The following is a 120,927-nucleotide window of genomic DNA, read 5'->3' as shown; positions in this document are numbered from 1 at the left end:
GTCTCTTTTGCCACTCACTAAGTCACACCCAGTAGGGATGGCAATCTGCTTAGAGGGTAGATGGTCTCATCCAGTTCACATTTGAATCTAGGTTAGCTGATCTCTAAAGTAGAGCCAGACTAGTTTTAAACAAGACGGATCACCAATAATGTTGTGTCAAATGTTTACTTTAAACTTTAAGTCACCATGAACAGAAACTCTGATGAAATGTTGTTTGGCCATGTATTGGAAACTTAAAAAGCATTTTACCAAGATGGGAAGACAAGTTAACTCCTACTTTCAAATTTCTTCTTTAAATAAAGCTTGTGAAATCCAACAAAGTTTCTGTGTGTATCGTTTGGTATCATATGCTGTTTATATAGAAAGCATCCCACAGCTTGTTTGAAACCTGTACCTAAAACCAAAATAGCTCATAATACAGCCTCTAAGTCATCATTTATTGATTTATAGAGCACCCATCACATGATTAAGGTGCTTTACAATACAGTAAACATCACAACAAAACTCACATAGTTAAATACAGTCAACAAATTACAGAACTAAAAAAAATTAAAAAAAAAACTGGAATGAAGCAACATTATGTCAAACTTCAAAAATGTTGAGAAGTGGCAGTACAAAAATAAGGTAATTCCACCAACTAGAGACCAAACAAAGATACACAGGTATCAAGACCCAAAGTGGGCAAGTGTGTAGAGAGTGAATGACCATATAAATAAAACTTCACAACTAGGAACAAAGGCCATTAAATGATTGATACTATAACTCCCAGGTGATCACAGAAATCACAGAACTCATAGAAAAACAAAAAATTTCAGTGTTACCTTCTAATGACAAAGAAATCACTGTGTGAATTTTAAAATCATAAGGCCATAAAGCCATCAATAACCTAGCATTACACATCAGACTGAAATTTGCAAGCCTCTACATGAACTTGAAATAAATTAACAACTAACAGTTCTATAATCTAAAGGACTTTGTAGGTGTAGCTGATGGCTGGCATAGGTGACAGGGGTCTGGCATGGGTAGTGATGAGACTTTTTCTAAGACATAATTGCCTCACACTAATGATGATGCATTAGTGAAACAAAAGCCACCTGAGTGTGGGTTTAAAATCAAATGTAGAGGCATTTAAATCCACATTGTCAGATGAACACTAGGAAAGGCACAGATGACATCTCTCATAGGAAAGTAAGTCCTAACATTTAGGCTTCTGTTTCATGTGTAGAACATGGTCAGGGCACCAAGGGGAAAGAGCTTCAGGAAAAAGGCAGTCACTCTTAGCTCTCCAGTAGTTCTTGATCTAGCACAAAGAACCACACAGTTATCCCAAAGTAAATACATTACCATGGCATATGTAAGTTCAGAAATAGCTGTCCCTGAGTTACTAGGTCATTTACTACTTGCTGAGCAGTCAAACCCTGGATTTTAATTCAATGGACGGCTAGAATCACAGAATAGACCAAAAATCCCACATTTGCCAAAGCAACCACTGAGAGGACAATTTCTGAATGGAAAGTGAAGAGGATTGCATTCCCAGGCCCTTGTAAAACAGTAGCGCTATAGAATAACTTCTGGTCTGGGGGGAAGAGGGGTATCTATAAGTTCTTAAAGAGAATTGGGCTCCAATGAAATCAAATCAGTGTTCACAGTTGCTACACATTTATGGGTTTTGATAATATGAGATTTTCTAATGCCACCAAGAAAACTGTAATTAAAAAATGGTGCTGTATCATAACTACATCGTCATCCATTTCCTCTCTACTTAAAGAAGGACATAAGAGGTTGAAAGGTCTGACTTTGACAGGAAAACTTTTATTCCCTCTTCTGCCAAAATATTTATCCAATCCCCATGGGCTAAAGCTCCACCTATTCTCATAAGCATAACACCATCAAGTAACAGGTACTGTCTTATGCTCTAGCTCTTATATGCCAAACACTATTTCCCATTCTAAGCTAAAACCCAGGCTTAGACCTGTCTTTAACACTGAACGTACTACTGTTACCTATCACTGAAGTTGTTTTTAGAAAACTGTCTAGGAAACATACTCATGCTCAAACAAAAATCAAATCTAAATGCATTGTGTCAGTGACAAAATCTGTATGTCAGTTAGCAAAGGACTTACCCCTATAATGCTTTTAGATTCAGATAAAGAATCTAGACAGAACCCAATACTTACACTGCCATGGCCATGAGATTTTCAAGTATTAAGTTTGTTTGCATAAGGAATCAACCTGAGATTTTTCTAAACTGCACTTCTCTGGTATTCAGTACTATAACCTTCATTTAAAACAATAAAAGCCAACAACTAGCAATTATTGGAAAAAATTATATTTTGGAAGAACTCACTACATAAGGTGACAAAATTCCAAAATCAAATTACATGAAAATATACATCGCAATTTCTTTGTACAATAGGTGAGGAAAATCTGCACTAAAGAAGAAACAAAGAAATATGAAGGACTAAGGAGAAGGGTAAGAGGACAAATAGCATTTTTAATACCAATCCCAGATGTAGAAAGCCTGTAGCTGTGCATGCTTTATTCATCCAACCTTAATATTAGGCAACTTACGGGGAAAAATAAAACCAAATCTGGATTTTTGTATTGTTTGGAATAAAATTCACTAAGTTGAAGTTAGAACAGACTTGACTTTTTTTTTTTCTTTTTCTTTTAAAGTTCTCAGGAGATAATGACTAGGATCAAGAGCTCTCAACAGCCAGAAAATGTTATTGCTACATCCAATCCAAGAGATGGGTGAATCTCAGTACAAAAGGACAAAGCACCTAGTGATGACCCCATCTCTGAAGTCATCGTGGAAAAATCAAGTAATTTACTAGTATTTCAGTATTTTAACTAAATGATTTGAGAACTTTCTGGCAGATAGAAGAGATAAGAGGAAAAAAGGGAAGTGTGTCAAAACAAATACAAAAGATTAGTAAGTATAAAGAGTGTAATGAAGACTCAATGGTTTAAAGGAAATTATATGGAAACTTTTAATCCTTATTGGTTTTCACCTGACATGCTTTAAGGAATCTTTTTGAACTGATAAGAAACGATGAATGGGAAAAGAAAACCTGCTAAAGTCTTTTAGAATTTACACGATTCTTATTCTACTACAAGAAAGCATTATTTGGTACAAGGTGTGTTTGTGGATGTACATGAACAGTATATATATTATCCGGATCATGTTGTGCTATGTACAGGTCTTTACAATTCTTCCTGAAGGTTAAAACAGTTCATTAGAATTCAAAATGCGTAATCATCTGTAAGTTGGCACTTGTTAGGCTCTTGTCAGCATTAATGACTGGCATGTTTTATTGCAGCCCAGTTCCAGCCAGAGTTTGCCAACTTGTTACAACAGAAGTCCAGCAATAGGTGGGTAGAGTGCAGGAAAAACAGTGCCATGTTTCTCAATTGGAGACCTACAACAAAAACAAACGGCATTATGTAATAAATTTATAAACTACATATAAATAATTGAATAGAAGTATTACTGATAATTTCATTTGAAGTTCACTTATGTGTTTATCATATAGTAGCTACTAACCACACATAGCTATATACTTTTACATTTAAATTATGAAACTTTTGAAATAAATTAGAGGATTAGGAAGGTGATAACCATCTCTAATCCCTGCAATCAGGAAGTTAAGACCCCCAAAACCATGAATTTGAGGCCAGCCAGGGCTACATAGCAAGACCTTGTTTTTAAAAAACATAAATCTTCATGGGCTAGAGTAACAGCTCAGCAGTTAAGAACATTTGTTACTCTTCCAGACAATCTGAGCTAAACTCCTAGTACTTGTATAGAACCTCACAACCATTTGTTTCAGGGGATCTGACACCTTCTAACACACTTATAAACATGCAGGAAATACCTATATATAGATAAAATACCTAAATAAATTTTCGAGTTCAGATCCTTGAACATGCTAGCCTAATGTGGCTAGTGGCAGGAACACTCAGCAACATAGGTATTTATTAATCAGCTACATTTTACAGCAGTACTTCAGATTTTTCAATACTCCAAATTTTTTTTCAAACTACATCACATCCAGAAATTACAGGCAGATTATTTAAAAGTAATATGGGATTAGAGAGATGATTCAGCAGTAAACAGCAATCTGCTCTTAGAGAGGACCTGAGTTAGGCTCCCAGCACCCAAGCTTGTTATTCCAGGTCCATGGGATGTAAATAAAATCTTGGGCCTTTGTGGGCACCTGCACTTATGTATATATATATACACTCTCACGCACGCTCGCACACACACAAAATTTAAAAGTAATGAAAGTAAAATGATTTGGAAATTTATAAATATTTATGTGTAGAAAAACAATTTAAGGATCTGGAGGATTGTCTCAGAAGTTGAAAGCACTGAGTGTATTTCCGGATATACCTAGGTTCAATTCCCAGCACCTACATGGGAACTCACAGCTGTCTGTAACTCCAGTTCCAGGAGACCTGATACCATCACCCAGACATACATAAAAGCAAAACACCAATGCACATAAAATAAAAAATTTAAAAACAAAAAAGAAAAACAATTTAAGACTACTATATTTTCCAATTTGCTTAATTTTAGCCAACTGTTTGCATTCAAACCCATTTTCCCATGGAACCTCCCACAAATGATAGCCTCAAATCCAAGAGACTGTAAATCAAGAACACATCTAGGGGTTAGAGAAATGATTCAGCAGTTAAGAACACTGACTACTCTTCCCAGAGGACCTGGTTCAGTTCCCAGCACCCACATGTAGACTAACAACCGTAACTCCAGTTCCAGGGGTAACTGGTGTCCTCTTCTGGTCTCCATTGGCAGTGCACAAATACGGTGCACTGTTCAAGCCAAACAATCAAATACATGAAATAAAAACAAATGTAAAGAAAAAAAATTTTAAGGAGCACATTTAAAAAAAAATAAAAAACCTACCACTATCAAATACTTATGATGTGCCAAGTGTTTTGCAAACCTGGATAAATAAAATCATTACATGACACCCCCCTTGCAGAGAAAAAAGAGATATATGATCACAAGCAAACAATGATAGTTTCTAGTCAGAAAAACACAAGGTTCAAGTTTTTTAAATCCTGTTTGAGTGGCTACTTGCAGAGCCTTTATTCTATTAATGTGCACTTTGAGTGTGGGACAGGGGCAGAACACAGAGACCTCCCATTACCACTCCATTTTTAGACCATGTGTCTTAGCTGCTTTTATATTGCTATGATAAGACACCATGACCAAGGCAACTTATAGATGAAAGAGTTTATTTGTGGCTTACAGTTTCAGAGGGTGAGTCCATGACCATCATTGCAGGGAGCATGGCAGCAGGCAGGCAGGCATGGCGCTGAGGCAGTAGCTGAGAGCTTACATCCTGATCCATAAGTAGGAGGTAGAGAAAGAGAGCTAACTGGGGATTCTTGGGCTTTTGAAACCTCAAAACCCTCCCCCAGTGACACATCTCTTCCAACAAGGTCAAAATTCCTAATCATTCCCAAATAGTTCCACCAGTGAAGACCAAGCATTTAATCCTCTTGGGTGGGAGGGGTAATTCTCATTTAAACAGCCACAACACATGTTCCCAGAAACCCACATCTAATGCCAAGCACAGTTTTGGGTAAATGCAAGCAGAAGACCTCTAGGGATTCAAGTAATAAAATTTAAGTAGAAAAGCCGACTCACACAAGACATTAAGTTTTTAGTCAATCTTATAAAGCCAAGAGTAAAATTTATCTCACAATCACCCCAACATTAAAGCTCTACTGAGCCAGATGGTAGCAGCCCAGCCCACATCCTTAATTCCAGCACTTGGGAGGCAGAGGCAAGCGAGTTCCAGGACAGCCAGGGGTACGCAGACCCCCCCCCAAAAAAAAGCCTGAAAAAGCGCTACTGGAGAAGAACAGCGTGAGAGAAATCTATAGTGATATATGTGCCTGATTCACAATTTAAAAGCACCCAGGAATGAGTCTAAAACATACAACTACTGCTAAATTTCTTTGCAATAGAGTTGTACTAACCAGTTGTCCACCCTTCCTCAAGGTTACAGTCCACTATTTGTAATTCATACATGTATGAGCAAATATATCTATTAATAGAAAATATAAAGACATATACTAAAACTCAAAAGACAATGTTACACAACAGAAGTGTAGCTTTGTGGTAATGTCACTGGATGTTTTTCCAAAATTAACACTTGGCTAACAAATCTCCCAGGTCTGAAAGATAAATAGGTACAGAGCATGACATTACATAATCATTCCCCTATGATATAAACAATGAGAAATTTCAGGACCAAGAAACTGTTTTCAAAGAAATGTTTTTAAAAAAAATAAAAATAAAGAGATGCATGACTGGGCTGGAGAGATGGCTCAGAGGCTAAGAGCACTGACTGCTCTTCCAGAGGTCCTGAGTTTAATTCCCAGCAACCACATGGTGGCTCACAACCATCTGTAATGAGATCTGTTGCCCTCTTCTGATAAGCAAGCAGAACACTGAATATGTAATAAATAAAATAAATCTTTAAAAAAAAGAGAGAGAGAGATGCGTGACTGCAAAGCTACTCAACACCTAGGGTAACTTGGCCTTTTAGTATCAAAGAGCATTATGTTGTTCAGTCAATTAGGATAAACTAGTCATATTCCTTTCAGTTAAATTATGTCCAAAGAAAAGTTTCACGCCTAAAGTCTTTAATTTTTTTCTAGAAAAGATAATGTGAAAATTTAATTACCCATATCATTTCAAGTAATGGTGTTGACCTGAAAGCCATGTAAACATGTCCTACTTATAACTTCTAGTGTCATGATTAAACAGTCCATACTTTCATTCTTCATTCTCCAGCTCCCATTTTTAAAAACATTAATTGCTGTGTGTGTTTGTTTATGTAGAGGAATGTGTGCATGTGAAGGTCAGGGAAGTAGGATCTTGCAGAAGTAGCATCTCTCCTTAAACCATGTTGGTTATGGGAACTGAACTCAGATAGTCAGGCTTAGCAAGCAAGCTCCTTATCCCCTCATGATACCAGTTTCTCCACTTTTTTTTTTTTTTTTTTGGATACAGGATATCTCACAGAACCTGGAACTGATCAACTTCACTAGACAGGTTAGCCAATGACTTACATGATCTGCTTTTTTCTATCTCCTCAACACTGGAATTACAGGTGGATGAGAGCTGCCATACTTGGATGCTAGGGATCAGAACACAGGTCTTCATGCTTACACATCTCCCAGTTCCTACTCTTTTTTCTTAGTCTACAAATCTAGAGATATTAATCTTCAAGAGATAGTTCAGGTAGCTTCTCACTCAATGGAACTGTTCCACTAAATTTTGCCATTTAAGTAAAAACAATTGGAGGAAATAACTACTGCCCACCTCTTTGGAGAGGGGTTTGAGACAGGGTTTCTCTGTGTAGCCCTAGCTATCCTGGAACTTGATTTGTAGGCTAATATGGATCTCGAACTCAGAGATCCACCCAGCCCCCCATGTGTTGGGATTAAAGGCATGTACACCACCATATTACTCTTTGATAGATTTACTTTCTGTATTTATACCATATTTTTAAATTTAGGGAAGACAGTTTAAAGTTTAAATTATATTTTATTCATTCTGTGTGCCCTGGTACACAGGTGAAAGTCAAAGGACAACTTGGTGGAGTCAGTTCTCTCCTTCTACCATGTGGGTCCTGGAGACAGAACGCAGATCACCAGGCTTTGGACAAGCTATTTTACCATTGAACCAACTCAATAGAGTCAGGACTCTTTTTTTTTTTTTTTTTTTTGGTTTTTCAAGACAGGGTTTCTCTGTGGCTTTGGAGGCTGTCCTGGAACTCGCTTGGTAGTCCAGGCTGGTCTCGAACTCACAGAGATCCGCCTGCCTCTGCCTCCCGAGTGCTGGGATTAAAGGCGTGCGCCACCAACGTCCGGCTCAGTCAGGACTCTTGATCTTAAACAAATATAGAACTGAATCTTTAAATGATCTAAATATAGGATTAACTACTTGACAATACATTCTCAAATAGGAAATAGACTATGACTGCTTGGGATGGACAGAGGCGGACAGACACAGATACAAACACACGCATATTTGTAAGAAATTGGTCTCAGTATTCAGAAACCAAAATTTCAACTAGACAAACTTCTTTTTCTGTTTTTGGTTTCTGGAGACAGGGTTTCTCTGTGTATCCCTAGCTGTCTTGAATTCCTTTTGCAGGCCAGGCTGGCCTCAAACTCACAGAGATCTACCTGCATCACCTGCACCTATCTTTTTTTCTTAATTATTTTTTTTTTACTTACATGTCTATGTGTTTACACAGGTGATACTAGAGGTGTCAGATACTACAGAGGTGGAGTCACAGGCAATTATGAACTGCCTGATATGGGAACTGAGAACAGAACTCACATTCTCTGGTAGAGCAGTAAGTGTTCTTGCTGTGCGTGAGTCTCACAGACCTTTCTAGTTGCAGTTCATGGCACTTAAATTTACTCGTGTGAGGTTTACAAAGAAGTGCTCTCAAAGATCAAAATGAATCAGGTGTGGGGGAACACAACTTTTGATTTTACAACTTGGGAGGTAGAGGAAGGCAAAGTTCTATGAGTTCCATGACAGCCTGTGCTATGTAGAGAGTCTCTGTTTTTAAAAAACAAACAACAAAAAACTCAAAAGTAAGGTGAGCCAGTTTAGGAATAAAAAAATGTTGAGGTATTAGAGGGGCTTGCTGAATCTAAGGTAGACCTCACATTTCAATGGCCCTTTAGAAAACTGCAATTCATCATGTGCAAACTACCACCAAGAAGTGGGGGACAACTGGGGTGACATGAAGGCAAAGTTCCCAGAGAGGAATTCAGCTATGTTTTATCTGTAGGCTACATTTCCATCAGCTTGGGATATACTGTGTTCTAGGAGACAGTGGTATCTACCATACTTAGTTCCGAATCCACTCTTATCTTCTTCCTGCTCTTTCTGATGAAACACCTGTCATGAGCTGATTTCTAGTGACACCATGTGACAAGAATCAAAGAAAAAGATAAGAGAGACAGCTCAGAAGTTAAGATCCCTTTGTGGACTTCCAGAGGATCAATTGTCCACACAGTAATTCGTACTGTTTGGCAACTATAGTCTCAGAAGATCTGGAAACCCTGTTCTTGTCTCCTTGGGTAGGCAAAATATACAAAGTATAATTTTTTGATTAAAAATTAAATTTAAAACATGTATTTAAAAAAGAGCCAAAGGAAGACCCCAGCCAACATCCAAAGACAAATATATCCTGCACACAGCTATTTAAATGAGCACTGATGTAGATCACCCCATCTGAGCTTTAAAGTATCTGGACTTCACAGTTCAACCAACATTAGGACTTAACTAAGCCTACAAGTAGGGGATTTGGTGACCCTAAGAAGTAAGAGATAACAAATGTTGCTTGAGATCACTAAATCTGGAACATTTACAAAGCAATAAAGAATATAGTCCATTTACCCTTGATGCAAAACAAAAGAAACCATGATGTTTAGTGGCATACAAATTGGCATGGTGTTGATCTGTATGTAGATCAACAGATCTTTGCTTCTCTTTCATCTCCCTTCTTAGGATCCCAATTGTTGGGGAAGTCCTGTGTATATGTCAATAAATTACTGCTGGCCAATAGGAATCTAGATAGGTGGGGCTAGGAGTCCAGGAGGATTCTGGGAAGGAGAAGCACAAGAGAGTTCGAGATGTAACCGCATGGGGTAGGAAGCCGGGAACTATTCTCCGGTAAGAGACATACTTAGATTAACAATTATGGGGTAATTACTTAAATCAGAGCTAGCCAGTAAGAGACAAGCAAGGCCAACAGCTTCATAATTAATAGAGCGTCTTGTGTGTTTATTTGGGGACTGCAATGCGGCAGAGCTCAGGCGGCTGGCGGGGGATAAACCAAAGCGGCTAGCAAAGAAAAAGCTTCTCTTAACACCAATCTCAATCAAAAGACTAGACTTAAGAAAAGATAGGGCAGAGACACTAACAAAAAGTGAAATAGTCTGGCGGTGGTAGCTTTAGTCCTAGCACTCAGAAGGCAGAGGTAGGCGGATCTCTGTGAGTTCAAGGTCAGCCAGCCTGGTCTATAAGAGTGAGTTCCAGGACAGCTGGGGCTGTTACACAGAGAAACCTATCAAAAAAAAAAAAAAAAAAAAAAAGAACTAAAGTCTAGGTCAAGTAACAGAAATGTTTCAGAAAGCATTACAATATTACAATGACAAATTTCAAGAACTTTTAAGTGAATATTAAGAAAAAAAATTAAGGCTAGGTTAGGCAATAAGAACAAGGCACCTTACAAGTGTGCTAACTTCTAGCTCCAAAAATTCTATAAAATTTGGGGTGGGGATGTGTGACTCAAGTGTTAGAATGCTTGCCTAGAATGGATAAGACCTGGGGTTCCATTCCCAGAACCACAAAAATATACATGAGCCAGCTGTGTTGGCACATGTGTTTAATCCCAGCACTCAAGTGGCAGAGGAGGAAGGATCTGAGTCCAATGCTAACCTGATCAACAGTAAAATCCATATCAGCCAGGACTACAAAGCAAGATCCTGTCTCAGAAAAACAAATGAAACAAATTCACATATACACACATACACACACACACACACACATACATACATACATACATAAATACAAACAAATATGGTATAGTGTCTTAAAGCTAGTGGTAGGTACAGGTAGATACATGAATTATGATTTGCTGATTGTTACAATGACAGCCCAAAAACCACAATTCAATCCCTGGGATCCATGTGGTTTAAAAGAACAAGTTCCCATTAAGTTGTCCTCTGATCTCTACCTTTGAGCCATGGCATATATGCCTGCCCATGCCATTAGAATTTGCATATACAGGCACATAAACACATTAAATGTTTTAATGTTTCTCTCATTACCTTTTGTTTTTGTTTTTGTTTTTCATTCAGGAAATTAACTATGTAGCCCACACTGGCCAGGAACCCAAAATATTCCAGCTTTAGTATCTCAAGGGTGGGGGTTACAGGCATATATCACCGCCACACCTACCTAGCAGACATTTCATAGTCTTAAACATTTCAATATTTAATTCAAATAAAAAATGTAACCAACTCATCTATCTACATAATGTCCTTTTCTATGTGAGATGGGGTCTTCATCTTTGACTCCCTACTAGATATACGATACTTGTGACTAGATATATAGAGAAACTGTACTCCACAGACCCTATTAAGATATAAAGGAACAGCCGGGCATTAGTGGCGCACGCCTTTAATCCCAGCACTCGGGAGGCAGAGGCAGGCGGATCTCTGTGAGTTCGAAACCAGCCTGGACTACCAAGCGAGTTCCAGGACAGCCTCCAAAGCCACAGAGAAACCCTGTCTCGAAAAACCAAAAAAAAGAAAAGATATAAAGGAACAACTAAAGGAAAAAAAGAGAGCTGTTCAATGGTATTAACAATATAATATGAAATAAGGTCTTTCTTTTGATGTTTTTGAGATCGTGTCTCATGTATTCCCTGCTGATCTTGAATCTGCTACATAGCCAAAGGTGACCTTGAACTTCTGGTCCTCTTGCCTTCCACTTTTCCAGTGTACAACACCTGGTTTTATGTGGAGCTGGGGATCTGTGACAGCTCCTGTTAGCTTGTCATATACTAGAGCAGAAGTTCTCAACCTAAGGGTAGTGACCCTTCCACAGGGATACCCTACAATCAGAAAATACAGATATTTACATTCATAACAGGAATAAAATTATACTTATGAAGTAGCAATAAAAATAGTTTTACCAGAAATGAGAAAACAGTATTAAAAGGTCGAGGCATGGTTAAAGACCACTGAACTAGAGTCACCTGGAAAGATGGAACATCAATTAAGGAATTGCCTTCATCAGACTAACCTGTGACCATGTCGGTGAGGCATTTCCTGATTAATGATTGATGAGGGAGGGCCCACTCCAACGTGGATGAAATGTGGTACTGAGTTGGTTGTTTAAGAAAGCAGGCTGTGCCAACTGTGGTATAAGCAAGCCAGAACTGGTATCCCTAATTGTTTCTGCCTCCACATTCCCGCCCCAGCTTCCTTCCATGATACATTATAAACTCAAATAAACCCTTTGTATCTGCCCTGGTGTTTCTGTTGTTTTTTTGTCAACAGAAGCTATAGTTATTTGGTAAGAGAAACCTCAATCGAGAAATGCTTCCATTAGACTGCATGTAGAACATTTTCTTGATTAACGGTTGATGTAGGTGAGTGGGGGAGGAAGGTGGTACCACCCCTGGACATGTGGCCTCCAGATGTATAAATAAGAAAGCAAGTTGAGCAAGTCATGAGGAGCTAGCTAGTCACTGAGAAATTTCTCCTTGGCTTCTGCTTCAATTCTTGCTTTCAAGTCACTACACTGAATTCCTACCCTGACTACCCTCAGTGATCGATTGTGACCTTAAGAATTGTGAGAAAGAATTAAGCCCTTTCCATTCCAAAGTTGGTTTTGGTCATGGTGCTTTATCAAAGCAATAAAAACCCTATTTTAAGACACCCACCAAATTAGTATTTTATCAGAGTAACAAAAAAGTTAACTAAGCAGGATTGAACTCCAGATTCATTAATATTAGGCAAACATTCTAACAACTCGGCTCATTTCTAGTTCTAGGATCTTTCTCCCTTTCTTTTATTACCAAAAAAGAAAAAGTTAGCCTTTATCAAATATACTATTCAGTATAAGAGAATGCAAGATACTTCAGTGCCCAGGAGTGAGTAAGAAGGTAAGGGCAGGGTAAAATGGAAGAAACCAAACTAACATCTTCATTACTAGAATTTTTACAACCATTAGGGGCTACCAATTTACTATTGATAGGGGCTATAAATTTTACTACCAATAGAATTTTAGTTCGGTGATGGGGTACCTCCTGTCAAAAAGTACAAGGTCCTGGATTTCAATGCCAGCACAATAAAAAAAATTTTTTTAATCTTCAAAAACTATTACCGTAAAACTATTTTAAGACAGAACAGCTAGGGAAAAGCACTTGAGTAGCCAGGCACTGGTGGTGCACACCTTTAATCCCAGCACTCGGGAGGCAGAGGCAGGTAGATCTCTGTGAGTTTCAGGACAGCCTGATCTACAGAGTGAGTTCCAAGACAGCTTCCAAAACAATACAGAGAAACCCTGTCTCGAAAAAAACAAAAAACAAACAAACAAACAAACCCTTGAGTGCCCCAAAAGAGAAAGAAAAAAATAAAAAGTGGTTATGCTATACCTCTGAGAAACAGCAAACTAGAGTAAAATAGAACTGGAGGAATAAAATGAGGCCAATAAATACAAGTCAAATAGCTAAATCAAACGATCTGCAAAAATCAGTATAGCATTTGACCAAAAAGGACAGAAGAGTTATATGGTTTTTAAATGAACTTACCCTGAAATAATTGAAGTTACTAGCTATTGAATAAACATCACTCAAAAGCAGTTTCTTGGCTTTTTCTTACACAGCGGGCAACTTTCCTTTTAAATTCTCCATTTCTGTCTTCCCTCCACTCTTTCTGTGAATACAACAAATAAAACCAAATTACTTATATAAACTCTATTTTAGGTTTTTGGGTTTTGTTTTTTTGTTTTGTTTTGTTTTGTTTTTGGCTTGTTTTTGAGACATGGTTTCTCCGTGTAACCCTGGCTATCCTGGGACTCAATCTATACACCAGGCTGGCCTTGAACTCACAGAGACCCACCTGCCACTGCCTCCCAAATGCTGGGATTAAAGGTGTACACCACCACACCAGGCTTCCTGTTTTAGGTTTTTTTTTTAAGATTTATTTATTTATTATGAATACAACATCCTGATTCCCGTGTATGTATGCATGTCAGAAGAAGGCACCAGATCTCACTATGGATGGTTGTGAACCACCATGTGGTTGCTGGGAACTGAACTCAGAACCTCTGGAAGATCTGAGCCATTTCTCCAGGCCCTCTATTTTAGTTTTAAATGTTAATCTTTTGTAATTTTAGATCCTAAAATGTAGGACTGTAGTTTAGGATACTTGCCTAGTTTGTGCAAGGACCTGGGTTTAAATCAATCCCAAACACTCCAACGTTTTTTTTTTTTAAGCATAGTATTTTCATCTAGAAATATAGCTCAGGCACTGAGCATTTGTCTAGCATGTATAGAAATCATTCAACAATACCATTCCACCCAAAAAAGTTGGTGAGGTAGAAAAGCAAGCTTTTGTAAGGGACTAGGCTGGGAACTACAAATAGAAAGCTTTTCTGCTAATTACAGCTACTAGAAAATTTCTCTTTAAAAAAAAAAGGGAGGCACAGCAAAATGGCTTAGTGGTTAAAGGGTTGATGATCTGAGTTGGGGATCAGAGATGCACATGCTAGGAATGAGAATCTACTCCACAAGTTGTCCTTTGCTCTCCAAAGAAGCAGGACAAGTATGTGACTAAACCCAAACAAGCAAAAATCAAAAAATAGATCACACAGAAACACACTTAAGTGAAAGACCTTGGAAAAGTGGCACTTTTCAGATTATAATTTACAAATAAAACATAATTTAACTAAAAATTACCTACTCCTGATATTAGAAACAATTAGAAAACAGTCAACATGAAGGCTGTCTCCTATCTGAGTAACTCAACTGAGGTGCATCACATGCCAAGTACCATAGGGGAAAAGTAGGAGCAATGGTAGTTACATCACCTTCCTTGTATGGTACCAGTGCCAACATGAGCACCAACATATTTCAATTACATAAAAAACAATTTTTACCAAACATGGATACCAGAAAATGCTCACAAAAATAGCTGATCTGAAACAAAACAAACAAAAACAAAACAAAAGCCAGGCATTGGTGGTGCATGCCTTTAGTCCCAGCACTCGGAAGGCAGAGGCAGGTGGATCTCTGTAAGTTTTAGGCCAGCCTGGTCTACAGAGTGAGTTCCAGGACAGACTCCAAAGCAATACAAAGAAAAACCCTGTCTTGAAAAACCAAAAACAACCCTCCCCCAAAAAGCTGATCTTTCTCTTTCTTATAATAATACCCATTTTAAAAAAAAAAGAGACAATAGCAATTTTTAATCCTTATTCTTTGGAAGAAAAAAGCCCTCAAAACAAGATAAACTACAGCAAGATATAATTATATATGCATATGATGTCATAATGAAAGTATACTAACAAAAATGGAGTAGATTTTAATTGTACTCACTGCAAAAACTAGTGAGGTAATTCATATCAAGGAGTTCAAATTAGCTATTCCACAATATTTACACATTTCAAAATAATAAATTATACATGATAATTTTTATTTGTATGAAAATAAAGACATAAAAAGAATATTGTCTGTATATACATATACATACTAAATTTTAAGTTCATTTTCATTAAGAGAAAGAATGAAAGAGTAAAGGGCAGAAGCAGCAATTGTCAGGCAAACAAATACCTTACCGCAGCATCTACATTTGCAGGTGAATCTCCATTAGGGTCTGCCAGCATAGAAATGACGCTAATCATGATGGTTTCCACAGTATGGATAGGCAACCAACGTTCCTCTGGCTTCTCATAACCATATTTATCTTCCCCAGGCTCATGAAGAATAGAAATGCAAACATCACCATTTTTATCAACTGTAAAATTATAGAAGAATTGTTTAAATTTGGTTATACATAATCTATTACAAATGTGATAGTTATCTATGCAGTACATATATAAAACATTACTTACATGTAGATTTCCCAAATGTAATCTACTAACTTTTTGAGAATGCTACAGATTTTACCAAATGCACAGGAGCCATCTCAAAACCCAAATAGGAATATAAGATATACTTAACTATATTTTACATTCTTTAAAATTACAGCTGATTCAGACATCCACTGCTGTCCCTAACTCAAAACACATTTTTCTACTTCTCCATCTCTCTATTCCCAGCATTTACAGCTGTCATGTCCTATTGATTTCCTCTCAAATTCTAGTAAGATGGTCCTCAAGGTTCAATAAATGAAAATTTTAAATGGGTGCTACTAACTGGAGGGATGTCTCAGTGGTTAAGAGTACTCCTTTAATTCCAACACTCAGGAGGCAGAGGTAGGTGAACCCCTGTGAGTTTGAGGCCAGCCTGGTCTACAGAGTGAGTTCCAGGACAGCTAGAGAAACACAAAGAAACCCTGTCTCAAAAGACAAAACAAAACAAAATACTTGTTGCTCTTTGAGAAGACCCAGATTTAATTCCTACCACCCACATGATAGTTCACAACCATCTCTAACTACAGACCCAGAGAATCTGACACCCTCTCTGGCCTCCATGGGCACCAGGCAAGCATGTGGTACACAGGCATACATGTAGGGAAAACATCCATATACTAAAAATATTAAAATAGGAGCTTGAGAGATGACTCAGTAATTAAGAACACTGGTTGCTCTTACAGAGGACCTAAATTAATTCCTAACCCACATGCAATTCACAACCATCTGTAACTCCAGTTCCAGCGGACCCAACACCTTCTGACTTCCATGGGCATATGATACACATACATAAACACAGGCAGAACAATCATAACATAAAATAAATCATTAGAGAGCTACCTAAAAACATAATACAAAAGCATTAAAATAAAGGCTGCTTTTCCATAAATTCATTTTAAACTCAAGTTACTAATAGTAACAGTCATTGGAGTAATTGGAGTAGAAATACAAAATATTCTTAATTTTATAGGGAATAAATAATGACACAACTGTATCTTACCTCTGCACTATTTTATCAAAAAGTAAACGCTGTCAAAACCCAGTGTTAATTCATAAACATGTCCAAACAATCAAAACACCCTATTAATAAAAGTAACGCAGTAAATTTCTTCTTACACAAACAGACACACTATTGTTTCTTGAGAAAGTTTAGAAAACAAGTAAGATTAAATAAACTTTCTTAGTACAATTTTTTTCCACCAGTAAATGACTTGTATATGCTTGCTTGTTTATTTGTTGTTTTTGAAAAGGGCCTGGGGGTTGGAGAGATGGTTCATCGGTTAAGAGCACTGGCTGCTCTTTCAGAGGTACTGAGTTCAATTCCCAGCAACCACATGGTGGCTCACAGCCATCTGTCAAGATCTGGTGCCTTTTTCTGGCCTGCAGGCATAGTTGCAAGCAGAACACTGCATAAATAACAAGAAAAGAAAAAGGCTAACTCTGCAGCTGTCCCTGAACTGTTAGCAATCCTCTACCCCATCTCAGAGTCAAAGTACATGAGAGAGGGGGAGGGGAAGGAAGGAGAGGGGAGGGAAAGGGAGGGGAAGGGAGGGGAGGGAAAGGGAGGGGAGAAATGCAAGCATTCTTCTACAAGCTCTAATGTAAAGCAAAATTACTCCTGACATAATCAAAATGACAGACAAGACCCATTCATGTCTTTGATGATTTATACAAACACTTTCCTGTAACTGGGATTCCTCTTCCTAACCCATTCCTATGGCTATGTGAAATCCAATAAAATGGAAATTATTATTTTGTTCTCCATACTTATTACAAAATATGAAGTTTACAAAAAGGATTAAATATGAAGAAAGCTATTTAAGACCAAGATTTGGAGGGGGAATTGAAGGGTTTATATATATATATATATATATATATAGCTCAGCAAGCAAACAGAGTCCTGACTCCACACCCAGCATCCCGTAAATCAGTTTATAAGCCTAGCAGTCACGAAGTGGAAGTAGGAAGGTTAACAAGATTGAGGCCAGCCTGGTATATATGAGACCCTGTACGCCCCCCCACAAAAAAAATCATTAATCGGGCTAGAGCGATTACTCAAATTGTTAACAGCACTAGCTGCTCTTCCAGAGAACGTAACTGTAGTCCTAGGGTATACAATGCCCACTTCTGGCCCCTGCCAGTACCAGGTGCACAGGACCTATCTACAGGCAAGAAAAACACCCATACAAATAGAATAAATTAATAGTAATAACAAAGTGTAGTAATTCGTGCCTTTAACTCTAGCAAGTCAAGAGACAAAAGCAAGGGGATCTCTGTAAGTTCCAAAGCCAGCCAAGGCTAGAAGACTTTGTCTATGAATGAATGAATGAATGAATGAATGAATGAATGAATGAATGGATGAATGAATGAGTGAGTGAGTGAATGAGCAGACCCTACAACAATAATAATGATAACGAGGGTTTTTAAAGAAAATGGCTCTTAAAACAGGTGGTGGCGGCACACACCTTTACTCCCAACACTCTGGAGGCAAAGACAGGCAAAGAACCAGTGCCAGGACAGTCAAAGCTTAAAAAAAGCCCTGACTCAGAGCCCTCCCCCAATGGCTTATAAAAAATAACTATTAGTCTAGACTATTAAAACATTTTAGATGTAAATCTTTAGAGTCTTAGGTCTTTTATTTTCTTGTATCACTTCAAAAATGAGAACAAATTTAAGACATATCTATTATGAAACACTGGTTGACATGAATTTTATTTTTATTGTAATATATACAAAAGATGAAATTACAATTTCTATCATTTCTAGGCTAAGATTAAACTTTCATTTTCCCCAACTCTTCAGTATCCAGAAACACCCTTGTTCTCCCTATTTCAATTACTGAAGTATCTTATAGAAGCAAAATCACACGATCACACATTTTTGTTCTTTTCAGTTTGTCATATTTCAATTAGCATAGCTTCATCAAGGTTCATTCATTCCAGGTAGAAATCATGTTTCTATGACCAAAATTAGAATCATGCCAAATAACACACAGATACCCTACCTCAAACCTCTGTATAACAACCCCTGGTTGTCCTGGAACTCACTCTGTAGACCAGGTTGGCCTTGAACTCACAGAGATCAGGCCTGCCTCTGACTCCCCAATACTGGGATTCAAGGCATGTACCACCACTGCCAAGTTCAACCACCACTGCCAAGTTCAAATTGTACTTTTTTCCCCCCTGTGGCTTTGGAGGCTGTCTTGGAGCCAGCTCTTGTAGACCAGGCTGGTCTCTAACTCACAGAAATCCACCTGCCTCTGCCTCCCAAGTGCTGGGATGAAAGGTCAAATTACACTTTTAAAGAAGTTTGTCATGTATATAGTCATCAGAAATACGCAGATATGATTCCATCACTGCCTTACTTAGGAGTAAAGTTCTTCGATACTGATACTGTTTAAATTCTAATGATCTCTGACTTAATTAACTTTTCCAAAGACATGTTGGGAGACAACTATGCTCTCTATGAAATAACTATTGTAACTCTTTAGTTAGCTACACACTTAATATTTACACTGATTTTGCCAAAATGCTTGTTTTCCTGTATATAATGTTTGGTCTGCTTGTTGCTTTTTCCCTTTCATCTCAATGTTCTTTAGAACTGGCTTTATTCCTCTTCATTCTAAATCCACTGGAAAATACTTTGACAGCTGGGTATGGTGGTACACACCTTTAATCTCGGGCCTTTCTGAATTTCAGGCCTGCCTGGTCTACATAGCTAACTTCAGACTAGCTGAGGCTACACAGTGATAACCTGTCTCAAAAACAAACAAGCAAATAAGCAAATCAAACATTCCAAACTGGAATACATCTAAGCTACACGAATTATTATTTGCAATATAGTATTTTTTGAAATTTATTATTATTATTGAGTATATGTGTGCGCATGTGTGCTATAGCTCAAGTGTAGAGGCCAAAGGATAGCTCAGAGACCTCAACCTCAACATGGGATCCAGCTTTACATGGCATGAACTTTTGCTTACTGAACAATCTTACCAGGTATCCCCATAAAAACCTTAAAACGCATCATGCTATACAACTATTTGAAGCATACAGTCTAATTGCTTCTATATAATACACTTACTGAGTCATACAACAAATCACTTTCATCATCTCCAGAAGAAACCTTGTACAATTAATACTGACCCTTTTCCTCCCCTCTAAAATCTCTAGCAATCTAAAACAACTATTAATATGCTAAGTCTTCAGAGTTGCATGTTATAGAAATTTCATATCAGTGGAATTATTAAATGATCCTTCCCATTTCTTCATTTCTTTGAAAAACTTATTTGCTTTCCATGTATGCATATGCCTCTGTGTGTGACTGTACATGTGAGGACAGATGTCAAAGGCATTGGATCCTCTACATGTGGTTTTATGAGACAGCCAATGAATTCTTCAAATTCATCTTTGGTCATGAAAGAACATTATATACTTATCTGCTAAGCAATCTTTCCAGTCCCCACAAAACTTCCCTTTTTTGTTACCAAATCATGTTGCATTATATGTATCTGCAACATTTGGTTTTTATTTTCAATGATAGGCATTGGTATTATTGCTACGTTTGGATAATATGAATAATGCTATTTAATAAGATTATGAGAAATACCTCTACAATGTTCTTTGCTATGTAGCTAGAAGATTACAAGTTTGCATCACCATAACCATTTTATGAAAAGTTGGATAACAATTGCAAGGTTTTCTGCATGCTAAGTAAGTACTCCACCAACTGAACTGTATTCCCAACCCTGAAACCGTGTCCTAAAAAGGTATTTTTTCTAATGGTAGTGGCTCTTGCCTGTAATCCAAGCACTTGGCAGCCCAAGGCAAAAGATTATCAAAAGTTCAAGGCCAGCCTGAGATATATAGTGAGGTCTGGGTTGACTTGGAACTCAAATTTGTCACACCTCATTTCCAAAAGAGCAGAAAACCAAGTAAAGAAACAAAAAAAATCTTCATATTTATCTCTAGAGTACAGTACACAATCACATGCACAAAAACATGAAATCCCAGAGCAATCTCACTGAGATTGCTATGAAATCATTAATTACAAATCATCTTATTTGCAAATGTGAAAGTAAAACTAGAAAACTTACCATTTGGGTGCCAAATCTCTGTAATGAATTTCATTTTAGGAGGCCGGAGGGGGTAATCTTTTGGGAAAGTGAGATGAGCCTTAAAAACACCACCTTCACTGGAAAAAAGAAAAGAAAAACAAGTTCATAACTTTAAGTTATTCCTTATAAATACAGTCAATCACACAAAATACAAGAAATAAACCAACAAAATGAAAGACAAAAATAATTATGGTCCCCTGCAAACACATAGTTTAACAAACCATGATAAATACAATTTAACAAGCTAGTGTTTATGATGGTTTGTAAAAGGAACCACTGGAAATATGTGTCCAAATCAGATCACACTAGTGTTATGCTACAAGTCTTTTCAGTGCATGTCCTCAAATGAAATTCAGGGAGTTTAATCTTGTCTGTATGATTCATGTTGTTGAATTTTCTATATTGGTTCCAATATAGAATCCCCATCAACCTCTTTCTCATCTCAAAGTTTAAGCACATTTTGTGGTTCCCTATCTGGGAGTAGACTGACACTTCTATTTATCTACTTGTTTATTCATTCCATCATATTATAAAACTTCATTTGGTACTCATATGCCCATTAGGAAAAAAATAATAAACACAAACATCTTCCAAGGAGGTTTTATACTACTGACTTTCCAGAGTGGTAACCTCTGCATTATTGATAAATATTTTCTGTCTGTACTGTTCAATATACTACCCACTATCAAAATGAAATGTGGAATGTCTCCTGTTTAGTTTTTATTATCCACTTGACCCTAGAACCACCTAGGAGGAAAAACTTCTATTAAGAATTTCATGAGCTGGGCATGGTGGTGCTCACCTTTAATCCCAACACTGGGAAGCAGAGACACTAACAAGCAATTTTTAAAAACACGGGAATAGATGTTTGCATACTGACACAAAAACAGGAACACAACATTACATATAACCATGATTAAATGTAGGATGTAAGATACAGGATCCTTTACTTTGTGCTTTGAACATTTTAGTACAGGTTGAATTTTTAATTATAAATTCCACTGCCTTTTCTTTCTGAACAAAATAAAATTTTAAGTTTGATAAAGAGAAATAAGTCAGCAGGAACACTGTATATGTAAAGGCACTAGTCACATAGAGACCTAAGCAAAGGCAGAGAGAGAAAAATGACTCACCACCATACTGGCAGTATAGTGCAAGCATATACAAACAACTTTTTTTTTTTTTTTAAAGAGAGAAGGGGGTGGAGAGATGGCTCAGCAACGGAAGAGCACTGGCTAATAATTCCAGGACTGGGTTTCAATCCCCGGCACACACATGGAGACTAACAGTCTGTAACTCTAGTTACAGAGTTATCAGACACCCTACCCTCTTTTGGTCTTCATAGGCACTACATGCACACAATGTATAAATATACATTCAGGCAAAATAACCATATACATACATATTAATTGGGGATGCTCTTAATATCAAATATTTAACTGGGGGCTCAGAGCTTTAAAAAAAGCATCAAACTTGATAAAGCAATAAGAAAAACCTCCATAAAAGATTAAATAGAAGGATGGTAAAGTACAAGAACAATAAACAAAACTATCTGAAAGAGAAAATTAACATTTAAAGATGGAGAGGCTGGGTGTGGTTGTGCATGCCTGTCAATATCAAACTTGGTAAGCTACAAGAAAGGTAACTCCTGAGAGTTTAAGGCAAACCTAAGCCACACAGTAAGTACCAGACCAGCCTGAGAAACACAGTAAGATCTGGGCTTTTTTTTTTCCTTTCTTCTATTTGGGGGAGGTATTAGGAGGGGGCTAGATATAATACAAATTAAGGGCTTTAAAAAGGGGAGAAACCCAACTTGTTTTCAAAGTCATGAAATGAAAGGGCACTAGCAGAAATACAATTAGGAATAATAGGTCCTCCTCCAATAATTAGGAAGTTGTTAAAGGACAGCCTGAGATACATGAGAGCCTGTCTCCAAATATTAAGTCAATAGAAATTACTTAGAAGTGGGGGGGGGGGCAGTAAAGATAGTAAAACACCTAAGCATGAAAAAGGAATGACATAGGGCTGGAGAAGTGACACAGAAGTTAAGAGCACTTACTGCTCTTGCAAAGGTTCAGTTCTCAGTATCCACTTGAGGGAACTCACAACTGCCTGTTCCTCCAATTTCATGGGCTTCAATGCCCTCTTCTAGCCTGTAGGGACACCTGCACCCACATGATGTATATATAACTCATTCAGAGAAATGAACATATACATATTTTTAAAAATCTTTTTTTAAGGCTGCCCTTTCTGTATCATAAAGTATAGCACACACATCAACATTTTCAAATGGTACATGCAGAAGAAAACTTTTTAATTTGAGGAGGGGGGTTTAATCAAGACAAGGTTCTGACTGTCCTGGAATTTTCTCTACAGACCAGAATAACTTCAAACTCAAAAGTTTGCCTGTGTTTTCCCTCCCAAGTGCTGGTATTAAAGGCATGTACCACCATGCCTGGCTAAGAAAAATCTAAACAGCACTAGAAAATTTAGTACTGGATACAAGAGTAATAAAAATTTATGCTAGGTGAAGATGGGTAAAAGGACTAAATAATAAACTATCAGTCTTAAAAGTAACACTTGGGATGTACTAGCCAGTGATTACATAGACTGTAAATAGTGAAGTGCCCTCTAGTGGCTAAATTAAGGTTAGTGATCCCATCACAAAATAGCTCACAAGACATTTTTTAATTGATTTTATTTTTAAATTTAAATTAGAAACAAGGTTGCTTCACATGTCAATCCCAGGACCCTCACTCTCTCCCTCCCCTCCTTCCGTGCCCTCCCGCCAACACCCCATCTTCCTTCCCCCAATCCCCATTCCTTTCCCCAGGGCGGGTGAGGCCCTCCACGGGGGGGTATCCATAGTCTGTCATTTCATGCAGGGCAGGGCCAAGGCACTCCCCAAGAGTCCAGTCTGAGAGAACATCTCTCATTGTGGGACGGGCACCCAAAGTCCATTTGTATGCCAGGAATAAATACTGATCTACTTACTACCCAAAGCCCCATAGATTGTCTAGGCCTCCTCAATGACACCCACATTCAGGGGGTCTGGATCAGTCCCATGCTGAATTCCCAGTCATCAGTCTGGGGTTCAAGAGCTCCCCCTTGTTCAGGTCAGCTGTTTCCGTGGGTTAAACAAGCCCAGTCTTGACCCCTATGCTCTTGGAAAAAAGAAAGCATCTTCAACAAATGGTGCTGGCATAAATGGATGCTGACATATAGAAGAAAGCAGATAGATCCATGTCGATCACCATGCACAAAACTTAAGTCCAAATGGATCAAAGACCTCAACATAAATCCAGCCACACTGAACCTCTCAGAAGAGAAAGTGGGAGGTACCCTTGAACGAACTGGTACAGGAGACCGCTTCTTGTACATAACTCCAGTAGCACAGACACTGAGGTCAACAATTAATGCATGGGACCTCCTGAAAACATGGGACCTTCTGTAAGGTAAAGGACAAAGTCAACAAGACAAAAAGGCAGCCCACAGAATGGGAAAAGATATTCACTAGCCCCACATCTGACAGAGGGCTGATCTCTAAAATTTACAAAGAACTCAAGAAGCAAGTCTCCAAAACACCAAAGGGTCCAGTTAAAAAGTGGGCTACAGAACTAAATAGAGAATTCTCAACAGAGTAGTCTAAAATGGCTGAGAGACACCTAAGAAAGTGTTCAATATCCCTAGCCATCAGGGAAATGCAAAACAAAGCAAAACAACTCTGAATTACCATCTTACTCCTGTCAGAATGGCTAAAATCAAAAACACCAATGACGGTTTATACTGCAGGGGATGTGGTGAAAGGGGAACACTTCTCCACTGCTGGTGGGAGTGCCAACTTGTATAGCCACTTTGGAAATCAGTATGGAGATTCCTCAGGAAAATAGAAATCAGCCTACCACAAGACCCAGCAATTCCACTCTCAGGCACATACCCAAAAGATGCACATTCACACAACAAGGACGTTTGTTCAACTATGTTCACAACAGCATTATTTGTAATAGCCAAAACCTGGAAGCAACCTAGATGCCCCTCAACTGAAGAGTAGGTAGAGAAAATGTGGTACATTTACACAATGGAGTACTATTCAGTGGGGGGGGGGGGGGGGAAGCAATCTTGAAATTTGCAGGCAAATGGATGGCACTAGAAGAAACCATCCTGAGTGAGGTAACCCAGTCACAAAAAGACAAACATGGTATGTAATCACTCATATATGGATTTTAGACATGGATCAGGGAAGTGTCAGCCTACAATCCTACTGCCAGAGAGTTTGGGAAACAGAACCTTCAACCAATGATTGATAGAAGCAGAGGCAGACACCCACAGCTAAAACACTAAGTTGAACTCAAGGAACCCAGTGACAGAGAGGGAGGACAGAGGAGCATAGGACTCACCACATTTGTACAGAATTTTGCGACAGTGTTTTTTCTGATCTAAGGCCTCAAGCCATTGTATGGTGGTGAACTGCTGGCGGAGTTAAGTATTACTCAAATCCACACTAACTTATTTCCAACCCCTCTATCCACTTCACACTACTAAAACCACAAGATGACCTCCTTGTAGAATCAAATTCACTTAAACAAAACTGCAAAACTGATGAATGCAAATATTGCTAATAGCTATAACAAATTATGAACTACCTTTTCTCAAATATAAAACATGAACTACCACTTTTTTTTCCTCTTTTCCACCTTGTTTTTGAGGCAGCTTCTCTCTTGTTTCTGTCACAATGTCTGCTACTACTCCAAGCTAACTGGGTGATTCTTCTGATTCTACCTCCCATCTATCAATAGGAGTGCTGGAATTATAAACACAGGCCACTACATTAAGTTTTTGACATTGGTTCTGGGGATTGTCATCAGACTTCTATGGCAAACATTTTTACCAACCTAATCTTCACCAAACCGTCATTGTTTTTTGGATACTTTTTTTTTTAAAACAACTGAAGTGGAAAACAACTGCTTGAGGGATAGATGTTGATACATTCAAATCATCGCCTTTTTTACACCAACCTAAGAAGTGCAGCTCCCAAGAACTACAGATCTAGATCTGTCCTTATTGCTGCTTGGCTATATCTTTGAGAATGTCACCTCATTTCCCTCATGGTTCAACAACTGGCAGTCAGAAATAAGTTATTTTTTTATGTACTAATACTAAATCTTATTAACTAGAGAAAAGTGATCATTAGTTTATACTAGGGTCAGACCACCTTTTTTTCCTGGATGTATTTTGTGGAGACAAGGTTACAAAATTACTAAAATAGACCTTAAAAGTTCCATTCAGTCTTCTTAAGATACAGATATACAGAATACGTCAGATGTAAAAAACATTTTGGGGTTAGAGATGGCTCAGCAGCTGAGAGCAGTTAAGAGCACAAGCTTTTCTTCCAGAAGCCCTATGTTCAATTCTCAGCAACCACATATTGGGCAGGTCACAGTCATCTGTAACTCTATAGGTTCCATGCTATCTTCTGGCCTCCCGAGGTAGTAGGCACACACAAGGTACACAGACATACATGCACGCAAAAACAGTACACACATACAAAACAATTAATTGATGGATTAATTAAACAAAAAAGAACAACTCTTAAAAAACAAAACAAACAAACAAAAACCTTCCAGAAATCTGCAGTCTTGTTCTTTAATAATATGATAAAGTGGGCTGGAGAGATGGGTCAGTGGTTAAGAGCACTGTCTGCTCTTCCTGAGTTCAAGTCCCAGCAACCACATGGTAGCTTACAACCATCTGTAATGAGATCTGGTGCCCTCTTCTGGCCTGCAGGGTTACATGCAGACAGAAAATTGTGTACATAATAAATAAATCTTTAAAAAATATGATAAGGCTTATTAAGAACAGTACAACAAACCAGGTAGTGATGATGTGTGCCTTTAATCCCAGCACTCAGGAGGCAGAGGCAAGCAGATCTCTGTAAATTCGAGGCCAGCCTGGTCTACAAAGCAAGTTCCACAACAGCCAAAACTGTTATACAGAGAAACCACATCTCCAAAAAAAAAAGAAAGAAAAGGCTTTTTTACAAAAAATTAATTCCAGCAGCAAGAGTACCTAAATTCTGAAGTTCTATTTTAAAAACTTAAAGAGTTTCAAGCATAACAAAGGCTCAAAACATGATCAAATTAAAGACAAATGACATTAGATACAACCATTTTGGCTTGCTCCTTTAAAAAAATCAATTTTCAAAATTTAAGTTTTAATAATTTTAGTTAAAAGAGTAACTACCTGAAGATGTCAGTTCCAGTCAGTATACTTACTAAAGTGTATCTGGAGGACCAATAATAAGTACTTCCCATCGGTAGAGATCATTGTCGTCTATTAAACCTGCTGAGAAGCCTTCTACTGGATTTTTGTTGAGTTCTGCAGAAAAAGAAAATTTCAATTAAAACAGTTTTTCTCTAACAGGTAAATTACAGAACTTGAGCAAATATAAGTCATAATAAAAATGCTGCCTCATGACCACAACATTTCCATACTACAAGCCACAGGTACAGCAAACTATCCAACAAAGGTCTTAGCAGTCTAGGTAGGTTTTAACAGAGCCTGTGAAAATGGTAATAACTAAGGTCAATTCTCCACAGAAATTTTAGTTCAAAGAAAACCAAAAGTCAAATCAAATCAAAAATATCAAGTTTTTGCTATAGACTTTATAATTCCTTTATAAAAGGACCAAAAGCACCTTTGTACTGGGACTGCTACATTTACCAACTCTTACTTACACTAACTATCTATTTGTCATGATACCTCTTACACACATTTCTGGATTAAATTCCTATGTGGACCGTAAGTCTCTGAGCACAGAGAAGAGGCTCCATCTCTTCTGCTTATGTGTGTTGATCCCTCTAGAGTCTGCCACAGTTTTCAACAGGAAAAGCTCTCTAAGAATAGCGGGTGCCTACAGAAACAGCAAAGGCATGAGGTTTTTCTCTTCTAAACAGTGCTTTGGCATGGAGTGTGGATGATGACAAAAAAGAGTAAAACAAGGAATTAGCAAGATAAGGAAACAAAAAAAAAACAATGAAGGGCCTTTAATCCCAGCACTCGGGAGGCAGAGGCAGGCGGATCTCTGTGAGTTCGAGGCCAGCCTGGTCTACAAGAGCTAGTTCCAGGACAGCCTCTAAAGCCACAGAGAAACCCTGTCTCGAAAAACTAAAAAAAAAACTAAAAAAAAAAAAAAAAAAAATGAAGGATCATCAAAGAGCAGATAAGGAAAAGTAAAAGGTCTTAAGAGTTCACAGAGACAGGGCTCACTAAAATAATGATTTATTGGTAATGGGCACATTACATGAGTTTTTCAAATAGTTTTAAGAAAATATAACTGGGGGATGAAGAAATGGCTTGGCAGTTGAAGAGCACATTGCCTGCTCTTTCCAGAGGTCCTGAGTTCAATTCTGAGCAACCACATGGTGGCTCACAACCATCAGTAATGAGATCTGGTGCCCTCTTCTGGCCTGCAGACAGACATGCAGACAGAATACTAAATATATAATAGACAAAATCTTAAAAAATAAAAAACAAAAAGAAAGTATAACTGGCCAGGTGATAGTGGCGAATGCCTAAATCCCAGCATTCGGGAGACAGAGGCAGGTAGGTGATCTTTGTGAGTTAACACCAACCTGATCTACAGAGCAAATTCAAGGACAGCCAAAGCTACAGAGACGATCTCTCAAAACAGCCCCCGCTCCCCCAAAAAAGCACAGCTGACATTAGATAAACTGTATCTATACTGTATCTATGTAAACTACTTTGATCCCACTGATTATTTTCAGATAGGACATTTGGGAAAGTCTGAGTTTCACTGCACAACAGGAAATTTGGGTCAGAATTTAAGATGTTATGTGTAGTGTGTGGTATTATGTAAGTCAGGTCTCCTTAGCCTTGTCAAATAAGTCATTCCTTTTTTCTTTAGTTTCTTTAGTTTTATTTTTCTTATCCATAAAGTAGGATAAAACCCATAGTAGTGTGACAAAACAGAAAGAGATGTGAGTGTGTATGCCCAAGTACTTGAGTCTGGGAGCCAAAAGGTCAATAACTGGAGATTTCAACTGTTCATCATTTTATTTTTTGAAACAGACTCTCTCACTGAACGTGCAGCTCACTGACTTAGGCTAGCCACTGAGCTCCACAGCTCCAGCTGGTTCCACCCCTGCAGCACAGGCTTTAAAAACATGTATTCAGACTTTAAGTACCTTCAGGGAATCCAAACTGGGTTTCTCTCATGCTCATGTAACAAGCAATTTATTGTCACAGTCGTTTCCTTATCACAGAAAGCTAACACTGTAGTGCAAAATACTGTCCCATCTTAGGGAATAGTAAATGTTAGTTATCTACTGTCTTCCTATAGTCAAAGAAATACAATGTTCTTTATAATCTCAAGAACAAACCTATAGCTCCCCCACCCTCTTTGAAAAAAATACAAAGCGGCTCCAAATATCATCCAAACTATCTTTTTTTAAATTCATCTTTTAAAAAAAATAAAAAGCATGCATGGGTCTTTTGCCTGAATATATATCTGTGTGAGGGTGTTAAATCCACTAGTACTGGAGTTACAGACAGTTGTGAGCTGCCGTGGGTGCTGGGAACTGAACCCAGGTCATCTAGAAGAGAAGTCAGCACTCTTAAAATACTGAGCCATCTCTCCAGCCCCAAAACTATTGTTTCTCATGAGAATTGCTACAAGCCTCCCCCTCCCCCCACTCCCTGAGTCTCAGCCCATGAGGAAAATGTTCCATTAAAGACTAGTTGCCAAAAAAAAAAATCACAGCTGAAAGCTCCAGGGTAATGTGCACATAAGAAAACGAAGCCCCTGCCAGGCAGTGGTGGCACACACCTTTAATCCCAGCACTGGGTAGGCAGAGGCAGGTAGATCTCTATGAATTGGAGGCCAACCTGATCTATTGAGAGTTCCAGGGCAGGCTCCAAAGCTACAGAGAAAAGTCTTTCTTAAAAAAAAAAAAAAAGAAATATACATATAATCTAGATAGTCAAAGATACAACTTACTCAACATTAATGACACTGTTTAACTTATATGCTAATTATTATAAAATAAAATTCTACTCTTGTTTATTTTTAAAGATTCATGTTGGGAGCTAGAGAGATGGCTCAGTGCTTAAGAGCACTGACTGTTCTTCCAAATGACCTGAGTTGGACTCCCAGCACACACAAGAGTCTGTAATTCCGGTTTTGGCGATCCGGTTGATGTCCTCATTTCACCTCCAGGGGCACATATGTGGTATACAGGCATATATTCAAGTAAAACACTCTTACACATAAATGTGAGTAATTTTTTTCTTATTTTTCTACATTTTATTCATGTATTAACTTTTAGTAGTTGATTCTCTTCTTCTACCAGGTAGGTCCTAGAATTAGAACTTTAAGTTCTCAAGCAGTAAGATGCCTGAGGCAAATCTCACCAGCCCTCACCCCTCCTGTGTATAACAGGGAGAAAGAACACACTGAGTTTTGAAGACATGGTTCTCTCCTCACACCATGTAGCTTTTGAGAATTAACACTCAGGACCTCAGGTTTGGTAACAAGTGCCTTTACCTGATAAGCCATCTCCCTGACTCAATCAGTTCATTTCTAACTCAACTGATTCTCAAGACTTTTAATTTTTTCGCTTTATTTGCATGAGTGTTTTGCCTCAAGTATGTATGTGAATCATGTGAGTATTTACAGTCCTTAGAGGACAGAAAAATGCAACAGATCCCCTAAAAGTGGAGTTACAGATAACTGGGAGCCGCTATGTGGGTACTGGGAAGTGGACCCTAGGTTCTCCCCAAAAGCAGAAATGTTAATCACTGAGTCATCTCTCTAGCTTCCATTCCAAATGTTTGTTTTCAACGAGGACGTACATGTACCACAGCACATAAATGGAGTTTAAAAGAAAACTTGTAGAAGTCAAGGTTCTCTCCTTCCACCATGTGGTCATATCAGGACTTGACTGTCAACCTTGATGATGAATATCTTTATTAGTTGTACTAATTGTTATCACCTACCCATTCTCCAGAATTTTAAATGTTTATTGGTTTGGTTTCCTAGGCTAGAATGCCACAAAAAATTATGTTAGGCATATCGCACATAGACCAAACTACCTATGTTGCCCAGGCTAGCCTGCAAATTATTTAAGGCCTCAAATAGTCAAGACATAATTGTGCAGCATCACAACCAGCTTAATAAAAAACCTCTGATATTTTATCCACAACTATTTATCTCTCTTTTTTAATATTTATGTGTATGAGCGTCTTGCCTGAAAGTATGTATGTGCAGCATGTGTGTGCCTGGTGTCAGCAGAGATCAGAAAAGGGTCTCAGATCATCTGAAACTGGAGTTAAGAATAATTGTAAGCCACTATGTGGGTGTTAGAAACCAACCTCTGGTTCTATGAAAGAACAAGAAGTGTCCTTAACTGATGAGCCATCTCTTGAGCTATCATTTGTATGTTCTTTTATGCATCAATACAGAACTAGTACTAATGATGTATCTCCTGAATGTTCCTGGCTAGAATTACACTGGTTAATTCTACAAAGATTGTATTGAAAATACTGATAGAAATACTGGGATTGGTTCAGAGCATTTCCGCCATCTATTATGTTTTGACTTTTCAAAGGAAAACAGGAAATTTACAATTTTTATAACAGAATAATTAAAAATTAAGTACCAGAATAATCAGATATCAATTACATGTTAAACAAATAACAGTGTCTGTGAACTATAGAATTTTCCGCTAGGAAGGAATGGAATGAATCCAAACCTTAGTATGCCACTATTTCTTCTAATGGGACTTGGAATGCTCAGTGGTAGAAACAGCACTTGTCTGGGATTCATGAAGCCCTAAATTGAATCTTTGTAATTACACATTAATTGACTCACTGATTAATTACTAAGATGTTGATTTTATTTAAAAAGTAAATTGATAAGCACCAAAAATAATTTGACTCAGTTTTATGTTGAGATGACATGAAAAATCATGTAAGACGCCGGGCGGTGGTGGCACACGCCTTTAATCCCAGCACTCAGGAGGCAGAGGCAGGCGGATCTCTATGAGTTCGAGGTTGGGCTGGACCGATAGCCTCCAAAACAATACAGAGAAACCAAAAAAAAAAAAAGCCGGGCGTTGGTGGCGCACGCCTTTAATCCCAGCACTCGGAAGGCAGAGGCAGGCGGATCTCTGTGAGTTCGAGGCCAGCCTGGTCTACAGAGCGAGTTCCAGGACAGCCTCCAAAACAATACAGAGAAACCTGGTCTCGAAAAACCAAAAAAAAAAAAAACAAAACAAAAAAAAAAAAAAAATCATGTACAACAGACTGACAGTCACCTACACAGAAATATAACAAAACTTGAATAAGGTAAAAATACTTATATGACTAAGTAGTAATCTATTTTCATGCAATTGTAGAATAAATATTCATAAGAATATAGCAAATACTAGTGCAAAAAATACAAATACATGCATTTTAAAGCACTGTTGTTGAGGGGATCAGAGCAATGACTCAGTGCTGTAGAATAACCCTGCACATTGTGAAAACATGTTGCTTTCATTGTTAATAAACTGACTGGCCAGTAGCTAGGCAGAATTTTGGGGGCAGAGAATACTGGGAAATAGGGCTAAGGCTGAGGGAGTCTAAAGCAAGGTGTGGAAGCAACATGGGAAGTTCATAGATGACCTAAGCAAGCCTTGAGGCAGCACATAGGCTATTAGAAATGGGTTAATTTAAATTGTAAGAACTAGCTAAAGACAAGTCTAAGCTATCAGTTGAGCATTTACAATTAATAATGAGTTTCTTTGTGGTTATTTGGGAGCTACTGCAGGACACACACAGATAAACTCCACCTACAACTTAGCAGACAAAACACTCATACATCAATTTAAGGTAACTCTTTTCTTAAAAAGAGAGAGAAAGCCAGGCAATGATGATGCACACCTTTAATCCCAGCACTCGGGAGGCAGAGACAGGTGTATCTCTGAGTTTGAGGTCAGCCTGGTCTACAGAGTGAGCTCCAGAACAGCCGGGGGGGATGGTTGTTTCTTTGCAAGAGAAAAAGTAAAAATGATCTGTAAAGGTCCCACAGACTTATAGCCACAATCAACAGGAACACTGCTGAGCACTGTGCATGAAGCAATAGTTATCCAGTATCTTTATAGTTACAGGGGAGATAAAATAAAACACAAGTTGCAAAGAAAACAATGAATTATTTAAGAAGCTTAAAAACAACACCTGGCCAGGTAGTGGTGGCTCACGCCTTTAATCCCAATACTCGAGAGGCACAGGCAGGCGAATCTCTGTGAGTTCGAGACCAGCCTGATCTACAAGAGCTAGTTCCAAGGACAGCCTCCAAAGTCACAGAGAAACCTTGTCTCGAAAAAACAAAAACCAAAACAAAATACCTGGAGGCTAAGAGGATGATTCAGCCAGTAAAGCACTTGACTTGTAAGTACCAGAACTTGAATTTTATCCCCCAAAAGCCACATAAAACTGCTAGGATTAACTTTATAATCCCAGCTTGAAAAAGCCAAAACCAGAGATCCCTGTGGCTCACTGATCACCTAGTCTCAAAGGAAATACAGTATCCTGAGGATAATATGAGGTTGTCCTCTGCTCTCACATGCATGTGCTCGTGTACACGCACACATGTGCTGCGAGCCACACTTTTTGCCACACTTTTGTTTCTTTTCCTGAAACAGGGTCTCACTATATAGCCCTGACTGGCCTTGAACTCAAGAGATCCACAGCCTCTGCCTCCCAAATGCTGAGAGTAGACCATCATTCCCAGCCTTATTTATAAATATTTTTAAATTAATAAGTAAGAGAGACTGGATGGCACAGTGGTTTCTGTTGCTCTTGCATAGTATCCAGCATCTACATGGAAACTCACAACCATCTGTAACTCCAATATCAGGGGACCCAATCAATGCCCTTTCTAGCTTCCTTAGACACTAGGTCCACACATGGTACACATACAAACATACATACATACATACATATGTGCAGGCAAACACTCATAAAGAAAAGTTTATTTAGCTAGCAATACTATTTTTCCAGCTAACTACAGAAAACAGTTATTAACATGGAAAAATTAAAAAGGTGAATTTGAGGTGGTGGGGTGGCTCAGTGGGATCCCAAGCCTGATATCTAAGTTCAATTCCTAAAATCATGGTACAGAGTACCAACTTCTACAAGTTGTCCTCTAACCTCTACAAAAGCACATACATGTACTCAATGAATACACTGTAGTGGTTTAAACTAAAATGTCACCCACAAACTTGAGTATTTGAGCACTTAGTCACCAGTTGATGTTACTGTTTGAGGGATGTTATAAGAACTTTGTGAGACATGATCTTATTGGAAGAAGCCCATCACTAAGGGGTGAATTTTTGATATTATGTAACCTGGTCTCACATTTGCTCCTGTTCTCTCTGCTTCCTGCTTTTGAATAAAACTGTGATGTCTTGCCTTCCTATTTTGGCTTTTGTGCTGCCATGTTCCACACTCCCACAATCTTGACATTATACACACTTTCTGGAACCACAGTGAAGATAAATTCTTCCTTCTCTAAGTTGCTTCTGACAAAGGTATTCTATCACAGCAACAGAAAACTAACACACAAATAAATATAACAAAAATATTAAAAATGTACAATCTCAATAAACATGGAATGTAGGGAAAAGGACCAGCCAAAGAAACACACCCTGAGCAGAGCCCAAGAAACACACTTTGGCCCTGTAACCAGAACCAAAGAAATGTACCCTGACCCTGAAACCAGTGCCAAAGAAACACACTTTGTCCCTGGAATCAGTCAATGAAAGAAATACACCCTGGCCCTAAAATTGAAGCCAAAAGGCTAAAGAAGACCAGAGAAAGAAACACACTTTGGCCCTCAAACCAGAGCCGAATCTGACCCTAACCCTGGAAAACTAACCAATCCTTGAGTAGGAGCTCTAGCCAATGTGAGCTCAGCATTGAAAACTGACCAGTCCCTACCCTGGAAAAACTTCCCCTGTCCCCAAGAATCCCTATATAAACCCTGTGTACGTTCAGCTTGGCCAGTCCAGCTGCTTTGACCAGCTTTGAGTGAAGATCTTCTGCAGTGGAACAGAGGGCGACCCTGGGCAGAGCAAGCAGGGTCGTAATACTTCTCCCAGGGAAACCTTCCCTTGGCAAAGCCGAGTTGTTACTCTCCACTCTCCCGGGAGAAGAGCAGAGCTAAACTGTAGCAACTTTGCCCGGTAAACCTCCCGCTGGAGCAAAACTGCTACATTGGGGGAAAAAATCCGTATCTGGAAGACCCTCTCCTGCCAGAGCAGAGCTGATACACTTGGGAAGCCATTCCCTCAGGGCTGTAAGTAGCTAAACTTACTGCAACCTGTGATTGTCAGGGGCTCTCAAGCTCCAGGATACCTTTCCATCTGAGCTGTGTAACACTCAGTATTCTGTGACTCCCGAGTGCCAGAATACCTGCCCCACCTGATCCATCCAAATCACTTACATGGACCTTTAAAGTCTAATGTGTTAATATACACCTATACTCTTGATACCTACTGAGAGGCAGAGGCAGGTGGATCCCTTCGAGTTTTACTGTTCTCGAAACATAGCCTGAGCAGTCCTGAAACTCACTATGTAGATCAGGCTGGCTACCTCTGCCTCCCAAATCCTGGGATTAAAGCTGTGCACCACTGTGCCAAACTTCAAATTTAAAAAATTTGTGGTAGCACATAACTTTAATCCCAGCACTTGGGAGGAAGAGGCAGGCAGATCTCAGTGAGTTAAGGCCAACCTGGTCTACAAAGGGAGTTCCAGGATAGCCAGGAAGAAAACCTTCTCTCTGAGGGGAAAAAAAAAGATAATAAAAATTTTTCCAGTCGGGCAGTGGTCTACAAGAGCTAGTTCCAGGACAGCCTCCAAAGCCACAGAGAAACCCTGTCTCAAAAAAACAAAATAAATAGGTGAGTGAATGAATGAACGAATAAATGAATGAATAAATAAGTGAATGAATGAATAAATAAGTGAATGAATGAATAAAATATTTCCTTTGGTTCTTGTCTCTAATTTATGACAACTTATTTGAATTTACCTATTCATAACTACTTTGGTTGTATATCAGGAATATGACAAGAAGTCTATATTCTCAAGCACCTTTCATTTTAGTGAGAGAATAAAATTAACAAAAAGTTTTTTTAATGAAAGTACAAAGAAAAGGATATGGGGCTAGGGAGTAAATTTACAAAATCTTTAGTGAGAAAACATGTGAAAATAAATATATTCCAAAAACCTATATAGGCCACCATAAACTAAGAGTAAAAAAGGAAAAACTAGTCCAACAACTCAAAAAAAGAAAAAATAACAACAACAAACACTTTGAGCAATTTTTGAGAGCAGGATTTGAGACAGGGTCTCGCTTGTAGTCCTCTCCACCTGGAAGTCACTGCAGACCAGACTGGCCTCAAAACTCAAGAGATCTACCTGCCTTTGCCTCCCAAGTGCTGGTATTAAAGGTATGTACCACCATGCCTGCCAAGCTAAGAAACTTTTTTTTTAAGGAGTTAGGGTCTCCTGTAGCTCAAGTCATTGTGTAGCATAGTATGGCCTTGAGCTTCTGATCCTCCAGCTGGGTTAGTACCCAAGCCTGGGTTATATAGTGCCGGATATCAGATTACCCTAAGCTATAAGCACTGGCTCCTTAACGTTTTCATCAAATTTTCTGTATTAAATAGTCTTTCTAGATGGTAGTGACAGTTGTCATACTTGATGAACATACCTGATGCCACCTAACTATATACTTCAAAACAATAGAATGAATATGCTATGAATATTTTACTACAACTTTTAAAAAAGAAAGGGCCTTTCTGAGCCTGTTTTCTCATGGGCGTAACCAAATTTCTTTGACAGGACAAATTCTTTCTCCAATTTATATTTTTAACATCTCAATCCTGTTTATCCTCTACGGATCTGGACTCCTGATATTCTTGAGTTAACAGCTTCCTCCTACATTAAAATGTTCCAAATTGAAGGAAAACTCTTTTAAGACATGGGATATATAAAAGGTGAAACAGGATATTTTAGTACGTTTATAGGGAAGTGAAACATTGCACACAGCGGAGAAGTTCCATAAGCTCTAGGAGTAAACCAAAAGCACCTTCAGGAAGTCCCTGAAACTGACTAGATTCACTAAAGACTGCTTCAAGTTACTCTCACACCTGCTGAGTAACCTAGAGGCAGAAACCAGCTAAACTGCACAGAACAAACTAAAAGGGCACTCTCCAACCTGCTGAGCTGTCAGCAGGTTGTACAATGAGCTCTAGGTTTACAGCTTTCATCAATTGTCACTCATGCTGAGTGGGCTTTGGTGATAAAGCATTTTCTGAGTCATATATGCTCCTGTAAATAAGCCCTCACCCACATTCCTGTGACATCAAGTTGGACTTTGTTGGTATCTGTACTTTGATCTGTCATTAGTCTCTTCCTATCTGGGTTAAGTAGACGTGTTAATGCCTCCCCAGTAATAAGTGTCATGTAACACCTGAATATGTTCTGGGAATTTCACCCAACCACCCCATTTACTCCTCATCCAGAACTTGAAACTCTTTCATTCCTGAGATTTCTCACTTAATACTACTTCTGAATGTTAAAAGGCTCAGGTAAAGGTGCTTTTACTGCCAAGTCTGATTATTTGACATTTGAGTTTAATCCCTGGAATTCATATGGCAGAAAAGACATTACTCCTACAAGTTGTCCTCTAGCCTCTTCATATGCATACACATACACAAACAATAAATTAAAATCTGGGGCTAAAGAGATACCTCAGTGGTTATGTGCAATTGTTGGCCTGGAACTAGCACTGAACTCAGATACGCCTGTCTCTGCTTCTACCTCCCAGGAGGCTAGGATTAAAAGTATATGCCACCTGGCTTGGCCATCAACTACAAATACAAAAATGATTTTTAAAAGCTAGGTGTGGTGGTCCATGCCTGTAATCCCAGCACTGAGGAGAATAAAACAGAAAGGTCTCCTAAGATTCAGGCCAGTCTGAGCAAAACTTTTTTTAGTTATGTGGATATAATCTATGCAAGTTCTTCCTGTGGCTTCTGTGGAGCTTCTTCTACATGAAAGCTCCATTTTAGTCTCACTGTTAAAAGACATAGCAAGCAGAAATAACTTCAAATGGATCCAAAGTATTAAATTCCCCTAACTTGCAAACCATTCTTTTACAGAGTGAGGAACTCAAAACCTCCATTAGAATAATGATGGCTACTCTGGCTGCCCTGCTGAGACCTAGGGCATGACAATATGCTAAACAAACTTAGAAAAAATGTTTCACAAATTAATTTTTTAAGTAAATGTACAAGCTGAAATTATAGGATACTCTCCTAACACATTGGAGTATCTATAAAAGCACGTTAATGCCTTTTGTGAACTTTTAAAGCGCATGAGATGAATGGTTCAATTAACATAAAAATAAATGTCCAATGAACTAACAACTATTAACTAACAAGAAATACAGCCATGTCTGAGGAAACAAAAGCAAAGGAAGCTGTGCTGCTTCTATTATCAATAATCTTGTAATTGATGGGAGGGGGTCCAGTCCATTGTGGGTAGGACCACCCCTTGGCTGGTGGTCCTGAGTTCTATAGGATAGCAGGCTGAGAAGTATTAAGATTATAGGTGTGCATTACCACATCTGGCTTTGGGTACATGGGGGAGGGGTTGCTTTAAAACAGCCTAAAATAGCCGGGCGTTGGTGGTGCACGCCTTTAATCCCAGCACTCGGGAGGCAGAGGCAGGTGGATCTCTGTGAGTTCGAGGCCAGCCTGGTCTACAGAGTGAGTTCCAGGACAGCCTCCAAAGCCACAGAGAAACCCTGTCTCGAAAAACCAAAAAAAAAAACAAAAACAAAAACAAAAACAAAAAAAAAACCAGCCTAAAATGAGCCATGCCTTTAATCCCAACACTCGGGAAGCAGGAGCAGGAAGATCTCAGTGAGTTCAAGGCCAACCTGCTTTACATAGGAAGTTCCAGGACATTCAGGACTACATAACAGAAACTGTCTCCAAAAAAGAAAGGATGGGAGGAAGAGAATGAAAAGGAAAAAAGAAACAGCCTGAATGTCAGGATGATAAAACCAAGGTTAATCTTTTCCCCAAAGGAATTATATTACCCAGTAAAGTCCTAGTGGGGCTATGCCCAATAGTAACTCATACAGTCCTCAATGGGAGAACTAGGCCAGTAAGATTACTCTACTATCTACAAAATTTTATCAATTATAAAATACTCTTTGAAAAAAATATTCTTTGGCAGTATCTACTGATTTAGCACATTCTATTACACAAGACAAGTTTATATTTGTGGAGAGCAATAATCCAAAACCTAAAGCATTATAACATATTTTTAACAAGTCAAATGCCAACTGGTCCCTAAAGTAATTGTCGCCAAGTCTTTTCCATAAACTTAAAAGTTCCCTCTCCAAAGTAATGCTACCTTTAAAGTGTTGTTTTGCCTAATTTGAAGAATGAAGAACATGTAAGTGTTAAAGAAAAAAAAAGGACAACCTAACTGGTTTGTTGGCTGAAAATAAAATTTTCATGTAAATACCCATAAAAAATGAAAAGGCAGAGACTGGAGAGCTCACTAGTAAAGTACTTACTTGCTTAACCCGTGGTATTATCGCCAAGTTAAAAGAAGGAAAGACCTGGACAGGGTGGTAAAATCTTTAATCCCAGCCCTCAAGAGACAGAGAAAGATGGAGCTCTGAGATGGAGGTCAGCCTAGTCTCCATGGGAGAGTTCCAAACCAACCAAGGCTACACTTTGTCTCAAAAATAAAGAAAGAAAATGAGGGGAGAGGGTTGTATATAACAAAGGAGAAATTATTGTTTTTATAAATTCTTGAGGAACATACTCTCAAAACTGCCAAGTATTTCTTTTCCTTGTGACTTGTCAAAACAAAAATCTTTAACCTGACAAGATTAAATATTTTTAAGCATTTCTTATGGCCATAAGAACATAGTAAAAGTTTTATTTTCACATGCAAAAGTGGCTGGAGTACAGATTGATAAAAGTGCTGATTGTTAGCAAAGCCTTTCTAGAAAGCAACCCAAACTTTTGCTTTTGTTTTTTGGGACAAGGTTTCTCTGTGTAGCTCTGGAGTCTGTCCTAGATCTCTCTCTATAGACCAGACTGGCCTTGAACTAACAGACATCTGCCTGCCTCTGCCTCCTCAGTGCTGGGATTAAAGGTGTGTGCCACCACAACCCAGTGTAATCAAAACTTTTAAAGCCTATTTTATTGACTTAGCTATGGCTATTCCTAGAAGTTTACAACCAAAAGAAATAACCAAAGATTATATGAAAATATGTCTTCACTGGACTACTTCAAATACAACTAATTCAAATAATTTTAATTACAACTGTAAAAAATCAAAATCAAAGTATTATAGTACCAGGATACGAAAGAATATTATTTACCTGTTTAGTATAATCTGAAAAGAGTAGATGATATGAGAAATTTTAGTTGTTTAAAGGCAAAATACTGTGCTGTAAATATATCTACACGAAGTGGAGGCTGCAGAGATGGCTCAGTTGATAAGATCACTTGTTGCTCTTGCAAAGAACCTGGATTCAGTTCTCAGCATTGATACAGTGACTCCAGTTCTAGATAATCTGATACCCTTTTCTGCCTCCCATGAGTACCAGGTACACAAGAAGTGTACAAACACACACACACACACACACACACAAATAAAAAAATGTATAAAGACCAAAACAAAACCTTTGGTCTAATATTCTAGTCTATCTTTGAAGAGTTTCAAAGTGACAATATGAACCTAAGGTAATAAAAATTGTTAATTTTTTTTCAAAGACTACACAGCTCGCCCATGGTTCTAAAGGATAGAGACAGAGGGAAGAACATGAAATGGTCAGCAAAATGGAGGGAGCAAAATACTCAGAGGAGCTGAGACAAAGGAAGAAGGCTAATCTTCTGGCAGAACTCCAGAGAGGTGCCAAGTCAGTGAGCAAAGAATGAGCAAGATCAGTAGTGAGAATGGTACTGAAAACATCTGCCACAGCAAGAAGTCAAGAGAGAAAGAATGTCTAAAGTTGATAATTGAGAAAAACTAAACAGTGTAAACACATTATTTAGAAGCATAAAGTTAAACCCCCAGGAAATCCGAACCAAAAAGGTTTTATGAAAGCAGTTGTCCCCTAGAGAGCAGCACTCTTTAGTAGCAGACATTTTTAATTATAGGTATTTGGTTATTGTTTTTAAACTAATATACATAATAGTGATTTTTAAACTTTTATTCTTTGTATTTTACATTTTGCTCATTTTGCTTGCATGCACAACCCTAATTTTACATCCTAAGTCAGGAATGTAACTTACTTGACAGTGTTATTCACCTATAAGTGTGCAATCAAACAATCTACTGTGATTTGATCAGAATTTTTTTCCTAACATAAAACAAAAATAAAATAACAGTATTGTTGGTAAGTTTCATTCCAGTTATAAACATTTGCTGAGGTGCTAGGCAAAAATACTTATTACTGTTTCTATGATCACTCTAGCAACAAAAGAAAACCCTATAAACCCAAATCATGCTGCTACTCATAGGGTGGCCTGACCTCACTTGGTAAGGACCTAACAAGGTCCTTCAGAATTTACCAGTATCCCACTCTAACCTTCTGTTTCTCTCTGGGTTCAGCTATTGTTTCTCATTTTCCTGTAATACTTAAACCTATTCCCCCTTGCAGATGCTGTGCTTGTGGTACCCTTTACATATTCACCGCTCAATGAGCATTTTTCAATCAAATATCACCCTAATTTTAATAAAAATTCTCATACTCTTAGGAAACTTTATATTCACTTCTCTTTTTCTTTCCATTTAGTATTCTACTACTTTTTTTTTGCAGGGGGGGGTTCAAGACAGAGTTTCTCTGCGGCTTTGGAGGCTGTCCTGGAACTAGCTCTTGTAGACCAGGCTGGTCTCAAACTCACAGAGATCCGCCTGCCTCTGCCTCCTGAGTGCTGGCATTAAAAGCCTGTACCACTACCGCCCAGCTCTACTATTTTCTAATAATTATGTTAACTACCTTATTCCACCTAGAATGCTAGCTCTAAAGGAATATGAACTTTTGTTTGCTGAAGCCCCAGGACCTATTATCTCTGACAATAAATTTTTAATGAACTAATGATTAGTTTACAAAAAAAAAAAAAAAAGCTAACATCACAGAAAGAAACCAAATTATTCTGCCGGGCATTGGTGGTGCACACCTTAATCCCAGCACGAGAGGCAGAAGCAGGCGGATCTCTGTGAGTTTGAGGCCAACCAGGTCTACAGAGCGAATTCCAGGACAGCCTCCAAAACAATACAGAGAAATCCTGTCTTAAAAAACAGAGAGAGAGACAGAGAGAGACAGAGAGAGGGAGGGAGGGAGGGAGGGAGAGAGGGAGGGGGAGGGGGAGGGGAGGAGGGGGGAGAGGGGAGAGAGAGGGAGGGGAGAGAGAGAGACAGAGACACTATGGAATTCTTAAGAAAGTCTGACAAGTGTAATTGATAGAGATGAGCTAGAATTTATACTCTGAAACTCTAAATTCCAGCTATTGAGTAATTTGTTGAAATAATCTCCATATGCAAAACTCTGGCATAATCCCTGCTAACATCATCAGTAACAAAAAAAAAAATGTTTGCGCCTCAGAAGGAAAGAGACAAGAAACAGAGAGAGAATGAACACCGACTTGCTTATAGGACCTGCTCCATCAACGGGTGAGATGGCCTTTTTTATTTAAAGTCACAGTAATAATCTAACACATTAACCACAACTTGCAACAGTCCCAATGTTCACCGTTGTAGGGAGAGATCTACGTACCTGTGAACACACCCAAATGGGGAAGAGACTCTTTCCCTACACACCATTGCCTTCAACTCTGAATAAAGATCAGGAGCACATCTTCACCATCTACATTCCACCCCTCCACCACCACCACCCCAACCCCACCCCCAGAATAGCACAAGGAGCAAAGTAACATTCAGGAGAAATTCTTTTTTTATTGTTATCTTTTTTGTTTTGGGGGGACAGGGTTTCTCTGTGTAGCCCTGGCTGTCCTGGAACTCACAGAAATCTGCCTGTGTCTGCCTCCCAAGTGCTGGGATTAAAGACACATGCCACCACTGCCCAGTTCAGGAGAAATCTTACAGAAGATCTTTTCATTGTGGTACACATGGATAGCAAAGAATAGGTCAGTCATATATAACTTCAAAAAATTTCTTCTACTATACATGGTAAGTTGCTAAATAAAGAATAACCTTTATGGACTGTCGATGATTAATTGTAAACAAAAAGTAATTAAGTACTCCTTCTTGATACACAAAAACATACTTGGCAAAAAGAATTCTACTATGTGCAAAAAAGCAGCTTATACATCTTCAGGAAAAATTATCATGTCATTAACGAAACAGAGTATCTCACACAGACTTGATCAAAACCATTTATTTTGTGTTCTTGAAGAACAGATTTTGACATAGCTATTCTGCAACTGTTCTGAACCCATCTTCTCAAAAACATAGCTTTACCTTTTTTGTTTGTTTTTGTTTTTTTGAGATGGAGTTTCTCTGTGAAACAGTCCTGGCTGTCCTGGAACTCATTTTATAAACCATGCTGGCCTCGAAATCTAGCTGCCTCTGCCTCCTGAGTGCTGGGATTAAAGGTGTGTACCACCACTGCCTGGCTATAGATTTACCTTTTTTCACAAGTAGTAATTAAAAGTAAGGTTAAAAAAAAAAAAAACCTGCTCATAGACATAAATAAAAAAATTTGAATGAAGTAGTGAAGCCACTGGCAAAATGAAAAGCAAAACAAAAAAAACACAATTATAAATAGTAAGTAGCAGGCTGAGCAGAACAAAGGAAGCATTTAAAAATAATGAAATGGGGGGCTGGAGAGATGGCTTAGTGGTTAAGAGTCCTGGTTGTTCTTTTAGAGGTCCTGAGTTCAATTCCCAGCAACCACATGATGACTCACAGCCATCTATAATGAGATCTGGTGTTCTCTTCTGGCCTGCAGGAAGAACACTGTATACATAATAAATAAATAAGCCTTAAAAAATATGACAAGATAAAAAACAGGAAATGAGGGGCTGGAGAGATGGTTCAGAGGTTAACAGCACTGACTGCTCTTCCAAAGGTCTTGAGTTCAATTCCCAGCAACCACATGGTGGCTCACAACCATCTACAATTCAATCTGGTGTATATGTAATAAATAAATAAATCTTTTAAAAAAACAGGAAATGAAGATGAGCAATTATAAAATTGATGCTTAAGTATATTAAAAGATATCTAAGAAATTTTCCTGAACCAACTGAAATGGCTTACCATTAACAGGAAAATGTAATAGAGACTCACACCAAGACAGAGATACATTTCTGAGGAAGTTACTGAACTTCAAGGATAAAGAAAGAAATTTGCCAATACCCAGGCAGAAGTAGGTCACCTACAAAGGGAAAAGAACAGTCGGGCTTCTCTATAGTAACCCGATATGCCAAAAGATAGGGGAACAGCCTGTTAAGTATTAAGGGAAGGAAAAATATCTCCAAATTCTATAACCAGACAAAACATCCTTTTACTTTGAAAGTCATGAACAGTATTTTCAACATAAGAATGCTGAAAATACAATATTCAAACAACCATTTTCAGAAAATCTAGTTAATAAATATAATAGACTAAAGCATATTGAGGCTTCAGCTTTATAGTAATAACCATAGATCTATAAACTACCAAGTTCATAAGCTCTAAAATGTACCGTTTCCACATTTTAGTTTATCTGAAATCAGCATGCATATTACAACTGACATGTCATGGTTTAATAGCATTTAACCATGTTAATTATGTTAGTTTTATTACAAAACAATAAAATATTCAAAAATTAATGGTATCCTAAACAAAATAAAATAAAGTATGTTTGTAAAATGAGAAGAATGAGAACAAATAAACAAATAGTTTTAAAAGGGTGGTTTAATCCCAGTCTCGGGAGCAGAGGCAGGTGGGTCTCTGTGAGTTAGAGGCCAGCCTGGTCTACAAAGCTATAGAGAAACCCTGTCTTGAAAAACAAAACAAAAAGATGATGAAAACCAAGCAGAATCACAGGTAACAACAACAACAAAAAGACTAACATTACCCACATACATATGTGAATGAATAAAAGCATCTTAAGTTGAGTCCAAAAAAAAGACTAACCTTAATCCAACTATATATAGTCTACATGAGACAAACTTTGGGAAGTCAAAAGTAAAAGGTTAGACAAAAGTTTATCAAGTGGATATAAACACTTTTAAAACTCACTGAAATTCAAAATGAAACAAAAGAGTCAAAAGACAGTCACTTTTTATAGTGATCAAAATTACAATCAAGCCAGACATAAAGAACTAAAAATCAGATTAAATGAATTTTTTAAATGCCTTCAGAATTCTAACAACTGGGAGCTGAGGCCAGTGAGACAGTTCAGCAGGTAAGAGTGCTTGTTGTTGTTAAACCTTAGGGCCTGAATTCAAAATCAAGAACCCACATGATAAAACTGATTTCCACGGGTGTTCTCTGACCTCTACACATGTGTCCATGGCACATCATACTCACAGAGACCTACACAAAAAACAGTAAAAATGTGGTGGTGTGGTGGTGCTAGTAGTGGTGGTGGTCCTGATGGAGCTGGAGAAATGGTTCAGCAATTAAGAGCACTGGTTTCTCTTCCAGAGGACCTGGGTTTGGTTCTCAGCACCAGATGGCAGCTCATGACTGTTTGTTGATCCAGTTTTAGGGGATCTGACACCCTTAAACAGACATACATGCAGGCAAAACACCAATACACAGGAAATAAAAAACAAAAATAAATTAAAAAAAAAAAGCCAGGTGGTGCACACTTAATCCCAGCACTTGGGGGACAGATACAAGCAGATCTCTGTGAGCTCCAGGACAACCAAGGCTGCACAGAGAAACCTTATCTCCGGGAACTCTAGCATTCATCTCTCTGTGTTCTGTTTCTTGACTCTGGTGTACACCATATGACCAGCTGCCTCAGATTCTTGCCACTGTGACTTCACCTGAATGGACTATATCTCTTCAAACCATGGGAATCAAAGCAAATACTTCCTTCAATTAAAAAAAAAATGCAGTATCATAAGTGGAGCCAAAGGAGTCAAAAGTTTTAAAATAAACCGGGCAGTGGTGACACACGCCTTTAATCCCAGCACTTGTGAGGCAAAGGCAGGCGGATCTCACAAAACTACACAGAGAAACCCTGTCGGGGGGGGAGTTTTAAAAGTAAATGAACACAAGGACCAAATAAATAGCAGAGTGAACAATGGACACAGGCATGAAGAAGTTGTGTTTTTTTGTTTTGGGGGGTTTTTTTTGGACAGGTTCTCACTATGTAGCCCTGGTTTAGCTGAAACTTTCTGTGCATACCATGTTGGCCTAGAACTTAAAAGATATCTGCCTGCCTCTACTGTGCTGAAATTAAAAGTGTGGTGTGCTGCTCTGCCCAACAAGGTTACAGTTTTGGCTATGCTGTTCAGCAAGTTTGTTCTTGGGATCTGTCTCCACTCCACAGACACATTCAGGTTTTAGGTACACTTAGTCACTGCCTGGCTTCTATGTTGGTGCTAGGGTCTTAAACTCAAGTTCTCATGTTCGCACAACAGGTTTCCACATTCTCCTCATGAAAAAAAGAGATAGGGTTTCTCTATGTAATAGCCCTTGCTGTCCTGGAACTCACTTATGTAGATCTGCCTGCCTCTGCATTGCCACCGCCACTACCACCCCATCCCTGCTAACCATAAACTTTTCTGACAGGGTCTAACTGTGCATCATCCCTGGCTAACATGGAACTTGAAATGTAGACCAGGTTGGCCTCAAACTAAGAGATCCACCTGCTTCTGCCTCTCAAGTGCTAGTTAACCCACAAACTTCTTAAGAGCTCACTGGGTGACTGAGGAATATAAACTGTGCTTTCAGAAATGTATTTGTATTTCATTTTAACTTGAACTTTTACATACGTACAGACAGATATTACTTTCTACCTAAAAGAGCATGCTATTACCTGAAATATCTTCTGCGGATGTAGTCTCATTAATACAGTATCATAATTTTCTTTTTTCTTATAGCCCTTCCCTTATTTTAATGTCTTTGTAAACTAAAGGGTCCCTTTAACTCATTTGTAATAAATAGTTCAAATGCTGAACATTTCATTAACAAATGAAATATTTGGAAGACAAATTATTAAAATAAATTTAGTTCCAGTTATACTTAAAATGCTATCTTTTATTAAAGACTGCTTAAATTATATATATATTTTTTAATATTTTATTTATTTATTATGTATACAATCTTCAGCATGCCAGTAGAGGGCACCAGATCTCATTCAAGGTGGTTGTGAGCCACCATGTGGTTGCTGGGAATTGAACTCAGGACCTCTGGAAGAACAGTCAGTGCTCTTAACCGCTGAGCCATCTCTCCAGCCCAATTATATATATTTTTTTAACTTGTGTATCTGTGTATACACATGTGAACATGCCACCTTTGAGTATGTGGAGGTCAAAAAGTTAGTTCTCTCCCTCCACCATAAGGATTCCAAGCCATGGTTCAAACTCTGTGTTTGGGATTAATGGCATGTGTTATCACCATCGAACAACCTTCCCCTCTTTAGTTTCCAACTTCTCCACATCCTACAATGACTCATAAAAGGGTTTGTGACCCTAGATATTCTTAACAAATCTACCTTAGATCCATCACTACTTTCCCAACAGCTCAGGAAAAACCTCACTAAGATCTGATTCTTCATCAACCCCTCTCTGTCTAAAAGATGTTCTGGGCTCATACATTTAACTGACACTGAGTTTAATTTCCTGCATTTTTTAAAAGACATTTCAAATCTTTATTTATGTGTATTTTGTCTACATACCACATCCATGTCTGGTGCCAGAAGAGACCAGAAGAGGGTGTCAGATTCCCCTGGGACTGGAGTTACAAATGGTTGTGAGTTTACCTGTAGGTGGTACTGGGAATGAGGCTGGGTCCTCTGGAAGAACAACCAGTGCTCATAACAACTGAGCCATCTCTCAATTCCCCTAAAAACATTTTCATAATATTTAATTATGGGAATCGGGGACATGTGAGTCCAAGTACCCAGAGAATCCAGAAGAAGGTGTAAAATCCACTGGATCTATACTTATAGGCTGTTGTGATCCATTCCATGTGGGTGCTGGTAACTGAATTTCAGTCCTCTTGAAAGAACAGTAAGTACTCATAATTACTGAGCCAAGTCTTCAGTCCCTACTTTTCTGTATCTTATTTCAAAATAGGAATGAAATACATACTCAAAAGTCAGTGAGCATCTGAACAGACTTCCCAAGTACTATTTTCTGGTTCCAACTTTCTACAAAATTCATATGACCTGCCCCAACCAGTCCTACAGCTATAATGACCTCACTTACATGTAATTTCTCTAAACTTCTACTTAATATTTATAGGAATTCAACTTTCTATTACACAGTTACAATTTCACTTAGAAAAACCTTTACCTGGATATTAAAGAAAACTAAACACCTTAGAGACCTTAATAATTACCTTGTTTCAAATTAAAACTATGAAACTCTTTGTCTATCTGGGATATGCTACGGATATGGCATCTATGGTGGCCAGCATCTGTTGGCAAAGAGAAGATGACTTACCTAGAAGTTCTGGACTCATTCACCTGACTCTGATAAAAAGCCAGTATTACTCACAAGGATGAGTAAAATAAACTAGCTATAGGAATCACATTGTCAGTTCACAAGCAATACAAACTTTCACAATTTCAAACACAAATCTCACAGTTCTCTTCCAGGCCAGCCTGGTCTACAGCACAAGTTCTAGGACAACCTCCAAAAACAATACAGAGAAACCCTGTCTCAAAAAAAAAAAAAAAAAAAAAAAGAAACCTTACAGTTCTGTCTTACAGTGATAGCTGTGGTGATATTTTATGATCTAACAAATAAACCTTGCCTGATATCAGAGTACAGAACTAAGCCACTAGTTAACCACACACCTACCTAAGAGTTAAGTCACTAAGTTAGTCGCACACATAAGCCACTAGTTAGCCATAAAGGACAGTCAGTGGTGGCACACCTTTGCAGAAGAATCTCTGTAAATTCAAGGCTACCCTGAGCTACATGAGAGTGAAACAGTCTAAAAGACAAACAAAACTCACACCTTTAATCCCAGCACTAGAGAGAATATAAGGCAGGAACTCAGTGCAATAATCTGAGAGAGCAGTCTGAGTCGCTGGTGGAAAGTACTGCAGTTTGCAAACACTCTGAGGACAGGATTGCCCCCTTGAGACTGAAGTAAATATAAGAGCTGGTGGCTGGCTGATTCATTTTTCTGATTTCAGCTTGAACCCCATCCGTTGTCTCTGGATTTCTATTATTAATACCAACTAGAATTTGTGCTACAGATAGCTGTAGTGACTAAGGGATCACTAAGTAGTTAATGTGTACTAAGTACTTGTATTCAATAATAATGATTTAACAAATATTGATTAACAGAGAGGAAAAATGGCTCAGCCATAAAGAACAACAAGTGCCTTCTTCTGATCCCTATGACTGACTGACTGACTGACTGACTGACTGACTGACTCTCTCTCACACACACACACACACAAAATAATATTATATATGAGCAAGCCATGTGTATGCAATGATTCAAGAAGGAGAGAAAAGGGTGCCAGATCTCCTGGAGATGGAGTTACAGGACCATTGCTGGGGACACAACTCAGGTTCTTTGCAAGAACAGCAAGTTCTTTTAACCACTAAGCCATCTCCCTAGTCACATAAAAACAAATCTTGGAGGAAAAACAAATATTAACTAAAGCTCATGAAAAGCCTCTATTCGTGTCTGAAACTGTTTCTACATTTTACATATTCAACCTTCCTGACTCTCTACCCATATTCTAACTACCCTACCATCTCCTTTGTTGGTCTTGATGAACTGGATCATGCTTTTAGCTAAATAAATCTTCCAAAATAGGCAGTGATTAGATCCCCATCTTATTTTCTCAAAGACACTTCTCCAAAACTTCCAATTCCCAGGCTGGAGAGATGGCACTGAGGTTAAGAGCACTGACTGCTCTTCCAGGGGTCCTGATCCTGAGTTCAATTCCCAGCAACCACATGGTGGCTCACAACCATCTGTAATGAGATCTGGTGCCCTCTTCTGGCCTTCAGGTATACATGCAGACTGAACACTGTATACATAAAAAAAGAGTTCCAAAAAAAAAAAAAACTTCCAATTCCCTCTCTACTAGCATCAATCTCAATATTAAATATATTAACAATTCTGCAACTTTACCAAAACAAGAATGAAGCAACCTAACCTCAAGTACTTCTTTGTGTCCTTTAAGGTATGATGTAAAGAGTTGTTTCATTTTCTATACTGGGGGGGGGGGGATGGATATGTTGTTAACAATGTCCCAGTTTATATCTCCAAACCAAACCTGGATTTCATTGAAACCCAGACCAAACCAACTTACTCCTTTTAAACTCTAATTGACAATTCAAACTTGACATATTAAGTCACTGATAATTTCCCCTTGTTCTTTTCCATGTTAAATAATGTCACTTCAATCCTTCATTTGCTGAAGTCAAAAACCTTAAAGTAAGAGCCAGAGAGATGGCTTAGTGGTTAAAAACACACACTACTATTGCAGAAGACCTGACTTGAGCTTGATTTCCAGCACTCACATCAAGTGGTTTACAATTGCCTCTAACAACAGCTACAGGGGCTCTAAATCCTTTCTCTAGCTTCTTAGGCATGTGCACACACCTGCAGAAATCCAAACATAAGCCAGGAGTTGGTGGTACACGCCTTTAGTCCCAGCACTTCGGAGGCAGAGGCAGGCAGATCTCTCTGAGTTGCAGGCCAGCCTGGTCTACAGAGCTAGTTCCAGGACAGAAGAGGGAGGGAGGGAGGGATGCACACCTGTAATTTAAAAATAAAAACTCTAAAACCCAAAATCTTTTTTTTTTTTTTTTTTTTTTTTTGGTTTTTCGAGACAGGGTTTCTCTGAGGCTTTGGAGGCTTTCCTGGAACTAGCTCTTGTAGATCAGGCTGGTTTCTGAACTCATATATCCGCCTGCCTCTGCCTCCCGAGTGCTGGGATTAAAGGCGTGCGCCACCAACGCCCAGCTTCCAAAATCATTCTTAATGCATTCTCCCATTCCACCTTCCACAACAAATCTTTGCCAACAAATTCTGACAACTAAATTTAGAAAATATAATTAAGAATGCATTCACTTTTCAACTGATGTATTGTTCAAATCTCTTGAGCAATCTTTTCTATTTCTGCCATTGCACTGCCCTGCTGCCGTTTATATTTAGCACAGTAAATCAAAGAATGAACCTGTGAAAATGTCACTCCTATGTGTCCCTTCTATATGGAAACACCTCTAATGCTACCTCAAAGTAAAAGCCAGGGGGCTGGAAAGATGGCTCAAAGGTTAAGAGTGCTGCCTCTTCTTCCAGAGGTCCTGAGTTCAATTCCCAGCAACCACAGGGTGGCTCACAACCACATAGTGGTTCACAACCATCTGTAATGAGATCTGTTGCCCTCTTCTGGCCTGCAGGCATACAGGCAGCAGAACACTGCATACATAATAAATCTTTTTTTTTTTTTAAAGTAAAAGTCAGTATTTTCACCCACTAACAACCAAGACTCTTTCCTTCACATTCATCTGCCCCGGGCAGGGTAAGACCTGCCCACTTCAGGGCCTCTGTGCTTGTTACTATCTCTATCTAGAAAACTATTCCCTTAGACAATCAACATGTCACCCCTAACCCATCCATATTCACAACTTTATTTTCCTGAAGGGCACTTATCAGTAACAGATTAGATATTTTAAATTGTCTAGCTTATATCTTATACTACCAAGAACTGTGTGCACAGTCCATTAAAATATTGCTATTTTTTAAGTATGCACTCAAATATTTGTTAAATTTAGAATTAAATCTAAAGGTTTCATTTACTTATCAGTACTTGAGTTCTAGCAGGTCTAAGTTTTACATGATCTGGTACAAGACTATAACAAGGTCAAGCTTTCTTGGCCTATGATGTATGAAAGCAGGAGACAGAGAGACAGGCAGACAAAGGCTGAGATCTCTGAGTTCCAGGCCAGTCAGCCAGGAATATATAGTTAGACCCTGTTTAAACAAGAAAAAGAAAAAAGGAAAAAAAAAAATTAAGTCCTAACCCCAATAGTATTTAGCGTCCATTATTTTTTTTCCTTTTAAATTGTACAGGAGTTTACTGAATTATGCAGACTTTATGTCTGGCTAATTTTATTGTGTAACTTTTTATTTATTTGCAAGATTCTTACAATAATGTTCATAAAATTAAAAAATAATTGGGAGTATCATTAGACCTACCCCATATTTAGTAACAATAACCTTTAAAATAAAGAATCAACATTTTCAATCTATACCTTGATCAGAGTCTAATGGCCTGAGAAATTTAAGTGTTGCTCAATTTGGATTTTAATTCTATTCAGCTGTCATTATATAATAAAAATGGAGATACAGTGGAGTTTTCTGCTTTGTTTTGGCTTTTGAAACAGGGTCTCTTTATATAGTCCTGGCTGTTCTGGAACTCCCTATATAAATCAGACTGGCATCGAACTCACAGAGATCCTCCTGAAATTAAAGGTGTATCTCTTAAAAAGAACTTTAAAAAATTAAGTAGGCAGAACTGAGAATACAGTTTAGTAACAAAGCACTTGCCTAGGAAGCGCTAGATCCTGATCACCAACACTACACAATAAATAAAGATCATGTTTAATAATTGTGTGTCAAGTGAACAGCCAGCAACTGTATTTATTATTGAGGTTTCTTCAGTCATAGCACCAATAAACATATGGCATTACATTACTGTTGCTGAAAAAAAAATTTTCCTGATTTACTAAGACTTGTTTACGCCTCTACTGGTCACCTATTACACAAGTCTCATCTTACAAGGAGTATTTCTTGTTGATCTCTCAAAAGCATGAAATCAGAGATGGTTTCAGTATGTAAACAAAGTAAAAATAGAACAGATTTCAGAGACTCGAAACAAGGCAAGGGAAGATCATAACAAAAGCCTGAAATGGAAAAGATTTTTCACATAATTTGCATTAAAAGTGCTGAATAACTCTTTTGAACAAGTTTTACTAAGTGTTCTGTTACTGGTAACTCAACAATATCATATTCAGAATTGTTAGTCAATAAAACCCTTTTAGTTTTAGGTATAAATTGAAAATAAAAAAATAATAAAGCCAGGCGGTGGTGGCACACGCCTTTAATCCCAGCACTCGGGAGGCAGAGGCAGGCGGATCTCTGTGAGTTTGAGGCCGGGCTGGACCGATAGCCCCCGAAACAATACAGAGAAACCCTGTCTCGTAAAACCAAAAAAATAAATTAATAAAATAAAATAATAAAATAAAAGGCCAGGTGAGGGGGCACATGTCCTCCAGTACTATGGAGACATGATCTATATAGCTAACCTGGGCTACATAATAAGGCCTTGTCTCAGAAAAAAAGAGAAGAGAGCTAGGCAGTGGTGGCATGTGCCTTTAATCCCAGCACTCAGGAGGCAGAGATCTGTGAGTTCAAGGCAAGCCTGGGATATAGAACAAGTTCCAGGACAGCCAGGGCTATATAGAGGAAACTCTAGTCTCAAAAAAACAAAACCAGAGGGGAAAAGGGGAGAATAGAGGGGGGAAGCATTATCATATAGTCCCAAAAGCTTACAATTTCACCTCTCAACTAAAAAGTACTTTAATTTTAAATAACTATTCAGTACATTCGAGATTTCTGGCAACAGGGCTGGAAAGATGGCTCAGTGGTTAAGAGCACTGGCTGCTCTTCCAGAGGTCCTGAGTTCAATTCCCAGCAACCATATGGTAGTTCACAATCATCTGTAATGAGATCTGGTGCCTCTTCTGTCATGCAGGCACAACACTGTATATATAATAAATAAATCGTTTTTAAAAAATGGAAGTTGAAGGGTGGTCCCTCTTTTAAAAAAAAAAGATTTCTAGCAGCTGATATATAATCTAATCACACAGCTGCTATCAACACTCTAAAAATAATACTATTTTTCTGATAAAGATGATTCTTTATGGTGCTACAAGATATACCTAAAGGTCACTTCTATGAATTGGAAATTTGGCTCAGTTAAGAGAACTTGCTAGCCGGGCGGTGGTGGCGCAGGCCTTTAATCCCAGCACTCGGGAGGCAGAGGCAGGTGGATCACTGTGAGTTCGAGGCCGGGCTGGACCGATAGCCTCCAAAACAATACAGAGAAACCCTGGAGAGGGGGGAGGGAGAGAGGGAGAGAGAGGGGGGGAGAGGGGGAGAGAGAGGGAGGGAGAGAGGGAGAGAGGGAGAGAGAGGGAGAGGGAGAGAGGGAGAGAGGGAGAGAGAGGGAGAGGGAGAGAGAGAGAGAGAGAGAGAGAGAGAGAGAGAGAGAGAGAGAGAGAGAGAGAGAGAGAGAGAGAGAGAGAGAGAGAGAGAGAGAGAGAGAGAGAGAGAGAGAGAGAACTTGCTGCTCTTGCAGAGGACCCAGCTTCTTTTCCTAGAACCCAAATGGGTTGCTTACAACCACAGTTTCAGGTTATCTAATAATCTTCTGACCTCCTCAGGTTCCAGACCATGCAAGTCGTACACACAGATTCATGCAGACAAGACACTTATATATGTAAGTAAATCTTTTTTTTTTTTTCTTTCTTTTTTTTTAAGAGTCCTGGAGCTGGAGTTTAAAGTCCTGGAGCTGGAGCTCAGCAGTTAAAATAACTGACTGCTCCTCCTAAGGACCCAGATTTTATTACCAGTGCCCCACACTGGAGCTCACAACCACCTGTAATTTCAATTCCAGAAAATCTGATGCCTTCTTCAAGGTCTCTGTGGCACCAGACATGGCAAAACACTCATACACATAAAATAAAAATAAAAGAATTTAAAAGGTCCCTTTTAAAAGGAAACTACAGGACTGGGGGTGTGGTTCAGTGCAAGAGGGGTTGCTCCTATTTCTGAGAGCCTGGGTCAATCTACAACATATCAGAGAAATGTAAAACTTAAAAACGACATTTTCACAATATCCAAAATGAGCTTGAAAGGGCTGCTGCCTATAGCTATCTCTATAGGGAGAGGTTACACAGTGACAACACACACCAGACCACAATTTAGTACAGGTACCTGTTTTTGTTTGTTTTTTATTTTTTCCAAGACAGGGTTAGTCTGTATAGCCCTGACTTGTCCTGAAACTTAAAACAGGCTGGCCTTTATTTCAGAGATCCTCCTGCCTCTCCAACGCTAGGATTAAAGAGGCTCGCCACCACCACCATCCAGCTTCTACAGGCACCTTATGGCAAGTTAGGTGCACAGCTCTCTGTCTACTGGGGAAGAATTGAAGAGAATCCAAAACAAAACTGTTGCCAGAAGAGAGAAGTAACAGGAAAGCAATAGGCAAGTGGTTTTTCAAAATACAGAGTGTTTAAAGCATCCTTCTGTCTCTACCAAAAGCACATGGACAGTGACTGTTTCAACAGCACAAGTACTAAAATTAGAGTGATAAAAATTCATGAAGCTTTCCATAATTTTATAAATTTTTATTGAGCTGTAAAGAAAAATGAAATTATGGAAAATAGAGGAAATGAAAATATATTAAGTGAGGTGACCCAGGTTCAGAAAAACAAATACCGCATGTTCCCTCTCATATGCAGATTCTAGCTTCTAATAGTTAAATACATGTGTTTAAGTGAAAGTAAGGCAATAGGATACATAAGATATAAACGTGGAAGGGGCACTACTGGAAGCACTAATGGGGTAGAATCAGCCAAAACTAAACATGTATAAAAACGCCATAAGGAAAAAACTCTATCATAGATTGTACTGGTGCCAATGGAGGCCAGAAGAGGGCACTCCTTTTTCTTTTTCCTCTTTTTTTTTTTTTTTTTTTTTTTTTTTTGGTTTTCGAGACAGGGTTTCTCTGTATTGTTTTGGAGGCTGTCCTGGAACCCACTCTGTAGACCAGGCTGTCCTGGAACTCACAGAGATCCGCCTGCCTCTGCCTCCCGAGTGCTAGAATTAAAGGCGTGCACCACCATCGCCTAGCTCTCCCATTCTTTTTAAGTAATATTTTTAAAGAACACATGGACAATATTAATGAAAATAAGAGATTTCCTTACCCAAACATTTCCAAAAAAATTCTAGATCCACTAGAATGGATTAATTAAAGTCTTTGGCAATTAGAGGGAGGGAGGGAGGGGGGAAGGAGGGAGGGAAAAAAAACAAAGCTTATCTTGGCAAAGCTGAATATTGCAGCAAGAAATCTCAAACTGTATTCACTGCCAAGTAAGTATCCATAGAGCAGTTATATATAATCTAAGTGACCTACTTAAAGAAGCACAGGGTAAACATCTTCTTGAGGACCCTAATGAAGTCTTAGGACTAAGAATGGGTACTTAAAACAGCTTAGTGTCCGATCTATCCCCACCTCTCAATTTGCTGGACCACTTTAAAGTTTGATACTCTCAGCTATCACATTTTACCCAACTCCCTAAACAATACTATTTTATAGCAATTACAAAGTTTGACTGTCTTATGTACTAAACAAACAAACAAACAAAAACATTTTTACCAGTGTATCCAAAACCCAATAATGTTTAAAGACAGAATTCAAATAATGAAACTACTTTAATGAGGAACAAATTCTTAGGAATTTTCTATTTGTTATTCTAGTAATAAAGGACAGATGGGAAAATAACAATCAATATAACATGGTTAAGGTAGTTAATTTAGAAAACTCTCAAGTTAGTTATATTTTAGTGAAAAGAAGGCTCAGTGGTTAAAACCACATACTGCTCTTCCAGGACCTGAGTTCAGTTCCCAGTACCCTTATAAAGCATCTTACAACCACCTGTAATTTCTAATGACAATCAAGTACCTTCTTCTGGCCACTTCAGACAAGCAGACACACACACATAAATAAAAAAAAATGGCCAGGCAGTGGTGGCACACACCTTGAATCCCAGCACTTGAGAGGCAAAGGCAGGCAGATCTCTATAATTAAGGCCTGTCTGATCTACAGAGCAAGTTCCAGGATAGTCAAAGCTTCACAGAGAAAACTGTCTCAAAAAACAAAACAAAACAAACAAAAACAGGCAAAATAAATGAAGGGATTGGTGGGAGGGCGTGGGAGAGGAAGCTGGGATTGGCATGTGAAGTAACCTTGTTTCTAATTTAAATAAAAAAAGACAAAATTTTTTCGACAATTGAAAAAAATAAATGAAAACATTTTAATAAAAATACATTTAAAAAAACATTTACCTAGCCGGGCGGTGGTGGCACACGCCTTTAATCCCAGCACTCGGGAGGTAGAAGCAGGCGAATCGCTGTGAGTTCGAGGCCGGGCTGGACCGACAGCCTCCAAAACAATACAGAGAAACCCTGTCTCGTAAAAAAAAAATCATTTACCTAGAACATTTAGAAGTAATAAGGTTTCACAGAATATTTCAGTTTGGGCATTGTTTATTCTCCGAGTTAAACTATAAAATTTGCACCTAGAGACTGAAAACATTTTATTAAATTACAGGGTCAATGTTATCTATTCAAACCACTCTTTAGTATAACAACATCTTCAGAATATCATCTTACCATTGCTATAGAAGAAAAATACTCTAATTCATTTTAAAATAGGTAATCATGAAAGAATCATTATAAAGGAAACCAGCCAAAATACTTCATTTTTTACTTCAATGTTGCTTATTATTTATTTGACCCATAAAGAAACAGTCTCCAAGGAACCCTTGAAATGATTCACATTAAGTGAAAGTATTCTAGTTAGGGGAGGACTAACAAAAAGAGGGAGTATACTAACCAAGATGGGGTGGAAGTGGGGCAAATACTTCAGGTGTTGTTTTGGCTTTTGGTTCCCATCCCCCTCTATTTTTTTCAGACAGGGTTTCTCTATGTAGCCCTGCTAGCCAGTATGCCACACAAGCCTGGCAACCACAGTAGAAGTGAACACACGTATATATACAGGCTTCCCCGACACACACATACACACTCTCTCCCTCTCTCTCCTCTCTTTCTCTAATTTTTTAAAGAAATTAGAAATGAGAATTAGAGACTGCACAGTATGTAAAATTGTTTTTTCTGCCAAACACAAGGAATTAAGTGTGAAAAGGAAGGAAGGAAGGGAGGGAGGGAGGGAGGGAGGGAGGGAGGGAGGGAGGGAGGGAGGGAGGGAGGAAGGAAGGAAGGAAGGAAGGAAGGAAGGAAGGAAGGAAGGAAGGAAGGAAGGAAAAAGCTGTGCATGGTCATATATGCCTGCAACCCACACGTGGAGAAGAGGAAAAGGAGACAAGCAGATACTGGGAGCTTAGGTGAAATCTCAAGCTTCAGGTTTAGTGAGAAGAAACTGTCTCATAAGTCAGGCAGCAATAGAAAAAATGTCTAATGATAGTCTCCTCTGCTACATGGGCCTATGCATCCACCCACACATTACATATGCACACAAATGAAGGGTGAGAAGAAGCAAAGACAAAGAGGGAGGGAAAGAGAGAAAAAGGAGGAAGAGAGGAGAAACAAAAGGGGGCAGGGTAGTGGTGGCCCACGCCTTTAATACCAGCACTTGGGAGGTAGAGGCAAGTGGATCTCTGTGAGTTCAAGGCCAACCTAGTCTACAAAAGCTGAGTTCCAGGACAGACTCCAAAGCTACCAGAGAAATCCTATCTCAAAAAATAAAAATAAAAAAAAAAGGGGGGAAGAAAAGAAATTGAAATTATTGACAAAATGAAAACTTAAATCACTCTAAACAACAAAATAGGCATAGATGAAAACGAAATTACAAATCTGGAAAATAAGGTGCAAGGAGTCTACGCAATATAATGAGAAAGACAGTCAGATGAAGGTTAATATGGATAAAAAGAGCAAGATTTAAAATTTGCCAACCCTCCAAAGTCATGTGACCCAACTTTTCCAATCCCTGGAAAAGTCTGCATACAGAGTTTATCCCAAAGTATTTAAAATAAAATACACAAACCCATACTGTATAACTAAATAAACAACTAAGTGGAAAAAAGAAATCTTATAAAAGAATAATTCTGGGTTTTAGTAGATATCTCTCTTACAAGGTAGACATCCTCTCTACTATGTGAGTAAAGATAAACCTGGGGGGGGGGGGGACACGCAACATGTATCTGTAGTCTCAGCATTTGGGTGGTTAGGACTGAAGGATCACAAGTTTGAAGGCAACATGGGATACAAACAAGCCCCAGATCAGGCTAGACTATATAGCCAGAACAAAAATCAAAGGGAGCCATGCAGCAGTGGCAAATGGCTTTAATCACAGTACTCTGGAGGCAGAGGCAAGCAGATCTCTGTAAGCTCAAGGCCAACAGTCTAGAGCTAGTTCCAGGAAACCCTCTCAAAAACAAAAACAAAAAAAAAATTTAAATAAAATTTTTAAAAAAGCCCTAAGTAACAAAAAATAAAAACAAAAATTCAAACTTTCAAAGTTCAGTTTCTTTAAAATATCCAAAGTCTCTCTAAAACTTCAAAATATCTTAACTGCAGGCTCCTATAAAAATAAAAAAAATAAGTTACATACTTTCTTACTCCAGGAGGTCAGAACGAGGGCAGTTACAATCAAATCAAAAAGTAAAACAAAAGTCTAACAGTATAGAGTCAGTGCTTAATGTCTGGGACCACTCAGGATCCTCTTGAACTTCAAAGTTCCTTGGCAGCAGCAGTTATTCATCATCCACAGCACACTCAGCTATTCTTGTAGGCTGACTGCCTTCACTCCATAGCTGCTGCTTTCCTGGTCATCTTCCAGTATGGCATCTCCAAAGCATTGGCATGTCCACTGCAACCGTGCTACACCAATACCCTCTTCTAGGTTCTCATCAGGGACTAGCCCTGTCACACAGTGTCAAGTCTCAACTTCTCTCAATGACCCCTTCAATCCTGGGTATCCTACTGCAACTTAAGCTGCAACTAGCTCCAGCTATGACTGAGTGCCAGACTTGCCAGCAGAAGAGACCAACACTAAGCCTGATATGACACTATTGCCCTAGGTGACCAGCCAGCAACCAAGTGGCAGGCTGACTACATTGTACCACTTCTATTGTGAAAAGGACAATGCTTAGCCCTTACTGGAATACTTATTCTGGTTTTAGATTTGCCTTTCCTGCATACAATGCATCTGCCAAAACTACCATACCAAAGCTACTATCCATGTACTTACAGATGTTTTACTACACTCATGGTATTCTACATAACACTGCTTCTAAGAAGCTCACCTCAGGGGCTGGAGAGATGGCTCAGCAGTTTAGAGCACAGCTTGCACCAGGCGGTGGTGGCACAGGCCTTTAATCCCAGCACTCGGGAGGCAGAGACAGGCAGATCTCTGTGAGTTCGAGACCAGCCTGTACAGAGCTAGTTCCAGGACAGCCTCCAAAGCCACAGAGAAACCCTGTCTCCAAAAAAACCAAAAACCAAAAAAAAAAAAAAAAAAAAAAAAAAAAGCTCACCTCAAGTCAGAGAAGTTTGACAGTAGCCCATGCTTGTGCTCATTGCTTCTTACCCTGTTTGTCACAATACAGAACAGCTGGCCTGGTAAAAAAAAGTGGAATGCCCTTGTTTTTTTTTCCAGACGGGGTTTCTCTGTGTTATAGTACTGACTATCCTGAAACTCATTCTGTAATCAGGTTGGCCTTGTCACAGAGACCCACCTGCCTTTGCCTCGTGAGTGCGGGATTAAAGGTGTCACCACTGCCCGGCTTGTAATGGCCCCTTAAAAAACACACTGTAAAGCCAGGGCTCTCCTGAAGGCATTATATGCTTCGAACCAGCATCTAACATATAATATTTTTCTCAAAGTCAGCATTCATACGTCTAGGAATCAAAGGGTGGATCTGTGATGGCTAATCTTGGATATCAACTTAATTACATCTGAAATCAACTAAAACACAAGCAGCTGATCAGGCCTAGGAGAGTTTTTCTTGGTTTGATCGTTTTTAGTGGGAAAATTCATCATTAATCTGCAGCACACCTTCTTGTGGCAGTCCACATAAAAGGGACACAGAAGTTTTTGTTTTTTTGTCTTGAAAGAAAAAGATTTTGCTTTTTGCCTACTTGTTCTGTCATTCCAACTTCAGCTATACTATTTTAAAAGCATTCCTTCATTGGCATTAAAAACCTATTCTTCAGGAATCCAACACAGACTCAAGACCAACAGCTATCTAGGAATCCTGGACTCTAGAACAGACTGAAAACAGTCACTGTTGAACTACTTGAACCACCTCCTGTAAGCCACTCAATAACAAGTGTTACATTCTTCTGGTAGATGATACAGATCACAGAAGAACCTGTTTATTCCTGGGAAAGGAAGTATGTGAAATAGTATCTACTGCTCAACTTTACTGCAAACTTACATTTTCAAAAAAATAAATAAAACTAAAATTTTAAAAGGACTAATTAATGTAGTGCATCTTTTTAATCCCAGCACTTAAGAGGCAGACAGGTATACATGGTGAGTCCCAGGCCAGCTAAGGCTATATAGTGAGGTCCTCCCATTCCCCCCCCAAAAAATAATAATAATAAAACAAAACAGAACCATATTTGTGGGTACAGATCTAAAAGAAATAGAGGCAAGAGTCTGGAAATATTTGCATAAACAGATTCTCAACTGCACTAAACACAAGAGCAGGAAGTGGAAACAAGCCAGGGCACAGTAGCTCATGCCTTTAATACCAGGAGGCAGAGGCAGACAGATCTCTGAGTTAGAGGCTAACCTGGTCTACAGAGTGAGTTCCAGGACAGCCAGGGCTACATAGAGAAACCAACAACAAAAAAGTCTGCCAAAAAAAAAAAAAGGTGGAAATAACCCATCAACCACAGGTGAATAGATAATCAAAATGATAGCTATATAACAGATTATTCAACCTTGAAAAGAAATCATGTGAGCCAGGTGGTGGTGATGCTCTCTTGATCCCAGCGCTTGGGAGGCAGAGGAATGCAAATCTCTGAGTTCAAGAGACCATCCTGGTCCACAAAATGAGTTCCAGGACAGCCAGGAGTACAGAGAAACCCTGTCTCAAAAAGACAAATTAAAAAATCATATTATATGGTACAACATGGATAAACCCTATTATACTAAGTGATAAAAAGGCAAATATAGTATTTTCTATTTACCCAGGAAGTAACTCAAGTATCAGATTCGTAGAAACCAAGCAAAATAATGGGTAAGGAGTATATTCTAGATGTGTTTCACTAAAATGAATTGACTTTAAACTATCAAACTGCATACTTTAAAATGTTTGGAATGTGGCCGGGCGTTGGTGGCGCACATCTTTAATCCCAGTACTCGGGAGGCAGAGGCAGGCGGATCTCTTTGAGTTCGAGGCTGAGCTGGACCAACAGCCTCCAAAACAATACAGAGAAACCTTGTCTCATAAAAACCAAAAATTAAAAAAAAAATGTTTGGAATGTGGTGAAAAGACAGCAAAGGGTGGGGGTGAAAATAAAATAAAAATTAGACTAGGAGCCAGGCATTGGTGGCACACTCCTTTAATCCCAGTACTCGGGAGGAAGAGGCAGGCAGATCTCTGTGAGTTTGAGGCCAGCCTGGTCTATAGAGCCAGAGTTCCAGGACAGCCTCCAAAACAATACAGAGAAACTCTGTCTCAAAAACCCAAAAACAAAAAAATTAGACTAGGTGCCAGCAGGATGGCTCAATGGGTCTCAGTTTGATCCCAGAGACCTGCATGGTAGGAGAAAAGAGACTCCCACAAGTTGTCTCTCTGACCTTTATAAGCATACCTTGGCACATGTTCCCAAACATATACAAACAAAACAAATGTAACTTAAAGCTTTAAAATAGTTTTAAGGGGCCAGGCAGTGGTGGTGCACACCTTTGATTCCAGAACTTGGGAGGCAGGTGGATCTTTGTAAGTTGGATGCCATTCTGGTATACAGATTGGGTTCCAGGATAGCTAGGGCTGTTACAAAGAGAAGCCATGTTGAGAAAACCACACGAAAACAAAACAAAAATGGCTACAAAGGTAAATGTTTTGCCAATCAAAGAAAATAAAAATATATTTTGTGTAATAGCACAAGCCTATAACTTCACTTGGGAGGTGAAGATAGGATCAGAGGTTAAAGGTCATCATTGGCTACCCTGGCATAAAAGAAACTGGGAAAGTCAGGTGGTGGTGGCACACAACTTTAATCCCAGCACTCAGGAGGCAGAGGCAGGCAGATCTCTGTGAGTTCAAGGCCAGCCTGGTCTACAAGAGCTAGTTCCAGGACAGCTTCCAAAGCCACAGAGAAACCCTGCTTCGAAAAAAAACACCAAAAAATAAAAACCCAAAAAATAAAAATGAGAGAGAGAGAGATGGGGGAGAAGGAAAGGAAAAAGAACTTACAAAAGATTTTCTAAGATTACACCATCCCATATAGGTAATATAGGAAAGATCTTCTTGCTTTCTTTGCCAATATTTGGTGAATTATAATTCTATACGCATCTTAATTTAAGCTATTCTAATAGTTATATAGTAATATCTTATTGTGCTTTCAGTTTGCATTTCCCTAATGTCTACTGATAGATAGCATTTCCCTAATGTCTACTGATAGCAAACACTTTAAGATTATATACAGTGTTCTATCTGCAAGTATGCCTATAGAACAGAAGAGGGCACCAGATCTCATTACAGATGGTTCTGAGTTGCTGTAATGTGTGTGGTTGCTGGGGATTGAACTCAGGAGATTGAACTCAGGACCTCTAGAAGAGCAACCAGTGCTCTTAACTACTGAGCCATCTCTCCAGCCCTTATCAAACATCTTTCCATTTGTCTATTTGCCATCTGTATATCCTTCTTTAATGAAATGTCTGTCTTTTGCTTTTCCAAGTGATCTAGTTTCAATATATAGTTCAATTTCTTTGTTTAAATCTAATTGTTTTGTGTGTGTGTGTGTGTGTATTTATTGGTATGAGGGTGTCAGATTCCCTGGAACTGACTTAGAAACAGTTTGTGAGCTGTCATGTGGGTGCTGGGAATTGAACCTGGGTCCTTTCAGAGGGCAGTCAGTGCTCTTAACCACTGAGCCATCTCTCCAGCCACCTACAGTTTCTTACACATTGGCTTTTGCTAAATATCTTGCAAAGGGGCAGTCATTCTCAACCTTCCTAATGCTTTGACCCTTAAATATGTTCCTCATGTGATGGTGACCCTCAACTATAAACTTATTTTTGCTACTACTTCACAACTATAATTTTGCTATTGTTATGAATCATAAATATCTATGTTTTAAGATGGTCTTTGACAACCCCTGTGAAGAGTCATTTAACAACCTTCAAAAGGGGCTAGAGAGAGGTATCTGCAGATAAAAAAAAGTACTTGCCTTACAAGCCTGAAAACTTAAGTATGATCCCTGAATCAAACACAAAGGTGGACAGGGCAAAAAAAATTACAAAGATGTCCTTTGACCTTCATATGCATGAAGTGGCATGGATGCAACCACAAGCACACATCATACACGATTTAAAAAAAAAATGTCAGTCAGGCGTTGGTGGTGCACAAGGGAAGCAGAGGCAGGTGGATAAAACCAGGTATCTGTGACCCTGGCAGTCAGGAAGGAAATACCCTAAGTTTAAAAACTGAAGGTGGGGGGGGCTGGAGAGATGGTTCAGGGGTTAAGAACACTGTTCTTCCAGAGGTCCTGAGTTCAATTCCTAGCAACCACATGGTGGCTCACAACCACCTTGAATGAAATCTGGTACCCTCTGCTGGCCTGTAGGCAGAAGGCTGTATACACAATAAATAAAATATTTTTTTAAAAAACTGAAGGTCATCTCTGTTCATGTAGCTAATTCAAATTCAAGTTCATCCTGACCTATGTAAGAACCTGTCTCAAGCCGGGCGGTGGTGGCGCATGCCTTTAATCCCAGCACTCGGGAGGCAGAGGCAGGCGGATGTGAGTTCGAGGCTGGGCTGGATAGACAGCCTCCAAAAAAAAAAAAAAAAAAGAGAACCTGTCTCAAAAAAAAAAAGAATATAAATATATATGCAAATTCCCCTAGTTCTTGAACAATTAATAGTTTGATGTGATGTAAATTTACTTGTAAACTTTTCTATTTCTAAACATGTGGGATCTTTCTTTTTTGTTTAAGAAATACTTGGGGAATCAAACCTAGACCCTCACGCATCCTAGGCAGAGTGTTCTTAATTGTTTTATTTTTATTTTAGGAGAATGGGTATTTTGCCTGCATGTATGTCTGTACAATCTACCATGTCTGATGTATGCAAAGGCTAGAACAGAGTATCAGATCCCCTAGAACATGGTTTTGAGCCACCATGTGGGTTGTGTTGGGAATCAAACCCTGGTCCTCTGAAAGAGCATCAATTACTCTTAACCACTGAGCCATCTCTCCAGCCCTTTAACAATTCTCAATAATATCCCCCATTACTTTGAATCTTCCACTTATTAGAGAAATAACCACTTGTTCTATTTTCTCCTGTTTGAGGTTACTACTAGAATTATCAGAATGGCAACATAGTCTAGAAAGGGCATTAAGAACTATTACATTTGTAAAGGGCACTCTTGGTTTTTGCTTCATTTTAGATTGCATGTAATACACGCCAGTCTTCAACTTGCTCCCTAACACCTGATACAAGTGGTGGGATTACAGATATCATACCCTATTTTTTTTTCAGGACTCTTTGAACGGTCTAAATTAACACTGGTGCTATTCATAAGACAAAATATCCAAAATGAGAAACTGGATACCTATACATGATCCTCCAGAGTCAAAATTGATTTAGGGAACTAAATGTGGCTCACATTCAGAAGCTTTATGATCACTGAAGCACTATTTTTAAAATTAGACTCTTAGCCAGGCGGTGGTGGTATATGCCTTTAGCCCCAGCACTTGGGAGGCAGAGGCTAGCAGATCTCTGTGAGCTCCAGGCCAGCCGTGTCTACAGAACAAGTTCCAGGACAGGTTCCAAAGTTACAAAGAGAAACCCTATCTCCAAAAGGGGAAAAAAGCAGATTCTTGGGCTAAGAGTATGGCTCAGTAGAACACTTGCACCTAGCATTCAGCTAGGTTCAATCTCTAGCACCGCAAAATAAAGAAAAATAATAATAATAAACGAATAAAGCCGGGCGTTGGTGGTGCACGCCTTTAATCCCAGCACTCGGGAGGCAGAGGCAGGCGGATCTCTGTGAGTTCGAGGCCAGCCTGGTCTACAAAGTGAGTTCCAGGACAGCCTCCAAAGCTACAGAGAAACCCTGTCTCGAAAAAAACCAAATAAATAAATAAATAAATAAATAAATAAATAAATATGCCCACTGGGCCGGGCATTGGCAGCAGAAACCCTGTCTTGGAAAAAAAAAAGAAGAAGAAGAAGAAGAAGAAGCCCACTGGATTCCTGGGCCAAATCAATAAATACAAACTGAGGCCAGACTCACCATTTTTAGACTCCTCACACATAGTCTGACATGTACAGCATGACAACCTTCTTAGACAGCAAGAAACCACAGGTTATAGAATTTTTCCGATTACTTTAAAATACACAATCAAGGCTTCTATTATAAAAGCTCAAAATTTTTGTTACTGCATTAAGGAGGAATTCTTCCTATTTTAGAATATATATATGAAGCCCCAAATTGGTGGCACACGCCTTTAGCCCCAGCACTGGGGAAGCAGAGTCAGGCAGATCTCCTTGAGTTCCAGGCCAGCCTGGTCTACAGAGCAAGTGCCAGGATAAGCTCCAAAGCTATACAGAGAAACTCTGTCTCGAGGGAAAAAAAAAAAAAAGAATATCTATGAAATAATGAAGAAAAAGTAGGGTGTAGAGAGATACAGCTCTGTTGATAGATCACTTGCCTGCATGCAGTTCTGTATTCAATATTCAGGACAGCCTAAAACCAGGCATGATGACACATAACTAATCCAAGCATTCACATAATGAAGGCTTATAGGATCAGAAGTTTAAGTCATTATTAGATACAGCCTGGGCTACATGAGACTCTTTCAAAATAAATAAAAATTTTGGAGGTTACTTTTTTTTTTTTAAACTTGCTTAGCTTGTTGTTTTGAGACAGGCTGCAAACAAGCTCCTGCCACAGGCTCTCTCCCAAATCTGGAATTTACAAATGTGAGCCACTCTACCTACCTAGCTTTCTTAAGATTTACTTTTCTTTCATGCATATGAAAGTTTTACCTTCATGTTTGTCTGGTCCCGTGTATGTGGTGCCCACAAAAGCAAAAAAAAAAAAAAAAAAAAAAAAAAAAAAGAGAGAGAGAGAGCATCATATCCCTTAGAACAGGAATGGCAGACAGCTGTTATCCAATATGTGGGTGCTTGAAATCAAACCAGGTCCTCAGGAAGAACAGTCTCAATACTCTTAAACCTGAGCCATCTCTCAAGTCCTTGCTTAAGATTTACGTGTTATTATAACAGTAAGTTTTTTACTGAGATGAAAAAACAATAATATGGCAATTAATTTTGAGTACTTGAGACCCCCCTGCTCCCAGCACCCCAAATAGGATCTATGTAGCCTTGAATTCAGAGATTCATCTGCCTCTGCCTCACAAATGCTGGATTAAAAGAGTGCACATTCACACACAGCATTTGACTTTTAAATTTCTACTCCATGGGACTGGAAAGATGACTCAGCAGGTAAAAGCACTGGCTGCTCTTCCAGAGAACCCAGTCAGATTCTCAGTATCCACATGGCAGCTCACAACCATCCATACCTCCAATTCCAGAGGTCTGGTGCAGTCTTCTGGTACCAAGCACAGACAGACACAAATGTGGCATGCACATACATACATGCAGCCAAATTACCCATACACATAAAAAAAATAATAAAATAAAAAAATTCTACTTCATTGATTGTGTCAAGTACTGTTCCCCAGAGAACAATTTATCCACTTGTAAACAAGAAGTCTATAAAATAAGAAGGTCCTGGCTCTAGCAATTCCATTAATAGTACTCATCTGACCTTCAGCAAGTTATTTAACGACACTAAGCCTGTTTTCTTTCAGGAGGATTAAATGAGATAATATGTAAAATACTCAACACAGTGGCTGGTACATGTCAGACTTCAGCAAAGAAGCCTCTATAGCTGGGGTAGGGACCTCTAACAAGGACTAAGGAGATAGAAGTAGGCAAGCTAGATGTTGGAAAGCCACCTTGAACTACAAAGTAAGACACTGTCTCAACTAAAATAAAATGTAAAAAATAATCTCTGTAAACCCTCAAAGAGGGTCAGGAGGAAAAATGATTAATTTCTATGCTCTGTATTTTGTTGTTTTGGTTTTTGTTTTGGAGACAGTGTCTCTCTATGTAGCCCTGGTTGTCCTGGATCTATGTAGACCAAACTGGCCTTGAACTCATTCCCAAATGCTGGCATTAAAGGAGTGTGCCACCATGATGGGCTCTGTACTCTATTTTAGCCTGTTTATAATACCTTTAAAATATTTTCTGTTTTTTTTTTCTTTTGATTTTTTCGAGACAAGGTTTCTCTGTATTGTTTTGAAGGCTGTCCTGGTACTCGCTCTGTAGACCAGGCTGGCCTTGAACTCACAGAGATCTGCCTGCCTCTGCCTCCCCAGTGTTGGGATTAAAGGAGTGCACCACCAATGCCCGACTCCTTTAAAATATTTTAATTGGTCTATGTACTGAGAGACTTCTTGGTGTTTAATGTGTCACAAAAATAAGTTACTAACTAAATCTGTAAAGAAGTAAGTCATAAACTAATAATATCACGAAGAAATACACAAGCTATCTGATTTCATGAGTGTGTATAAGGTGTTCTTACTAGCTTTCCCAATAGCCAAAATGGTGAAACACCATAATTCAATGACTTTGTCTCAGGACACTTCTAGCAATAGATGCATTTCTCACTATCACAAATGAGGGGATGTACTACTGGTATCTAGTGGGTACAGAACAAGAATGCTGAAACCTTTACTACAGTTAAACAACTGCCCTAAAAGCACCAATGACAAGAAATTCTGTAACCCAGGGCACCAATCTGCTAAACTACTGGAGAACAAAATTCTTCATTACAGGTTAAAGTCTTCCAGGTAATGAATCAAAATGTTTTATCATTGGCAGACTACGAGTTCAACAAATAAAGCCACTATTCTAAGTTTCTGAAATTCTAGCGCTGAGAAAATTTAACAGGTTTGTGTTAACTACTAAGTTCATTTTAATATTTTAAGGCATTTATTATCAAACTTATACAAGTTCACTGATTTCAAGAGATGACATTTTACCATTCTTTACTGTTTTCAAGTGATACTGGAAAACTCATTTAAAAATTGCTACTAAGGTAAGCACCTTGATAAGTGCCTTTATTTTTTAGGCGCTTACCAAGTCTTCCCAAATAAATTTAACATCTTCACATTTCAACTAACAAACCTTATACCATACATTTTCAGCAAATTAATTAAAATCCCTTAAAAAATGACTTTATGCCGGACTTTGGTGGCGTACTCCTTTAATCCCAGCATTCGGGAGGCAGAGGCAGGCTGGATCTCTGTGAGTTCAAGGCCAGCCTGGTCTACAGAGAGAGAGAGTACCAGGACAGCCTCCAAAACAATACAGAGAAACCCTGTCTCGAAAAACCAAAAAAAAAAAAAAAAAAAAACCTTTGCAGAATGTTGTCTATTACTTCTGTGAAGAATAAAAAAGAAGCACAAACCAGGTATGTATGATGATAAGGATTCAAACCCCAGCATTTGGAAGACAAGGAGGCTGACAGATCTGTGAGTTCCAAGGACTGCCAAGAAAGAGCTCCATAGAGAAACAACTTCAAAAAAAAAAACTGTGTTCACTAACAGGTATTAGTTTTGTTTGGTTTTTCCAGACAAGGTTTCTCTATGTAGCCCTGGCTGTCCTAGAACTCAAAGCTCTGTAGACTGGTCTAGCCTAGAACAAGAGATCCACCTGCTTCTGCCTGAGTGCTGGGATTAAAGGCAAGTGTCACCACCACCCGACAGGGTATGGTTTCTTAACATCTTTTGCACTTTTTAGGATGCCATGTCACTTCCATTATGTAAGACTTCTGTTTTAGTATTTAGTACTCACTGTCTACTTAATGATTTGCTACATTAAAAAAAAAAGTATTCAGATAAAGTTGGGTTGGTTTTTTTAATGTTTTTTTTGTTGTTGTTGTTGTTTTAGACAGTTTCTCTACATAGCCTTGGTTGTCCTAGAATTTACTATTGTGATATTAAAAAAAAATTCTTAAGGAGACAAAACCTTAAATCCTTCTCCCAAAACAAAATTATGGGAGGAAAAGACCATAGTAAAAGGATGTTCTTAAATAAGATGAAATAAATTCCACTTCTTTAGAACATATCTGATGAGTATAACTTTTCCATTCACTTCAAATCACTTTCCCACCTAGATTTTTAATACTTGTCCAAACCTGCTAGCTCATGATCTAATAATAAACATAATTATACAATCTGTAACTGCCCTTGCCGATCTTTTCCTTAAGAAGCCATAAAGGTGACTTAACTGACACCTCAAACTCGCAGAAATCTATTTCATTTATCTTCATTTCCAGCTTTCTGCGCTTCGTCGGGGGGAGGGCGGGGATGGGAAGGGCTGGCTACAGGTTGAGGAGGGGTAAGATCGCCAGAACCAAGCGAGGCACACGCTTGGCGTTGGACAGCAGGGGTAACTACCGGTTCATTTCTCTTTAAATCTGGCAGCACGTGGGGCGGCATTGTGAAGCCACCAACCCGCCTCCTCCCTCCCCCCTCCTTCCACTCCGCACACGTACGCCTCCAGCGCGCATGCTCCGCTCACACAGTCCTAGCAGAGTAGGAGCCAACCCCCTAAAAAGTCAACCTGGAAGCCGCAAACGGCCGGAGGCCGGGACAATGGGGGAGGGGGACAGAGACTCCAGGGGGAGGCACTTAGCCGCCGCCCCTGGCCAGAACCTAAGGCTGGCCACAGCCCGGTGGCTGCGGGCCTGCGCGGGAGCCGCGCCGAGCACAAAGCCCCGGCCGGCCGGCGAGCGGCTCTCCTCAGCGCCCGCGCCCACCCTCCCCCCAGACGGGCGGCGCAGCCCGAGCTAGTGCCAGGCGGAGGCAGGCAAAGCGAAGTCGCGCGCCCCGTCGAGTCTCCGGCGCCCCGCGCCAGCACCCAGGCCAACCCGGCCGTCGCTTTTGTTATCTGCCCTAACTCCGCGGACCCCGCGCTGCCGAGCCACAAGTTTGGCGCGCCTCCTCTATCCGGCCCCGGCCACAGCTCGGACTCGCAGTCGCGCGGGGCCCGCACGCTCCCGAGGTCCCTGAGGTCCCGCGGCCTCCGCCGCACCTGAGCCCGGGATCCGCCCCTCGGGGAGGGTCGACCCGGCCGGGACCCACGCCCCTCCCCCGCAACGCCCCAGCTCCGTGGGGGAGGGGGCAGCCGCCTTGGGCGCCCGGCCCGTCCGAGGGCGAGGCTGGGGCGCGTCCCCGCCCCCAACACCCTCCACAGCCGGGCCAGAAGTGTCGCCGGCCGGCCGAGACCCGCGGGCTCCCACCCTAGCGGCCCGCGGCCCTCCACCACCCGGCCTCCGAGCGAGCGACAGGAGGCGAGTGGCTCGTCAGTCTGCGATCGCGGCCCGGCGCCCCACCGCTCACCTGCCAGCTGTCTTCGCAGCAGCAGCGCAGACTGCAGCTCCGTCATCCTCCCCGCCAAGAGCCCGGGCTGCCGCCGGGACTTCGAGGAACTGGGGACAAGCTCTGACGGCGGCTGGAGCTAGGTGTGTGGAGGAACCCGGGCCCCGCGACTGGAGCGCCGAAGCCGCGGGAGGCCGGTCTGGGGCACCCCGAGAAGCACCTCGCTGCCGATGCGAGTCCGCTTCGCTCCGCTTTCCTCTCAGCGCCTCACGCCCGGAAGGGGAGGGTACCCCGGCCGCCGCGGCGCGCACTGGGACTTCGCTCGCCCGCTTCCCTCCTCAGCCCGCCCGTCGGCCCCACCGGTGCCTTCCCCCGCCACTGCCTCACTGCGCGTAGGGCCGCTCCGCGCAAGCGCGCTGAGCCTGCCTACTTCGGAAGCCGCACGCCTGCTAGTCCGACCCCTCGGCCCTGCTGCCCCGCCTCCGGCGGCGGAACCCCGCCCACCGCGCTCTGTGGGCCCAGCACGGCCATCTTGGGAAGGTCCACGCCCGCCTGGTGAGGAAGCCTCGGCTGGTAGACGCCCCGGGGACGCCATGACAAAGAGGTCGCGGAGGGTCAGGACGCTGCCTCCCGAAGTGAGCTGAAGTCTGAGAGAGTGATGGGACCAGAAGGGGTAAATACGGACTTGTTAGCGAGCACCCAGCAGCCATCTAACACATACGAGGGGTGCGAATTAGTCATTGTTACAAAGCCGATTTTAGTACCGGTGTGCCCCATTTTACGCATGGTGATAATTCATAAAGAATACACAGAATGACCCTTGAAATAAAATTTTCTGAATCTCACAAACTGCCTAAATGAACAATCAGATTGAGTAAAGTGCGCAGTTTCGATTAGCACGATCTGATACACGGTTGTTTGGGTGGGTGGTGTACGTCTGTAATCCCAACACTGGCTGAGGCAGGGGGATTGGGAGAAGACTCCGCCTTCATTACATAGTGATACCCAGTCTTCGCCTGGGGATGGAATCCATAATAGATAAAACTGTCTACAAAGGCACCTACATTGTAAAGTCCTAGTGTGAAACCCAAGGTTAGGAAAAATAAACTTTATCCATCTATAAATGTGCTGTCAACACCATAGCAATGAGGAGAGGAGAAAGGGGAAGGAAAAATATCAATGACAGTCAGTTTTGTTTGTTCTTTCAGTAAGTGCTTATTCAATCCTTAGTTCCATGTACCTGGACTGTAGAAAACAAAAATTCTGCACAGGAAATCAACTACATTCCTGCAGCTTCGTAAAGTGAACTAGAGAAGCAGATTTCAACAGGTTTGTTACAAAAATTAATGCACTAGCAGGCACAAGACCCTGTGTTACCTGCTTAGCACTGTCCTGTCAGACCAAAGGATCAAATAAACACTGAGTAAACACCACCACCAATTTAGGAACTAAGCCAATTTGGTGACTTTGGATTTTTGCTTGGTTTGGTTTGGTTTTTTGAGACAGGATTTCTGTGTAGCCCTGGTTGTCCTATAAGTATCTGCAGACAGGCTCTCCTCAAACCCAGAAAACCACTTCCCTCTACAAGGTGTGCACCTCCGCACCCTACTGTGACTTTGTTTTATTTAGGATTTTCTGTTTGTTTGTTTTAATGTATCTGTGTGAGTTTATGTGCACTGTATATGTACCTGGTGCCCTAAACTCAGAAGAAGGCATCAGATTCTCAGGAACTGGAGTTGCAGAGGATTGTAAGCCACTATGTGGGTTCTGGGGAGCGTCCTGTCCTCTGTGTCCTCTGCAAGAACAGCAAGTATTCTTACTCCTTGATGAGGTGTCCAGCCCCTGCAGCTTTGTTTTTAAATATATTCAGAACACAGAGCAGTGGTTCACGATTACATTTTTGTACACGTAATTTGCTCATGTTCACATACATTCTCACTTGCCTTGTCCCACATCCCTCTCCCTCCGGTTCCCTTCCCCTTCCAAAATAGTTCCAATCTACTTTCAGTCCTTACTGAAATTTAGATTCTGTATATGAGACAGAAAACATTTGTCTTTTTAAGTGTGGCTTATTTCACTCATCATGATGCTCTCTCTGGGTCCTTCCATTTTCTTTCAAATAACTTTTTCTTCTCTAATAACTTGTTTATTTTTATATTATATGCATGTGTGAGTGCCTTCATGGAAGTATGTGCACCATGTGTGTGCATTGCCTCTGGAGGTCAGAAAAAGATTCCCTATAATGGAGATACAGACAGTTGTGAGCTTCCTTGTTGGTTCTGTGAACCAAACCCAGAGCTTTTGCAAGAGCAGCCATCTCTCTAAGCCCTTTATTTTTAGGTTCGGTTGTGTGTGTGTGTGTGTGTGTGTGTGCGCGCGCGCTGAAACAAGGTCTCTACGTAGCTCTGGCTGTCCTTGAACTCACTATATAGACCAGACTGGCCCCAAACTCACACAGATTCCGTGGCCTTTGTCTCCTGAGTGCTGGTGTTGAAAGGTGAGTACCAATGGAGCTAGAGCTGTCTCTAGGTTCATTTTTGGTTTTTGTTTTGGAAACTTCCCAACTGACTTCCTCCTTGGGGATTTTACTAATTTACATTCCCGCAGTGTAAGAGTTCTAACCTATCCACCCATCCTCAGCCTGCGATTGGGGTGTGTGTGTGTCTCTCTCTGTGTGTATGTGTCTCTGTGTGTCTGTGTCTGTGTGTTTGCTCCCACCTGCGTGCTCATTCCTACATTCCACAGTGTATTTGTAAAGGGGGTTCCAGAGAACTCAGGTAGTCAGGTATATGGATAAGTTCTTTTACCCACTGAGCCATCTCACCCCATTGTTGTTTCCTTAAGAATAGTTATTTTAGCCAGGCGGTGGTGGCACATGCCTTTAACCCCAGCACTTGGGAGGCAGAGGCAGAGTTCAAGACCAGCCTGGTCTACAAGAGCTAGTTCCAGGACAGCCTCCAAAGCCACAGAGAAACCCCATCTCAAAAAAAAATAGTTATTTTACTAGGAAGAGATGGACTCTCACATTTCCATTTGTATCTCCCTGACAGCTTAAGATATCAAACAAACTTTTCTATATTTACTGGCCATTTGTACTCCTTTTGAAAACTGTCTTTCATTTTGCCACTTATTGATTGGATAATTTTTCTTGATTTTAGGTTGGTTTTATGTTGTTTATCGATTCTAACTAGTAATTACCTAGTGTAACGTGCATTCTTCCCTCCAGCCTGGTCCCTGAGCCACATCAGTCCCAAATGAACACTCAGGATACTATATTAATTATGAAGCTGTTGGCCATTTGCTATGATTTATTGTTGGTTAGCTCTGACTTAATTATTAACCCATAATTGCTAATCTGAGTATTTCCACATAGTCTTCTCTTACTAGAGAAAGGGTCCAGACCTCTTACTTCTCTTGTGTCATACATGGGGACTCACTGTGCCTCCATTTCCCAGAATCCTCCACCTCTCCTAGTCCCACCTATCTTGCTTCCCTATTGGCCAACAGTGCTTTATTTATCAACCAGTAGGACAAACATACACAGAAGGACTTCCCCCATCAACCTGTGAAATGTAGATCCTGAGAAGATGTTTATGATTCCACAGGTTTTCTCTTCCCTTGTTAATTGTTTCCACTGCTGTCTTAATTTCATGCATCACCATTTGTCAACTTGTACTATTTCCCAGTTGGAATCCTTTCAGAAAGCCTTTGCCTGTCCCTGTATCTCAAAATATCTACAGAGATTCGGAACATTACACTTAGGTATTTGAAAATACATAAATAAAATTCATAAAGGTAAAATAAAGGGCCTGGCATAGCTGCACATGCCTTTACTTCCAGCATTCAGAATGTAAAGGCAGGTGTATGTCTTTGAGTTCTAGGTCAGCATAGTATGCATAGGGAGTTCCAGGCCAGCCAGGACTACCTAGTAAACCTTGTCTCAGAAAGAAATAATAATAATGATTATTTCTAAATCAGTCTTTTATCCATTTTGAGTAAACTTCAGTTACAGAGTGAGAGACAGAATCTAGTTCCATTTTCCTACCTATGGATAACCACTTTTCCCAGTACCAGTTGTTGAAAAGTCAGTCTGTTGTAGAATGTATGATTTTGATACCCTTGTCAAGAATCAGGTATCTGTATTTGGGTGGATTTATTTCTAGGTCTTTTTGTCTATTCCACTGGTCTGCATTTCTATTTTCATTTATTTCATGTGTATGGGTGTTTTGTTTATATGTTTGTCTATGTACCTCCATTATTTTGCTGAAGCACATTGAATTCTGATGAGGCTGTGCAGCTGAATCTTGTACTTAATTAACCATGTGAAATGTTTTTCTTTGTGTTATGGATTGAACCTAGGGCCTCACACATGATAGGCAAGTGATCTACCTCAGGACTACATCCCAGGTGCTATTTTGAAAACACCCATAAATAATGCCAAATTAACTGGGTATAAAATTTTATGTGTAGGGCTGGAAAGATGGTTCAGTGGGTAAGAGCACTGTGGCTGTTCTTCCGGAGGACCCAGGGTTTGAATCCCAGTACCTGCATGAAGGTTTATAACTGTCTATAACTCCAGTTCCAGGGAATCCAACACCCTCTTCTGGCCAGGCACACACATGGTACATACACATACATACAGGCAAAACACTGATACACTTAATAAATTTTATTAGCCAGTCTGTGGTGTCCCATACCTTTAATCCCAGCACTCAGGAGGCAGAGGCAGGCAGATCTCTGTGAGTTTGAGGCCAGCCTGGTCTACAGAGTGAGTTCCAAGACAGGCTCCAAAGCTACACAGAGAAACCCTGTCTTAAAAAAAAAAACCAATAATAATACATTTAAAAATTTATTAATTTGTGGAATTTTCAAGATGGTTTCTCTGTGTAGCCTTGGCTGTCCTGAAACTCACAGATCCACCTCCCTCTGCCTCCCAAGTGCTAGGATTAGAGGGGTATGCCACCACACCTGGCAATAAATAATTTTTAAAAAGACAGTATTTATTCAGAATGAGAATCAATACAAATAACAGTAGACTTGAAAAACAACAGATCCTTTCTCTGAGAATTCTTTGAACTCACTATCAGAAATGCTGCCAGACGCAATCTGTCTTCTCTCACTGAAAACAAATAGGGAAGAGGTCCTAGAAGATCTGCTAGTTCTTCCATAAGTTCATTTCAGAAAACACTCCTAAATTGAGCATGGTGGTACATACTTGTGATCCTAGAACTTGGGAGGTACAAGCAGGAGGATCAGTAATCCTCAGTAATATACAAAGTGTGTTTGAAACCAGGCTGGACTATCTGACAGCTTATCTCAAAAGACTAAAATTAAAAGTCTTAGCTGGGCATTGGTGGCACATACCTTTAAACCCAGCACTTGTGAGTTGGAGGCCAGCCTGGTCTACAGAACGAGTTCCAGGACAGCCTCCAAAACAATACAGAGAAACCCTGTCTCGGGAAAAAAAAAAGTCTTTCCTGGACCAGAATATTCCTTTTAAAATACCTTTTGTTTGCCTGGGCAGAGCTGAGAAGATTGCTCAGTGGTTAAGAACTCTTGCTGCTCTTGCTGAGGACCCAAGTTTCATTCCCATTACCCATATGGCCGCTCCAGTTCCATGGGATCTGACCATTTCTGACTTCTGTGTCAGGCAAGCACATGGTCCACATATGTACATGCAGGAAAAACAGTCATATATATGAAAGAATCCTTTTTTAGGGCTACACAAAGAAACCTTATCTCTAGGCTGGTCTCGAACTCACAGAGATCTGCCTGCCTCTGCCTCCTGAGTGCTGGGATTAAAGGCGTACACCACCAACTCCCAGCCTCAGCCCACATTTTAAATTTTACTGAAGCAATGCATGCCCAAAATTCATAATCAAACAAGGTATGGCTTATAGTGAAAAACAAAAATGCCTATGGTAGCCCATTTCCGTTCCTAAATCCTCTTTTTATATAGGCCAGCCCTTTCTACTCTCATGGATATATATCTTGTAGTAATTACCTCATTTCTCTAAAGCATATGCCTGAATGCCATTGAGATGCTCAATAGGTCAAGGGGTCTGCCACCAAGCCTGGTGACCTGAGTTTGATCCCTGGAACCCATATGGTAGAAGGAAAGAACCAATATTTTCAAGTTGACCTCCTCTGGGCATCACATGTAGGCACAGCTCTCTTCTGCATATGCAGACATGAAGAAAGAATAGTCATATGATGATTCTCTTGTGTATCCATTTTAGACCTTATATATTCTGCTGCAATTGTTAGTAATTTAAATTTCTTATATTACCTTCCATCCTTTATTTCCCTAAATTCAATTATCATTTAATTATTTCATTAAATTGTTTCTATACTATTTTGACTTTATAAATGTGGAATAAGAAAGCCAAATACTGTAATGTAATTACATTTATTCCTTGTACAAATTTGTCTTTGGGTTGGGGTTTCTAATTATATTTTTTCCTGGCAGTACTTTAAATATAATTGATCTCTTTTACCTCCCTACTCTGCCCGGAGTACTGCTTGATCCTATTAAGCCATCTTTTTCTTGGAAACCTTCCTCCTGGAGCCCTCTATATTACCTCTCTAGTTTGGGCTGATTGACTGGGGCATGCTTACTACATGCATGGTCAGATCCTAGGGTCTCCTTTGGCTGCTGCTCCCATCCTGAGACCACCACATCCTAGATATGAAGTTTAATTCTTTTTGTTATACTTTTTTTTTTAGTTTTTTTTTTTTTTGAGACAAGGTTTCTCTGTATTGTTTTAGAGGCTGTCCTGGAACTCGCTCTGTAGACCAGGCTGGCCTCAAACTCACAGAGATCCCCCTGCCTCTGCCTCCCAAGTGCTGGGATTAAAGGCATGTACCTCCAACCCCCGGCTATACCTTTATTTTGCTAGAGCACATTGGCATATAAATTCTAATGAGGATATGCAGGCAAATCTTAAGTATTTAAATGTGAAATGAAGCCGAGACAGAGAAACCCTGTCTCGAAAAACCAAAAAAAAAAAAAAAAGTGAAATGATTTTATTTTATTATTTATTTATTTGTGCTGTAAATTGAATCCAAGGTCTTGCATATGATAGGCAAATGCTCTACTTCAGGACTATACCCCAGTTCCTTTCTCTAGACACCTAGAATCAATATCAATGTAGCTGGGTATAAGATTGTATGTTTAGAGTAAGAGCAATGACTCAGCAGTTAAAAACATGCACTGTTCTTCCCAAGACCCAAGTTAGAGTCCCAACACACACCTGTATCAGACAACACAAAATCACCTGTAACTCCAGGGGCTCCAACGCCATTTTCTGGCCTCTTGGGCACACACACAATATTGCAAGGACTCACAAATAAATCTTTTTTAAAAAAAATAATAGAAGTGCCTTCACTTATGTATGTGCACCATGCGAGTGCAAGAGCCCATAGAGGTCAGACAAGGGTCCAGACCATGCTGATCTCAATCTCATTGGTTCTACAAACTCACAACACTATTTTAAATAGAGAGCTACCTGCCTATGCCTCTTGGATGCTGGAATTAAAAGTGTATGCCACCACAACCAGCTAAAAACATTATTTTTCATATTTTAAAATGATAATAATGCCTTAGAATATATTTCTTTGACTTTAAATTCCTGGGCAGTGGTGGCTTTAATCCCAGAACTTGGGAGGCAGAGGCAGGTGGATCTCTGTGAGTTCGAAGCCAGCCTGGTCTACAGAGCTAGTTCCAGGACAGTCTCCAAAGCTACACAGAGAAACCCTGTCTCGAAAAAAAACAAAACAAAAAAAAAACAAAAAATAAATACATAAATAAGTTTTTGTGCTTGTTCTCAGAATGAATTTTGTGGCCCTGGTATAACAGTGGTATAACAGATGCCTAGCATAGCAAAACCCTGGATTCAGTCTCCAAAGCCCAGTGAAAAACTGACAAGATAGAAAAATGCTGCCAAGAGGAAAGAATGGTGAACTGCACAGGCCACTGAGAGGTGGAGAAAAATGAGCTTTGAAAGTATGCACTATGTTTGGAAACTGAGAAGTTACTGTTATTTACCACACTAGAAGATTTTGAATAATCCCAAGCTTGTAAAAGGTTGATCAGCGTGGGCTAGGCTGAAGTCATGACAAGGAAGTAGAGATCTCAATGCTGACTGCTTATGTGAGGCTGTCATGAACTGAAAATACAAACAATAGAACTAGTGGAAGTTTTGAAGGTATCTTTTTATAAGTAATGCTCTTCACTCACATGACTGTCCAGGGGCAGTCATGACTGACAGTTCATTCAAGGTTAAGGGTCAGCCAGACAAGGAAAAGAGGGAAGTGGGACAGTCAACTAAATTTGTGGAAATGTTGGATATGATTATAGTAGTGAACTAAGCTTGGAAGAGAAGAAAGAAAAGAAGAGGAAGGCAGTGGATAGTGGAAAGCGGTACAGACCATAGGGACTTGATGTAGGAGAACCACAGGTGGACACAAGTGAGCTGGAAGGGTAGGAAATGGTGGTTAGAGTAGGTGGCTTGAAACCAAGAATTCGGGTGTGGTGTGGTTATGGCTAATGAGACTGTTTTGTGGGGAAGCTGTTTGGTGGCATGAGGAAGAGAGGAAGTCAAGCAGGTGTTAGATAGATGACTGAATGGGTCATCACCATGGGTGATTAAGTCCCCTAAATGACCACGACTGAAGTAGAATAAAGAAAAGCGATGTGAACCAAGAGCCAATGTCATTGAAGAAGTGTTTTCATTATAGTAGCAGAGAGTAACAGGGGCTGGGAATTCGGCTCAGTTGGGAATTCCTGCCTAGCATGCACAAAGTGCTAGCACCCCACACAACTGGGCTTGGAGGCCACTACTCAGGAAATCAGAGTTCAAGGCCAGCCTGGACTACACTGGGTACAAGCTGAATGGCATTAACCTCAAGGAACTAGAGTTAGAGGAAGGAGGAGAAAAAAGAGAAAAGGTCTTGAAGAGTTGAGAGTGGTGAGAGAGAACAAGAATATTTAATGTGCTGGTGCTGAGGTCCATAGAATATAAAACAAAGACAGCCTTCCCACGGGAGGGCTGAGAAAACTGGCTTCAAAAGACACCCAGGCGGAGAGAGGCTGGTGAACCTCTCAAACTGCCCTGATCAAAACATCTTTTGCCAGTGGTGGTGGTGGTACACACCTTTAGTTCCAGCACTCAGGAAGCAGAGGCAGGTGGATCTCTGTGAGTTTAAGACAAGCCTGGTCTACAAAGCAAGTTCCAGGACAGATTCCAAAGCTTCAGAGAAACCCTGTCTCAAGAAACCAAACAAACAAAAGACCACCTTCTGTTCAGTTCCCAGAACCCATGTGGTGGCTCACAACTATCTGTAACTTAAGCTATAGGGGGATCCAACACCCAGCACACCAGATACACATGTCATACACATTCATACAAACAGGCAAAACACTCATACATAATTAATAAAATAAAATTAAAATTAATTTAATTACAAAATTAAAAATACTTATATACATAAAAAGAACTTATTTCTAGGAAAATAAATCATTTGTATTTCTTTGTATTCTTGGTTTTTGAGGTATTTGTTTGTTTTGAAGACAGGGTCTCTGTAGCTCTGACTATCTTGAAACTATGTAGAACAGGCTGGCCTTGAACTCACAGAAATACAAATGCCTCTGCCTCTAGAGTGCTGGATCAAAGGTGTATGTCACCTTGCCTGGCTTTGTATTCTTGTTTTTATCTTGAGCTGTGGGTTTTATTCTGTTTTGGGGACAATTTTTTTTTAATTTTTTGGTTTGTTTATTTCATATACAGTGTTCTGGAATCCATACCAAATATATTTTCAAATGCTTACTTGGTATCTGTACATGTTCTTTAAAGTATTTGCTCCATTTTTTCACTCCCCCATTTGCTCCATTTTTAGACAGAGTCTCATTCTGAAGTTCATGCTGGCCTAGAACTCACTATCTTGCCTCAGCCTCCTTAGTGCTGTGATTACAGTATGTGCCACTATATAATTGCCCAGTATAATTGTTTTGTATTCATTTATTATTTTAATGTTTATTAGTGGAACTATACAATATATAGAATTGTTGTAGTATTTATAGTGTATGTGTGTGTTCATATGTGTGCCCATCTCCATACAGGGGCACATGCACATGTGAGTGTATGAATCAGGAACCCAGAGTTCGACAGCAGATGTCTTCTTAGTTGCTTTACTCTTTTTTTGTGGAGGCTAGAAAAAGGGTAACAGACCCTGAAACTGGAGTTAACAGGAGTTGTGAGTATCCTGACATAGATGCTGCCACTGAACACAGATGTCCTGGAAGAGTACTAAGTGCTCTTAACCACTGAGCCACTTAGTGGAAAGAGAATCAATTTGTGCAAGTTGTCATCTGACCTCCACATGTTCACCTTAGCTCATTCATGCCACAGCAGTAAGATAAATAAACAGATAGCTGGGCATAGTGGCACATGGCTTTAATCCCAGCACTCACTTAGGAGTCAGAAACAAGTTGATCTCTGTGAGTTCTAAGCCAGTCTGGTCTACATAGGGAGCTTCCAGGCCAGTCAAGGCTACATAGTGAGACCCTGTCTCAAAAAGAAACAAAAAGCAAGAAAACCTGACCAAAATAATAATGATAATAGTAACAACGAGCAATCTAAATAAATAAATGTAATTTAAAAACAAAAATTAATTTTAAAATATGAATAGAATCATGTGTCCATTACTTCTTTAGTTGCAAACAACCAGAATCACCTGCACTTTACCCTACTGCCGCAGACGCTGTATTGGGTTTCCTGACCCCAGGCTAAAGCAGACACGTCTAACTTAATCCAGGCTCCTGATGTCCCAGGCCTTGGCAGTTCTGATCTCCTGCTGGCCTTGTTCTTCTGTTGTTGTCTTCTTTCTCAGCCTCAGACAGAGGCTGAATGGTGGCAGCTTTATGAGTCAAAGCCCACCCAGAAGAGCATGTACTGTATCCCCAGAAGCCCCAGTTTGCCTGGTTCAGTTCTCAGCTTCTGGACAGAATTCTCAAGAATGAAAAGTAAGCTCCTTTCTTTGTAGATGTGGCAAAAGGCCACTTTCTAAACCCTGTCAACTGGCCTCTTGCACAACAGCCACCTGGGGACACCTGATCACAAACAGCTTTCTGGGCCAAGCCTCTGTCCCTGCCAATGAGGCCCCAGGCAGGGGAGTGGCTTGGTCAGGTAGCCAGGGCTCCTCTAGCCCAGAAACTCAAGTCTTCTATGGTGTGGGCTAAGAATATAGCTCAGTTGGTGGAGTGCTTGCTTAGCATGAAATGAAAATGAAATAGAATAAATTAAGTCCTCTGCTTCTAAGAGGGAACAAGGGGCTGGGAGTGAGGAGCTTGCATGATCTGATTCATGAATATTTTTTCCTTGGCTCTGATATTAAGAGACAAGCCTAATACTGAGTCTGTCAGAAACCTGTGTAAGGAGGCAGCCTCCTGCTGAGGTCAGGCCTCTCTGAGAGTTCACATTACTATCTCTTTCTTCCCAGTAAGACTCAGGGTAGCTGGCATCTCAAGACTGCCAGCCACCTGTCTGCATAGACATCCTTGTTAAAGGAAAGCTGACTCAGAGAAGTTGATGGTAGGATCCCGGCTCCAGCATGGGATGGAGCCACCTCCTTTGAACACACTGTGGTGAAGGGACAGGCAAACCAGTAAGCTACTGAGCCTAGTAGAGCAGAGATAGCAAGCCAAAAGGGGGCCAGACGGCATACCCTCCTCTTCCCCACTTCCCAGGAAGTAATAAACACATGATCCTATTCACACTTTTGGTTTTGTTTTCAAGGATTTAGTTTTCATTGATTTTACGATTATGTGTATATGTGTGGTGGCCATGGAGCCCAGAGGCTTTGGATCCCCTGGAGCTGGAGTTGCAGGAGGCTGTAAGCTGCCTGGCGTGAGTACTGGGAAGAACTCACTCCGGGCCTCTGGAAGAGCAGTGCATACTCTTAACCGCTGAGCCATTTCTCCAGCCCAATATTTACCTTTTTTTTTTTCTCTCTCTCTCAAGATAGGGTTTCTCTGTAGCCTTGGAGGCTGTCTTGGAACTCTGTCAGTAGACCAGGCTGGCCTCAGCTCACAGAGATCCACCTGCCTCTGCAGCCCAAGTGATGAGACTAAAAGCTTGCCACCTGGCTTCAATATCTACATTTTAAATAATTTTTCTACTTGTTTGGTTTTGGGAGGGTTGTTTTTTTGTTTTTGTTTTTTGGTTTTTTGAGACAGGGTTTCTCTGTATTGTTTTGGAGGCTGTCCTGGGACTCGCTCTGTAGACCAGGCTGGCCTCAAACTCACTGAGATTCGCCTGCCTCTGCCTCCCGAGTGCTGGGTTTAAAGGCATGCGCCATCACACCCAACTTAAACTAAGTTGCTTTTTTTTTTTTTTGGTTTTTTTGAGACAGGGTTTCTCTGTGGCTTTGGAGGCTGTCCTGGAACTCTCTCTGTAGACCTAAGTTGCTTTTTTTTTAATTGCATTTATTTATTTACTTGGGGTTTTGTTTTGGTTTTTGATTGTAACTGGTTTTCAGACAGGGTCTCACTATTTAGCCCTTACTGGCCTGGAACTTTCAAGTTCTCAGAGATTCACCTGCCTTTGTCTTTGAAGAGCTGGTATTGTAAGTGTGAATCTCATCCTAACTTTAATCCCACACACGGGAGGCAGAGGCAGGCAGATCTCTGAGGTAGAGGCCAGCCTGGACTACAGAGCTGATTCTGGGACAGGTAGAAATATGCAGAAAAACTCTGTCTCAAGGGAAAAAACAGTGTGAGTCATCATAACTGAGCTGTTTATTTATTTGGTTTACAGGGAGGTATACATAAGCTAAGCAGAACAGTGGAGGTCAAAGGACAGCCATTACCCCCACCTAGGTACCCCCACCCTGTTCCCTGAAGGCTTCCATGCTTTCCTTGGGCCACCCAAGGGCTCCAGTGGGCAGAGGAGGGAACTGGCATCTGTATGAGTGTCAGGGTCCTGATCCTTCCAGTCTCCGAAGATACAACTTAATCTACAGTTTTCTGTTCAGAGTCAGAGAAGTAATCCTCTCCTCCAGGTGACAAGTGACCCTCCCACTATATCTTGATTTCAATTATGACATTTTCTTTTTTGCCCCCTTCCCCACACCATCAACTGGCACCTCAGGGCTCCTCCTAAAGTGCTCAAGATTTAGAGAGGGCATGATTCTCCTTCAAAATTCCCATTGTATAGATGGAAAACAGCAGGGGACAGGGCTTGGCTCAGCTGAGCTGAGCAACTGCTTGATACATTCATTACTCTCACGGACCTCTATGACAGGAAATTCATTTGTTTTAAAATTTTTATATATATAACACATAAATTACAAATGAAATAATATATATGAATATATATATGAATATATATATACATGCAAAAAAAGTTGAAAGCACCAAAACATCAGGCGAACTGATAAATGCCTTTAATCCCAGCATTGGGTGCTAGGCATTTGAACTCAGGTCCTCATGCTTGCCTGATAGGTACTTTATTGAGTCCTCTCCCCAACCTCTCATTCTTTTTTTTTTTTTTTTTTTTTTTTTTTTTTTGAGACAAGGTTTCTCTGTATTGCTTGGGAGGCTGTCCTGGAACTCGCTCTGTAGGCCAGGCTGGCCTCGAACTCACAGAGATCCACCTGCCTCTGCCTCCCAAGTGCTGGGATTAAAGGCATGAGCCACCAATACCCAGCCTCTCATTTTATTTTTATTTTTATTTTTTTTTTGGTTTTACGAGACAGGGTTTCTCCATATTGTTTTGGAGGCTGTCGGTCAAGCTGGGCCTCAAACTCACAGAGATCCTCCTGCCTCTGCCTCCCGAGTGCTGGGATTAAAGGCATGCGCCACCAATGCCCGGCCTCATTTTTTTTAATAAAACATAATATTTAATTGGTCTGGGAGCACAGCCCAGTTTAGAACATTTGCTTAACATGCTCAAAGCTATGGGTATAATCCCCAGAACTGCAAAACAAAAATGAAATAAACAAACAAGAAAACCATTTAACTGGATGGTTGTAGCATAAACTTGGCCTGTCTTAGGTTTTAAACTTTAGCTGTGAAAACAAGATTGCAATAAATACCCAGATGCTCATTATTCATTTGTCTCTCAGTACCTATGTGCTGGGACAGAGTTTGTGTATTTATATTTCTGGTAGATGTCACTAATAACCACAGAGGCTGCACCAATTAAATTTTCTGTGTGTGTGTGTGTATGTGTGTGATGTTTGGTTGTTTTTTTTTGAGACAGAGTTTCTCTGTGTAATAGCTCTGGCTATCCTGGAATTCACTCTATAGACCAGGCTAGCCTCAAACTCACAGAGATCTGACTGGCTCTGCCTCCTGAGTGCTGGGACTGAAGACATGCACCCCCACTGCCTGGCTCCAATGAAACTTTCTAACAATGTGAGGCAGAGTCTGTTTCAGAGACCTACTTGGGTCATTTTTATTGTTTGTTGTGCTTCTTGAAGACAGGTGAAAAATATCACCTCTTTTGATTCACTTTTTAAAAATTTTTGTTTTGTTTTTTGTTTGTTTTGTTTTTTAAGACATGGTTTCTCTGTGTAGTCCTGGCTGTCCTGAAATTCACGCTGTAGACCAGGCTGGTCTTCAACTCACACAGATAATCTTCCTGCCTCTGCCTCCCAAGTACTAGGATTAAAGGTGTGTGCCACCACCACCTGGCTTGGATTTGCATTTTTATATAGAAACTCAGAGGTCTGTCTGTAACTATAAAGTCTGGCTGTTCCCCCTGGCTGAGTCACAGAGTCCCCTACTCAGGAGCCCCTACTCTCAGCTGCCACCCACTCATGGAGTGAGTAACAGTTTCTCCTGAGTGACTGACTGGAAGAGGCTAGTCTGACTCAGGTGTCCTGGCTTGTCATGCTTTTCTGGGGCTCTGGACTGAGACTAAGCCTCAGATACAAAGTGGGAGGATCTGCCGCTGGGGAGTGGCAAGATGAGATCTGCTTTTATTGAAAGTAGAACTGAGTAAATGGGGGAGGGGGTACAGGACACGCCAAAAATGGCCCCCACGGCTGAATGGGTAAGCTAGAAGAGGGGCAGACTAGTGCATGAGTGGCCCCAGGACACAGGGAGAGGTTAGGAAGGAAGATGGGAATTAAGTTGGAACTTGCACTCAGGTTGGACCAAGGAGAAATGGTTTTTAGACGAATAGTCTGTCAGAAACCATTGGATTGGAGTGGCCACATGTCTAAAGGAGGGTTGTAAATACTGCCAGTGTGGCCACATCAGGTTAAACCACCTTTGGGTGTGTCCTGCCGCTGGCTTTCTACAGTGACACAACCTGGTTCCTTAGAAGATTAACCCAACCCAGCACTTGGGAGGCAGAGGCAGGCGAATCTCTGTGAGTTCGAGGCCAGCCTGGTCTACAAGAGCTAGTTCCAGGACAGCCTCCAAAGCCACAGAGAAAAACCTGTGTCGAATTACCAAAAAAAAAAAAAAAAAAAAAAGATTAACCCAAAGCTAACTCTCCTAATTTACCACATTGGTCCCCTTCTATATCCTGATGTCCCCTTGGGCAGGAGGGGTGAAGTGGAGAGTGGCTATTTATTGGCCTGGTGGGCACAGATCATAGGCAACTGGAAGGCCAAGCTGGAGGCATCATCCTGTCCTTGAGGCTGCTGAATTCTAGGTCCCTTTCTGCCCACTCATGTTTTTTTCTATCACCTTGTCTTTCCCATAGTTCTTAGTCTCAGAAGATTTTTTCCCCCCTAAGTGACAGCAAAAACACCCATTGTGGGCTGAGGAGCTAGCATAAGGACTTGAGCACTAATCCCTAGCACCAGGTACATTGACAGACCCTGTATTAAGAAAGTAAAATAGAAAGCAATAAATGAGGTGTTTAGAAATTGGCCTCTGGCTTCTACACATGCTCCCATACTGGGGCAAACCCTTGTGAGTGCCCAAACACAAAAAGCAATCACTGTAGCCAATCATGTTGGCTACACCTTTAGTCACAGCATTCTGTAGCCAATCATGTTGGCATACACCTTTAGTCACAGCATTCTGTAGCCAATCATGTTGGCTACACCTTTAGTCACAGCATTCTGGAGGCAGTGGTGGGCAGATCTCGGTGAGCTGCAGGCCAGCTTGATCTGTGTAGTGAGTTCCAGGCCAGCCAGGGCTGCAGAGTGAGATTCTGTGTGCTACCCCCCCAACCCCCCACTCCCCCATCCCCCGCCAAAAAAAAGCAAAGGTTGCTAGGCTGGAGGGAGAGTGTGGCTGGATGAAAGCACCCGACTTCCACACATAAGGACCCAGGTTTGTCCCAGAACCACACAAAAGGGACATTTCAAATGTTCAAGGCATTCAAGTCTTTTTACAGTTATGTGTACTTGAATTTTGGTCAATAAATGTGCTATCCATTTGTGATATATATATTTATGCTAAAACAATTCAATTGTTGGGGTTGAGGGTACTATCAATGACAGAGCACATGCTTAGCACACATGACTCCTGAGTCAACAAGACTGAAAAAAAGTTACTTATTGCAAAATTCAAGTTTAACTATTCATGATGCATTATTCTCTTACCTTTTTTCTCTCCCTCCCTCCCTCCCTCCCTCCCTCCCTCCCTCCCTCCTTTCCTCCCTCCTTCCCTTCCTTCACTTTGTTCCTCTCTCCTCTTTCCCTCTCTTCTCTCTCTCCTGCACCTACTAGTGATGCTTTTGCCCTAGGCTCTGGTTCTTCACAGCATTAAGAACTTTTTAACCTACGTTAGTGCTTAGCTCCGGACTTGGTGCTCTTCCCTCTTCCAGGCTAGGAAAACTGAGTCGCCTAGAAGCAAGTGATTTCCAAGGTTAGACTTTCGCTGCAAGGCGCAGTGAAGAATCTTGACCTTAGCTAATCTCATTGAGTTCCCTCTCTGCACACCCGGACTGCTAGAAGAGTCCCCGAGCAGCTTTCAAATGGTTTGGTGGGACTGAGAGCAGGGGCTTCCAGTGCAAAATGGACAGGACAGGATCTGATACCAGAATAGTCGAAACAACTTTGCAACCAAGTGCCTCTTAGTAATAAGAATACCAGCCTCAGTCATTTGCATAACTTCACAGTTGACAAAGGGTGTCTCTGGTAGTTAATTAGAATGATAAAGAAAGCAGATGGGTGCACCAGAAGCCCGAAGCGCCCCTCAGCTAGACCTGGGACGTTTCCGGGGCTTTCCCTGGTCGCGAATGGGTATTGGGCAGACTCTGCCCGGGCCGGCTTCCAAGAACCTATAGGTGGCGAGCTCGACCAACTGGCTGGGCGCCGGATCTGCGCTGAGCGCACAGTGTCGTTCCAGTTTAGCCTGGAATGTACCCCAGTGGGTCAGCAGGTGAGACTGGTTTACAGTCCCCACGTTTACTGTGGGATGGAATTCCCAGTCTGCCCTCAGTCAGGGTCTGAAAGATGGGGAATCAGATCTTGGTGAAAGGGAAATTGGAGCCGGGGCCCCTAAGGTGGGCTAAGGACAGCTGGAGAGGCGGGGCTCGGGAATGCGAACAAAATGAGTCATTTTCGTCAGATGTTTGATTTCGGGCCGTCACCTCAGGTTCTCATCTCAGTCATCAAATGCAGCCCCCAAGTAGGGGGTTAAGAGTTTTCCTTCCTCTTTTTATTGAGTGGGGGCAGGGGCATGTCGGGAGCTGAGTGGTCCTTGTGATTTCAGAGTTTAACAAGTGCCAGCCACGAAAACGTTAAGGAACGTTAGAGAATCTTTTAGAAAAAGTTAAAAAATAGCAAAACACCAGCGGTGAGGATATGAATATTCTGCTGCACCCCTCCCCCCTTAACAGCCGGGTCTTGGGGTACTGGGGCTGTAGCTCTATGCAAGAGTGCTTGCCTCCCATGCATGACACCATAGGTTCAGACCTCTGTACTGGGAGGCATAATCATAATTACTTCTGGCTGGTGAAATGGCTCACCGGTAATGGCACTTGCTGCCAAACTTGACCACTTGAATTCCATCCCAGGATTTCCATGGTGAAAGGCTAGAACGGACACAACTCATCATCTCAAGACTACCAAAGCCTTTTATAAGAATATCACTTACTGAAAGCTTAAGAAATTATAGTGGCAAAAAAGTCCTGTCCCTGACAGTGCATGTGACCTTTCACATAGTGTGGTCCCTCCAGTCATGTTCCAGTCCTGGGGCCTGGTCTGCAAAAGGCAGTCTGAAGGACTGGAGCAGTTGGAACCCTGTAAGGAGATGGAGGATGGCTGGGAAGCCTTCTGGCAGTCCCCACCACGGCAGCACATGGGCTGTTCTGCCCTCTGGGACTCCTCACACATCCAGGAGAGCCACATCCATATATATGGTCATGCGCACAAACCAGATCCTCCCAGGCACCCCACACCCTCACCCCACAGGGCACAGCATAGCAACCAAGGCAAGGACCCCTAGCCTGAGTGCCCACCAGGGGGATGGGGAGTAGGACTCCTTTGCTCTCAACTTCCATTCCTGCTACCAAACTTAAGAAGGTCACAGGCCGTGGTGGTGGCACATGCTTTTAATCCCAGCACTCGGGAGGCAGAGGCAGGTGGATCTCTGAGTTCAAGACCAGCCTGGTCTACAAGAAGACAGCCTCCAAAGCCACAGAGAAATCCTGTCTCGAAAAAAACAAAAAACAAAAAAACAAAAACAGGTCACAGGCTGTACCCCAAGAAGTCAAGTTTGACTATTCTTCCTCAAGAAGCCAATCAAGAGTCAAAGTCACAATAAATAGTAGCAAAAGGAACTTTATTCAAGGCCGGACATTGGTGGTGCGTGCCTTTAGCCCCAACACTCGGGAGGCAAAGGTAGGTGGATTTCTGTGAGTTAGGTCTACAAGAGCTAGTTCCAGGACAGGCTCCAGGCAATTCAGAGAAACCTTGCTTCAGGGGGGGAGAGAGAGAGAGACAGAGAGAGAGAGAGAGAGAGAGAGAGAGAGAGAGAGAGAGAGAGAGAGAGAGAGAGAGAGAGAGTGGGAGGGAGGGAGGGAGGGAGGGAAGGAGGGAAGGAGGGAAGGAGGGAGGGAGGAAGGGAGGGAGGGAGGGAGGGAGGGAGGGAGGGAGGGAGAAACTTTGTTCAGTCCAGGCACACTGAAGAGAGACAAAGAGATCCAATGATCCCCCTCACATCTCTCGGGATCCTGAAATGAAATTAAAGTTTATTTATTATTATAGATTTTATCTATTTTTCATTTTATGTGTTTCATGAGTGTTTTGCCTGTACATTTGTCTGTGTACTACATGTGTACCTGGTGCCTGCAGAGGCCAGAAGAAGTATAAATTCCTCTGGAACTGGAGTAATGGATGTGAGCCACCATGTAGGTGTTGGGAATGGAGCCTGGGTCCTCTGCAAGGTAAAAAGTGCTCTTAATCATGAGCCAGCTCTCCAGCCCCAAGTTTAAGTAGAGAACCAAGGATATGCACCACCTATCACTCAACCATCCTTGTCTGGACTTTAGTCACACGCTGTAACGTGGTCTGACAAGCAGTTAGAATTATGGGAAATCTCTTACCTTGCCATAAATTCCCTGAATACTCTGGATGGCACTCTCTCCTCCCAGCGTGAGATTCCCGTTGAATTGACAGCAGCAGGCAATAATAGAAGGGAGTACTTGGCCAAAGATGTTCTCAACAAGCCCATGTCCCTGTCACCTTTGTGGGGCAAATGTGTCCCTTCCTTACTTTTGCATGTTCCCCAGTTCCTGTGTGAGGTTGGATTGTGACCCGTTCAGTTATGGGGAGTAAGAAGGGGAGGGATGAGCCCAGGTTAGCACTTCATAAGCCACCCCCACCCCACCTTTCCCTCATTCTGTCATTGAAGATTCACTGCAGCCAGAGATGGTGAATTCCTTGCCTTTTGGGTCTGGGACGGGAGGACTTCCTTGGGATGGTCTCTTAGGGCATGCTGGAGCCATTCACTCAACCCTGTTTGCTTCCCTCCAGGCCTCGTTTACACTTTCCCTGCCCCTGCTCACCTTGCTGGCTCTACTCCACATCTGGTTCCATTTGCCCTGAATATTTAAGCTTCCTTCAGACCCTCGTTCTTTCTCTCTCTGGATTTTATGTTTCATGTATTGATTTGTTTAATGTGTGTATGTGTGCACATTCAATCCACTGTACTCCTGTAGAAGTCAGAGAAGAACTTTTCCAGAATTGCCCAAAAGGAGTGTTAGGATCACAGATGCATGCTACTCGTTTGGCCTTTTATGTAGCTCTGGGACTGAACTTGTCTCTAGGCTTGCACAGCTAGCACTTTCACCTGCTGAGCCACAGCCCTGACCAACCTGTTACTGTTTTATAGTTCAAGTTCTGTTCTTAGATCCCTTTAAGTTTTAGCAACTGGTTCTGTGACCTTACATACTGGGCAGTTGCCTTGCCCCTGAGCTGTCCCAAGTCCATCCCTCTTAGTGGTCACTCCTGCAGCTGTAGCTAGCACAGATGTTCTCCCTCATTGCTTCTGCAGCTCTGCAGACATCCTCCTCCCCAACATACCCTTTGTAGGGAAGGGACTGTGGTGCTGGTGATTGACTACTTAAGTCCCAAAAGCTAGAGACTGCCTCTAGGATTCTGTAGCCACAAATAGCAAAGAGAGGTAGCCTGTGGTGGCTTTTAGGAGATAGGGGCCACTCTCCCTATTCTGTTGAAGATTAGGTAGACTGCCTAGTCCTACCTGTTTTTCAATTTGCAGTTACTTGAATAATTTAAAAAATCATTTTGTTGCCCAGTGTAATGGTTCATGTCCTTAATCTCAGTACCCTAAGGCAGGTGGAGCTTTGCAAATTTGAAGCTGACATTGTCTATGTAGTGAGTTCTAGGCCAGCCAGGGCTAGTAAGATCCTGTCCTTAAAAAAGAAAGAAAATCCTTTTGTAACTGGGCATGGTGGCACAATGCCTGTTACATAGTACTCAGGAGACAGAAGCAAGGGGATGGCAAGTTCTAGGCCAGTCTGGGCTATATAAGAAGACCTTTACGAGAGAGAGAGAGAGAGAGAGAGAGAGAGACAGAGACAGAGACAGAGAGAGACAGAGAGACAGAGAGAGACAGAGAGAGACAGAGAGAGACAGAGAGAGAGAGAGAGACAGAGACAGAGACAGAGAGAGAGAGAGAGAGAGAGAGAGAGAGCAGGGAAAGAATGTATACAGCAATTTTACTTAATGGCTTCAAACTAGAACTAGGAAAGTAAACTATATTTGCTATAGTCTAAATGTGTTAACAAATGAATGAAAAAATGGAATAAAAGGAAGAGGACATGATTACTCTTAAAGTATAGATAAAGTTTTTTTGTAGTCATAGGGAGAGAGCAGGCAGAAGGAACAGTCCAGGCTGATCATGGCAGGAAGACTAAACCAGACCATGAAAGGACAGACAGAGGGAGAGCAGGAGAAGACCTGTTGAGCAAGAGAGTAACCAAAATGGCTGCTTTTTTGTTTTATGGATTTTTTGTTTGCTTGTTTGTTTCAAGACAGGGTTTCTCTGTGACTTTGGAGGCTCTCCTGGAACTTACTCTTGTAGATCAGGCTGGTCTCGAACTCACAGAGATTCACCTGTCTCTGCCTCCCGAGTGCTGGAATTAAAATCATGTGCCACTACTGCCCAGCTCAAAATGGCTGCTCTATAAGGGATCAGGCTAGGGGAAGAGAAGAACAGAAGCCCAGCTCCTGGGCTGGAGAGATGGCTCAGAGGCTTAAGAGCACTGGCTGCTCTTCCAGAGGACCTAGGTTCAAATCCCAGCACCCACATGGCGGCTCACAACTGTCTATAATGAGATCTGATGCCCTTGTCTGGCCTGCAGGCATGCATGCAGACAGAATACTGTATACATAATAAATAAATAAATCTTAAAAAAAAAAAAAGTGGAAGCCCAGCTCCTGGGAGGGGGAGGGTTAGGGTAGAGGGTACTAGCAGGAGCCACAGGTACTGAGTGATGCTGGGAGAGCTGGCTAGTGTCCACCTTGGTTTTGTTTTTGTTTTTGTTTTTTGAGACAAGGTTTCTCTGTGGCTTTGGAGGCTGTCCTGAAACTAGCTCTTGTAAACCAGGCTGGCCTGGAACTCACAGAAATCTGCCTGCCTCTGCCTCCCAAGTGCCGGGATTAAAGGTGTGTGCCACCACCAGCCTGGCTTTCACCTTAATATGTTAATAGACACCTCAGTTAGCCTTTTGTCCCAGGTTTCTGAGACCTAACACCAATTTATCATGACTTACTATATTTAATTTAAATTAAGTTACATTTATTGTTTATTTAGTGTGTGTATATATTCATGGTCAGCATCGTGTAGAGGTCAGAGGATGACTTGAGAGAGTCAGTTCTTTATCATGTGGATCTCAGATCATCAGACTTGGTGACAAATGCCTTTATCAGTTGTTAGAAATAAGGGCTGCAAAGAAAGAGACCACCACTCCAGATGACGTGTCTGCACAAGGCGAACTTTACTCTTGCAGCTGTGTGCTTGGAAGAGTGAACACCCAGAGACAGGAAGTGCCCTTGGTTTCTATTCTAAGGCAGGTGGTGACGGGATCTTTCCCCCACTGGCTCCAGGCAGACCTCACACAATTGGCTAGTGTGAAAAAGAATTGGTGTACAGGAAATGAAGGAGGAAAAGGAAAGAGGACACTGTTCCAAAGGGAAAGGGGTCACTTCTCCAGGTCATCACATTCCTGAAACACCACAGGGCTCTCTCTGTTAACAAAGGTTTTACTGGGTAGGGAATTAAAACTTCTACATAAAAGTCTTGCAAAGTGGGGAAGATAAACTGCTTTGACTTCCTCATTCCAAACACAAGTTTTATAGTGCTTAGTAGAAATGACTCATGTTTGGTATTTCTTGTACACTAAACTATTTAACTAGCCCCTATTCATTTTTTTATTTTGGGGGTACACTCATATATGTATGTAAGACAGGGTCTCAGGCAACACAAGTCGGCCTTGAGCTTTCTGTATAGCTGAGGCTAGTCTTGACCTGGTAACCCTCCTGATTCTATCTTCCTGGTGCTGGGATTACAAGCATGAGCCATTATGCTCCATTTATGTGGTGTTGGGGATTGAACTCCAAACTTTCTGTATGTCAGGCAAGTACCTAACATTTCTGCTAACTAAATTGCATTCTTAGCCCTGCTAACCAAATTTTTTGTGTTAAAAATTTAATCCAGGGGCTGGAGAGATGGCTCAGAGGTTAAGAGTACTGACTGCTCTTCCAAAGGTCCTGAGTTCAATTCCCAGCAATCACATGGTGGCTCACAACCATCTGTAATGAGACCTGGTGCCTTCTTCTAGCCAGCAGGCATACATGTAGGCAGAACACTGTATACATAATAAATAAATAAGTCTTTTTAAAAAATGTAATCCAGTGCAACAGTGCTGGGAGGTGGGGCCTAGTGAGTGTTTAGGTCAAGGCACTCTACCTTAATCCATTCCTTTGTTCTTACTTTTAGAGCTGGGTGTCTTTGTTAGGGTTCCTACTGCTGTGATGAAACACCATAATCAAAAACAACTTGGGGAGCCGGGCGTTGGTGGCGCACGCCTTTAATCCCAGCACTCTGGAGGCAGAGGCAAGTGGATCTCTGTGAGTTCGAAGCTAGCCTGGTCTACAAGAGCTAGTTCCAGGACAGCCTCCAAAACTACAGAGAAACCCTGTCTCGAAAAACCAAAAAAAAAAAAAAAAAAAAAAAAAAAAAGAAGACTTAAGCCAGAGAAAAGCAATTTATAATGAACATCTTTGGTAAAACATATAATTACTGTATAGGTACTTTTATTAGAGCATCAACTTTATAAAATTCACTACATCTTCTGTCAGACGGTGGTGGTACACGCCTTTAGCCCCAGCACTCAGAAGGCAGAGGCAGGTAGACCTCTGTGAGTTCGAGACCAGCCTAGTTTACAAGAGCTAGTTCCAGGACAGCCTCCAAAGCCACAGAGAAACGCTGTCTTTTGAGAGAAAAAAAAAGTCCATCTTCTGGGTCAAACTCAAAATAGCCCCAAGATTATATGGGAAGAAGAGTTGTAGAGACAAGAGATGACCATAAATATGATAAAAATGCATTATATATATGAAAATGTTATAATGAAACCATTGTTATATAATTAATATATACTAGTAAAATTAAGACAAAGAAAGGGCCATGCGTTGGTGGCACACACCTTTAATCCCAGCACTCGGGAGGCAGAGGCAGGGGGATCGCTGTGAGTTTGAGGCCAGCCTGGTCTATAGAGCGAGTTCCAGGACAGCCTCCAAAACAATACAGAGAAACCCTGTCTCAGAAAAAAAAAAAAAAAAAAGATAAAGAAAGAAAAAAGCCCACAACCCATAAGCTCTATGTCAGTTGGCCCTGGAAATTTTTAGCCAAACACTTTCAGCTTTGGTTTGCCTAATATTGACTGACAGTCTCTTGTCTACTGCTACCTCTGTGTGTGTATGTGTCTGAAGGCAGAGATTCTGTGAATTTAGCAGCTCACTGGCTTCCTTGAATCTCCTTTCTTTTTTTTTTTTGTTTGTTTTTGATAATTTTTTAATTTAAACTGGAAACATGTCAATTCCAGATCCCTCCCCCACCTCTACTACCCACCAACTGGAGTCTCCTTTCTTTGTTTGTTTGTTTTTTGAGACAGTGCTTTTCTCTGTAGCCCCAGTTGTCCTGGAACTCACTCTGTAGACCACGGTGGCCTTGAGATCCACCTGCCTCTGCCTCCCAAGTGCTGGGATTAAAAACATGTACTGTCACTCAGGAACCCAGGTCTCCTTTCTGAAATAAAACTTAGGGACTGGCAAGATGGATCGTGGGTAAAATGTTTGTTGCCTACATACCTGACAACTGAGTTTGATCCCTGAATCTCATGGTGGAAGGAGAGAACCACGCCCTGAAAGTTGTCTTCTGCCTTCCACTCATACACTGTGGAATGTGAAACACACACACACACACACACACACACACACACACTCCAAATAAAATACTTTACATTAAAAATAATATTCTGGAAGGTTCATGTGTGTGAGCACCAGTAGCTGACCCAGGAACAGGTACACCCCTCACTACCAAAAACAGGGGTTGAGGAAAGGGATGGCCTCTTCCCTTTTCCCCAGCATCCTTAGTGCCAAATTAACTCTGATGCAAAGAAAGGAAAGCTCTGAGGTAGAGGAACTTTGGTTATGAGGCTACCTGTGCCCAGTGGAAAGACTGGGATCTAGCCAGGGTCCAGCCTGTGCTTCCGCTCATGGAGAGAGGCGGTTGGAGACTCCCATTTGTAGCATGCACTGTGCCTTCCAGTTCCTGGAGCCCCTCGAGATACACTGAACCCCATTGGACTCCCAGGCCTGTCGCTTGGTGTTTGCTCCTTAGATTTTGGTGCCACCTTTTGGCCACTGCCTATCATAGCTCTGATTAACCTTAAAGGTTTCCTAGAAGTCATGCACTTGAGTAGTAATTTCCTTTGACTTTTCCTTTGTTTTGTTTGGGAAGCTCAGAGGGCAGTGCCAGCCTTCCCGAAGCCACACCCATTTCCTTAGGGTCATCGGTATCTGTAGTCCTGAGATGGACTTGCTAGGCTGCACTCATTGCTGTGCTACAGTCTCGGTCTTCTTTCCATTTTCTTTTTCCTTTTTGAGACAGGATCCATCCTTTCTTTTTTCCCTGCAGTCTTTCTGTCTTCCTTCTTTCCTTCCTTCCTTTTTTCTTTCAAGACAGTGTTTCTCTGTGTAGCCTTGGCTGCCCTGTAACTCACTCTGCCCTGTAACCAGGCTGGCCTCTAGCTTACAGAAATTTGCCTGCCTCTGTCTGCCGAGTGCTGGGATTAAAGGTATGTGCCACCCGCTCTCTAAAACACAGAGTCTCATAGCCCAGATTGGCCTTGTACCCCATTTGTAGTGGAGAATGGCTCTGAATTTCTGATACTCCTTCCTCTGTCTCTTGAATGCTGGAAGTAGAGATGTGCATAACCATGCCCAGTCCTTTAAATTTTTGTTTTGTTTTGTTTTGAGACAAGGTTTCTCTGTGTAGTACCTCTAGCTGTCATGGAACTAGCTCCATAGACCAGCCTGGCCTTGAACTCACAGAAATCCACCTGCCTCTGTCTCCTGAGTGCTGAGATTAAAGGTGTGCACTACTACCACCTGACTACCTGCATAGCCGGATGAAGAACTCTCAGCTCCCATGTCTGCTTTCCTGTCACCATGCTTCCTGCCATACTGCCTGCCATGATGATAATGGACTAAACCTCTGAAACTGTAAGCCAGCCCAATTAAATGCTTTCCATCATAAGAATTGCTCTGGCTGGGCAGTGGTGGTGTCTCTTCACAGCAATAGAATAGTGACTAAGATGGCGGTGGGGGGTGGGGACTAATGAATGTTTTTTATTTTTAGCAGAGAGAACATGTATTTAGCTATGAAAATAAGTTCCTGAGAATGGAAGGAACGCTAAGGGTGGAAGAGCAGCTCACAGATTTTTGCTATTTGAGACATAGTCTTTCCATCTAGCACACCAGGCTGGACTTGAACTCATCATCTTCCTTCCTCAGTCTTCTGAGTGTTAGAATTAATCAATGTAGCCGGGCGTTGGTGGCGCACGCCTTTAATCCCAGCACTTGGGAGGCAGAGGCAGGCGGATCTCTGTGAGTTCGAGGCCAGCCTGGTCTACAAAGTGAGTTCCAGGACAGCCTCCAAAGCCACAGAGAAACCCTGTCTCGAAAAACAAAAACAAAACAACAACAAAAAAAGAATTAATCAATGTAATTAATTTGTGATTCCTAGGTTCTTGTGTATTTAGGTGTATTTGTCACTTTTCTGTGTCTGTGATAGAATACCATGATCAAGACAATTAATCCAAGAAAGCATTTAAGTGTGCTTAGAGTTCTAGAGGGTTAGAATCCGTGGCTCTGCAGCAGGAACAGGTGAGAGCCCAAGAGCACACTGGAAATTGCATGACCTTTTGAAACCTTAAAGCCCACCCCCAGTGACATATTTCCTCCAGCAAGGACACACCTGCTAATCCTCCACAAACAGCCGTCAACTGGGGACCAACTAATCAAATGCCTAAGATCTATGGGGGGTATTCTCATTCAAACCACCATACTAAGTAAGTGCCAAATGAACAAGTCACGTCTCTGGTCTTTATCTATGTCCGTCTCCCCCTGCCCCCGTTTGTTTAAAACAAGATTTTACTACATAGCCCAAGTTGGTTTTGAACTCCCAGTCCTCCTGCCTCAGCTTCCTGGGTGCCAGGATTATATGAATGTCGCTATTCCCAGCTGACTCATCATGAGGTTTTTACCAGAGCACAGAGGTGGTCCTAACAGCTGTGAGGAGAAGGGAGTACAGGCTAGGAGGAAGCACCAAGAACTGTGGACAGACTCCAGAGGCTGATGGAACCTCTGGTGGGAATATCAAGGAAATGCTGGGAGGTTCAGGGCTGAGTCTTGGGGCCTGACCATGTCTGAGGACTCAGCCCTGGGAATCATGGGTGATTTCTGATGCCTCGCTGCAGATGAAAAGGAGAGAACAAAGTAGGAGGTGAGGCTTGAGCAGGGGCCCTGATTCTAAGCAACAGAGGGAGATTGGCAGCTCTGGAGGCCTAGAGAGAGGAGCTGTTCAGGCTCAAGAAGAAGCAGGAGCATGAAGATGCTGACCTGGGAGTAAAGGGGGTTTGCGGAGGGTGGAGCTAGCCTGGCTCTTGTTGAATGCTGGGAGCAGTGGGACAGAGTTCATTTATTTGGCCTGGCTACAAGGAGGGCGTTGGTGACTCTGATCTGCTGAGTGTAGTGATGTCAGTAGAGATGAGGGCAATCAGGAAACTGTAAAGAAAGAACAGACAGTGAGGACAGAGGGAAATCTTATTGTACTATTGTGTTTTAATATAGTTATTTAGTTGTTGGTGGTGTGTCTAGGGCAGAGAGGGATGAGTGGGAACCAGGCCTCTCCTGGGTTCCAGGTCATCAGGCTTGGCAGCAAGCACATTTACAAATTGAGCATGTCAACAGGACTGTATTCTTTAGCTGTTTTAAAATGTGTATCCTCTTTGACTGTGTGTCTCTCTGTGTGTGTATGCACTTGTGTACAGGTGCTTGCTGAGGCCATAGGCACCAGATTCCCCTGATGTAGGAGATGCAGGTAGTTCAGAGCAGACTGATGTGGATATTGGCAACAGAACTTGGGTCTTAGCCACTGAGCCATCCCTCAACCTTTAAGTTTTTTTTTTTTTTTTTTTTTTTTTTTTTTGGTTTTTTGAGACAGGGTTTCTCTGAATTGTTTTGGAGACTGTCCTGGGAACTTGCTCTGTAGACCAGGCTGACCTCGAACTCACAGAGATCTGCCTGCCTCTGAGTGCTGGGATTAAAGGCGTGCGCCACCAATGCCCAGCCTAATTTCTATTTTTTGAGACAAGGTCTCATGCTGGTGGCCATGTCAGAGGAGCAGGAGGTGGCAATTAAAGTTCAGGAGGTCGGCCCACCAGGAAGCAAAGCTCTGAGGAATGAATCTCAGATAAGCAAGGCCCCAAGGGCTTCGGTTCCAGAACATCTCTTGCTACTCTGCAGAGTTTGCTGCCATTTTTCTCTGGTATCTGACATGGTGTGGGTGGGTGTGGGGAGATCCTCAGTGCCTTTAATGTAGTGAAATTATCTCATGTAAATATCACATTCTGCTGGGCATTTTTAACTGAGGATTATTATGAAGATGATTTCCTCCTTAGCTATACTGTTTTTGTTTTGTTTTGTTTTTAAGTATTTATTATGCTTACAGTGTTCTGTCTGCATGTATGCCTGCAGGCTGGAAGAAGGCACCAGATCTCATTACAAAGGTTGTGAGCCATCATGTGGTTGCTGGGAATTGAACTCAGGACCTCTGGAAGAGCAACCAGTGCTCTTCCACTACTGAGCCATCTCTCTAGCCCCTAAACTATACTGTTTACCTGAAGCAATAGATTTACATAATAATAGTGTTTAAATAGAATTTTGATGATTGAGGGTTATTAATAAATATAGTAAGGGATTATGATAAAGGTTTGTGTAGTGGGATAATTAATACAGATAAAGGTAGGATATAGTGTTGTGCCTGCTCCTGATAAAGCAGGGACTGCAGATGATAGAAAATAAGAACAAGGAAGTGTCATCCAGCCTGGACATGAGTTTCTCCTGAGGAGCTGAATAGACTGTGGTTAATAATTAAGAGAAACAATTGAGTCCCAGGAGCTAAGGTAGCACAAGTTCTTTTAGTCTTAATATTGAGAGATGTGTTTACAGATTTCAGTATGCATCAATCATAGTTAAAACAAAGCTTTAAATATGACTTAAAGATAGGTTAATATGCTTTTTTTTTTTTTTTTTTTTGGTTTTTTGAGGCAGGGTTTCTCTGTATTGTTTTGGAGCCTGTCCTGGAACTCATTCGGTAGACCAGGCTTGGTCTGGAACTCACAGAGATCCACCTGCCTCTGCCTCCTGAGTGCTGGGATTAAAGGCATGTGCCACCACCACCGGTTAAGATGCTTTTGTGAATAGCTTTGAAGTGAAACTTGGGAAGCAATCTAAAGCTTAAGAAGGCAGAGTTGAATGAGGAACTCACGGAAATCAGGGAGAAGGAGCAACGGCAGCTTGGTTATTGCTGCTGCTTCCTCAGCACAAAGGCCCTGTACAGGATTGCTTGGATGTCATCCTTGTAGTGTGGAAGCTGACTACCTCAGGGGTAGCATCCAACAAAGACCAAAGCAGTGCTGGGCAGTGGTGGTGCACGCCTTTAATCTCAGCACTCGAGAGGCTGAGACGGGGAATCTCTGTGAGTTTGAGGCCAGCCTGATCTACAGAGTGAGTTCCAGGACAGCCTTTAAAGCTACAGAGAAACCCTGTCTAAAAAAATTAATTAATTAAAAAGAGAGAGAGAGAAGGGATATTATCTGGATAGAGGTAATAAAAGAAATCAAGAGATGAGAGAGAAGATGATAGAGAGACCCTAAAGGTAGGTGTGTGTGTGTGTGTGTGTATGTTTCCCTTTTTCAACAGCTTAGAGAATTAAGTTTTATCCTCTTCACAGGTCCCAGAGAATTAAGTTTTACTCTCTGAGACAGAAAAGTCAAGTTGAGTGATTAGTTCACTGACTCGGTGGATTCCTCTCAATCCCTGAGCTTCTGAAGGTGGAATCTCACGGCAGCAGTAATCTCATGTAGCCCAGGCTGTCTCTGAATTTTGCACATGGCAAAGAATGACATTTAACTTTTCATTTCCTTCTATGGGCCTTTTGAACCAAATGCATTCAGTGCCCTTGGAGGCGAGACGGGGGCACTGGATCCTTTGGAACTGGAATAAGTCGATTGTGAGTCACTTCCTATTTGCTGGGCCTGGATCCTTTGGAAGAACAGCCAGTGTTTTTAACCACTGAGCCACATCTAGCCCCTTACCTTAAAAAACAAAACAAAACCCAAGCAAACCAAAAAAACCTGTGTGAGTGTGTGTGTGTGTGTGTGTGTGTGTAAAAGTATGTGTCTTCTGTTTGTGTGCCTGTCTGTCTGTCTCTATGTGTGTGTCTGTGTCTATGTGTGCACACTTGGATACGGTTACCCACAGAGGCCAGAGAGAACATCTGAGATAGAGCTGAAGTCATAGATGGTTAGTTATGAGCCTCCAGACTTGAGTTCAGGGAGTCAAACTCAGGTTGTCTGTAAGAACAAGTGTTCTTGAACAGTGAACTAAGTCTCTAGCCTCTGACCTCTAGCTTTTGATTTCCCTGTCTCCACCTCCAGTGTGCTGTCATTACAGCCATGTGCCACCAAATCTGTTTGTTTATGTTTCCAGTCACAGGGAAGACAGGATCTCCGTTTCAACCTTGGTAGAGGTTAAGAGCTGCTTTGCTTTTCTGATCAAACACCGCTATCTGTCTCTGGGTTTTTATTATTCGTGCTACAGCATATGCCACCACCGCCCAGCTCAAATATGATTTTATGTAGTGCTGGGCATTGGACTTCTTTGTGCATTCCAGGTGAGCATCTAACAACTAAGCGCATCCCTGGCCCAGCAGAAGGTGATGCCAAGAAGAGGCTGTTGAAGCCTGGGGATTCGGAGTTAAGGTTGACCATGTCCCACTAGGTGAATGACACAGTGGGAAGAGGGAGACCAACAGAGCGAGCAGTGGCGGGCGTAGTGACATGGGAAGGAAATAGGCGAGGAGAGAAAGGCGGTTCTCTAGGAAAGCAGGCACTGAGGTGGATGGGGCCTATGACGAGGTGGCAGGAGGTGAAGGCTTTTGTCTGTGTTTGTTCCTCTTTCTTCCTCACATACATATGAAGCTGGGAGACAGTGGAGGGGTGACAACTTGCTACAGTCATGCTGGATGATGGGAAAGCAGACCTCTCAGGGGAGGAAGGGGGGCTTTCTGGGCACTGCCTTGCACCCACTGGAGCTTTGTGGGATGACTAAACAGTAAGTTCCCTGCAAGCACAATCTGGGCTCCCTCTTTGGCTCCACTTAGCTGTGTGGGTGCATGTGTGAATTGGAGGTTGGGGTGGGGGCTTTGGCAGAGCAGCCAAAGGAGAAGTGTGGGGGAGGAGCTATGGGTGATTGTAGAGCAGGTCCATGATTGGCAAGGGTCCTGATGGCTAGGGAACGTGAAGTGGACTCAGGAGGTTCCAGGTTTCCATGGACTGAAGTGGAAGACTAACAGGTGTGTCATGGAGCAGGGAGAAGAGGGAGGGGGAGTTTTAATCCAAATGGGAATGTTCTTTAAGTCAGGAGTCTAAAGGTGGTCCTGGTACAGGTAATTCTCATGGGAGTACTAGGGAAAGATGCTTGATTACAAGAGGATTAGAGGTCCAGAAGGTGGAAGAGGGGAAGACAGAGAAAGACTGGTTCCAAGTCTTGGAAGAATTAGGGATGGTTAGGAAGCCCCCAGAGGTCATGGCAAGGAAGTCAAGGAGGAGGACTGCTGGGCTGAGTCTGTTACCTTAACTTCATAGAAACTAGAGGTGTATCTTAAATATCATCTTTAAATTCTTTGAAAATTTCATGTTTTTTTATTTATCATATTCACCCCGTATTCCTTGTCTCCAGTTCCTCTGAACTGCTTCCTAATGGAGGGGGGACAGTGTTTCTCTACATAATTCTATCTGTCCTTCAACTCACTCTGTAGACCAGGTTAGCCTTGAACCTAGAGATCTGCCTGCCTCTGCCTCCTGAGTGCTGGGTTTAATGGTGTGTGGCGCCTTGTCCAGCTGCTGCTTCTTGTTGTTGTTCCCCTCCTCCTCCTCCTCCTCCTCCTCCTCCTCCTTCTTCTTCTTCTTCCTCACTGAGTGCCTCAGTTGTGGGCATTCTCTGGAGCACTGGTAACCTATCGATGGTCATACTCCCAAAGAAAAACGACTTTTCTAGTATCCTTTAACGGCCAACAGCTCTTCAATCAGGGGTGGGAGCCTGGTGAGCCCCTCCCTGATCTGTGGTAGAATTTGACAGTTTAATCTTGTGTTCTGTGAGTTCATGAATGTAACAGCTGTGTCATGTCCAAATGACAGTATTTCCCAGCACTCTTCACTATCGTTTTGCTCTTACACTCTTTGAAACTCCTCTTCTGCAATTCTCCCTGAGCCTTGGGAATGGGGTGGAGGAGGGTTGATGTAGCCTATTTAGGGCCGAGCACTCACAGTCACTTCTCAGCACTTGGACCAGTTATGAGTATGCATTAACCACTGCCCGCTGCAAAGAGAGGCTTTTCTGACCAATGTTGAGAGCAGCACATATTTACAGAGTAAATTACTGACACAACTGTCCTGAGTTGAAAGGTGAATTTCTCAAGTCATTCTAGCTCTAGCAGGTTCCAGAAGGTACTGTGTTGAAGAGAGATGAGTGGGAACCTTTGATCACTTCGATTCTGAATCTAGAGTTGTAAAAGATAAGGAAGCTGAGTATGGTGGTCCTGCCTTTGTTTACTTAGATTATTTTATTATTATTACGTGTTTGAGACAGGGTCTTATTGCATCACCATGGCTGGTCTGGAGCTTTCTACGTAGACCAGGCTAGTTTTGAACTCCCAGACATCCGTCTCTCTCTGCCTCCAAAATGCTGGAGTTAGAGGTATACACCACTATACCTACCTTATTTATTTACTTATTTTTTCAGCTTGTAGGAACTTTATTTTCCTTCCACCCTTTTCCCCTTTGCTCAGGTGTCTGCAGAGCAGCTCAGGACCACTCAGTGGTGGCTCCAACACTCAGTGGTCTGCGCTGTGGGAGCTGCTGACCAGTCCTCAGTGGCTGGCTGGGTACTCCAGTCTTCAGTAGGAAACTTCTGGATGGGTATGGAGGGCACCTGCACACCCTCAGACCAGCCGGCCATCTCTGGCTGAGCGGCAGTGAACTCAGATGCTGGCCCCGTCCATTCTCCCTGAAATTCCTCCTTGGTCACACAGCCTTCTCGGCAGTGGCCGGCTCTTCCTTCTCAATATCTTCTGGGTCTCTGTAGAAGTAAAGATCAGGCATGACCTCCCATGGGTGCTCACAGGAGATCATGCCACGCATGTGGAGTACTTTCCGGGCCAACATCCACCACATCAGACCCACTGAGTTAGCTCCCTTGTTGTTGCATGGGATGGCAATGTCCACGTAGCGCAGAGGAGAGTCTGTGTTACAGAGTGCAATGGTGGGCAGGTTGATGTAAGACGCCTCTGTGAGGGGCTGGTGGTCAGCCCTGGGGTCAGTGACCACCAGAAGCCGTGGCTCCCGGAGGGCTGCTTGGATCTGGTTGGTGAAGGTTCCAGGAGTGAAAGGATGAGCAATTGGAGCGGCTCCGGTGGCAGCAGCAAACTTCAGCATAGCTCGCTGCCCAGTGTTCCTGGAGGAGATAACGCTGACATCAGCGGGGTTCTCAATGGCAATGATGGCCCGGGCTGCCAGCAACAGCTTTTCCCACGTCCTCTTCAGATTTACCATGTAGATACCATCACTTTTCCTTTTGTAGATGTACTGCTCCATCTGGAAGTCAAGGTTGGTGCCACCTAAGTGGGTTCCTGTAGCAAGGAATTTGAGGACATCTTCCTCTTTCATCTGCAGGATATCAAGGGCTCCGGAAGTTGTGTAAGTTTCCCTTTAAGTTACGGTGGAAATCAAGAACAATGCTATGTGGACCTGTTCCAGGGCAGCGCTGAAAGCTAGTTTATTTCTTTTTAAGACAGAGTCTCACTATGTAGTGTTGAGTTATATTGCCACCCATGAGTTTTTGCTTTTTATTATTTATTTATTTGGTTTTTCGAGACAGGGTTTCTCTGTATTGTTTTGGAGACTGTCCTGGAACTCACTCGGTAGACCAGGCTTGGTCTCGAACTCACAGAGATCCGCCTGCCTCTGCCTCACGAGTGCTGGGATTAAAGGCATGCGCCACCACCGCCCGGCGAGTTTTTGCTTTTTAAACATTTAGATTTTAAAACTTATTTTTACGTGTATGTTTTTTCTACATCTATGCATGTGTACCACGTGCATTCCTGGTGCCCGTGGAAGTCAAAAGAGGGCATTGGGTACCCTAGAAGTGGAGTTATGAGGGTGCTGCAAACTGAACTTGACTGCAGGAACAGCTAGTGCTCTTAGTTGCCACCTCTCCAGCTCTCAGGAAAGAAAGTTGGGCTTGTCATTTTTTTTCTCTGTTCTTTTTCTTTTGTTTCCTTCTTTGAGACAGGTTCTCTCCATGATGTTGTAGCTCTGGTTGTCCTAGAACTCCTTCTATAGAACAGTCTGGCCTGAAACTCTTGAGCTCCACCTGTGTCTACCTCCCAAGTGCTGGGATTAAAGGTGTGTACCACCACTGCCCGGCCATGGCCTCCACTTTTAGTTTCACAATTAATGGCTCATTCTTGCATAGGCCTTCCCAGCAAGAGGTCCAGCATCTTGAGACTACTCTGAATTTATCAAGAAACTTTCTCCCGTTTTTACCACCCCCAGAATAGTTCATGGCTGCTGTAGCTTCTAATGACCACAGGGTGTCGCTCTCGATTGAAACCTGGAATTAACTAGTCCGCAGACTCACTGAAGGATCCTGTCTGCAGTCACGCTGTACTCCCTGCTTGAGACCCTAACCTGTGATCCCCAGTGCTCAGCAGCTGCTTCTGGCGTACACTCTCTGCCATCTCGGTACTCACTAGTTTCAGGGTTAGGGTTAGGACCACATCTGGTTTCTGCCACCTCAAATTTCTTCCTTGGGAAGCCACACCACAAGATGATGATGATGATTTTATTTATTTATTTATAGTTTTAGAGACAGGGTCTCATTACATAGCTTTGGCTAGCCTGGAACTGCTATGTAGTGTTGGGCCCCAGCCCCCACGGGGTCTCTGTGAGTTGCTTCTCAGCCAATAACCAGTCCTGGCTTACAGTCCTGGCCTTGCCCCACTGGCATCAATCTCTTATGAAAACTACACCGGGGGTTTATCCACTGTGCTGTAAGTCTGTATATAAGGCTGCTTCCTCCTTGCAATAAACACACACACTCTCTCTCTCTCTCTCTCTCTCTCTCTCTCTCTCTCTCTCTCTCTCTCTCTCAGCACAAACGGCCGGGCATCTTGTCTTTCATTTAAATCTCCGGACTTTTGCCTGATACACTAGACTTGCTCATGGCACAGGTGCCACAATGTAGACCAGGTTGGCCTCTGTCTCCCAAGTGCTGGGGTTAAAGGCATATGCCACCACACTCGGCCCATGAGATCATTTAGAGGGTTGGGACCACACCTCCTTTTCCTGGGAATGTGGCTGTTAATTCCTTGTTGTAGGCAAGCAACCCTCTCAGACTTCCTTAGGCTCCATCTGAGGAAGATGTTTTCTCACCCAATAGACATGTATTTATCCCCATTCTATGACCCCCTCCTGTCTCTAGAAGGCCATGCTACTCTTGAACTCACATTGTAGTTGAAGCTGGCCTTGAACCCCTAATCTTTCAGCTGTGGCTTCCTAAGTGATGGGATTATAGACATGTGCTACCACATCTGGCATATATATGTATATATGAATCCTTCTAGAGATTTTATTTTTATTTTTTGTTATTAATTAAAAAGTATTTATTGGCTGGAGAGATGGCTCAGTGATTAAGAGCACTGACTGCTCTTCTAGAGGGCCTGGGTTCCATTCCCAGAACCCACATGACAGCTCACAACTGTCTGTAGTAACTGCAGTTCCAGGGGATAGGACACCTCACATAGACATACATATAGGCAAGCTACAAATGCACATAAAATAAAAACAATTAATTGAAAAATTATTTACTATTATTGTGTACGTGCACATGACATGCTTGTACATGAATGCCATGACTGGCATATGGAGGCCAGTAGGTAAGTTTAGGAGTTGGTTCTCCCACATGTACATGGGATCCAAGAATTGAACTCATGTTGTCAGGCTTTCACAGTAAGTGCGTTTACCCACTCTGACTTTTTTTAAATGTGTATGTCTGTGCACCATATGCGCAGTATCTGAAGAGACCAGAAGAGGAAAACAGGAGTTACAGATGGTTGGAAGTTGGTTTGTGTGAGTTGACAACAGAATCTGTGTCCCTCTGGAAGAGCAACCAGTGCTCTCAGCCACTGAACCATCTTTGCAGCCTCCCCCCATTTTTATTTTTTTATTTAGTAAGATTTATTTATTTATTATGTATACAGTGTTCTGTCTGCATGTATGCCTGCATGCCAGAAGAGGGCACCAGATCTCATTATAGATATGTGATTGCTGGGAACTGAACTCAGGACCTCTGGAAGAACAGTCAGTTCTCTTAACCTCTGAGCCATCTCTCCAGCCCCCCATTTTTATTTTTGATTATGTGTATATGTGTGTGTGTGGCTGTATGTGGGTTTGTGCATGTGAGTGCAGTGCCCTAGAGACTAGAAGTGGGTGTCGGATCCCCTGGGGCCAGCATTACCAGGAAGTTGTAAATCTGATGGAAGCTCTGGGGACAGAGCTCTGGTCCTGTGCAAAAGCAGCAAGCGTTTGTTAACTGCTGAGCTGAGCATCTTTCCAGTCCCTTAGCTTTCCTTTTTTGAGACAGGTATCATTTAACCCAGCGCTGAGCTTGCTATGTCTCTTAGAATGACCTTGAACTTCTGATCTTCCTACCTCCTGCTCTCCAGTGTTGAGATCTTAGGCATGTGTCACTACATCTGGTGTTTTCTTTCTCTTGGACAGAGGTGGTCTCCTGTGGTGTCCCCCTTCCCAGTTTCTCTTGCAGCTGGGGCATGGGCATATGACTATTCTGCTCTATAGACCCTGAGGGAGAGACACTTAGAGGGTTTTCCAGCAAAGATCCTGGACATCTTTTTTTCTGAACACGTGTCAGGAGAGTCTGCTCCCTTCTTACATGTAAGATGAGAAGCCTTAGGATGTGGCTGTGTGACTAGCTCCAACTAACTTAGTTCCTGCTATTCTTGCCATTGGGCCCCAGCCACAGTGGGTTAGGACAGGGCTTTGTGACTAAGGGAACACAGTGAAATGTGTCTGGAATTCTAGCTGCTTTGGTCTTTGTTTGTTTGCTTTTTTTTTTTTCGAGACAGGGTTTCTCTGTGAAACAGTCCTGGTTGTCCTGAACTCACTCTGTAGACCAGGCTGGCCTCGAGCTCACAGAGATCCTCCTGACCCTGCCTCTCCAGTGCTGGTATTAAAGGCGTGCACCACCACTACCCAGCACTGCTTTGGTCTTTGTTGGATGCTACCCCTGAGGAAGTCAGTCAGCTTCCACACTACAAGGATGACATCCAAGCAATCCTGTACAGGGCCTTTGTGTAGAGGAAGCAGCAGCACCCACTTTCCAGTCATGGGAGTGAGCTGCCTCTAGCCCCATGGGGCCTTTGAGCCTTCTGATGCCTGCAGCCCTCACTGCAGTGACACTCCCCATCCACAGCCACCATCTAGCCTACTCCTGATTCCCTACGTGCTGAACCACAGAAGAGAATACAAGCTGGAGCCTAACGCTGTAAGTTTTTCAAGGATTTGTTACAGCACAATAGAAATGGAATCAGAGGCTTGTGAGTAAGACTTCCCAGAGAAGTCTGCCATGGTGGTATATGCTTTTAGTCCCAGCACTCGGGAGGCAGAGGTAAACAGGTCTCAGTGAGTTTGAAGCTAGCCTGGTCTCCATAGAAAGTTGTAATCCAGCCAAGGCTACATAGTGAGACCCCCCCCAACAACAACAACAAAAACTTCAGAGAGAAAAGATGAGAGCACTGGAGCCTGATGACTTTGAGGTGCCCCTGACTAATGAGCCACGAAGGTGCCGACTTTTCCCCTTGTCACAAGAAAGAATTCCTGTCCTGTTCAGCTGCAGACCCATCTGCTGTCACTTGCAGCCCAAGCTTCCTTACTTCCAAAAGAAGACTCCTTGGGGATTTCTGAAAAGTGTTTGCCTGGTGATTTTCCATCACATTCTATTTTGTGAGGTGGGAAATGTCTTCTTCCCCATTATCATAAAAAAAAATCCAGGTTTGGTGGCACAGGCCTTTCACCTTTCATCCCAGCACGGGAGTTGGGGTGGGGGTGTGTGGGTGGAGGGGGTGCAGGGGTGGGGTGGGGGGCCTTCTCAGAAGAGGCCTGACGATCTCTGTGAGTTCAAAGCCAGCCTGGCCTACCTAGTGAGTTCCAGATCAGCTAGGGCTAGACAGAGAACCCCTGTCTAAATTTGTAAAAAAAACCAAATTTGTTATCATTATCATATGTATATGTCCTATTAATGTGTATGTGTGTGAGTGCAGGCGGATATGTACCTCGAGGAACATGTGGAGGCCAGAGGACAACTTTTGGGAGTTGTTTCTCTCCTTCCACCGTGGGACTCAAGATTCAAATCAGGTTGTCACACTCTGCTTTAAGTAAGTGCTTCCCCCCGTGAGCCATCTTACTGACTCTCTCTTGTTTCCCTGTCTTGTTTTTCATTTCCCTGTCTTGTTTTACATTTGTGTGTGCGTGTGTGAGTGTGTGTGTGTGTGTGTGTGTTGCACATGTCCCACAGCCCATTTGTGGTAAGAGAAGACCTGGTGGGAGTCAGTTCTCTCATTCTACCATGTGGGTCCCAGAGTCAATCTCAGGATGTCAGCAAACACCCCCCCCCTTTTTTTTTTAAAGTTTTGAGACAGGGCTTCTTTGTGTAGCCCTGGCTGTCCTGGAACTTGCTCTGTAGACCAGGCTGGCCTCAAATTCAGAGATCCACCTGTCTCTACCTCTCAGATACTGGGACTGAAGGTGTCTGCTACCACCCCCCCAACATTGCTTTTAAGAAGGTAAACTAAAAATGTGATGGCAGGATAGCCAGGGCTACACAAAAACAAGCAAACAAACAAAATTAGATGAGATACATGTGCATGCAGACTCACACATGTTCACATACAGGGGAAAAAAAAAGGTTTTAAAAATCATGGTAAAATATACAAAGCATAGTTTGTTGTTGTTTTCTTTTGAGATATGGTACCATGTAGCCCAAGCTGACTTCAGATTCACTATGTAACTAAGAATGATCTTGAGCTCCTGATCCTTCTGCTTCTACTTCCCAAGTACTGGGATTACAGGTACATATACCAAACATGTCCCTATGTCATAAAATTGACAATTTAATTCCATCCACCCTCACCCCACTCCCGTGCTGAGACTTGAACCTAGAACTTAACTGCATGCTGGAGAGGTAATCTATCCCCTTACCTAACTTGACTTTTTTTTTCACTCTATGTAGCTCTGGTTAGCTTGGAACTCACCATGTAGACCAGACTGACATCAAATTCATAGAGATCTGCCCGTTTCTGCCTTCCAAGTGCTGGGATTAAAGATAAGAGCCATACCTGGCAACGTTTTTTGTTTTAGATGTGTGTGAAGACAGCTGATTTCAAACTCCTGGGGCTCAAGGATCCTCTTACTGCAGCCTCCCAAGTAGCTGAAACTACAGAGCTCCCACCACACCCAGCCCAGGCAGGCTCTCAAGTTCATAGTCAGTGTTGTGCAATCAAAAGTCAACACTAGTGTCTCTGGGCCTCTATTATTTTCTGAAACTGAAACTCCGAACCAATTAAACAGTAACTCCCCCCTCCACCCCAGAGTTTATCAGGCTCTGATAACCTTTGTTTTACTTTCACTCTCTGAATTTGCCCATCTAGATACAGCATACAGGTGACCTCTTGTAATGGGCTTTTATTACTCATTATGATGTCTTTAAGGTTCATTTTAGGGGATTGTGGGTGGCATATAGCTGTAATCTGGGATAGGGAATGGAGAGAGGAGAATCACCCAGAAGCTAGCATGGAGTCATATAGGTGCAAAGAAGAATAAGAGAACCCAGCCTCAGCAAAGTGGGGGTTGAGGATCTAGCCTGAAAGTTGTTGCCCCCTATAAATAAATGTATTAAACAAACCCCAAGGTTTCCTGCTAATGGCCTCGTGGGTATTTTTTCTCTTCTCTGGAAACAGCCCTGAGTGGATTGCTGAAAAGCAGCTGTAGCTGTTTTTCCTTTCCCCACTAGGAGACATCAGTGGAATGGATCTTGCTGGCCCCTTGTGGAAGGTGCATGGGAGGTCTGTCCTCTGGGAGTCTCAGATGCACAAAGACCAAGAAACTGAGTGGACCTTCTAGGGGCTAACAGTCCCTCCACCAGCATGCCCCCCAGGGCTCAAATAAGGATGCTTCAGCCCTAGAGGCCAAACATTCCATTGTTCCCTTACAGTGTTAGAATCCAGGTTTTGCTCCAAATCCAAGGGCTCTGTCCTGTCCTCCAGTCCTGGTGTGTGTGTGTGTGTGTTTACTCTTCTGGGGATTTACAGAATGCCTGCAAAGCCTCTTATCTCAGACCTCAACTTGGGTTGAGAGAGTTGGTGCTGGGAGGCCTGGGTCATTTTGTAAGGCTGATCTCCTGGCCAACAGCTAGCCTCCCTGATTTGATTAACTCCTGGGACTTTGTCCTCATGAGACCACTTTAGTCCCTCACAAGTGTCAGGTTGGTCTGGCAAAGGTGAGGCTGACCAGAATGGCCATGATGGGGCCTGCTCTGTTCTGACTCTCTAGGCAATGCTACTGGGTAGCTTGCACAGTGTGAGTTTAGGCAGGCCTTTGTGAGCCTTGTATTCCTGTGTTCATACTAATGGTGTTCAGCCTGGGGCCTGTTACTGTTTGGCACTGACATCAGGGCCTGAGACCAAAGTATGTGTGTGGGGAAACCCCATTTTACTTAACAAAAACACATTACTTTCTCCATTCCGGGCAGTCACTATGGTGTCCCCAGAGAGCAGGGACAATCAACTTGTACAGTCTGATCAGTGAATAACCACCAACTCCCATGTGGGCAACACAGGAGATCCCTCCCTTCCTTTCTGTTTTGCTTTGTTTGTTGAGATAGACTTTCATAGAGCAGCCCAGGCTAGCCTCTAATACACAACAATTACACTGCCTCAGCCTCTCCAGTGCTGGGATTAGAAACATGAACCGTCATGTCTTGCTGTAAGGCACTGGGTTTTTTGTTTGTTTTGTTTCTTTTGTTTTGAGACAAGGCCTCTTGTAGCATAGGCTGATGTAAGTGCTATATGTGACACTGAATTCTTTTTTGTTTTCTCTTGCTTTTTTTTTGAGACAGGATTTCTCTTGGAACTTTCTCTGTAGACCAGGCTGGCCTCAAACACAGAGATCCACTTGCCTCTACCTTCCAGGCGCTGGAATTAAAGGCAAGTGCCACCACCACCCAGCAACACTGAAGTCTTCGTCTTCTTGCTTTAATCTCTCAAGTGCTGGACTACAGGCATGAACTACCACCATGCCTGGCTAAGACTGTGTTTCTTTCATCTTTCTTTCCTTACTCACTATGTAGACTACGCTCTGAACTCAGACATCCACGCAGATCTACCTCCCAAGTGCTGAGATTAAAGACATGCTCTACCGACTCCTACCTTTAAAATATTTTAAAATTTATTTTCATTTATGTGTATGTGTATGTGCCTGTATGTGCACCATGCTCATGCAGTGTCCAAGAAAGCCAGGAGAGGCCATCCGATCCCCTGGAATTAGAGTTCCAATCTGTTTTTAGCTGCCTGATGTGGATGCTGGGAACTTAGCTCAGGTCCTCTGCAAGAGCAGCTAAGCTTGTAACCAGTGAGCCATTTCTCCAGCTTCTTCTTTAAGCTAAAAGAAAGTATTATTGTATGTGTGATGTGTACGTATATGGGTGTGAAGGTGCCACACACAGCTTGCATGTGGCGATCAGAGGACAATTTAATGAAGTTGATTTTGCCCTTCCACCTTTGCGTGGGCTCCAGTGATAGAACTCACACCAACAACTGCTTATGTGGTAAATACTCTTACTGTTAAACCATCTGGAAAGGCCTACGAGATCCTGTTTTCTAAGAGAAAAAAGTTAGTGAGCTGTTGTGACATACGTTCTAGACAGGCTTTGAACATTGTCTCATTTAACCCACAAAAGCCCCATGATATACATCCTATGTTATCTCCACTTTACAGAGGAGAAAATACCCACAGAGATTAGTGATTTGCCTGAAATCACATGGCCAAAGCAGTGAGACTAATTCTGGGCACAGCCTCTCAGCCAGGATGTCTACATGGGCTCCCTTTGCCGGCTCTGATTTTGACCACGTGGGGTATGTGGTTGAGTGGCAGAGGCCAAGAGCTCATCTCCATCCCAGTCATCATCACCACAGCAGTAGTACCCAGTGCTCTTCAGTGCTTCCTGTGGGGCAGGCTCTGTGCTGGAGATGGTCCTTGTGTCTGTCGTGGATCATCTTCACAACGAACCTCGTATTCTCTGTCTTACAGGAGGCTCAGAGAGGCCACACCTACAAAGTGGCAAAATTTGGGATTTGAAGCCAGGCCTGCTGCAGTAGAAAGCTCTTGCAAATTCAGTTTGTCTTTTGATGTTGGGGTTGAACCCAGTGCCTCCTGTCCTAAGCATACACTTGACCTCTGAGTTGTATCCCCACGTCTGCTTTATTTTATTTTTATTTTTGAGACAAGATTTCTCTGTGTAGCCTTGGCTGTCCTGGTACTTGCTCTGTAGATCAGGCTGCCCTTAACTCAGAGGCCTCTGCCTCCTGAGTGCTGGGAATTAAAGGGTGCACTACCACCAACTGGTTTCCCAGATCTGATTTAGCTATGACATTTTTTTCCTTTGCTCACTCTTTCTTTTGCTTCTTCCTTCCTTCCTTCCTTCCTTCCTTCCTTCCTTCCTTCCTTCCTTCCTTCCTTCCTTCCTTCCTTCCCTCTTTCCTTCCTTCCTTTCTTCCTTTCTTTCTTTCTTTCTTTCTTTCTTTCTTTCTTTCTTTCTTTCTTTCTTCCTTCTTTCCTTTTCTCTCTTTCTGAGATAGAGTTTCTCTATTATGTAGCTTAGCTGTCCTAGGGACTGGTTATGTAGATTGGACTGACCTTGAACTCACAGATATCCATTTGCCTATGTTTTCTGAGCACTGATGGATGAAAAAAAAGGAGTAAAAAGGAAAGGAAAGGACATGACTGTTCCTAGGTATGGTGGAAGAGAAAGTTTACTGTAGATAAACTTTTAAAAATTATTTTTAATTTTCATTACTTTTTTAGATATTTAAAACCTTAAAAATATTTTTCTTGTTTTATATGTAGGAGTGTTTTACTTGCACATGTATGTGCGTACCATGTATGTCTGTGCTTTTGTGTGGGCATTGACTATAAGAGTAGCGGCCAGTGTTCTTAACAGTTGAGTCATCTCTGCAGTCCAAACTTTATTTATTTATTTATTTATTTATTATTTTTTTGGTTTTTACGAGACAGGGTTTCTCTGAATTGTTTTGGAGGCTGTCGGTCCAGCCTGGCCTCGAACTCACAGAGATCCGCCTGCCTCTGCCTCCCGAGTGCTGGGATTAAAGGCGTGCACCACCACCGCCCGGCGCAAACTTAATTTTTTTTAATTGCCTCCAATTACAATTTAAAAGTTTGGGAAAACGTTTTAGCCTATATAGAGTGTTAATATATAGAAGAGCAAACTCATGTTAAGAACATTAAAAAGTAAAAGCTAATATTCATAGGCATTCACCTAGCTTCTAAGAGGTCATGTCATCCTCAGGTAGCTTTATCGAGGTTATTAAAGCTGTCTCCATCACCCAAATATGTAGCTTCATTCTCCCACTTAGGACCAAAGAAGAAAAAGTAGATAGTCCAACAAAGGAGCAATTGTTTCCAATTAGTAAATACACTGATTGGACTCCCAAGTGAGATAATGATGCCTTCCTGTCTGTCTGTCCGCTTCATTTCCATCAGTCTGTCTGTCTTTCTCTGTGTAACAGCTCTGGACGTCCTGGAACTTGCTTTGTAGATCAGGCTGGCTTTGAACTCACAAAAATTCACCTGCCTCTGCCTCCAAAGGTGTGTGCCACCATGCCCAGTGAAACTGAACTTTTAATGAGAGTGTCCCATGGAAGAAAATGTGTCCTGGTGCCATGAGGAGGAAGAGGGTAAATGAAGTCAAAGAATCCAGTCAGGTTCTACATACAGAGGAGTTGGTCCCTCTATACAACTCAAAGCCAGGGCAGCATCTCATCCAGATTTGGTATAATTTTCAAGAATTTTATTTTATGTGCCTGATTTTGCCTGCATATGTCTCTGCACCATATGTATGTAGTGCCCACAGAAGCCAGAAGAGGGCATCAAAGCCCTTGGAACTGGAGTTACAGGTGGCTGGGAGTCACCATGTGGGTGCTGGGAACTGAACTTGGGTCCTCTGAAAGAGCAGCCAGATCTTAACCACTGAGTCATCTCTGCAGCCCCCACATTAGGGTTTCCACTTTTGATATGGAGCTAGAATTCAGAACAGTCTACAAACAGAATTTTATTAGCACAAGTATGTACATAAAGCTAGGTGTGGTGGTGCACACTTTAAATCCCAGTACTGACAGGCAGGGGCAGGGGGATTGCTGTGAGTTCGAGGTCAGCCTGGTATACAGAGCAAGTTACAGGACAGCCAAAAAACAAAAACAAAAACATAAATATTGTACAGAGTTCTCAAAGGACTAATAAAAATATATAAAATGTTAATTTAATGAAATATTTTAATGAAAAAATGAGGTCTCATTGTGTTCCCAAACTAGAGTGTGGTGGCTACTTAAGACAGTCCCTACTACTCGGCACAAGTAGACTGATTGATTCCAAAAGGTCACCATATTGATGCCAAACTTAGTGTGGGTGCCTGATTAGGGGAGTGCACTAGAGCCCCAGGCTCCAGAGCTCAAGAAACCCTTCTGCCTCTGGAATAGCTGGGATCATGGGCCTGTGCCTCCACACCTGGTCTGCTTTAACATTTTCAAACAATGACGATGAGCCAGACATCGTTGCTCATGCCTGTAATCTCAGTACTTTGGAGGCTAAGGCCAATTGTGAGTTCAAGGCCAGCCTTGACTACGTAATGAGTCCTTGTGTCAATAAACAAAGAAAAACACCACAACAAAACAAACAAACAAAACCAAAACAAACAAAAAAATCAGAACAAATACCTCCAAGAATTGTGGTGGAATTTGTATAACATAAAATCTTAAGCATGGTGGTTCACACTTGTAGTCTAAGCTACTTGGGAGGCTGGGGCAGCAGGATTGCCTGACTCCACTAGTTCAGGGACAGTCTGTTAAATAGATTAAGACTATATATGTACATATACAGACACAGACACATCTATCTATCTATCTATCTATCTATCTATCTATCTATCTATCTATCTATCATCCTATCTATCATCTATCTATCAATCAATCATCTATCTATCTATCTATCTATAATTATATATGTGGACTGGGCATGTAACTCAGTGAGAGCCATACCTAGCATATGTAAGATCCTGGGTTCTAGTCCCAGAACCAGAAAAAAATGCAAATATTTTTAAAGCACATAATTCAGTGGCATTTAATATGTCACAGGGTTGTGCCAATGTCACTTATAGCTAGCTCCAAAACAATTTCATCATCCTCAAAACAGACTTTGCATTCATTAAGCATTCTCCCCTCCTGGCAATCATTAATTTGCTGTCTCTATGAACTTACCTGTTTAAGGTGTTTCCTAGGAACAGAGTCACATATGATGTGGCCTTTTGTGATTGGCTTCTCAGCAAAGTTTTTGAGGATCATCTCTGATGAGCTGTATGTCATTCCTTTTTATGGCTATATAATATTTCATTGTTTAACCTTGCCTGTTTCTCAGATATTTAGCATTTAAATTGTTTCCACCTGTTGTTTTAGTGGTATTAGTGTAGTGTTGGGGGTTAAACCTAGGACCTATGGCCTCTTGTATGCTAGGCAAGCACTCTACCGCCGAGATATTGTACCAGCCCTCTTTTCTCTCTTCCTCTGTCCTTCTATCTTCTCTCCCTCCCTCCCTTCATTCCTTCTTTCCATATTGGGCATTGAATTCAGAGCTGTGCGTACACTAATACTATTACCCCATTCCTTGCTGCATTCTTAGCTCTAGTTTTACTTTATACTAGTTTTCACTTCTATTTGTATACATATGTGTGCTGCTGTGAATCTGGATGTACAGAAATCTCTTTGAATCCCTGCTTTAAAATTTTTGGGGTATGTCCACGTAAGGGGCACTGCTGTATCCCATGGCAATTCTAGGCTCGACCTTTTGAGGACCACTAAACTCGTTCCCATCTGTGGATGCATCACCGAGGTTGCCAGTTTTTCAACATCCTGGCCCAGGCTTGTTATTTCCCCTCTCTTTATTGCAGTGACTCAGTGGTGTGAAGTGGTATCTTCTTGTGGTTTGGCCTTGCATTTCCCTAAATGATGTTGAACATCCTTTCACGAGCTTGTTGGTCATTTGTGTATCTTTAGAGAAGCGCCTACTCAAGTGCTTTGTCCATTTTTAAGCAGGGTTGTCGCTCTTCTGACTTAACGTTTGCTTAAGGAAAATCACAGGATAGTACAGGAAAGTCCGTATAATGTTTGCCTTAGGTTCATCTAACATTTTGCCTCATTTAAATTTTTTACATGTTTGTGTTTTATTTTATTTTTATCATTTTTTTTTGTGTGTGCTTGTGGAGGTCAGAGGAAACTTTTGAGAGTCAACTCTCTGCTTCTATCTTTTTTTCCCCCAGGAATGGATCGAAGGTACTCAGCCTTGGTGACACTCACCCTTAACCACTGAACCATCTTCCAGCACCTCATCTCCTGCCCTTGTTTGCTTCCTTACTTACTATAGGATCTATTCATGTTTTCCAGCACCATTGGAAAGAGAAAGTCATAGACACTGCAGTCTGTAGATACTTCAGATCAAGGACACTTGTTTACATAACTACACAATGCTCTAACCCTGAGAACATTTCACAGATAGGAAATGTCTTCCTGATCTACTTTCTTTTTTTGGGAATGTGTGTGGGTTTGAGATAGGGTTTTTCTATGGCTTTGGAAGGCGTCCTGGAACGCACTCTGTAGACCAGGCTGGTCTCAAACACACAGATATCCACCTGCCTCTGCTTCCCAAGTGCTGGGATTAAAGGTGTGTGCCACCATTGCCCCGATCTACTTTCTGTACTCTAATTTTATCTATCATCCAGCACTGTACATCTCCTCTTCTATACAAAAGCAGGTAAGGGCCCTGAGTTGCACATAATTATCAGATTTCCTTCCTTCCTTCTTTCCTTCCTTCCTTCCTTCCTTCCTTCCTTCCTTCCTTCCTTCCTTCTTTCCTCCCCTCCTCTCTCTGTATGTTTTTTTTTTTTTTTTGAGACAGGGTTTCTCTCTGTAGCTTTGGAACCTGACTGGCCTTGAACTCACAGAGATCCACCTACCTCTGCCTCCCAAGTGCTGGGATTAAAGGCACATGCACCACCACTGCCCAACTATTATTTTATCTGTCTGTGTGTCTGTGTGTGTGTATCTATCTATCTATCTATCTATCTATCTATCTATCTATCTATCAATCATCTATTTTGAGACATAGCCCCAAATATCCTGAAATTCTTTACGTAGACCAGGATGGTCTTGAACTCACAGAGATCCACCTACCTCTGCCTTCCAAGTGTTGGGTTAGATATTTTTTTTTTTTTGGTTTTTCGAGACAGGGTTTCTCTGTGGCTTTGGAGGCTGTCCTGGAACTAGCTCTTGTAGACCAGGCTGGCCTCGAACTCACAGAGATCCGCCTGCCTCTGCCTCCCGAGTGCTGGGATTAAAGGCGTGCGCCACCAACGCCCGGCAAGTGTTGGGATTAAAGGTGTGCACCACCAGCCTCAGCTGAGTTGTGTGTGTGTGTGCGCGCGCGCGCGAGCGCGCGTGAGCGTGCGCTGGAGGTTGTGCTCAGACTTGCTATGTATCTGCTCTACCACTGAGCTACATTCCAGCCACTGACACTTTAGTATAATACAATCCCTTAAAAAAAAACCAGTGTTTCTATACTGGTCATGGTGTACATACTTGCTATCCCAGCATTTGGGAAATTGGGACTGGAGAATTACTGTGAATTCGAGACCAGCCCTCACTATATCCAGAGACTTTCTTTCTTTTAGACTTATTTATTCTACTTAATGTGTATGAGTGTTTTATTCACATGTATGTTTGTGCACCATGTGAATACTTCGTACCCACAGAGGTCAGAAGAGGGTGTCTGATCTCACAGAACTGGAGTTGTGGATGGTTGTGAGCCTCCATGTGGGTGCTGGGAATTGCACCCAGATCCTTTACAAGAACAAGTGCTCTTAACCACTGAGTCATATTTCCAGCTTGAGATTTTTAAAAAACAAAGGCCCCCCAGGATTATTTTAGTTTACATTTGTCTAATGTTTCCTTATTACTAAATTCAGGTTGTGTAGACTTGAGATGGCTCAGCAGGCAACAGTGTTTGCAGCATAACCTGAGTTTGATCCATGGATCCCAAGGTGGAAGGACATTAACTCCTAAAAGTTGTCTTTTAACTTCCAGTGCTGCTCACAAGCCTCCCTCCCCACCCTACACACACACACACACACACACACACACACACACACACACACACACACACACACACATAATATTTTTTTAAAGCTGGGGCATGGTGACACACATCTTTAATTCCAGTACTCAAGAGGCAGAGGCTGAGGCACACATGACTCTGTTTTGTATCTCACTGAAACCCTGCACTATGACCTGTGCTGGGTTTCTCACTTGGAGACATCCAATGTCATCTGTCCAGAAGTGGCTATCTTCACACTTGAGGCAAGATGTCTGATCCCTTTGTTATGAACTTTCCCCCCTCCCCCCTCCCCCCCCGGACTGGCTTCAAGCTTTCTATGTATGTAGACCAGGCTGGCTTCAAACTCAGAGATCCATCTGCCTCTGTTTCCTGAATGCTGGGATTAAACACATGAGTCATTATGCCTGGCTGTTGTATATTTTCAAAAAAGTTATTGGGTGTGCCTGTTTCAGTGTGCTAGATGTATGTGGAGACATGTGTACCATCATGACAGATCGGAGGACAGCTCTGCAGAGTTAGTTCTGTCTTTACC

General features: G+C 41.5%; 1 protein-coding gene and 1 pseudogene across 2 annotated transcripts; both read right to left on the bottom strand.

Moving 5' to 3' along the window:
* Positions 1 to 416: 416 nt before the first annotated feature.
* Positions 417 to 72,314, bottom strand: Ube2g1 (ubiquitin conjugating enzyme E2 G1). Of its 2 annotated transcripts, none has more exons than XM_040749093.1 (6): positions 71,554 to 72,310; positions 27,104 to 27,206; positions 20,811 to 20,908; positions 15,419 to 15,597; positions 13,395 to 13,518; positions 417 to 3,422 (listed from the first exon to the last, which is right to left on the bottom strand). In XM_040749093.1, exons 1-5 carry the CDS (start codon positions 71,597 to 71,599, stop codon positions 13,432 to 13,434), a joined length of 513 nt encoding a protein of 170 aa, XP_040605027.1. In that variant the 5' UTR covers positions 71,600 to 72,310; the 3' UTR covers positions 417 to 3,422; positions 13,395 to 13,431. The 2 variants fall into 2 exon arrangements, with proteins under 2 accessions (XP_040605027.1, XP_040605028.1); XM_040749094.1 differs by lacking the exon at positions 417 to 3,422 and adding an exon at positions 11,475 to 11,690 and having other exon boundaries at positions 71,554 to 72,314.
* Positions 72,315 to 104,675: 32,361 nt separating this feature from the next.
* Positions 104,676 to 106,609, bottom strand: LOC101834963 (annotated as a pseudogene).
* Between the last annotated feature and the right edge of the window lie 14,318 nt (positions 106,610 to 120,927).

This window comes from Mesocricetus auratus, unplaced genomic scaffold (genome assembly GCF_017639785.1).
Source record: "Mesocricetus auratus isolate SY011 unplaced genomic scaffold, BCM_Maur_2.0 Super-Scaffold_100007, whole genome shotgun sequence".
In the NCBI taxonomy this organism is placed as follows: domain Eukaryota; kingdom Metazoa; phylum Chordata; class Mammalia; order Rodentia; family Cricetidae; genus Mesocricetus; species Mesocricetus auratus.
This window is presented reverse-complemented; position numbering and strand designations above follow the sequence as displayed.

Bases quoted from the DNA above. Each gene is read 5' to 3' on its own strand.
- Ube2g1 (XM_040749094.1), bottom strand. From the start codon at position 71,599: ATGACGGAGCTGCAGTCTGCGCTGCTGCTGCGAAGACAGCTGGCAG. The intron at 20,909-27,103 runs GTAAGTATACTG...TCTTTTTTCCAG, and splicing joins GGTCCTCCAGATACACTTTA to TGAAGGTGGTGTTTTTAAGG. The intron at 15,598-20,810 runs GTAAGTTTTCTA...ATAATTTTACAG, and splicing joins AGAGATTTGGCACCCAAATG to TTGATAAAAATGGTGATGTT.